Consider the following 112,900-nt stretch of genomic DNA (forward strand, 5'->3'; position numbering starts at 1 on the left):
AATAAAATCGCGCTATTAAATAGCTACTTAACGCAATCTTAAGAAAATATTTTTAATATAGTAAAAGATAAAAAATATATTACCGTAATAGACGCGACGTTATTCTATTATTAATAGTAGATATACTTAAAAACTAACTAGGCTTTTACTATTATAATGCCTAACGGGTAGTATATATTTAACTATATAATTATAGGTTATAAAAATTCGAACGCTTATGTATAAAGATAAATAGATATCCTTTTTAATAGTACTAACGCTCGCTTTTATTATAATAATATCGTCGTTATATCTAATACTTTTAAAAACTATTAAAGAGACCTATAATAAACCTACTCCCTTTTTTAAAATAAAAATATTAATATCGGGCTAGCAAAAACTTATATTAATTTTTTAAAAGTAATAGTTTTTAATAGATACGTAGACGCCTTAGGACTAACTATAGTAATAAATAAACTCGATACTATTAAATAAATTAAATACTTAGTAATACTAAAAGACTTTAAAATATTTATTAGCTTTTTAGAATTTTTATATTATAACGTACCTAACTACGTAACTATTATAGAGCCGCTCGAAATATATAAAACGGAGCTCTTTAAACGATAAATTAATAAAATAGGATAACGTATTATAAACAAGGACCTAGGCCGTAAGTAATAAATATTTATAATTAAACTCGAAGCTATCGAAGTAGAGAAAGTAGTATTTAAAAAAGTACGCGCCGCCCTATTATAATTTATATGACTTTATTATTTTAATAAAAATAGACCGCTCTTTATAGATTTCGATATCGTAATTACGGGGATCGGTATAATAATTTATTATATTAAACTAACTATACTTTAAAAGATTAAAAATAACGACGCCCTTTTTATTAACCCGCTACGGACTATAATTTAACTAATTTATTATTTTTTAAAAATCTTATTAACCGCTAAATAAAGATATTAGTTAATAAAAATAGAGATATTTAGATTTATCTAAGTACTAAAGAAAGCTAAAAAATAGATTATATAGTTACGTTTATTTATTATATTCGTTACTAACTACTACGTTATTATCGGCCTTTTAAAGTTAATAGACATTACTATATTATTAGCTATTAGTATTAAAAATAAAAAACTTATTCGCGCTATAAAATACGCTAACTAGTTCGAACTATAAACTATTTATAAACCTAGGAAAAAATATATAGTACTAAATACTTTATTATAATTCCTAGCTAAACCTAGAAAAGACGATTTATAACTAGGATATAGCGGCCTCGACGTCCTATTTAACGACGTATTAAAAGAATAAGTACTTTAAATATAAATATAATTAGTATTTTTTATAGACTAATTAAAATAGAACGTTATTCCTAGGCTCCCTTTTATATAATATTTAAAAAAAATTATTAATAATAATTTAGCTCCGCTAATAATATAAAACGGTATTAAAACCGTACTTTTTAAAATAAGTTTAGAATTTAAAAATAAACTATAAAAAGGATATATAAACGACTTAATATTCGGCCCTATTTTATAAACTCTATATAAAAACTTTATATTAATAAAAAAAGACTATATTAAGCTCCTTTTTAAATTCCGAGACGGCCTTATATAGAAAACTATTAAAGGAGTCCTAAATAGATTATATATATTATAGATATATTATAAAGACGTCTTTACTACGGTATATAATAAAAACTATTTAAAATATAATAAAATTAGAGACCTACTCCTTAGGTATTATATCCTATATATAATAAAGCTATTAAAAAAGTACTTTTAAAGATATTTAGAGTGCGCTATATATAAAAATAAATTTTACTAACTATATAGAGATATATAATTAATAATACTATTACCGTACTTTTATTATATTATTATAATAGACTTTATTTTTAGCTTCCCGAAGACTATTAAGGAATATAACTACCTCTTTATAATTATTAATAAGTTTTCTAAATAAGTTAGCTTAGTAATAAATAAAACTACGTAAACGATAGTATAATAGGTAAACGCGCTTATCGATTAACTTTAAAATACTAACTAAAGGCTCTTTAAAATTATTATTAATAATAAGGACCCTAAATTTTTTTAAAATATAAATATATATATAAAAGCGACTAAGAACTACGCTTTTATATTCTATAGTTTATTATTTATAAATAGACGGCTAGAGCGAGCGGATAAACTTTATTATTAAATCTATACTCCGGATATATATAGTATTTATAGAGTCGCTAAACGAATAGGATATAGCCGTTCCCTAACTATAATTTAAAATAAATAACTTTAAAGCCTTAATAATAAATACTTTATTTAATAAAATAGCCCTCGGCTTTATATTAAATAACGTAGTTAATATTATAGCTAACGTAATAGCGCTATTACTAAGTCGGATAGTAATACGATTTAAAGTTTATAATACTATTATAATCGTAGCGATAAAAACTAAATTATATTACAATTAGAAACGACTATTTAAGTTCTTTATAATAAAATAACGTATAATACTCTATTTATATAGGGGATACTCGACGCTTTAAACTACGGCCTTTAAATATAAACTCGGATAATAATTCGTAGGACTATTTACTATTATTAAAAAAGTAAAAAGACTAGTTTATTAACTTTAGCTACTAAACTATATAAAAATATATAACGTAATATCTATTAACTACTTAGAACTAGTACTACCGATAGATATTTTCGGACGCTCTTTACCGTATCTAGGACCTATTATACTAAGCGACTCTTTATAACGTATTATCGGATAACGGATAATACGAGGTAATATTAAATAATACTTAGTTAAAATTATTAGATTTAGAAATAAATTTTAATAGTAGCTTAGAGAGAAATAAATAGAATACGCCTTCCCCGACTTATTTTACTTTTTTTAAAAATCTAAACCTCCTTCTTTCTAAATTATAATAGCGTATTACTTAACTAACTGCTCTTTCCTATATACGTAAAAGGACCTAAATACTTAATTACTTATTACGACCGGTAATATCCTTTTTTCTTTTTTCCTTTATAATATACTTTAATAATAATAATAATATTTACTTTATATACTAGCTCTAGTATTAGTATTATTTCTTTTTATATAATTACACTTCTAATAAATACTTATATAAAGTAATTAATAATAAATATTATAATAACTAATAAAATAGCTATTTTTTATAACCGCGTTTCTGAAAAGTCGTTTTATACTAAGTTTATTAAAGCCGAGCGTAACGAGATAATTAATAAAAAAAGTAACTATATTATCTCTCTATTTAGAAATAAAACCCTAACCCCTATTTAGTATATAGCTTTAAAGATCGCTATTATCCCCTTAATAGAGTAATCCGCCGGGGCCGTACTATATATTATATATTAAAAAAAACTAAATATATTACGCTTTAAACCTAATTACTAACTAAAATAGTTAACCGACTCGACTATTTTCTTTTTTTATTAATAGCTCCCGACCTTTTATTACCCGTCTAAAGGGCAAGCTTTATTTATTTTAACGTATATAAAACCTCTTAATACTAGCCCGTATAAGTAGCTAAGTCTAGTATAATCTCTTTTTTTATATAGGTATTATCGTTACCTAGGGGGGCTCGTAAAAACCGTTTTAAGCGCTAGTTTATTATTTTAACCCTATATATTTCTAGCCTACCTATCTCGGTTATTATAACTAGGCCGGCGTTAATATACCGGATTTTAATATTAATACCGGCCTAGTTATTTATAACGTTTATACCGTCGCTTAGCCGAATTCCGTATTACTAAAAAGCACTTTACTACTTTTTAAACGTACCTATATTAACTACGATAATTATAGTATCGAGCCGGCTAAAAAAAGGGCCTAGTCCGAGGGGGGTAGACTTATCGAGGGGCATTATTAAAAAGTCCTAGCCCGCTAATTACTAACTATATATTAAATATAGATTAGTAGTTTATATATTAATAGGTTTATTTAATAGGTTTATTTATTAGTTTATTTAGTTTAAATAAAGAAGCTTATAAGTAATATAGGAAGTAATAAAGATAAAAAGAATCTTTACGAGCTTTAGTACGAAGAGTAGCTAAATATTAGCCCTTTTAGCCCTTTCTTTAAAAACCTCTATATTATTATTAAAATTTAGAACCTCTATAATTAAAGAAGGCCGCCTCCGACCTTTATGGCCGACCTTTACGGCCGACCTTTATAGTCGACCTTTTTAGCTACCGCCGCTACGTAGGTATATCGCTTAGCCTATCGTTAATAAATAGCTAAATAGGGCAGCTTACCTATCCCGAATTATATAGCGGTTTTTATATTAAAATTACTATATTAAATTAAGTGCGTACTTAGGGCATATTGTGCGTATTATATAGTTAAAAAGTATATTATATTATATAATTTCCTTTAAAAGCCTAATCCCGTTAAGGTCGATTTTTTATGCTTATAAAGCCGGAAAAAAACCACTATATAGATCGCTATTATATATTAAAATAATAATAAAAAGTATATAGTTAACTATATCGAGTCTAAGTACGCTATTCTAAAGAGTATTATAAATTAACTCCCTAAGTCTATTATAACGAAGGGTAAAGTCGTAATAAATAAAATCGTAAAGCGCTTTTATAACGTAATAAATTTAAATAAGAGCCCGGATTTTAACAACGCTATTATAGTACTCTTTTTTTACTACCTTAACTTACCCCCTAGCTAGGTAGAGAATTTAAATAGTAGATTTATTAAATAGATTAATATATTTAATTACTTTTAAAGCCGCGACGTAACTTATAACGGCCTTTAAAAGCGTTTAGCTATTATTAACCTCGAGCCTCGTATTAAAAAGGTAGCTAAGCTAACTAAGCGTAAGATTACTATAAAGGACGAGAGACTTATTAAAAAGATTTATTACGAAACCGAGACTATTAATACGAAGTTTAATAATAACGACGAGGTAAAATCCGATAACTTTATTAAAGCGGAGCGTATTAAGATTTACGAGGCTATTGGCGATATTTATATAAAACTTTATAAAGACCTATAGATTAATAAAACTGCCGAGCGCCGAAGAGTAACTAAAGAATTTAAAAAGCTACTTAATACTATTAAAGTTTAGAAAAGCTTTAAATCCGACATAGCGGAATTATATAACGAGGCTAATATTGACGCCCGTATAGCAAAGCTAGATAATATTATTTACGACTTTAATAAACTCCGCGATAACGATAAGGCCCTAGCTCTAAGCGAGCGCCCTAAGAACGTTACTATTAATATTAAGGATACTTAGCTGCCTTAAACTGCTAACGCGTAGACGTAGACTAACATAACTAGAAGGAATAACGGGACCCTTATATAGGACAACGAAGTTAACGCGGGAGAGGAGACGGAGTACTTCTTAAGTGGTCCCGTTACTCAAGAGGATATAGTTAAACTATCCCTAATAGTAATCGCCGCTACGGGAAATAACCCTATACACATCGTTAGACAATTCTTTAACGACGAGCCTACGCTTACCCTAGAGCGAGAGATAGAACAAGACTTAATTACTAAAGATTCCGACTCCGAAATCGATAAGTTCAAACCTGTTAAAGAAGACGTAGACTCTGATAAACCTAAATTAATCAATAACCCCAAGTTCGAGATTAACGACAAGCCCGAGCTAATCGATAACCCCGACCTAAAAATTCCCGAATAGACTATTAGAGACGGAGAGGAGTCGAAAAAGGACGAGGACATAGGATACGGAGGATAGATAGGCGTTACTAAGGGCGAGGACATAATTTAAAGACGAACGCGGACGTTCGTATTTTTTCCCTATTAGGGGGAGGTTGCCACGACCTCCTGGGTACGTACCTCCATAAGGTACGTACCGAACTACTACTAACCTAGATAGGGTAGCTCAAGCCATAACAAGCTTAGAATCAATCAAGCAGATTATATCACATATTTGAGACTACATAGTCGTGCCACTTACCGTTGCTGCAGACGCGCTGCAGGGTCGGGTGCATGAGGGGAGTCTCGGTGGAGCCCTGCCTCTTAAGGTATCCAATGCTTGAAATGCGCTTGCCTTCTCAGAAAAGCTACCATGAATGCATGAGTTACGTCGTGAACAGAGATGGATACACGCAATTTTGCGGACTTGTTTTGCTGCTGCATGAAAGTATGGCGCTGAAAAGCTCTTGGGGCTGAAAATATTGGAAACATCCTACACCGTCGAGCTTGCATGTACAATACCTGCCTGTAAGGACTCAACGAGAAGCGGCCTGTCTAAGGACTCTATCCTCAATTTCGTGGCTCAAATGAGAGCAGGGCACAATTTAGTCATTTCTGAGAATCTACGACAAGAAGAAAGGGGTATTATTTGAACTTTTTCGAGACTAAGCACCGAGGTCTCTTTTACCAAAGAGTCATGCCACCATCACTCTGGTCAAGCAAGTCCTTGCCATTTACCATGGAGGATCTTCCAGTCTGCGGAAAAGCGCAATGTGCTTCTGGCCCTGATTCCGCGTCACTTTCTTGCTCTCTTCCGTCTCGGACGCCATCACCTTGACACACTCGTCGGCCTCCTGCTCTTCCTCAGGCACACGCTCGAATGCGGGATGGGCATTGAAGTGGCCCACCATCCACTGATGCAGGGGCTCGACGTCTGTAATGGTGTACACGATGCCTCCCGGGCGCAGCGCAAAGGCGTATTCGGAGTTGAGTGTCGTTGATACGATTCTGGCCTTGTGTTTCCGTGCCTTGAAATGCGGGTCGGGGAAGCAGATGAAGATCTTGGAGAGCTGTGCCTTTTTGAAGAAGTTGGGGAGAAACTTCATGCTGTTGGCGCGGAGGCAGCTGATGTTCTGGTACCGGCCAGTCTCCTGGTTCTGAACTCGGAGGGCCTTGATGCGCTCCTGAACGTATTCCGTGACCGAAGTGCGGATCTCGAGGCCTGAGAAGAGCAGAAAGGTCAGCACACTCACCGAATACAAGCTTAGACAATCCACCTACCGAGAATGAGGGTCTCTGGGAGGATGGGTGACAGAGCTACGGTCAAGCCTCCGAAGCCGCAGCCAATGTCAACAACCTCCACATCCTTCGTAAGACTGCGCGTTTTCGGCTTCGAGGCATCCAGAGTCATGGAACCCGTAACTGTGGGATCGGTAGAGGGGGTCTCGTCATTGGCTGCAAAGGCGGGATAGTACTGCGTCCAGTTCATGGAGTCTGGACTGGCCGGGCTTTATTTGGGATGGTGACAGTTAGCAAGCGAGTAGATACCAGAGGGCAGTATAACCATTGAGACTCAACTAGACTAATTGATGGTCTGAGAAAGGGTTTGCATGAGCGCGTTGGCGGTAGAACTTCTTTTTGGGCAGTTCGGCCACGCCATCTTGGTTGCGCGCATTGCGGTACTCCTCCCGCTTTGTGGTTTTGTTTTTCTTTTCCGGTCTACTCATGGCCGGTCGCTGATTGAATCCGATCAATTTTCTGTGAATAGAGCCGAAGAGAATGAATAGACGCGTTCGAGCTGTCTTCGGCTAGAGAGACGGCTGGGATGGGGAGTCGTCTGATATGCGCTCAAGGTGAACAATTGGCCGCCTGAAAATCAAAAAGTTGCCATGGGAGCGGGCGGTGATGCATGGCGGGGGACGATGAAAGCTACCGATTGGGTAGGCGGTGAGTCCTGACGCTTGACCTCCCGGTGAACCACAGGTGTTTTGGTATCTGAGTGATAAGCGATAACAGCTGAAGGCCCGCCCGGCACACCCGTGCCCACTGCGGGTTCCTGGCTGCGTCACTCGTTCCGGGTGATCTGCCACCCGCCGGTGTACCTAAGAACTTAAGGTATGTTTTCCAACGCTGAAGAGGGGCCGAGGACGCCCCTTTTACCATCCAGAACACGACGGGAAGGCTTTTCAGATACAGGTGTAGGTCGTTTTCATGGTGAGAGAACAGAAAAAGGGTAAGGTAAGAGGGGAGCGAGGTGACTATACCACCTTGGCCTTAAGACATGGGAACAAGTAGGGCCCCAGCTGCTGTGAATTCCATCGAATGGGGGCTCTCGGAAGATTACCAAAATGCCTTGTCACTTATAGAGTCAGAAGTCGTTGCACCGTGGCCGCTCGATCTGGACTAAACACTAAAACGTGACGGAGGCGTCGGTCGGCCATCCCATGCTCTTCGCGCATCCTCATAAGCATCTACATCAATGCCTCCCTTTGCCTGATTATCCACCTCGGCACCCAACACCTGACTGTCTCACGACTGGCCCGCCCAAGACCATGACCGAGGGGAATATTTATTAACATAAGAGACCACCCAAATTGCATACCTCGGTGCAAAGCGTCCAAGATACCCAGCAACGACCCTCTACCTGATTGCTCAATCACGTCTCGTCATACCACTCTCAACATCCCTTTTACTACTTGCCGTCAGACTGCCTTACATTTCTGCCGTCACACACGCGACTGCAGCAGCCAGCCATTGCGATCCAAGACCACCCCGCCGAATTCTGCTGCTCCCGACATTCTCCCATCATCGTCATCTTTCTTCAATTAATTCCAATCTCAATAGCCAATGGCCCTCGCCATTGCTCCTACAATCCCCTGATGGATACTCACGCGCAAACCGTCTCGTGGTACGACACCATGATGACCTACTCATTACTGCACTCCGACTACCCTACCATTGTCAGATATATCTCAGGCGCCTTTGTAAGTCTCCTTAACAAGGACTGTTCAATACTCTCCCAGCTGCCGCTTCGCTAACACCCTTTCACTAGATCGCACTGGGATTCTGCTTCTTTGGCCCCATCCTCCTCTTGATCGGTGTAGACATCGCTATCTACATCTATAGAATATGTTGGAGCCGTCCGTGGAATCAAACCCAAAACCAGACGTCTTCGCGTGAGCCGAGGCATCTGTCGCAACAGCAAAAGGCACCACCACCACTGGAAGCCTCGGGTGGGACGACGGCCATCCCTTCAACAGTGACAGATTCAGCGCGGAAACGCATACAGCATCCGAGCGAGTCCGGGACCGGGCACAGCTCATTTTCTGGGTAGAGCGAATGCGAGGTTGTGATGAAGGGGCTGTGCTTTGAGGGCAAGGTTTTTGCGAGAGTCTAGAGTAGTAGCTCGATGGGCGGATAGGTCATGGTTGCGTAATGAGCTGCGAAAAGCGTTTCTCACATAATGCAGCGCTTTTTTTCCATGTGTTTACTTTGCCTGGCTGCTAATTGTGCTTTATTTGGGCGGTTCTGCTGACTGGAAGGGAGGCTCGCTTTCCTCTTTGTTTGTTGGGATTCCTTCATTAATGGGATGCTATAAATGTTTACAAAAATGCAACAGGGACAGCAGACACAAGTAAGGAAAGCTACTATTGACTACAGTTCGAGGTGTCATAAGTTCATCATTGAACCTTCTGAGAGCCCTAGTCGTAAACAGAACTTACGGGAAATAGCAATGCTTCCAAGGAAGCCAACAACTTTCTGACGGGCTTCTTCGCATGGGGCTTAAGTCAATATGAATCGGGGACGTACTCACTTTACTTGACGGTATCATTTCTAGGGTACCTGGGGCTGTCCAAATTCTGTGCCGTGCTTTCAGGTAGCACATTGGTGTCGCCTGCCCGAAATCCCTGCCATTCCGATAACGATAAGGGACATCGGGGTGTAATGTCCACCGCGCTCACTGACAGCGCGCGCATGCATCCAGGCAAGGTTTCTCACCTACACCTCCACGACGAACACCACCATTGTACACAGCGACTTCAAACACAGCAAAACCTTCTTCTGGATTTCTAATTGAACCCGAGTGATATCTTCGGAGCACACCAAGATGCAGCACACCAAGACCCCGCAAGATCCAAACCTCTACGGCCAACCGCCGCCCAAGAAGCGCAAAAACGACACGGCTCTCGGCAGCTCGCTCGACTTCACAGCCCAACTCACCTCACTCATGTCGGCGCCCTCCTCGACATCCTCAGCACCAGCCCGGCCTCGACCCTCCAAGGCACGATCAAGCCTCTTTGGCGGGAAAGGAAAAGATGGCGACAGGCATAACAAGAAATCCGCAGGCACAGCAGCAGCCAGCAGCAACAAGTTGAACCTAAAAGACCCCCTCGGCACGGAAGAAGAAACATCAAACCTCGCCAGCGCACGACGCAAGATGGAAGAAAAGGCACGTCTCTACGCGGCCATGAAGCGGGGCGACTACGTCCCCAAGGAGAACGAGGCGGCACCTCTCATCGACTTTGACCGAAAATGGGCCGAATCCGATGACAAGAAGAAGAAGAACGGTCGCCGGGAAGCAAGTTCAAGCGGCTCTGACGATAACGAGTCCGACGGCGGCGACGGAAACGACGAGGACAACACAATCATAGAATACGAAGACGAATTCGGCCGCCTCCGCCGCGGCACAAAAGCAGACAAGGAACGCCTCGAGCGCCAGCGCCGGCGCGGCCTCCTCGGCGCCGAAGAGCTCGAACGCATGTCAGCCCGCCCCGCGGCCCCCGCCAAGCTGCTGTACGGCGACGCCATCCAGACCATGGCCTTCAACCCGGAGGACCCGGACAAGATGGCGGAGCTGGCCAAGAAGCGGGACCGCAGCGCCACGCCGCCCGAGGCCAGGCACTACGACGCCGACAGCGAGATCCGCACAAAGGGCACGGGCTTTTACAAGTTTAGCAAAGACGAGGAGACAAGGCAAAAGGAGTTTCAGGGGCTCGAAGAAGAAAGAGTGCGGACGGAGGCGGCGAGGAAGGAGAGGGAGGAGAAGAAGGAGGCCAGGCGCAAGGAGATTGAGCAGCGGCGGAAAGAGGTCGAGGCTAGGAGGGCCAAGAAGATGGCGGAGAACTTTTTGGAAGGGTTGGCGGCCGACATGAAGAGAGAAGAGTAACCGATGACGAGGGCAATGTTTGGAAAATGATACCCAGTAGGCAGCAAGCATGCATTATGAGAGCAAGGCCATGTGGCCATACATTATGGTTTTTTGTTCACATGTAACCTTGAATTCTTCTATACCTACCACTCTACACATAACACTACGAATAAGATAGAAGACTTGCAACATGAATAAATCTCTTTAAATAAGTGTGTAGCCTACCCTGGGAGGAATCGGCAGGCTATACAGGTAAACCTTTCCGCCGTCCTACAAGTGGCCTTTTGAGGGCATCTTTGCCCATCCATAGGTATTTGCCAAATATATATACAATCGCCTGCCTAATTGCGCCTAGTGAATGACGCCCATAGATGCTCATCCATATCTCAATTGACGCCCCCAAACAAAAAAACCTATAGGCCGCATTAAGGAATACAGCCTGTTGACGCAAAGATAGTGTGTGGTACATTAATCCGTACAGTAAATCATGGTTGTAGTGAGGACTTTGCCTGCCGTAATGAAAATGGGTGTTACGTGAACCACCATATACATCCACAGTCGCTAAGTTGACTTGTCCTGGACGGTCGGTCTCGAGGAGATACCAAGAGGCTGTCTTCGTGTATCCAGCGTTTGCTCGAATCTGCGATTGCTACCGTTTGTCGGTTTTCCATTATCATGACCTCAATTGGCTGGCCCTGATCGTCTAGTACGGGCACGGTGTTCTGGCCATCATCGCAGACTTCAACTTGTCGGCAGTAGGCATTCTTCGTTTGGTCAAGCGAGACACGTCGCTCTTCAAATTTGATGACCTGAGGGTACGGTGGTGGTGGTGCACGGCGTGGCCTATCGGTCGGGATCGGACTCGATTGAGGAGACTGGGTTTGCAGTCCACGGACCAAGAACTGCGTCGATGTTGAAGGAGGGAATGTTGCTGCCGCCGGAGGCCTGGAAGTCGTGGTAGATGGCTTTCTTTGGTAGCTGTTGTTCTGGGCGGGGTAGACGAAGACTTCGAGGAGGGTTCCGGGCCAGGTACAGATCCAAGGCCGATCGCCGGCCTGCGCTCCTTTGACCCCTTTCCTACTGAACTCCGACATACCGGGCGGTGGTCCATCCCACGATCCGCCCCTTTTAGATTGTGGCTGCTGCTTCTTGGGGGTTGTGACGACGCCAGGGAACCTATCCTCGGGTACGACCACAGTCTTGTTGTAGGTCATCTGGGCGAACCATGCGGCGCCGCGTCCTTGTTCAGAAGTATCATTTACAAGCCGCATCTTCAGAGGATCCATAATCAGTGGTGGTTGAGTACCCCACGAGAACATGTTGATCCTAGAGTTGTCGTCGTGATCGCTGTCATTGAAAGTAGTAAGTTTTAAGGTGTAATCAGATATAGGTAGTTCATTGGCGATTCTGGAAACGCCCATGACGTAGCTGGTAAAGGGAATGTTGCAGGTCCAGGCTTGGGCTTGCGTTGTGTCGTTGAAACAAGTACTTGGTGCCTGGCTTGCAATGAGAGGCGGCAGACCGAAGGTACCAATTTCCATTGGTGGAAGATCCGGTGGGAGAGTAGCGAGGGGCTTCACATCGACCGTGGCCGTTGGGATAACCACTGGTATAGGTTCATCGTCCTGATGCTTGCCAGGTGGCTTTTTGTGCTTGGCGAAAAAGGTTCCAATGACAGCACCGAGAATGATGCCCCTGGATATGGTTAGTTATGTCAAACGTAGAACGGATTTGGTACCAACTCACATCATCACCAGTCCAACAGCCAACAGGCAGATAGCCCAGTAAGGAACGACACCAAACAGCCTCTTCTTTGCCCTCTTTTGCCATTTGCGGTCGGACGCGTTCTCGCCCTTCTCAGCGTAGGACTCGGCAGCAGTGTTGATCTCGTGTTGGCTAGCAGTTTCGTCATTCAAGGTCCGAGAAGACGTTCGGGATGGTGATGAAAGACGCAAATCCTCTCGTGACTCGAACTCGGGGTTGCGTGTCGCAAGTCCGATGCCGCCAGCGCCAGAAGGAATGGCGGGAACCGTAGCAGTCATGACCGTAACGGCAGGTTGTTGTGCCGACGGCTGTTGCTGTTCTGGCTGCCGTTGCTGCTCTTGTTGAGATTGCACTGGCGACGTCGATGCTTGTAGTTGTTCACCAGGTTGTTTCCTCGTATAGGCCTGCTCGGGATATCGAGTGTAGGGTGGAAGCTCTTCGGTATGGCCCAACGGTCCGATCAGGTCAGCAGCTTCCTCTCCATCAGGCCCAATGCGACGGTGATATCCGTCGGAGCGGCCAGCAAATCCCACGGGGATGTTGTCACCATCGTTGGTGTCGGGGGTCACAGTGTTTTGTGTGTAGAGTGTGTATGGGTGTGTTGGTCCGCGGGGCCCGGCGTATGATCTTTCAGACAGGCGAGCGGTGTTTGATGTCGCGACACTGTTGGTCCGTTGCGGGTACATTTGGTACGGGAAGGACGGACCAGATGGTCCCTCGTAGGGGCTCTCGGATCTGATTATTGGTGAATCGCTCGAGGCGCTGGAGACACGGGACACTGGGGCGCCGTTGGATTGAGATTGGGACGTTGAACCATCGTGACGGAGGGCTAGCGGATCGTGGGAACGAGGAGGCTTTGAAATGCTGGAAGGCCGAGGAGGTGTGACGCGCTGAGGCACGGGAGATTCTCGTGACACAACCGCCGAGCCAGTCGAAGGGTTGGTGATCGAGTTGATGGGTTGATGGGAAGCGGAGACGTTGGCTGGGCGAAAGCCGTCCGAGATGCCCATTGCTGCTAGGTCGTAGTCATCATCGTCGGCCGTCAAAGAGGCCCTCGCTGACATCCTGAGGGAAGCCCTCCGCTCGTTGCCTGCCTTGTCGTGAAATGGATCCATGGTGATGTTGATTCGATGGTCGGGTTTCGATGTCGACGACGAGCTGCGGCCTGTTGAGAGTGTGGTGGCACCAAGTTCACAACATGGGCGTCCGCCGCTGACCCCGTAGGCCCAAATCCAGATCCAGTCCCGGCCTCAACCCGCGGTTGCCTGCGTCGTTAACCCTCTGCCGATTGTGCCGCGCTCCGAACCAGTCGTCGCCCAAGGTAGTCGAAATGAGAATCGATCGAGTGAGTCGACAGAATTGTGATTACGAGGTTGTCGGGATTTTGGTGTTGAGTGGTGGACAGGTGTGGAATCAGTAGTGTGCGAGAAAGAGAGGCAGGGCGTGGGTAGTTGGGTCGTGGAGGAGAAGGAGAGGAATTGGCGTAGAACAGGGCGAAAGAGGGAGTGAGAAGGAGAGTGCGGGTGCGGGAGGGTAATACCAGACAAGGTTGGACGATTCAGGAACAGTTTGGGTTTGGGGTCCGACACGAAGCGTCCAGGACTTTGATTGGTGGGAAGCAGGGGGTTCCTCTTTTTTCCCTTCTCTACCGGCTGCGGAGGCAGGATACCCAGGGGCCGTATTCAGAAGCGAGAGAAGCCAACCCGCTGGAGACTTTCCTGCTGGAACCAAGAAACGACCGGGGTTCCCTTCACGGTGGAGAGAGAGTGTGGTACTTATGGGTACCTTGCCTCCAGGCACATCACGGCGTGATCAGTCCGTATCAGAAGGGTTAACCAGATACTGCCCAAGCCAGCTCAGGGGGGGAAGGAAGAGACTCGAGGAAGAAGTAGGAGGAGAACAGGCTATGACCCAGATGTACTTTGTACTGCATGGGAGGCGTGGGCACCGGGCAGAGAAGGTGCGTGCTGGGTGAGTGACATGGAGGGACAAGAAGGGGAAACCGTGCCGTCTTTGGGAGCACTGGGCCGGGGGGCCGGGCGAATCCATCACAAAGACGCCCGAATACAGACAATTCATTGCTAAGGTCTAGGGGGCAGTTGTACAGGCGTCGTCTGTGTGTCACAGCAGCTGGATCAAGTACACTCTTCCGACACGACTAAGACGAGGAGCGTGTGGCCGTGTACGTGTATTCTGGCCCGACGTCAGCAGGCTGCAGACAACGAAAATGAGAAGACGGGCTAGGCAATGTCACAGTCTCGTCGGAAAGATAAAAGACAGGCGGCGGACGACAGATATTTTGGTCTCGTTGAATATCGCCAATATGTCGTGGTATCTATCTGTACCGGTAGCGCAGATAGTCTGCGTGTCTGACCTTTCCTCGGCGATCTCTCTGTTCTTCAAGAAGAATTATTGTCCGCATGTACGGAGAGTGCTAGGCGAAATCCGCAAGTACAGCCCTACCTAGTACTCTACAGAGTCTACTTGCCTTGCCTTAGTAATGACGGGCAGAGACAGTGATGAGAAGTGGAGGAGACAGGAGCAGCACCAATGTAGGACCGCGGACAGCCATCGGCCGACGCCTCCCTGAAGGTGCAGGTGCAGGAGTTCGTTTGTGTGTGAGACGGGTGGGGAGGTGCAGCATTGGCGTCTGGAGTGAACAAACGCTAAATAAGCCCAAATCCACCGAATCCGCCCCACCCACTGCCCACTGCCCACTGCCCAGATCCACCCAAACAGACTCGGTCGTTTATCACCGGCAAGGAAGGTCGTTAACTCATACCACCACCACTGCCTATAGCCTGCCTCACCTAAGGTCCATCATATGTACATACCTAAGGTAGGTATGGAAGGTATGGCACAATACGCAAAGCAAGGTATCCCTTCGTTCCGTTTGTAGATCCATCTATCCGTAGATGCTATGATATGATTACCTACCAAGCCGTCCCCAAACATTGTCCACTGTTTTCTCCGTCACATTGGTAGTGAATGGCCCATGATGCTACTGCGGGGGAAAACTTCGTGGCTCTACACTACGGAGTACTGCGTATGGAGTATACATCACAGAAATAGACCGAGGAGAACATGGTCGGCTGCCATTCGGTGCTTCATCGTTTCTTCCTTGTCTGGCATTCTTCCCACCCACCCACAGCATGACAGCGCCCACGCCCAAGCACAACTTCCGTACGGAGTAGTGTGCCACGAGCGGACCGGGATCGTCCACACCTTATCTGCAGAGCCGGCCGACAGGTTGTCGAGACCGGTTACCCACCAGTAATAGCGACCTTGTCTGATTCTGTTTTACACTGTCAGTCAAGGGAAATCCAAACACTTTACTTCCAGGTTGCCTCTTCATCTATCCGTAAGGACACCAACCACCGATCCACAGATGGCATTCCAGAGACATTGCCACTTGTTCTGCCCAGAGCGATCGTGCGTGATGAGCCTATTTACCCGGAACACCATGAACAGATACCAAGGTTCTACTGTCCCATGGCTGATGCTGCTCTTGGCTTGTAAATACCTATCGGTAGAATACTTAGAACCAAGTTATCACCTCATCAGGGCTCGGTCATCCACCGACCAGCCCTCCCAGAGTACGAGGAATCGACCACGGGGATCCCGAGCTCACTTTCGGCAAGTTGCTCCTGGTGATGACTGGGGAGAAACAGGGCGATTCTGTGTCACGTCGTGAATGAATGCCGGCCTTGTCAGCAACACCAAACGATCCTTCAAGTTCTTCAGATGGACTGACGAGACCAAGTAGAGTCTTCGGAGTAAACTGGCACTACTAGGAGAGATGCTGTCGCAGAGCAGGGTTTCAGACGTTTGGCAAACAGTGGGGTTCCCGCCGCAAATGCCGCCCGCCGAGTCACTTGAGGTGCCAGTTTTGGCAGTATGGTGCGCTGTGTGGTGTTTTCTCCCACCTAGGTTCAGCCTGTCAGCTACTCACCTAGCCTCCCACGTCTCTCGATGATGAGAAAAAGAAGTTGTTCCGGGTTATACTCAACGGAGACGAAGTAGGTACATACCTGGACGATTCAGCAGCGAAAGAGTCCAGAGAGAGTGGAAGCAGGGACGTTTGTAGATCTCAGTTTGGCTGCCGGCGCGAGAGCTTGGCGCTAGATCCGAAACGAGACTAGCGTCTGCCAGTCGGCTCAAGCGCTGCGGGCCAAGCGAACATTCAACAGGGCAGGTGGGGACCGAAAAAAGACGACCTGGGCCGAGAAGCCTCTTGTACGAGAGTGACGAGATTACTATGGCAGTGGGCGAATGCGGTCTAGCGCCAGTTACTTTCATCGCCGTGGACTGTGGACCGTGGACCGTGGGGCGCGTCCCCTGTACATCTCATCCGCGCCTGCAGAGAGCATTATGCAGGCAAGGAAGCCTACAGCAGGAGATTGGCAGATAAGCAATCTCGCCCTTGTCAAGACTATCCGCATTTTACAGGTGCAAATCGAACAGCAACAGTCATTGACATTGACTAGAGAGAAAGTGCAGGAAGATTTGAGGATTTCGGATACAGCTCATGGTGTCTTGACTTTCCCGTCGTTAACTGGCTAAAAGCGGATCCACCACTCTGAGTGGACAGAGAGTCAGAAACTAGGGTGCCTTAGGTAAGGTGTGAACCGGGGATATACCGCGTCTCCAATGCGGCCAAAGAGGGGCAACCTTCAGTGCTTCTTTCCGCCGGTCTTTTTCTTCTTCTTCAGAACATCTCAAGTGGTTCCGGGCTCTTTCCATGATTGTCTCTGCCACACTCAGACACAGCGCCAGACATTTGACAGGGTGCTCCCAAGTACCTACCAGGACACTCATGCCGGTGTTGAGCTGGTCGATGGCTGTCCAAGGCATGAGGTAGTTACCGTAGTCTGTATGTTTCTTTCTCCAACATGGTGTACCGCCGATTGTCATGAGTGTAAGGTACGGAATCCACTTGTTTATTCAACCGCCTTACCTCGCCAAAACCCGGCCTGCCAAAATGCTTCCCGCTGTCTCTTGGTCGGCATGTCGGCTAGCGGCAAATGACCCCAGATGACGAAGGATTCCCTATGATGCTGTAGGTATCCGTATGGATACTGGGATAGCAACTCAAGTAAGATGAGCTAATGTCGCTAGATCTACAGTTACCTTTCCAAATGCCTCTTCTGTCCCAGTCAAGCCAGACACGCTGACACGTTATCTGGAATAAGAATTAAGGTTCTGCTAACGGGGATATACAATTCAGTTTCCCCAGAAAGGCAACCGGCCAAACCTTTTGCGTCCGAGGCAAGTCAGACTCGACTTGTCAAGAGTTCAAGACACAGACGAAGCTTCCCGTCTCGCTGAACTTCGGTCACCGATGACTGTTTCCTTACAACCGCTTTCGTCTCTTGGCAGTCTACCTATTCCCCGGCCTATTGTTCCTTCCCCCCTCCCTTCAGAACCTTGTTCAGCCTGTTTGCCTGTTTACTCTAGTCTGTTGGGAAACCCGAGTTGATCTCAGCGTTCTTGTCAGGCTTAGCCGTGTCAACAACCACGTCTGGCCAATCTGTCCCGGGCACTGAGTGACCCATCAGTTTGCAACGCTGACTCGCACTTTTCTATTGCCACTGAGAACCTGCGGGCACCAGACGGATTGATTATTATTGATTAAATGTACGAGTTGCGACATCTTTATCGACCAACGACGGCAGAATCTTTAACCACTTCGCCCCTTACCATCAGAGCTTTCCTCTATGCCGCTGTTTACTCACGCAAATGGATACCAGGGACCACTATTCCTGGTCTCAACCGGCGCCGCTGACGGCGACCATGTGCCATGGGCGCCTCTTCAAGCCCTTGGCTTACGGATAGTGGATACGGTTCCTTGCCAACGGAAAGCCCCCGACTTCCCCGTCATCCGGGATGCTTGATAACTTCACCTCGACTTCCGTGACCCGGTTGATCCCTTCGCTCTATGTCCCCTCTCCTGCGATTTGACGTCCCTACCGTATCCACATGGCGGCATGTCCAACGTTCAGAGCGGCCAGTGCGGTGTTCACAATAGGAGACATGCAAGTGTAGACCCAGAACAGATGTCTATCATTGTCTCGTCCTGGATCACGTATACTACACCACACATCCATCGACAACTACAACTTGGATATCCGAGTCGACAGATATTCCACGACCATGCTCGCCTTCTTCATTGTCACCCCCAGCATCGACCAAGGGCGTATCCCGTTCACGATAGGTACTCCTCTGCTGCTTCTAGCTACTTATCCCTGTTCGACCAGGCGGCTCCGGGCAGTTTGCAAGCCAAGGTATCCAAGCCCGCGGGCTTTCTCAGTAACCAATTTATCAGACGCTCGGCCCTTTTCAACGCTGCCTTTCTCATTCAATCGCCGTTCTTGGCTGAGCCAGTCACGCCTCACGGCAACTTTCGGTGTGCAGCTCTTGCGACCAACAGGTTAAGGCAACCATGCAGGCACAGAGTCAGAGTCGAAGTCGCAAAACACTCCGGCATACTGCGAGATGGATGCCTACCAGCCTGCGTCTCATCGGTCCTGGCACCCGCATACGAATGCATCATCCCATCATCTGTCTGTCTCTCGGAGCCGACCCCGGACCATGTAAGCAGCCACTTGCCCGCCCGCTGCGACCGCCCGGAGCTCTTCAGTCCCCGTCAGCGTAGGATCTGTCGCCGGCAATGCTCAGCAGCGGTCAACACCATCGGTAGTCTCCTATTGCTTTAGTCGGACGGATGTAGCTTCGGCTATGCTACAGGTCACATCTCCCTCCTGCTCGTCCCATGATCTCGTTGTAACCTTCTCACCAATATGGCTCTTCTTTTTTTGATATCATCCTCCAGACAGAGTTCGAGAATGGCGATGCCTTTCAGCTAGCCTGCTTAAATGAAGAAAGCGACCGGTCCCCAAAAACGGCCGCATTTAACTACCTGCGTGCTAGGCGTCTGCAATCGCATTCCTACGTGGATCGAGGCGAGGCAGAAAGGGTTGCTGTGACCTCTTTTGTATGGTTGGGGTGGTTCGCGACTACTGCACGTTAAGAGATATGTGCGGCCGAGTGGCTCTGATCACTCGATGAGCAGCCCCATTTTCATCCAGTCATCCCCCTCCTCAACCCCCTGGTGAGCAACAGCCGTAAGTGCTTCACGTTGTTGGTCCAGGGGTCGCCTGATGCGGACAGTTTTCGTTGGTTGCCTGTTGTTCCTTTCTTCTGCATTTGCAGCCTCATTTTTTACTCCACATGGCCGGATATTCCAATAGATGTTGGTTACGGTCAACGGCAGTCGAGCTGATGGCCGTAGGATTGCATTCTCTTAGATGGACAACGTGCTACCTGGTCTGGATTTCCCTCGAAGCCAACACCTTGACCGGCAACAAGCTCGATTGATGTCACTCTAGTTGCTGAGTCTGGTACTGCATCGTATTGGTTGCAGTGGTGTGACTCCATATGTTCCAATCGTGAACTGGCAGTGAGCAGGCAGATCATCCGTTTCTTTTCCCCCTCATGTTATCCGTACTTTTTTTAATGCTTTCTCGTTCTCTCGTTCGGGTCTGTCATCCCCTTACACCATTGTGTGGGCATCTGGTCTCGCACATGCGCTGAATTGTGCCACTCGGCAATGGATAGCTGCCTTGCTTAAAGTACGGATAGGCATTACTGGTGCCACCAGACTCGGAACGTGGTTCTTTTTGGTGCGCTTTGAGTTGTCTCGAAAGATCGGCGTGAAACACGGTGAATGGGTTAAATGTGTGTGTGTGTGTTTGCAGGGCTGCCGTGGAGGTAGGGCGGAGGAAGAAGTGCTTCTTTCTGCATCCCAAGGAGGGTGCCTAGGTGGGCTGTGAAGGTTGAAAGGTACATACCCCGCATGAGACACCATCTCGTAGCCTTCTTCATATGTTGATACTCGGCCACTACCGGTACTGGGTGTTTGGCGATAGGGTGCAGATGTACTTTTCGCCTGTCTTGGTTGCCAAGGTGAAGGGGACGAGACATGCAATTTCACGTCCAGTCCCCTTGCCTTTGCACTTTGCATCATGCATGAGCTCGAGCTTGCATGCAGCCATTGCTCTCTTGCTCCAGACACTAGCAATGAGACGAGGCGAGCAACGCTGACCAAACATGTAGGTAGCTAGCTTCCTTCACGGCCACCGTATTGCTCAACCGACTCTGCCTGCAATACCCCCGTTGCCGAGTTGCAATAAGTATTTGATGAAGCCCCATCCCGGGCAGCTGTCTGTGCAAAGCTCGCTTGTCGTTGTCTGCTCCGTCTCTTCTTCGGTGGTGAAGCAAAACTCTCCTGCTGCGCACTTGACCAGTAAGGGTACCGGCCCAGGCAACTTGTTCCCAAGTTCTGCTGTGTCATACCAGGGGTGTTCCTTCATCTCTGCGCATCTCTCTATACGCAGCTTGTGCTGCTGCTTCTGTTGCTTGCTGCTTCTTGCAACCCATTCGCTCAAACGACCCAATTCAGTTTTACTCAGCGTTCCCAAAACTCACAACAGCCATGGCTCACCCACATCAGCACCGCTTTGACGACGCAGCCTCCGTATCGAGCTACTCATCCGGAAGCTCCTCCCGGTCGTCCTCCCGATCGTCCTCCAGCTCGGGCGGCTCCAAAAAGTCCAGATCGTCCCAGACATCCCACTCCAACATCAAGAGCGACCACTGGGCCGTCTCCTTTATGAAGTGGACGACGGGCGCGCCCCCCGGAAAGCAAATGGCCCTGCGAAAGACCAAGGTCTGCGACTACGATGAGGACTGGGATTACGACGACGGCGGCGGCAGCGTGTACAGCGACGCGTCGTACATTTCCTACGCCTGGGTCAGTCCCAAATGGGACGACAGCATCTCCGAGATCGCGTCCCGCTCTAGTAGCCGAACCAGTGGTCGGCTCCGGAGGGAGCAGCGGGGTTCCGGCGGCGGCCGGCATCGGTTTCCGGTGCCACCGGTGTCGTATCAGCCTCCTCCCCCTCCCCCTCCTCCGTTCAACCACCCGCCGCCTCCGCCTCCGCCCGGTATGGCTCCGGGACCTGGGTATCCCATGTACGATGATGAGCCTGCCTTTTTCGATGTGGATCCTGGGTATCACCAGCCTCCTCCTGCGGCAGCCTTCGGCGGCGGCGGCGGTGATCCCGGGTTTGTGGATCTTAATGCCGGAGGCGGTGGTGGTGGTGGTGGTGGTCCTCACTTCCCTGGCAACCCTGGCAAGTACGATGATTGGGCAGATTGAGTCTGTTCTTGCTGGTCTCTGGGAGATTGTGTGTTTTTCTCTTAAGTGGTCACGATTATTGTACGGACAAACGGGTAGGCGGTTGGTCTTTTTCTTTTGGGCTTCGATTGATGATCGATGTTGGCGTTTGACAACAAAAACACACTCACACACACACAAACTACGAGACTCCCCTTCCCCTCCGATTGTACCCAGAACATTTTCCGAAGGGAGAGAACAGAACCTTCAAGGAAATTGGGGAGGGCGTCTAATGAATTATGATAGCTTGATCTTGTCTAATGATATCACGAGAGAAGAAATATTTTAATATCGATGTACACATTCATTTGGAAGAATCAATGGCTGTGAATACTCATGCCCAATTTGCAGCAACTCTGCTTACGATCTGTTCTTTTGTTTCCAACCCCACACTGACGTGCATCCTGATATATCTCAATAGGAGCAATTCCCAGAGTTGAGACCGTTGGCTGCCCATGAGAATGGAGACTGACGTACAAAATGGATCATTGATCACAGCTTAAATCGGAGTGTTCACAACGGCGACATGCCTACAGTGATGTCATCTTAAACAAACTCCCAATGAGTTATATTACCGGCAGACGGAACTAAAGGCAAGGAAACGGCCTCGATGCGGATACCTACCGGTTCTGCGTCATTCGGGGAAGCCGCTGTAGCTAAGCTCGAGGGTGTGGCTGAGCGCGTCTGCGCTGTCCCCCGGCTCTTTGGAGTCTGGACCACAGCCACAGACAGACTTCGCAGTTGGCCTCAATGCACGCATTTCACGGTGCACCCCGTCCAAATTGTCTTGATCCTGCATCTCCGACTATGCAACTTGCGCAGCAGCGCAGCAATTGCTTCTCAGCCGCAATGCGAAGTGTTATTCTATCAAGTGGGGAATTCTCCTTGTCCTGAGGTGGCAGATCGTAAACTGTAGTACTTGCATGTAGAAAAAACAACCCTCGGCCTCCGCCACTTTTGATCTATCGTGCAGGAAATATACCGCAGTATGGTATGAATGTGGAAGGCTCGTTTCGCAAGCCAATCAACGTCCCTTTAACCCAATTCAAGCGAATTGGTTTTGTCGTAGACGCAGGTTTCACTCCTACACTTCTCTCCCCATTGGCTCACGAGGACCACCTTCACTTGAACCACTCATCTATCCCCATACTCTGATGACTGCATATTCACGCCAACGTAACTGTCTTACTGAACCCAGATTTCATCCCAGAAAGCTAAGTGGCTCGTCCATATCCACCTCAGACCTTGGGCCGCGCATTTCCGGCCATCCAAGAGAGCCCTGGATCTTCTTCCCCAGACCAGGTTCCATGTTCATCACTCAGCCTTACGAGTCGCAAGAGTTCTTAGCCGCAGGCAGCAAATGTTGCCTAGTATTTAGCGTGAAGTCCTAACTCCTTATTCCCCAGAAAAAACGCCCCTCAAGGTTATAGCAGGACTCGATTTTACAACTTTCCCTACCTCACCGCTGTCCTAGCGCAGCCGGAGTGACTCAAACCATGCTTTTCACGCCTTCTCCGTTACAGGCGGCCTCAGCGACCCATCTCCATTCCCATATGCTGACGAGCTGAATGTACTGGGCCGGCTATGCTAATTGGTGTGTGGTGTGTTCCGGCAAACTTACCCGCATATTGCATGTGGTGGTTGCAGAAACCCCTGCCTGACTGGCTAGACTTGTGATCACGACCGCCTGGTTGACGTGGTTGCCTCCCAAGTGAATGGGTGTGTATCTTCTTCTGTAATTCGACTATATAATATAGCAAGTGTCTCGCACATTCAACACTTAAAGATCTCACACACTCCACTAGTTCGATATCCCCTTGTCTTTCTACTCCATAATATATAAGAGGAAGCATCTCAACTGTCTTACCTCTTGCCATCAACGAGATATCTCACCTCAACCAGTCCGATTGTATAACATAGACTCACATTTTTTCCCCTCGAGCTGGCCTCATTTTCTCAGCTTCTACAGACAATGGACACAATCACAGATACCGGCTACGCCGATCCCATCAACACCTCATCCAGCACAGCTCAGCCTCCTCCCCAACTGGCACTGCTGGACTTTTTTTTCCCGGGTTTCAGCGTCTTCACGACAGCCTTCCAAAAGTACCTCGGAATCGACCTCAATGTCTACATCCCCCTAGTGATCCTCTGCGGCGGCGCCACCTTTGCCTGGAGGTACTTTAGCGAGTACCTCTGGGAAAAGGTCGAGAAGCACCTCATGTCGACAGTCGAAGTCCGCACCGACGACGAGATCTACAACATTCTCATGTCCTGGGTCGCCGCCCAAAAATTTGCCAAGAACTCGCGGCGTTTCGTTGTCAACACCAACCTGAGCTCCCGTTCCTGGTTCCTCTGGCGCTGGGACGACGAAGAGGAGGAGTCGGACGAGTCCTCCGACGGCGGCCTCGTCGAGATCTCGGGCCAGAAGAAGAAGCCCCTCGCCTACACCCCCAGCTTCGGCAGCCACTCGTTCTGGTACCGCGGCCACCTGCTCCTCTTCAAGCGCAGTCAGAACCGCGAACAGGCCTCCTACCTCGTCGTCAGCGAGCGCGAGGAGATTAGCCTCTCGTGCTTCGGCCGCAACCCCTGGGTCCTCAAGGAGCTCCTCCAGGAGGCCCGCGCAGAGTACCTCAAGAAGGATTCGCAAAAGACAATGATCTACCGTGGCAGCACCCGCGCCGGCACCACGGAGCCCACGTGGCAGCGGTGCATGGCCCGCACATCCCGGCCCTTCTCGACCGTCATCCTCAACGAGAAGACCAAGAAGGAGCTTGTTGACGACGTTGCCGACTACCTCTCCCCCGTGACCCGCAAGTGGTACTCCAACCGCGGCATCCCCTGGCGCCGGGGTTACCTCCTGACGGGTCCCCCCGGCACCGGCAAGTCCTCGCTCTCGCTCGCCCTGGCCGGCTTCTTCAAGATGCGCATCTACATCGTGAGCCTGAGCTCCATCTCGGCCAACGAGGAGAACCTGGCCACGCTGTTCGCCGAGCTGCCCCGGCGATGTGTGGTCCTCCTCGAGGATATCGATACCGCCGGCCTGACGCACACCCGCGAGAATGGCACCGGAACGGGTGGCGATGCCGCGGATGCCAAGGACGGAGGCGATATGGTGCCCGGCCAGCTGACGGCGGGCAACGGCGCCAACAACACCAGCGGCCGCCTCTCTCTGTCCGGCCTGCTCAACATCCTCGACGGCGTCGCCAGCCAGGAGGGCCGCGTCCTGATCATGACTACCAACCACGTCGAGAAGCTCGACAAGGCCCTCATCCGCCCCGGCCGCGTCGACCAGATTGTAAAGTTCACCTTGGCCGACGGCGAAATCATTGGTGCCATCTTCCGTGCCATCTACGCACCCCTCGAGGGCGACGAGGACATTGCCGCGCAGCCCCTCCAGGAGCACAAGCAACTGGTTGGTGACACTCTTGAGGACGACGACGACGAGAAGAAGAAAAAGCTTGCCGAGCAAGCCGCCGCCCGCACCGCAGAAATTGTCGCCACCGTCGAGGCCCTCTCCGAGACTTTCGTCGCCCGCATCCCTGCGCACGAGTTCAGCCCCGCCGAGATCCAGGGGTACCTCATGAAGCACAAGCGCAGCGCCGAGGCCGCGGTCGCAGGCGCGGCGGAGTGGGTGACGGAAACGCGCAAGGAGAAGAAGGAGAAGGAGCTCAAGGCCGCCGAGGAGAAGCGGGCGGCCGAGGCCAAGCAGAAGGAGGAAGATGAGAAGAAGCGTAAGGAGGAGGCTGAGGAGAAGGAGAAGGAGGCCAAGGAGAAGCGTAAGGAGGAGAGGGAGAAGAAGCGCAAGGCGGAGAAGAAGAACAAGAAGAGTAAGCGGAACAAGAACAAGGAGGCGGCGGATTCTTCTGATTCATCCTCTTCCGACTCGGATTCTGGGTCCGATTCGGAATCGGAGACTCTTGCCAAAGGTTCGGAGAAGAAGACGGCGGAGGAGCCGGTCGTGGTCTCCGGGGCCAAGGCTGAGCACGGGGCCGAGGATGTCACGCAAAAGCGAGACTCAGGTTACGGTACTCCAGTGGAGGTTTAAGAAAGCTGGAAGCCTGCATTACCATGGATTTGAGGAGTTTGTTTCATTCCTGTTTCTGTATAATTCTTCTTTTGCATTAACCGGCGTCCGGGCAGCCTGCTTAGATGGGGAGATCCGGAGGAGAACTGCGATCCCATGTCATAGCGTTACATCTCTAAGGGGTTTCATTCTGATTTCATCAAGTCTAGAGAGAAAGACATAGTTCATGTCCATCTTCTAGCGTAGAACAACAGGCCAATAAATAAGCCATGAAACACGGATACGATAAGATTGTGTTTGTCGACGAACCGTCTAGACCATTGAACAAAGTAAATGATATTGTCAACGTTGGCGAGACGGAGAAGCCTTCGTACCTGTCAACGTCTGGACTGGCACCGCAATGGCTGCCATCAACAACTGACAGCGGTGTGCTAAGTCACTTCATCAGCTTAGTCGATTTAGACTTTAAAGCCACAGCCCGGTTGCTCAAGCACTCTCGTCTCCTCTGAATCCTACCTCGTAGGGTGGGCGCATCCGGCCAGCCTGAAGATATCGTCATTGATCATAGAATACTCATTTCGCCGGCAGCATTCTACTGAAATCACCAAAACTTCAGAAACTGCCACTTCTTCTGGCATTGCTGTATGTAACTATAGCAGAGCATTTCTGTCAGGCTGTATTCACAGCTAGACCACATTTTCCGATCCCGCAACGACATTCGGAATACGCGAGTGGGTAACTCGTTTCATCTGTCCTTTCAAGTGAAGTTGCAGACGACCTTCTTACACAAACTGGGTTTATCACTTTCTGGCGCCACCGCGGATCAATGCTCGTCTTGCTGTTTCTTCTGACCGTCTATATACTTACGCGGTGCCAAGAGCTTCAACGGCTCTACTTATGAACCATCGTCTCATATCTCCATCTCAAGCCTACAAGCATGGGACAAGGGCAAAGGCTGCGATACATGGTCGTCAGATCTCTGCTTTGAAGGCTTTCTTCACCGTGTCTCAACCAGCGCAAGGTAACATAGAATTTGTCCATGAGCAAAGGATCGCCAGAAATCCATTCGATTCTGAGCCTATCGGCCTCATAGTACTTCTCTCGTATCCATACGTTTGCTTGCTCGGGTGTCATTTGGAGAAGATGGTGAGTTTTATCACCGATGACCAGCTTGTGTGATAATCATCAGGCTTCTTAGACCCACTGTGATACAGACCAGAGTCTTCGGGCCCGCGCAACTTGTTCCTTAGAATGTGAGGCAGGTCTAGTCGGAATAAGTGCTTAACAAGATCCAAGATGGCGAGAAGCTCATCGACCAACTTGTAACTAACAGCAAGCAAGCAAACTACATAGTGAGGGGAATATGCATTCTGTATCCCATATCTGTTGTTGGGAGGTACGATATCGACATTAATGAAAGAAAGGGACCTTGTGAGATATATTGCCAGAGGTCTTTAAAACAGTTTGTAATCTTTCACCTGTCATGAGAAGCCTTGATCGTATCTCTGTAGTCTTGTGTCTGAACGACCCTTTCGTATACATCCAAACTTGGCCTGTTCCCTCGCAATATTGAGTCGATACTTAGACGGCGACATTGGGCTTAATTGTAGTACTGTGCGTAATTACCTGCTTTTCAACTGAAGCCTACCTAGCTTGTGACAAGCGTATCATGACAGTCCTTGGCTGACTTATGCAATTCCTACCAGGCTGCTATCTCGTTCTGAGCTTTGCAATCACACGTAGTCCGCGTTTCTTACAGGATCTGGGACCCTTCTATTTTCAGACGTCGGCCATATGATGATGATGGAGTATCAATAAGGGCAAGGATAACATCTCCTGGATTCCTATCAACAACACGTGGACGAGCTAATCTATCGTGAGGACGCTATATAAGATGACCAGCTGACTCCGAGTGGTATACAAATATTAATTGACGACTCTGCCTACGCTTCTATCTACTAAGAACTTTGCTATGACGTTCTTCGTCCACTCCAGAGTAACGTCCATGGGCCGATGACGAAGACGCCGGAGCGTCAGAAATCATCCCCGGATGCCAGCCTGCCGAAGCCACCCACTTCTGGATGATACAGGGATATCGCAGGCACCGCAGTCACCGAATCCTATCCTCGATTTCACGAGAGAATCGACACTGACAAGAACAATCCCTACGATTTCGACGTCTTCGAGACATTGGACGAGGGGGAGACAAATATAGATTCACGAGGACAGTGACGACCGGTTAGCCCAGCTTTCTGTAGTATGTCGTTAAGACTGACTACGGAGAACGCTCGGGAAACCGAGTCACCAATGAAGCGACAGCGAATTGACCGATGCAGATGCAGTCCCTCCTGTATCGGCCTGGCATCGCCAATCTCACCAGGAACGGGGATTCGGTCCTCACGGATCAAGGACGTAGCAGCGAACCCGGGGACAACCGGAAAGCGACGGGCGTGCTTCGCCGTTTCCGTGGCAGTAGTGGCGCCGGGACTGGGCCTGTTCCTCACGACTGTCATCTTGGATTAGGTAGACGCCGTTGCTGAAGGATTCTCTCCCCGCTTTGATGTTATATCCTCTGAGGGGCTGGGAGGGACATGAAATCTACGTGGAGATGCGTAGACGAGCAGGAAGCTCGAGAAACTTGCGGGAAGCCTGCATGTAGGGCTTGAGACTGATGAGGGTCTGTACAGAATTTTCAAGCATGAAAGTGTTGCCAAGGGTGAATCGAAAGGGTATTCCAGTGGTGAAGAGGCGCAGGGAGGACGAATACTATAACTCATTTGAGCGCTGCTATCATTCCAAGTGGGACTCTTCCACAGCTGAGAGACAATGAGCAGATATCTAGTCATGCTAACCCGTGCGAAGGATATCAGAGACCTTAAAGGTCACGTCACATATATGCGGAAAATGCGTGAAGTGTAACTTGCTACCGGAAGGAACAACACTTCCCGCAAAAGAGATGGATCACGAGAATAGCCCAGGACATCAAAAAACATACAACACCAGGTATTCGCTGGTCGTCACCGACCCAACTACTAATCCGGCCCTCATTGGCTTATCTATGGGAGAGCAGACGGGATCCCGAGTTTTCCAATGGGTATGGTCGTATGTGGTAGGAAGGGAATGCCAGGTTGATCATATTCCCAGATCATGGATCTGAGCCATCAGCTGTAGTACGGACTAAGGGCTTGAAAGGTCCAATGCTGAGAGCAACTTCGTAGCAGGCTTCTGGAAGTAGTAATTGAAACTGACAAGATGTAACCCCGGGTTCTCAGCGGCAGAGAAGCGGGTTAGCTAAGGCAGAATGTCATCATCAATGGTTCGATAAACCTTGGATGGGGTGTGTCCTAGATGCATGTGGTTCCCGAGCTAATAGAACGGGGACACAATACATCTGGAAGGTTTCAAGGGCAAGATCTTCAGATGATGAAAGATGACCATGTCCGTGCCGAGCATGCGCCTCTGCCTTGCCTTGCCTTGCACGTCTGTACATTTGATCGCTGCGCAAGGAACGGCGACGGTTCCCAAACTGGAGAAAACTGGAAACTGAGGGGAGGGGCCGGACCATGCAAACCTGGGCAAGAGGGCCGATGCGAGACCGGTGCGGTGCGGTTCGGCTTGCAGGGCACGAAGAACGAGGGGTTAAAAAGAGAAATTTTTTTTCTTGGACGACGTGATGGTTGTTACGCTCGGTCTAAGAGCCTCGGAGTTCGAGGCTGAAGAGAAGACTGCGAGAAGGGGCCAGCCGCCAGCTGCTTGTGACATGTCGTTACGCGGGGCGGTCCCATTGTGGATATCCGCCGGGAGGGGCCATCGTTCGGAGGACCGACGCGGCGATGCGAGGTCGAAAGCGTGGGATGCCACACCATACCTAGAGTCGTAGGCGATCTACGGAGTAGCAACGGCCAGTCACTCAGTCGGAGTTCAGAGTATGGGGTTGGTGGGAGAGAGATGGGCTGCAAGGATGTGATCCCCAGGAAAGGTCTCACGTCTCTTTTTTATTCCCTCTTTCTCCTTACGTATCGATGTACGTCTGGCGAGGCGAAACTGTCCAGTCGTGCAGGATCCAAATGTCGACATGCTTGTCGCTGACGAGATGCGCACATGCGGCATGAACGAAGTGTTTGCGGATCTTATTTAGTATGTTTGCTTGTCTCTGACCTCTCCGACCAGGCCTTTCAGCTGCTCCCCAACGTCGGTAGGGCGAGAACGGGAGACTCAGCCACGATGGACACGAACACCATCACCAATGACACGGGGTTATGGTGGTGAGAATGAAGCCTCGTAGTTGTGTTTGGAGTTTCCGCGATGCGGTGGCTTGGAGACTGGCCTGCCTGTCACCCTTAGTCTTCCGCTACCCTAGCACGGCGGTAAGCTGCTTGCTCCCCTTGCAGTTCTGCAGTCAGACGCATGTGCCTGTGCCTTTTTGTGTTCCCATGAAGACTCTTCCATGCCTGTGCCTATGCTCGCTCTAGCTGCTCGGTGAATAGTACTGGTAGTACGACTAGGCAAGTTCCTGTCGGCGGAAAGCAAATTGGAAATGTCAATATTCGGATGCATGGCCGTTTTGCATCAAGCTAGACTGAACAAGCTTAGCGAGTTAACGCCAGAGATGGCCGTGGTGTTGTTGAAGATGGAGCTATCAAACGATGAATCGTCAACGAGCAGAAGGCGCTAATCCAAATAAGGACTTGACCAAATCAGCTGCAGTTCTGGATGCACGCCTCGGGGCAAGCGCAGCGTCTCATCCTGGATGGCGCCCTGGCGAAATTCGGAACCCTGAGAAGCCAGGCGCACTTACTGCGCAGTATATGCCGCCGAGTGAAAGAATTCTTCTCTGCAGCTGCCGTCGTTGCAGAAAAGCGCCCAAGAGTATCCGCAATCTTTCCGCAACTGGCGGGGTCATGCGATTCACTTTGCGTGACAGAGTGAGAGATGAGGGGCAGAGGCGAGCGAATATTGCCCTGACGTAAGATGCCCTGCCCTACCAAAACTTTCCTTCCTCGACGAGAAACCGCTAGAGTTGCACGGGGTCTTTTTACCTGAGGAACTTCGAACTGACACCTAACGAATGAGTCTTGTCGTCGTTCGAGCTTGAGTTGCTGTTTGACAACTGGTTCCCTGAACTTGGATTGAATTCCCTGCTTCGATAACCAAAATCACGAGCGGAATAACGAATAAGCGCCTCAAGGCTGCCGGTTGCGCTCCTCGGATGGCTGGCTTGTACGAAGTACCGCCTGTTCAGCTTATTCGACCCTTGAACTTCTTCTGCCTGCCATGGCATGCAGCATACTTCTAATTGCCGCGTTGCTGGCCTCAAGAAGCGTATGCGGCCCGGTCCAGTGGATCCTCAATATATGGAACACGAAGCATTTTCGGAGCACTAGAAGCAAAGTACAAGGCCTGCCATGTTATCAAGTACCTCGATCTCTGCATCTCTCCGTGTCCTGAGACTCCTGACGCCTGCCAACCTGCTTGTCGCTTCATATGCTTTACGTCAGATACCTCCGTACTTGAGACAGGCGACGCCAAGGTACGGAAGGGGGTAACCGCGGGGCTGGAGGGGGAAAAAGTCTCTCACCACGTTGAGCCGTTTCCATGTCTCAGTGCAAACGAGCTTGAGCTATCTTGAGAAAGCCTTGGTTGCCTTTACAGATACTCACTTTGCTTGCAATAAGGGAGCTATCCGTCATGCAAGGCTGATGCCGCGACAGTCGGATAGACAGGCATCAAACGCTTCATTCCGGGATGCCGTCCGTCTTGCTTTGGCCAGGTAGCGATCCAGCTCTAAGCCAAAGCTGAGAAGAGAAGCAGGACGCAAGACTCTTTTCGTCTGTTCGAAAATTTCATCGCTCCGATGGAGAAAAGTGTGTGAGAGCCCAGCAAGGTACAGCTGGGTACTTGTCGCAAGTCGAACTTGCCTCTTGAAAGTATCCATCAAAATGGTACCTTTGATGGAGGGGCAGATTGATAAGGTACCTTTTGGCTTTCGGCCCCGCTTGACTGTACCTGGACCCCACCAAACGTTCCGAATGAGGTGGGCGAAGACGACGGGATGCGATGCGAAAATGTCCAGGCAGGTACGTACCGATGGATGGAGGGGGTGAGGGGGGCCTGGGAAACCCATTTCCCATCTTTTGGTGGTGATGGTACCTTAGGTACCCCGTACCGTAAGTAAGATTTGCTTCCTTCTCACCGGGCACACAACGGAAGGTGAGATGGTGAGATACCTGCCCACCCACACAGCAGAGCACCGTCCCCCTCCAACTCGATCCCAGCAGCAGCACCACGAGTGTGTTTCTTCCTGCATGTTTCTTGTCAGTCTGGCATTGTGCTTGTACGACCTCACTGCATTCCGGACGCAGGGTCCGTCGCAACCTTATCTACTTTACCAGGCCTACCGGGGTCCTCTGTTCTTCCGTTATGTTGATATTTCTTGCTGTGTGAGGCTTCAGCTCAAGCAATACAATATCGACCAGATATCTTTGGCGAGCTAGAAAACATGGCAGCCGGCTCACTAGGCCCAGCAGACCATCCAACTGGCTCTTCAGGGTTGTCGGGTGTCTCAATTTCCCTGACGCGATATGTCGTTGATCTCTCGCCTCACCTAGGTATGTAGCTAACTGCTAGTTACCTTAGCTTACCTACAGAGAACGTTTGCTACACCTCGTCATGCCGCTGCTGGAACAAACAAGACAATTCTTCAACGCCAAGGCAAACGTGTGCTAGTGCAGACCGAGGTCAAGAGATACACGCCAAGTTTGCGAATGCGCCGAGTTCACAGTCGAGGCAAGAAGAGGAAGTGTCCTTGGCGCAGCGCCAGATAAGCATGATTACGATAGCAGTACCTTGTCTCCAAGGGTCCTGGCTTCCAATCTTAATTATTCGGAATACGGCAGCATCATTACATTATCTAGTCGAGAATACTGCAGAGCAGATGACCCGGTACCTATTGAAGAGTTATACAGACAGATCAGCACGCAGCGAAACTGAGTACGGATACATGTGCTCATTTAGAGGGAGAATCCTCGGAAACCTGGATCGGGCTGGGCATTGCGCCGAATTGACTGCGCGCGCAGTCCGCACACTCCCTCTTCCCCAACCAAGCCACCGGTTGTCACACAAGTCGCACACTGCCAGTCTGCGCCGCCACCGCCGGTGTTCGTTCCTGGGCTCTCTCCTATCGGGGGTTTCGGGTATCTCGTTACTGTTACTGTCCAAGGGAAAGGTAACGCAGCCCGGGAGAGTGAGTGAGTGGTCTTTCCTGTCCGAGGTAGACGCCGGACAGCGGACAGCGGACAGCTATACTTGGCCTGGGATGTTGCTACTTGTTGATGCGCGTCCATTTCCAGTTCCAGTCGCAGTCGCAGCAGTTCCGACCAGAACTTGTACTCGTAGCACCAGTCCTCTCCCATCCCACGTCTAAGAAGTAGTCGGGTGTACATCCATCCCCTCCATGGACCATGGACCATGGACCTGTGGTGTACGAGTATGACTATGATCCCACCCTTCAACGGGTACCTAGCTCGTTTTCGCCCTTGGTCAATGGTCTGGCTGTATGGTGTGTTGCGACGTCAGTGGGGATTTAATATTAAATCACTCCCCCGTACCTTTTTTGCCTATGCCGCCGTTAGTCTGCTCCTATCATCTGCAGAGCTGTGGGAATAAACAGAACAAGAGAATTAAAAAAAAAAAAGATAAACGCCCCTTCCACCACGGCACCACCTCGACCTCTGGACCCTCTTCTTACTGTTACTGCTGCTGCTGCCTCCCGTTCGTCTCCGTCCCAACATCTTTTTACCCACTGCTTCCCTCTCCTGATTACTTCTCATTCGTAGCTTCCTCCCTCCTCCTCCTCTTCTTCTTACTCCCTCCTCCTCCTCTTCTTCTTACTCCCACCTACTCTTCCTTCCTCGCCCTCTTCATCCTCTCAAACTCTCTCCAACACACACTTTGGACTTTCACGGAAAGACGACCACCCTCTACCAATAGGTGCGTTGGGCCCGAGTTCACTGCCCCTCCCCCTCTTCTTCCCGTCCCCTCCTTGGTGCTGGAACATCCTTGTCCTGATTCTGCACGTTGGGCACCTTTGGCGACCTGTTTGCCTGGCGCGTTGAAACGGCGGTGAATGGTGTTTGGGAGTTAAAAAATAGGTCTTTCTGGCTAACTCTTCAATCTTCTCGTAGACTTCAATTCTCCCAAAATCACAGTCTGTTCGATCGCGCCGCCCAAAATGGCTTCCAGACCTGAGAACATTGGCATCAAGGCCATCGAAATTTACTTCCCCAACCAGGTTGGTCTCACCATGCTTTTTTCTCTGCGCCACCACCGCCAAATTGCTGGAAGAGGGAGAGCCAAAGGGGAGAGAAAAAAAAAAAAAAAATCCGCGCTCTGCCCCTCAGCGCCGAAATCGCAATCCACACGCCAGCACTGCCAGAATTACCCCTCCTCAATCTCCCACCCCAGGCTCGGGCGGGTCAAAAAGCCGCTCCTTATTGAAGCTCTCACAAGATTCTGAGAGCATTGTACTGACCTGTTTGCTTCCCGTCGTCTAGTATGTCGAGCAAACCGAGCTTGAGACTTTCGATGGCGTCAGCGCCGGCAAGTACACCATCGGTCTTGGCCAGACCAAGATGGCCTTCTGCGACGACCGCGAGGGTGAGCTCCGTCTGCTTCTCCCCAAATCTGGTGCTTGCTCTAATCTGTCGCGCTTTTTGTAGACATCTACTCCTTCGCTTTGACCGTCACCTCCAACCTGATCAAGAAGTACAACATTGACACCAACTCCATTGGTCGCCTCGAAGTCGGCACTGAGACTCTCCTGGACAAGTCCAAGTCCGTTAAGACTGTGCTCATGCAGCTCTTCGGCGAAAACACCAACATTGAGGGCGTCGACACCGTCAACGCCTGCTACGGAGGTACCAACGCCTTCCTTAACTCCGTCAACTGGATCGAGTCTTCCGCCTGGGATGGCCGTGATGCCATTGTCGTCGCTGGTGACATTGCCCTCTACGCTAAGGGTAACGCCCGCCCCACTGGAGGCGCTGGCGCAGTCGCCATGCTTGTTGGCCCCAACGCTCCCGTTGTTCTGGAGCCTGGTCTGCGTGGTACCTACATGTCCCACGTTTACGATTTCTACAAGCCCGACCTCACCAGCGAGTACCCCTACGTCGATGGTCACTACTCTTTGACCTGCTACACCAAGGCTCTGGATGCCGCTTACCGCGAGTACAACAAGCGTGAGGCCAAGCTCTCCAAGGCTGCCAACGGCCACGCCAACGGCAACGGAGCCACCAACGGAGAGTCCAAGATCCCCAAAACCAGCCTTGACAGATTCGACTACTTCTCCTTCCACGCCCCCAACTGCAAGCTCGTCGCCAAGTCGTACGCGCGCCTGCTTTACCACGACTACCTCGCCGATGCCGACTCACCCGTCTTCGCCGAGGTCGCCCCCGAGCTCCGCGACATGGACTACGAAAAGTCGTTGACCGACAAGGTCGTCGAGAAGACCTTCATGGGTCTCACCAAGAAGAAGTACCAGGAGAGAGTCGCTCCCGGTGCCCAGGTCGCCACTCTCCTCGGCAACATGTACTGCGGTTCCGTTTGGGGCGGTATTGCCAGTTTGCTCTCCTACGTGGACGCTGCCACTCTCAAGGACAAGCGCGTTGGTGTTTTCAGCTACGGCTCCGGTCTGGCTGCCAGCTTCCTGTCTTTCCGCATCAACGGAGACGTCACTCCTCTCGCCAAGGTTCTCGACATTCCCGCCAGACTCGAGGCCCGCACCAAGCTTGCCCCCGAGACCTACGAGGCTGTAAGCAATTTCTTCCCCTAATACAATGTCTCCAAGTGAAAGTTTGCTGACAATAACTCTCCAGTTCTGCGACCTCCGCCACCAGGCTCACCTGCAGAAGGACTTCACCCCCAAGGGTGACGCCTCCACCATCACCCCCGGTACATACTACCTGGAGAAGGTCAACGACAAGTTCCAGCGTTCCTACAGCGTCAAGGCATGAAACCGAAAATGACTTTTTTGATCTTGAAATTGCGAAACAAATAGAGGTGGCTGCATAGATCTTGCGACATCATGATAACTGAAGGAGCATGGCCAGCATTACGTAGTTTAATCAGAGGAGGAAATACAGAGACGCCGCCGGCCACGACAGACGGAGATTCTGTCGTGAGAGAGGAATCGGCGCTTGGAATGCACCTCGCAATGGGGGCATCGTATATACCGGGCCAGATAGCCGTATTTGAGCGTCCCTTTGGACGAATGAAGCTGGAAGAATAGACGAATGAATTGAATCATGCCACATCACTCTCCGATTCTCATGTGGCTCAAGTCCTGATGGTAAATATCAAAAGTTCGTTTTTATGATCTTGTCTCTATGCCAAAATGCCAAAGGCCCCCTTTTTCGGTTGGCTGTGATGCTAATGGTGCTACACTACTAATACATGCCACGCATGGCAATCTATGGGTAATATACGCGGCCGTTTCCAACGTGATCTACGCCCGACATGAGAATTACTAGTCACATCCATTACATGATGCGGCCTCACCTTCTTACTCGTACATTTCCACTTCTCTTCATTTGTCACCCTTCCACTTCCACTCGGCCCGGCGGTGCAAATGGTAATCCTTGCTCTGGATAGCCTTGTAGATACCATACAGACCGCCAATGGGCGGCTTGGACTTTACGACGTCGCGCCAGCCCTTCTTCTCGCCCTTGCGGGCCTCGACGTCGACCTTGACCTTGTTGTACACGGTCGGCAGCGTCGTGGCGTTGTACTTTTCGCGCAGGGCCTCGTACCAGCTCTTGTTGTTGTAGGCCTGCCAGAACTCGTCTTCGGTGTAGTACGTGTGCGCGTATAGCCACTTCATGCCGCCCAGCTCGCGGAGCTTGTGCTCGAGGGCGCGGTTCTTGGTGACGAATTCGGCCGGGTCCGAGGGACCCCAGCCCCAGAGGCCGATGTTAAGCATCGGCTTGGGGGCTGTTACCGTGCTACCGCTGCTGCTACCCTCAGCGGCGGGTAAGGTCTCGACCTCGCCCGTGTGCGGGTGGAACGTGGGCGGAGCGGTCTGCTTCAGAGGACAGAGCCAGAGGGGCCAGATGCCAAAGTTCTCGGCCGTGTAGTCGACGAAGCGCTCGGCGTTCTTGTAGGGGAGGGCGAGGTCCTGGACAACGAAGCGGGCCGACTCGCCGCTGCCGTGGAGAGCGCGGTAGAGCATACGCGTGTGCAGGAAATCGTCGAGGAACCAGCGGGTGAAGCGCGTAAAGGGGACGTACTTGAAGTAGTCGAAGGCGGCGGCGCCGACCCAGAAGCCGGCGCGGTCGTAGCGGAAGAGGTACTCGGCCAGGGGCACGTAGTCAACCACGGCGGATGAGGATGTTATCGCCATCGTCGTCGCCTCGCTGTTGGCGGAGCCGGCGGTGAGGGTGCGGTCTTTGACGTGCAGGTAGAACCAGGGGTCCCAGGCGCCGCTGAAGGTCTGCGGCTTGCGGTCCTCGGGGATCTCGTCCGTCAGCTTGCCGGTGATGACGACGCCGTGGTCTTTGGAGAAGAGGATGCCGTCAACGTAGTCGTTTTCGGCCTTGAGCGTCTCGGCCTGGACGGTCTCGACAGCCTCGGCGACGCTGTGGGTGCGGTGGTACGTCGTCTTTACGTACTTCTTGGCCTCGACGAGCTGCAGCTCAATCATGGTGGTGACGCCGAGGGTGCCGACGGCTCCCGCGGCGCCGCGGAACAGGTCGGCGCGCTCGTTGTCGCGGTTGGCGCGGACGACCTGGCCGTCGGCGAGGACCATCTCGACCTCGTTGATGGTATCGTCGAAGAAGCCGTGCTTGAAGCTCGAGGACTCGCCCGCGGTACCCGCGTAGCCGCCGCCGGCGGTAATGCCGGGGAATTCCATGACGACGGGGGGGATGAGGCCGTGGCGGAGGGTGCCCTCGACGAGGCGGTCCATGGGGACGTTTGGCTCGACGAGGGCGGTGCGGCGGGCCTTGTTGACCTCGAGGACGCTGCCAAGGGCCGAGATGTCGACGACGCGGTCGCGGCGGAAGGGGCGGGTGCTGTTTGTCGAGCCGTGGAAGATGCGGTAGGGCTCCTTGCGGTCGAAGAAGGACCGCACCGCGGCGGCGATCTTGGAGACGGTCTTCTTGTGGCGTTCCATCGTGAAGTCGTTATTAGTCGTGCCTGTCCCCTGTATGGATTATTCGCCCTAAGCTATCTTGCCCTTCCGGATCGCTTGTTTTGTGAGATCTTGGTGAGATCTCTGTGTGCTCACATCCAACACGAGGGTGAGGGTGAGAATGAAATGTGAGTGAGCGCTACGTCAATGAGATTTCGGATGTGAGGTGAGATTTTTCCAGACGTTGCGCCGGCGCCGCAGCGCCACGTTTTCGGGGCTGTAGGTGCCTTAGCTCACCCGCATGTACTTAATCAAGGTTCTGACAGGGGGTGCTACCTTACCCGGAGCTCTTCGGTGCAGGGGTAGTTCCAGCCTCAGCCATTGATGCCACCTTCAACCTCTTCTTTCTGAGGGATGAATCTGAGATCTATAACCCCCCAGTCGTGGGTTCTGAGTCCGTGACAGTGATTGAACGAGCCTCCAGTGTCACTAGACGCGGGAGCCCCTGGATTCTCGGAGAGTTTTCATCAAGGTGAAAGGTGACACGGCGAGCTGCGGCCCGTTGCCGATGCAGCAAACACACATGGTGTGCGAGGTGAGATCTTAACCAAATCCAACATCTCACCTTGCTGCACTGCAACACGGCCCGAGCATTTCCCAACTCGTCAATTGTCACGAACGCGTGGATCAGCGCACAGAAACCTCCGTACTCGTGATACACGTTTCGCTAGCCTCCCTCACATGTGATGTTGGAAGCTCTAGAAAGGGGGCGCACAAGAATAATCTTCTTGGCTGAAGAGATCCGTCCGCTGCCTGTTGAACGGGATGATCCCAGCACCGAGGGTAAGGACACTCGAGTCCTATTTTCTGTGCTGCGAAGCTATCTTGTTTTCTTTGTGCAATTGCTCGCCATATAATCATTCCTTTTTTCGTGAGGCGTTTAAATAAGTACATGGTCTGATGTTGAATATGCAAAAAAAATCATTAGTGATCTCTCTCTCTCTCCTTTCATGGAAAACCCGTAAAGCTCATCATCAGCCTTCGACGATGCGAATCTGCCAGACTGCCACACCTTTCTTGCCGGTGGGATCTAGAGTTTCGCTGCAGTCTCTGGCGCAGCCGCCAACGTTGTCTCCTTCTTGGCGAGAACCCTCTTCTGCACGTCCTCCGCGCTCACGGCACTCAACGACTCAAAGTCGAGAACCTCCTCCTGCAGCGTCTTGGACTTGATCGAGGTCGCCCTGGAATCAATCGTCTCTGGGCTCGTGACGGCCCTCTTCATAAAGTTGGTCCACCCCTCAAAGCACCGCCTCGCGTTGGGTATCTTTGTCAGGATCAGCGCGAAGCAGTGCGGCATCCCCTCGTACTCCTCAAAGACCACGGGCACGCCGTCCTGGTGCAGCTTGCGCGCCATGTACTTGTCCTCGTCCGCCAGCAGCTCCCACCCCGTGCAAATGTACACGGGCGGCGCGCCCGCCCAGCTGCGGCTCATCAGGAGCGTCACCAGGGGGTGCGCGAGGAGGTCGTCGTCGGCGTACATGTTTGTCCGGGGCGGTTTCGCAGGCCAGGCTTCGCAGGGGGGCGGGTTGTATTTTGCGTAGACTTCGCCTGTGGGCAGGTAGTCGAATTCTCCGTTGGCGTCCCAGCTGGGCGAGCTTTGTGTGATGTCCATCCACGGTGAGTTGAGTGCGAGTCCCGCGGGTAAGGGGATTTCTCTTTCCTCGCCCAGCCAGCGAATCTTTCGGTTTTGTCTGTGCAGCTCGAGGAGGAGTTGTAGTAGAGATAGACTCAAGTTGCCTCCCGCACTATAGACTTTTGGTAAGCAAAATCTCCTCTTTGATATCCTCATGCTTGAGACTTTCTCACCTGTCTCCGGCAACTACGATGTGCTTCGGGTCGACGGCTTGGTGGTAGGCATCGGGTGGCGGGTATAGCAGAGTCAAATAGGAAACCAAGGCGTCTAGCAGAGCCGACGGGAAGGGGTTCTGCGGAGCCAAGCGATACCGCACCGAGTACACACGGCCTCCGGTCAACTTGGCAATCTTCTTCGTAGCTGGTCGGTGGGTTGCCGGGTCGCAGAGATAGTACGCTCCTCCGTGAAGATATAACACCGTGAGTGGGCTGGTGACTTCTTTCTGTAGCTTTTCAAACTTTTCCTTCTCCCCGATCGCGGGTGGTCGCTCCTCTTCCGTCGCACCGGCACGGTAGCCCGTCCACTCGGCCTCCACTGGCACGATATCCGGCAATCGCAGCTTGAGTTCTGGCGTATCCGGGGCCCTGGTTGACTGTATGACCCCGATGATGGCGTCGCGCACGTCGGTTTCTGGCGGTACGGGGCTGGCATATGTGGCAACCCATATTCTCCCCTTGACGCCACTATCACGGTTGGCGAGCTTCTGTGTAGACGTGATGGAGCGCAACTTGGCCGGCTGAAGGTATGAACGTAGCACCGAGATGATGAGATCGCTCCGCAGATCTAGGTACTGAGACGACTTTGACAAGTGTAGAACATGGAGCAGTGCTACCCGTGTTATCAAGGGCACCTTGGGCAGCAACGACAACAGCAACTTGAACTGGGCAGGGTCCATATTGAGAGGATTCGGATAGTCGAAGGATGAGCGGGACATGGCTAAAAAGGGGAGGGGAAGGGAAGATAGGCGACGGCCTAGTCAAGGGATATATAAGAGAAGAAGAAGCAAGTGAAGGGTCGAGGCCAAGATGGCTACTATGCCTGACGTGGTTGAAACACCAGGAACAACACACGCTACGCAGCAAAAGAAGGCTGCAATCTGTCGATAGAAGGTAGCAACGGTCAAGGGCTAGGGGTCGACAGGATGTTCAGATGAGGAGGGAATTGGTTGCGGGACACCCCTGGGCATCAAATTCGGAGCCACTCAGACTCACACGCACACCTCACCGTATGAATCGGCGGTCCCTTGGGTAGGGGATGTATCTAGCCTCTAGGAGCAGGGTACCAAGGTCGAAGAGAAGACAGGGTAAGCTGAGGAAGCTTGCCGTGGAGTGTGTGCGTGTGCGTAGTGTGGATGGGAATAGCTGCTGTTGTGGGGAAAGCGGGAACGTGTTTGCACTCTGCCACGGCACAAGGAGGATAGGAAGAACCAGAATGGAGAAGAAAACAAATGTCAATGTAACGGTGACTGGATGGTAGCCCACAAGTGTCCGCGACATGAGCCAAAGTAAGAAACTAAAAAGAGTATTGGATAATTAAAAGAAAGCCAACGAGGCAGGGGATGCTTCGTTGGCGACTAAGGCGAATTGCCTACCTCAGGTGAATGGCAGACAAATCGATGACATGTCGGTTAACCCCAAAAGGTGCCTCGGTTGATGGGATTTTCCCTCGACTAATCGCTTGTGGCCATCAAACCAATGCGCAGCGGTCTAAGGCAAGTTTTACCCTCGCCGTTAGCTTCCCGCTTTAACCCTTGCATCATGTGCTAAAGGCTACTAATGGTGTTGTATCCGTAGAGAGGGTAGTTCTCCAAATTGGGGAACATCCTCATGGTCACTCCAAATTCTTAATCCATTGGGGTTTCGGAGCAATTCCAGCAGCGATGATGGATGGAGTGGAGGGTCAGAAGAGGCCGAGGGGCCGAAGGAGGGCCAAGATTGAATATGAGTGGCGCGCAGGACGACACTCACGAGGAGGCCCAGCGCAATGCGAAGGGTTCCAGAAGCCGTGAGTGGACAGTTGATGAGAAAGTAGTCTGAATCGACGACTACTTGGTATTAACTTCTGAGCAGCACACGGCTACCTTAGGCTTCAGCCCGTCCATCGGGGGAAGGGAGACGATTGATTGAGATGGCAGATGCAGTGGCGGGGATGAGCCTGGCAGGCGTCATGTTTGGAGTATTACCGTTGCTGGAAAGGAGTCAAAAGACCAGACGGTCGGCAAGCCGCAAGAAAGATGAGGGTTGTTGGCTTTTGCTTCATCAACAGCGGTGGCTCCCGGGGGGGTTGCTGGTATTCGCTCCGCAAGGACGGTCAAAAGAGGAAATTGTTGCGGGAAAGGGTGGAACATGTTCGTTGCTTGTTCTTCGGCCCGCTCCAGTGCTCTTTACGGTTCTATCTTGCTCCGTATTCCTGACTAGATGTCGCGGGGCATACGTTTCGCACCAAAGCTGGGCGATTTTCTTCTTCCTTTCTTTTTGCCTTCATGTTCAGATATTTACTTAGATGGTGGAGGGCAAAGACGAATGTGTCAGTGTTTGACATCAAAACACTCTTTGACATTTGCTCCGAAGGCCTCCACCATGTGGTTGACAACTGATACTTACCTTACTTACAGAGCGCTTTGAAGCCACCTCAAGGCTTGCACAAAGCTACTGCTCGTAGCATTCCGCCATGTTTCGAGGTGGCTGGCAATTTAGACTAAGAGATGCTTATCCACCCTCCAAAAGTTCAGATAGGTATTCGACTCAACGATCCATCACCCCTCATCCTAATCCTGCATTCTTCACTCTGCTTCTCAAACAATGGACTCCATCGTCTGTGGGTTGAAGCAAGGAGCGTAAAGCTCCAACGTGGTACACTATTAGAGTGAGATCTGCGCCCGTTGCTGAATCAAGCGCGACTCACGAAAGAAAAGAGACACCACGTCCCACACAAGACACCAAACCCCCATGCTCTCATGCTCCGTTTTTAGTTTTCTAGCCCCCCTCTCGGATGATTAACGTCGCTTAGATGGAAGAAGAAATGCACCCAATCCTACGGCTCCGGCAGTGGGCCCCCGGCGTTCAGGCGCGCTCCCGCAACACTATCGGGCGACGCCACCCCATTTCAGTCGAGCTTGCGAAGATCGCCAGATACCTGCGTTTTATAGCTATTTGTACCTACCTCGCTTTCCATACAGTCTCTCTCAATACTCACGCCCTCTTTATTCTCTGCCTGGCCGACATCTATGCGGATCCTCTCAAACTGCACATTGAAAATTAGTCTGTCGTAATCGGCCCTTGAAACTGACTGCGTGACAGCCTGGTTCATCTATGAACGCCTCACATCTAGCAATAAATAAAGGTACTAAAGGTGAATGAGACGGGCTTATTTCGCGGTGAGACGTTGACACGCACTCCTACACTCGCCAACGAACCTTTTCACCCCCGCGAGACCCTCCTCGCTTACGGGACAACTATGGCAACACCCGAGATAGCGACCGGCCCATGTAAAACACGTCAATGGAACCCTGGCCAGCCTCACACGTTCACAACGCCTCTGAACCCTGGAGCTGCGGTCCGGGGTTGGGCTGGGCTTCTGGCTCTTGCACGTGGGAAACTGTCACACACAAAGTCGCTTTCGGATGTTTTATGCCGCGTACACGTACATAGCTTCAAGGCTTATATCTACCTTTACTACTCTGTACAAGCGTTTCTTTTCCAAAAAAGTTCCACACGCGCAATTATACCCGTCGCTCTCCTGTTCATGACGCAATGAAATCATAGATGCATACTGTACAGTGTGTTTCCTTTTTAGCCCAATTATGAGGAAGCGGATGCCTGCTGCTGGGAGTTGCTGTCGGACGTGGTTCCGTTTGTTGCTGCCGGTGTGGCAGCAGAGTCCTTGTTAGCCATGGCCATCTGCCATGCCGGAATTGAGGCCTTTGCGCCCGTGGCACCGCTGAACGGAGAAGGGCGGTTGAACGTCGGCGTGCTGGCGGGCTTGGGAGTCTCGGTGCTGGCAGCGGCCTCCGTGCTGCTTGCAGGAGGAGCGGGCGTAGCGGTCGCACCAGTTCGCAGACCGTTGGCGGGTGTAGATGATGACGCAGCGGTCATGCGTTGTGTGATCAGGGTCTTGAGGCTAGTGAGTTCGGTGTTGACCTCCTTCAGTCTCGAGTCGGTGAGGTCTTTCTGGGTGTTCATGGCTTTGGGGATGGAATCCTTGAGGATCTGCACGTCGTCCTTGACGCGCTGTGTCTCGAGTTCCCGTCGCTGGTTGGCGTTCCTCAGCTCTGTCATAATCTTTTCAATGTCCTCCAGGGCCGTGTCCAGCTTTTCAGTCCGTTTTTGCTCCGTAGCCTTGAGTTCCTCTGTGTCCTTGGCCAGCTGCTCCACAAGTCCGAATGCCTTGTCAAACTGCTCCTCAATCGATTTCTTATCCTGTTCGAGCTTCTCGGGTGTCGGCGGCGCAATCAGAGGAACCACGTACCGCTAGACCTTATTAGTCATTTACATCCGCAGAACCAAAGGTGTGGAAGTCCGTACCTTGGCCAGAGTGTATGCGCCGTAGCTGAAACCACCAACGACTGTTGCCATGATGAACCAGTCTCTCCAGTCCCTCTTAGGAGGCGGCGGCGGAGGTTGCCATGCCTGATACTGAGGAGGATATGCTGGCTGGTAGTATTGTTGTGGCTGTTGCTGCTGCTGCTGCTGCTGAGCGATCGGCATCGGGCCCGGCGCAGCTTGTACGCCGACTCTTGACAGAGCGGCATCGATTTCTTCTTGGGTCAGGTTCTTAGTTCTAAGGAAAGACATGCGGCTCTCGATGGATGAGCTTGCAACGCTGGGGTCTTGCAGAACTACAGTCCAGTCAGTATAGTCTCGCGCGCGATGCATCGGTTCGTTGGTACTAACACTGCGTCTATCTACAAGTTAGCAGGCCGTCACTGGACATTGGGATTGGGGTCACCATACCGCTGATGCGACGATATCCTCTCGTATCGCCATGTTCAATGTGTCGCCTTGTCAATCTCACCGCGAACTTCTTCAATGAAGAAAACGCTTCGCGATAATGGAGGCGAAGGTAAAAGGCATGTGCAGTTGGAAGGAATGACAGAGGGCCCTTCGCGACCTGATTCCGTGCAATAATGGGTGGCCGGATCCTGAGCCGAGGCTTCGGCGTAGAGCAGCGGCTGGGGAAATGTCTGGAGCGATTACCTAATGCGGAGAAATGCCGAGCAAGTACCGTCCGGATGTCCTTCGCTCACCGTCACGTGTTGGGCATCACCGAGACCGTGGCAGCCGGGGACCCATCGCCCATTGTTTGAGAGGGGCAGTGCGCAGCCAATAAACGAGGGGCAGAACAATTTGTTTACTTGCTCCAGAGCAACAACACTTTTGCATCTGCTACCCGATCTGCCATCCCACTTGCACCTCCTTATTCACGACGCATGCACGCGCGCGCAAACCATACATCTTTACTTGAATTCGTCGCGCAACGAACTGCTCCCATCCCCGCGACTCGCAATTGTTGACACCTGCACCGCAAGTCTTTTCGCAAGTCCGTCGACTGCGATTTGGCACCAGAACTACCATCGTTCAGCTCCCTCCGACCATGTCGCAAGACACCGGCCTGTGGAGTGTGCGCAGACCAAGAGAAGTCAGCATCTTCCTCAACACCAGGCTGCCGCGATCCCATGACCTCAAGAGGTTCGTCCTTAATAACATCTTGTGCAGACATTAGGAGGCATCAACTACAACACTGGCCTACCTCAACCCGCATCAGCGATGAAGCGATCCGCCTCAGGCGTCGGCGCAGGCGCGCCTTACTCGAACAGCCATGGCCGATCCATGTCCGGCTCCAGACAATCTCTGGCATTATCGCGACCTAGCCAGCCCATGTTCCAGCGCTCATCATCCGGAACGAACCTGGCAGACATTGGCCTGTCCTCGGTGAAGCGAACATCATCGATGCGCGACAAGTCCTTCGCGCCAACACCTGCGCCAGGACGATCTTCACAAGACGATAGGAGGAGCAGTGTGTACCGTGCAAGAACATCAACCGCCGGACCCATGAGCCACCAGAGTTTCTTTCAGCAAGCACCACAGCCTGCTGGCGTACCGCGAGACCCCCGCCCGCTGCGAGACAGATCATACCAGGCTAGGATAGGACAGGAGCTGCTGGATTACCTCGCCCAAAACAACTTCGAAATGCAGATGAAGCACACCCTATCGCAAAACATTATCAAGTCTCCTACGCAAAAGGATTTCAACTTCATGTTCCAATGGCTGTACAGGCGAATTGACCCGAGCCACAAGTTCCAGAAGAACATCGACCAGGAAGTACCGCCCATCTTGAAGCAGCTGCGGTACCCGTATGAGAGAAGCATCACAAAGAGTCAGATTGCCGCTGTTGGTGGTCAAAACTGGAGCACATTCCTGGGATTGTTGCATTGGATGATGCAGCTGGCGCAGATGCTGGATGGCTACGCCTGTAGCCGATACGACGACGCTTGTCTCGAAAGCGGTATCGACGTCACCGGCGATCGCATCATTTTCGACTTTTTGAGCAAGGCATATAGGGATTGGCTTGCCATGGACGAGGACGCAGACGACGACGATGCCAACCGAGCACTGGCCCCTCATATTGAAAGGATGGCTGCCGCTTTCGAGCAGTCCAACTCCAAGTACACCTCCGAGCTTGAAATGCTCGAGGCAGAGAACAGCCGACTTCTGCAAGAAATTGAGGATCTTGAAAAGTCCACACCGGATCCCGCGGTACTCGACAACCACTTCAGGATCATGGAAGAGGACAAGATCAAGTTTGAGGAGTACAATGCGCTTGCCATGCAGAGATCTGACAAGTACGAAACCCGAATCAATGTCCTTCACGAAGAGCTCGATAAGCTCAATGAGGAGCTGAGAGAGGTAGAGGACGAGCGACGAGGACTGCAAAAAGCTGTGGACGATCTCGGCATCAGCATGCAGGATATCGACCGCATGACTGCTGAGCGGGAACGTCTCCAGAAGGGAATTGAGTCGGCATCGCAAAGATTGGAGGACGTCAAGAAGAAGGTCGCCGAAAAGGAGATGGAGGCAAGCAGGAAGCTGGACGAACTTGAGAGAATGGTTGACAGATACAACACTTTGGCGTATCAGATTGCGCTTATACCTGCGACCGCAGTCAACGCCAACGGCAGAGATTACGAATTGCAAGTAACGGTCAACGATGGACCGGACTTCAGCTCTTCCCAGCTGAAGGGCTCTGGCGGCGTTTCTTCAAGCGACCGATTGCTTGCTGACCCTGTTACTGGTTACCAAGCGGCTCACATTCTCAACCTCGACTTGCGCGGACAGGTCAAGAACAGTTTTCTCACGCTCAGAAAAGAGATTTCTGAAAGAAGGACCATTGCTATGGACAACATGATGAAGGATCATGATCTGCTTGATGGCATCAAGGAGGCAATCGAAGACAAGCGTAACGAAGTTGAGGCTTTGGAGCATCGTGTCCGCGCTGCTGAGGAAGAATATGAGAAGACCAAGGAGGTACGCAGTATGCTTGCCCCGGTCCATAGACCACATACTGACAACTATCACAGGTTACAACGACCCAAAAGATGGCGTCTGATGCCCAGATCGAAAAGATGGAAAAGGAGCTCGCCAAGATGCGAGCCACTTTGTCAGAGTCGGTACAGCTGATGGAGCAACGTGAGATGAACACCAGCATCGAGTAAGTCCAAGCAAATCGCAGCTACTGGTGCGTCGGTACTAACCGTTACCTTAGATACGAACAGCTCGTGCTTCGTGCCAACTCCCTACGAGAAGAGCTGCATACAGAGATTGACCGCATGCTCAACGATGTCATCAAATTCAAGATTCACGTACAAAAGAACCTTGACGACTACGAAGGTTTCGTGGCCGATGAGGTCCAGGCAGAGTTGGGCAGCGAGGAAATGGGCGAGGACACACGGAACATCAATATGTGAGATCTGCTTTGCAAGGTTCTTTGGGTGGCTTGATGGACGTTTTCTTTGCGAGAATCGTCTATTGGTTTTCTTGATGAGCGTTCCGTTCGGGCGCAACTTTTAGTCCAGGGCTTGCTTTTGTTCTTGTTTCTCAGATACCATGATGACAGATAATGACGGCGACAGGGACGGCACAGTCCCGATGAATTTGAACTTGTTTTGCTGTTTTTGACTTTGTTTATACCTTTGTGGCTTGAGTTCGTTTCTGAGGACGTCCAGGTAAAAGGGAGGGCCCAGTCGTCTAGTTCCACGGGGGAAAGTTTTACGTGAGAGAGGCACAACTCCATAGCTATCTCCGCCTCGAGACGCAAAGGTTGATGGACAGGATATAAAAAGCGAATCGAGAATCTGCGGTGATTGTTCATAGCATATTGTCTGTGTGAGATCATGGGCACCATCTCTCTTATTCTCAAACCCCCACATCACAACCAAATGCCAGCCGCAGCCAACATGAACTCCCTTACACCCACAAAACACCAACAACACGCCCCGCCAGATAAACTAGCAGCAAATTCCGACGCAGCAGTTTGGGAATCAACCATTCTCGCACTATGCCGACAAAGCAGCATCCCACTCTTGGACAAAAAGGTGCAAACATGGCGCGACGGGTTTGAAGGGGCAGAGTACCGGGATGTCCACCGCCTCGTACAGGAGCACCGCTTACCACGGGACGCAACACGACAAATCCAGGGCTGGCTGCGAGAGGCCCATGAGATGGAGAGCGAGGCGAAAACTTGCGGACATAAACCTACTTGGGTCCTGTATGCTGGTCTCGTGCAGGACTGCGAGGCTGAGCTGCACTGTCTTCGGAACCAGTTCGTTATCAAGACGTTTCGGTTTGAACATATTCCGCATAACCTAGCGAAACTGCGGCGATGGATTGGCCGTGGCGAGGAGAATACAGCAGCAAAAACAACGGGAGCTACTTCAAATACCACTACGACTGAAGTCAAGCCCCTAGGAAGGACCGTGTCGCTTTCGTCTCTTCGCAAACCGCGACCCCTCAGCCTTGAGCTTGTGAGAGGAGCAGTGGAATTTCCAGATGAGATCGACGGCCTGGAGACAATGATGGACGACGACAACGAAGAGCAAGAAGGGAAAGAAACTGAGGAAACGGAAGACTATGCCGACTCTGACCGAGGATGGACTCGGCGCCAAAAAGACTGGGCTCGCCGCGAGGAGGAGCAGGAGAGCGAGCGGCTGCAGCTGGCGATGAGATACAAGTACCCGGTCAACATGCGCAGGGCTAAGACACAATACTTACGGGCCATGGAGAGGCAGGAGTGGGAACAGGACAAGAGGGTGTTCGACTTTGCTGGTCATGGTCGTTTCTCGTGGGCCTTGGTGTAGAAGATGTTGTTGGAGATTCCTACGGGCGGTCGTTCCATTGCAGTCTAGAGGATATCAATGTAGGAATACGAAATTGCTGCCAAAGATGAAGATGTGGTTTTCCTTCCTCATGGATGGTGAATGTGAGGCGCATCGAAGTCAGGTTGTCAGATGCGAGTGCGGTCCTTTTAGGATATGGGCATGTGGCCGCATGCTCGCTTGCTCCAGTCACCGTTTCTCTTGTTGTTTTGCATGCATGCTTACGTGAACTCTGCCATGTGTGAACAATAAACGTAATTCGTAAATGTGGTGTAAGGATGAAGAGGCGGCCCCCAGTTGGCCAAAGGCCGCATGTTAAACTCTTCTAGGGTACTTGGGTCCCCTGTCCTAGGGTACCTGATTGTCTTCGTTTTCAAAAACGATGACTTCTGATGGTGAACAGAGAGTTGGGTTACCGAAAAGGACTAGCGTCGTTGGCCCGGTATCCCGCACCACGGAGGGATCATTCCACCACGTCTCCGCGATGGGCCGCCGGGCGGTGCAGCAAGTAATGTGATACGGCCGGACTTTAGCAACCCCCGCACTCGCACCCAAGCAAGCCAAGTGCAATAGCTCAGCCAAAGTACCTTAAATTGGTGGGTGATGGGAGATGGGACTTTGGAAGCCGGAGTCGGTGGCTTGAACTTTCAGGGCTGCTCTATTCGCATGGGCTAATGGACTGCCAGTGAGACGGGGACACCCGTGGGCGGGTTAGGGGACTTTGGTTGTCCTAAAAGCCGGTATCTCCACTGACGTGCCAATCAGATGCGCCGACTTACATACAATGACTTGGAGGTAAGGTAGTGACACGCAGATGCTTGACGCGTTGCGACAGGGAGAACAGCTCACTTTTTAGAGCCATTGGACTGATGGCTCATAGGCAATCATTCTTGCGGCTCGCAATCGCACACCTGACGTGCAGATTAAAACCAAGCCTCACCGCATGACACTGAATGAGTGCTGCACACGTATCGTTGACTGCCTACCTCGTCTTTTCTCTCTCGGACCGGGCTCATTGCTCTCGCTAACGCCGAGTGGATCCCGTTCCGTCTAGTCTAATTCCCCGGCCGGCGAGCGCGGATTGCAACCACTTTGAGCTTGTCTCTTCCACTCCCATCCCTCCCTCTTCTCTTCTTTGTGTCACATTCTGCATATGTAGCAAAGTCCACCTCCATCTTTCTATATATCTCAGAATCCCCTCACACCTCTCGAAAAGGGAGCCTTTGATGAACCATGTCCAAGTTCAGACAATTCTTTCGCATTTTCTTCCAGCAACCACCCATACGTCCCGGTACTAAAAAAGCTTCAGCAACACCGGCCTCCGTGCTCGCCCTCTCAATGGCCTCATATTCAACCACCGTCACCAAGATCCCAGATCTTGGTCCCTCACCCGAGGATGCCTCGTCTAAGCCTCACCACGTCACGAAGAACGGCAATAGAGTCGGCTTCAAGAACGTCCACCCTTCCTTCGGTGATGGCATCGGCTTTTCCAAAATGGTCCGTCATGTCCTCTGGTACGTATCAACCTCATTCTCATTCTCACAGCCCGGCCATTCCTGCTCTGCGCCGGCCTCACTTCCACTCAATCTTATCTAACCACCATCGCAGGCCACAAGTAACGGGCGAGCTCAAGTGGCCAGACACCACCCCGCCAACCGTGACCGTCAAGAAGCCAGAGTTCCTGCCCAACCGCACAGCCTCAGACAAGCTCCGCGCAACATGGCTCGGCCACGCCTGTTACTACGTAGAATTCCCCTCCGGCCTGCGCGTCCTCTTCGACCCCGTCTTCGAGGACCGCTGCTCGCCCTTCTCCTTCATGGGTCCCAAACGCTTCACCCCCAAACCCTGCGACCTCGCCGACATACCCTTTGTCGATGCCGTCTTCATCAGCCACAGCCACTACGACCACCTCTCCCACGAGTCCGTCCTTACTATCCAGAAGCACAACCCAAAGGCCCACTTCTTCGTCGGCCTCGGCCTGGAATCCTGGTTCAAGAACGCCGGCCTCAAGAACGTCACGGAGCTCGACTGGTGGGAGGACGCCGAAATCACCCTCAACATCGACAAGGGCGTTGACGAGGCGCCCGAGTCCATCACCGCCCAGGTCTCCTGCCTCCCCTGCCAGCACACCTCCGCCCGCACGCCCTTTGACAAGGACACGACGCTTTGGGCCTCGTGGGGCGTCAAGTCGGCCGGCAAGTCGGTCTGGTTCGGCGGCGACACGGGATACCGCGCCGTGCCGTGGACTCCGCTCGACGTCGACGACTATGGCCCAAAGTACGCCCATCTTCCCATGTGCCCGCAATTCAAGCAGATTGGCGAGTTCCGAGGACCGTTTGACCTCGGCCTGATCCCCATCGGCGCATACTACCCCCGTGTTGCCTTCTCGGGGATGCACGCCAACCCGTTCGATTCCGTCGAGATCTTCCAGGATACCAGGTGTCAGCGTGCCATGGGTATTCATTGGGGAACGTGGGCTCTGACTATGGAAGAGGTTCTGGAGCCGCCCAAGCTGCTTCAGGAGGCTATGAAGAAGAAGGGCTTGCCTCCGACGGGAGTGTTTGATGTGTGTGAGATTGGAGAGAGCAGAGACTTTTAGGCAGAAGTCCTTCTGTTGTGTACTACCACTGTTTCCATTGTCATTTTTCCCGCATTGCGATCAGGCGTTCTCTCGTGTAAAGGTTCATGAATATTATTTAGATCAAGGCATGCAACGCGTGTGATAAGCTTTCATCCATAATCAAAATCTGTCGCTGAAAAACGCCCTTGATTCTAATCAAGCTACTAGACTTGAGAAGATATTCGGAATGAATCAATCAGTCTACGTACCCCAGTAAGGCGAGTGACAAACAATATGCAGTCAGCCTTCACATGACCATACGCATGCCAACAACATCCACGAGGCCAATAGAATGTCGCATGGTCACATGATGTTGAACAAGCTGTAGGAACCGATTACTTGGGAGCCTTGAACATTCCTCCAGTTGCATATGCCCAGCAGTCCTCTTCATCATGGTCTGCTCAATCTGTAACGATCTCCGCGGCCATGGGGATATTCGAGATAAAGCCTTGAAAGGCAACCGGATCCATAAAGTGTCAGGCTTATTATGGGACAAATTCCAAAGCTCTGCAGCCTCTTGTCGCTCTTGTAAGGTCCTCTTGATCGGGTGCCAAGGCTGCTTCGCACAGCATAATGTTCACGAGTTCAATATCATCCACTGCGAAATAGAATTCTTCTATATGTTGCCGGCTAACTTCGAGGATGAAGAAGCAACCGACGTTAACAAACATATCCGATTCAACATGAATGACGGGAGTCGTTTTGAAGTCGAGATATTTTCGCTTGAGGGCGGTAAGTACATCACAAACGAGATGCCATGACTAGATTTCTTGCGTTAACGGAGATGTTCCAGATCCCATTCCTGCCACTTGGGAATCGATACCTACCATGCGCAGAACATCAAAAGGCACTGATTCGGATACCGCTCTTGACACTATCAAGTCATGGATTGACATATGCCTGGGAAGCTCGCATGGGTTTTGCGAGTCTCCTGAAGAGCCATTGCTCCCGAGCCGGGTGTTATATCTTGAACACGATAAAGACGTCATCCGACTCATTGAGTCCAAGAGCCAGCTTGCAAATTATACAGCCCTGAGTCATTGCTGGGGCCGAAAACAGATCATAACCAGCACAAAAGCGACTCTTGCCCTTCCGCCAGACAGGGATATGGTTGACGGAGCTTTCGAACACCTTTCGAGACGCAGTCTTACTCACCAGAAGGCTCGGTATCAAGTACATTTGGATCGACTCTTTGTGTATCATCCAAGATTGCAAGTCTGACTGGGAAGCGGAGTCTGCAAAGATGGCCGATGTTTACAGTAACGCTTACTTGACCATTGCTGCCACGCAATCACACGATGGCGATGGTGGACTATTTGTCAAGACACCGGACTTCGAGGTGTCAGACACTACCTTGTCTTCAACATCAGGTGATCCCTATTGACTATTTTTCCGTCGAAGAGTGGACCATCATCTTGAGGTTGTCACCGTCGTTGTAACGGCAGACCAAGGAGATCCTACATCCTCTTTTCATCCTTTGCTTACTAGAGCTTGGGTTTACCAGGAGCGTATGCTTTCGACCCGCGTTCTTCATTTCGGTCCCCACGAGATATTCTTCGAGTGTCGTTCTGACCTGTTCTGTGAATGCGGCCGGATCCAGTACTACGGGTCGTCCGACTCTGTCCCGATCGCAATCACCAAACTCTTGCACTCTTCCGCACTTGATAGCGAGATGGACGGGTACGACTGGGCGGATGTAGCTTCTTACTTTATTGCAAGGTTATGGCGCACCCTGATCACCTCATATACCGCGCTTGATCTCACCTTGATTTCGGACCGTCTGCCAGCTATCGGAGGTCTCGCAAAGCATATGGCTGCCAGGCGAAAATCTACGTATCTGGCAGGGATATGGAAAGACACCATTAACGATGATCTGCTTTGGATCATACGGACTACCCTCAAAAACCCGAGACCAAGTCCCCGGACCGCGCCGACGTGGTCTTGGGCTAGTGTTGACGCAAGTGTCGATGTCTGGGACGCAGTGTTTTTCTGGGATCCCGATCTTGACTACGAGGAAGACTCCAGAGGCCTATATGAGCACTACAGCACCGTTCTGGACTGTCAAGTAACCCCATCAGGTGTGGACAATTATGGCGGCATAGCTCACGGGCTCTTGAGAATATCTAGCCTAACAGTAGACGGTGTGCTTGAACGAGACACCGTGATTCGGCATGGGAAGGAGACCGTGGTTCACTATGTCGTGACATCGACCGGCCGGTTCCATATCCATGCCGATTACTTTTTGGATAGCCCTGGTCCAGACCAGGTTCTTCCAGGCGCAGATGTCCTCTGCCTCGGAATGAGCTTCGTCCAAGATGGACCGAGTGACAATTTCAAGCTTATCTCACTCGCTTTGAGGGAAAGCACGCAGCAACCTGGCAATTTTGAACGAATCGAATGCTTCTTTATCCAGTCAACCTCCCCACCGAACGATTTGCAGAAAAGCATGTATGCGGATGGTAGCGTGCGTGTAGTGGATATTGTGTGACACAGCGACATGAAAGCACTTGTCAAGACGAGTATCAGATCACACCACAGAAGGGTAGACCATCGTCGGCATCACTGTTGCAACATTGAGCTGTCTGGTACTTTCTTGTTTCTAGGGCAGCAACTATATCCTATCCACTCAATATCAGAATACTCTCGATGATTGCGTAAAAATTTGTTCTTATTGGACCGGAGCATTAGTTGTTGAGCACACCGTCCTATGCCTTCTCAATCTCTTATGTGACTCCACAATTGTAAAGGATTCTCATCTTACAATGTTTCCTTCCATGCAACGAAAACACATGCAAACCTTCGAAAACTGGTTACACCAAAAGGACTCAAATGGCCTTTGACCAAAATTCCCCGATAAAATCCTCAACATCTTTCCATAAAGCCTCTGGCTCTTCAAGTGCAGCAAAATGACCTCCTTTGTCGTGCATTCGATACCAGCTTACCTGGTCTGTTTGCTTGATCCACCTTTCAGGTGCAGTGACAAGCTCATGCTTGAATGCTGAATATCCTAGTGGGACTTTGAGGGTTTTCCAACCATTCATCATGAGCCCAACGTTCTCAAAGACCACGCGATGAATATATACCGACGTTGGGAAGCAGCCCGTGAACCAATAGAGGGCCAGGTTCGTGATGATGAGATCTCTGTCTGGTGTCTTGTCAGACCACTTGATCATCTTGTCCCCGATCCAGGCGAGTAGTGCCACTGGGTTGCTTCCGATGATATACCCTGCACTGGCCGGCTTCGTTCCGTCGAGTTGGATGAATGCGGTGCCTGTCTTTGCAAATTCGGCCATTTTGGCAAAGGCTGCTACCTCATCTGGAGTATACCGCCCTGCCTCAATACCGGCCTCGACATCTTCACCAGCAGGTTGTGAAACGTTCAGCATACTCATGTGAACGAGTTTGCACGCTGGATCGAGATTCGCAATGACGGGCGCTGACCAACCGCCGAGGTCACCACCTGAGGCAATATAGCCAGACTTATCGAAGCCCAACGCATGCATCATCTTCGACATGAGGCGAGCATTGTCGAGATGCGAAAAGTCTTTGTCGAGAGGCGGTGCGTCAGAAAATGGAAACCCGACATGGTGAGGCACAATGATGTGATAAGGAAGTGACTCGGCATCGTATTGAGATTGGAGTTTGCGAAGGATCGGGAGATACTCTACAACAGAGCCCGGCCAGCTGTGTAGGAAGAGAATGGGGATTGCAGATGGGTTTTTAGAGAAAAGAGCGAAGAAGTTAATCTTGTATGTTTTGGAGTCGTCATCGGTAACATCCATGTTGAACTGAGGAATAGTGTTGAAAGTAGACTCCCATTTTCTCCAGTCGTAATCGTGCTCCCAGTATTTTACCAACGCTGAGAGGACATCTCGATGAAGGCCGAAAGACCCATCATCGCGCGAGTTGAATCTGTTGGGCTTGGGAATGCGCGTAAGCTTGAGAAGTGTCCTCAAACTGTCAATCTCGGCATCAGGGATTGAGATGCTGGTGGGCGTGAGATTTGCTGAAGCAGGGACCGCATAGGGACGGGCACTGAAGGGCAGGGAGGCCATTGTCTGAGATGTGGTAGAGTTATGTTGACGCAGAGTGATGAAGAAGGCAAAGATGGTTTGTTTCTTTCCTCTTGTGAGGAATTACAGCGATCTTTATACCAAATCCCCAAGTCTAGTTGCTCGATCTGTTGCCTGGTGATGCTGTTAGCGGCTTCTTAGTAGGATCAGCAGGCAGACTTCCAGAAGTTTCGTGAAGTCACTTTCTGCTCATTTTATAACCAATAGGTGCCATACTCAAGCGTAATCAACATCTACTGGCTATGGGTATTCTGTGGTTCTCCAAGGGATGTGCAGGAGTTGGCCGAATCCCGTACAAATCGTAGGGAAAAGGAGGCCAAAGATAATTCGCCGGCTGACAGGTTATTCGGCCCAAACGGGAATAGCGGCATATACTTGCCTTTGCTTAAATCTCACATGAAATCGAATTTCGTCACTTACTCTTCTGTTTTCTTTTGTTTATGGCCAGGTCGAAAGGCCAGAGAAGAAAGCTCTCACCCGAGCATTGATATCGGCCGCTCGCATACCAACCATGGCCCCTGGCCCAGATAAGCTCAAGGCGAGACGCGTCAATACACGAAGCCGGACAGGGTGCGTATCATGCCGCCAAAAGCATATTCGATGTGATGAGAGGCGCCCATCTTGGTAAGCTGCCTTCCTAATGTGTCCATTTACGCGGTCAGATAGTGGACATGAGGAGTCTTCCTACAAGTGCTGTCTGTCAGGATCCAATCACATAATAACAATCTACCCCATGAGGCTGCATCGCAACTCTTCAGACGTGCATGATTGATAATTTTGTCCGACAGCTTCAATTGTATACTCAAAGAGCAGCCATGTTCGTATGTACCGAAGATTCCGCTCCGCGAACGTAGAGCTGGCCCTTGCCCTGGTCAACAAGCACCATGGGCCCTTGAGGATACACGACCGGTCACACACCACTATCATAGGCACAAGGCGATCGCAGTATCATCAGGGGCGCCATCTATCCAAGTGCTCACAATGCCGAGTCCTTTCCACGTAACCCCATGGGAAGCCCTTGATCCCTTCGACACATTGCCCATCAGCATGCCTCTCAGGTCGAAGGAACTTCTTCACTACTGTTAGTCTATTCTCCTATGCAAAGCCAGTGATGCGCATCGCGGTATCTGATCATAACAAAATAGTTTTTCAAGCTGGACACCCCCTTAGTCCGGTACCCGGAAACCCGGATGATTGGTAAGTGTTTATCGCGGCGTCCGGACAATGATGTACTAAGAGGCCCTCCAGTATTGCATCAGCTACTTCCGATGCGGATGTTCTGCAAAATACGATACTGATATCAGGCCTTCACTACGCATGGAATAAGGGCGATCTCTGTTCATTCGAATCCACTTTCGTCTCCCAAAAGATCCAGTGCATACGACAGGTCAACTCTTGGCTTGTCACCACGTCACACGAACGAGATATCATGCGTTGCGCAAAGTACATCAGTACGCTCTGCTTCATAGAGGTGCTACAACGCTAGTTCGCTCTTACACTCCGTCATACTGACATTTGGAATTCTCAGTGTTGCCTAGGAAATCTGGCTATTGCCGAATCTCACCTTAAAGGTCTCATGACTTACCTGGATTCTCAGCGAGCGGAAACCCCCGGTCAACACATAATTGGTGATATTGAAGTTGAGCAGATGAACCGCTATCTTATTCTGTAAGAAGCCTGAAATGGCAGAGTAAAATGAACATGTTCATTGATTCTTTACCTCACTAGAGATTACAACGTCGTCCACTGCTTGAAGAGCCGCTCAGATGACACTCTTGCTGCCTCCGCATCATCTCAAGGCAAAAAGCCACACTCAGATCCTAGAGGGTTGGCCCACTTGATACATGGATGGCCTATCCACGAGGCCAGTGATCTGGATCTTCGTCTCAGGGCTCTCCGAATGGTGCCTTTCTTTTTCAGCTCCGTGCCGCAAGGTAGAAAACCAAAGAACATTGATATGTACCCGACTATTACAGCTCTTCGGAATATTACCAAGCTCGCAGACACAAGACATGTGAAAGCATCTGCTGACGTAGTTCTCACCACGCCCTGGAAGGTTTGGGATAGTGGTGGCCCAGCCGACCTACTGTTCGCAGTCATTAGCACCCATACATCATCATTCGCCGACAAGATTCAGCTCCCGCCTCACGGAAAACAAGCCTTCATATCATCGTGGTCTGGATTCTGTGCGGGCGTCGGCATGTACCTGATTGCCGTCCTTGGGATCTGGAATCAGGGCCTACCAATGGAGAAGCAACTGCATTACCATATACTTCGAATTCTTACACAGGATTTGAGAAGCGACTTGGTCAAACTCCAAAGTATGAGCCGAGAGACACGCGACACGTGGCTCTGGAAAGCATTTGTCGGATCATTAAGTGTGATTCATGCCCAGCTATTTATCTGCGACAAGCGCCTCGATCCCATACTGGAGGAATTAGCCAGCTTCATTCGGAAATGGGTCAAGATTACCGGCGTTGTTGCATGGTCTGGAGCCAGGGAAATATTGAGCCGCGTTGTGTGGCCAGTCAGTTTAGATCGCGAGAATACGTTTGAGTCATTGTGGGTAAGGCTAGTCTAGCAATCCTCAAACCTCATCAAAGAGCTCCTCCTGATTCAAACAAATGTGCAGGGGCCAGCCAAAACGATCTCATCTGCATCCAGTGACAGGTCTCCGGTACCGATAAAACAGATGATGACACAAGAAGTCAAAAACATACAACACCAGGTATTCGCTGGTCGTCACCGACCCAACTACTAATCCGGCCCTCATTGGCTTATCTATGGGAGAGCGGACGGGATCCCGAGTTTTCCAATGGGTATGGTCGTATGTGACAAAAACGCGTGGCAATAGATCTTATAGACGGTGTCTTTGCTGCTTCGCTATAATGATGTCGAGTTGATTATTCCCACTCGCGAAAGTCCCAGCAGCTTCCAAATCGATCACTTCACAATCAAGACCTACTTTTCTGGGGCAAATTGCTCCTCAAATTGCTTGTTCCAGGATCACATGCTTGGCCATTGATACACACCGCAGTAGTCTTGCTTTCAGTGGTTCGCCGATTTGAGAATCCGTTTGTCGAAACGGTCGAGATCGTAGACATGGATTAACCTGCCGCCTTCCAGTACGCCCGTTTGTCTGCATAGTAAGCTTTGCAGTTTATAGCTTGAATCAGCATAAGTTGAACCTTAGATAGGTGTTCTACCGTCTACATGCCCGAAAAGAGTTTGAGTCTGAGACTTGGTGGAGTAGGAGACTGACGACGACCCCAAGCCAAGACCAAGGACAACTGGGAAAAGTATATGTAGATATAGCAACCGGCTGCAAAGGCCCTACGCGCATCCAAAGCCAGCATAGGCCCATCTGAATACTCAATCACGATGCATCTATTCACTTACAACACAACTGCCGTCTTACTAGCTTCTGCGGCGGCACAGTCTCTCGGAGACGTCCTAGCCAAGCATGGCTCGACTTCAATGCTTCACGGCCTCCTTACAAACCTGAAGCTCATGGGCACCTTCGAGAAGGCACAAAACTCTACACTCCTGGCTATGACCGACGATGCGATCATCTATCTCGCAAAATGGGGCCTGAATCTCACCTCCATGGACCCAGACATCGCCAGGGGAATCTTGCAGTACCACTTCCTGGAGGGCTCTTACCTCTCATCGGCTCCCGCGATTCACACAGAGACTCAGCTCGCGCGTTCATCCCTGAAGCCTTCGTCAGGCCTCACGAACATCTCCAAGGGTGCCGTCGTCAAGTTGACAGCGACCTGCGATGGCTCAAACAGCCTCCGCGTGGAATCTGGCGACCAGAAAATCATACACACGGTTGAGACAGACATTCCCCACGCAAACGGCGTCATTCACACAATTAACCAGGGCCTGGTTCTCCCCCGTAGTCTATCAGAGACAAGCAGTCTGGGAGAACTCGATGGGTTCTGGAACACAGTCACCAAAAGCGGCATGGACGGTGAATTCGAGAAGCTCCGCGACGTGACCGTCTTTCTCCCCAGTAACAAGGCCGTCTGGAGAGGACACTCGAAGTTGAAATCTCTAGACACCGAGGCACTCGAGACACTCATCAAAGACCACGCCGTTCCGAACCATGTCTTGTTCCATACGTGTTTCCCGCGAGAGCCGAGAATGGTGACGACGTTGAGCGGCAAGAAGATTTCCATCAGCGGCGATTCCAAGGGGCGTATTTTTGTTAATCACAAGATGGTGGTGATGCAAAATGTGCTCATTAACGGTGGAATTGCTCATGTTGTCGACGAGCTGCTGTCACTAGAGATAGGTATGTCTTCTATCCTGTCCAATACCTCGTAGACTCTCGTACTGACGCACTTAGATCCTGACCACGACTCTTCTCCCGGCACCATTGGGGCCCCTTGGGGCTTACGTGAAGATATCGCCCGAGCCGTCGTTGGGCTCACTGTCATCTCAGGTGTCTTCATCATTGGCGTTATCAAAGCCGTGAGATGGAGAGCCGCCAAGAGGAAGGCCTTTTTGCATTACGAGCCACTGCCGACCACGCCAAGTGTGGTTTGGGTGGTTCCCAAGTAGATGGATATAGGTACGGTGTTTATCGGAGACAGGGAAAAGAGTCGAAGATGTGGAACCGTAACGTGGAGGGGCTTAGTCTATGGTTTCTCCCGTAGAGGCGCAGTTGTATGGCAATACATCTCTTTAGAAAGCCACGGCGTGAGCAAACAGGAATGAGGTAGATGATGACCACCAAGCAACTACTTTCAACGAAGGCACAGTAGTCAGCTGCTGTTCACCGCAGGAAGCGCCATGAGAAATAGTCTTGGAGCCATGAACTACGAAGGCCTAAGTGGCAGATAAGTTATGGCACTTCACCAAGGAAGGTGGTACTGAACTGTGGAAAGAGAGAATGTGTCTCGGACTTGTTTGATAGATGATCTTTCTAGTAAACATTTGTCTTCCCTTGCAGCGGTCCTTGCTGTCATATTCCGTAGTTTCGTGAGACTCTTCGACGCCAACGCCGCCCCCCTTCGCATCGCTGCGACCTGACTATCTTCTCGATCTGAAAGGCGACTCTGGGATAATAAGGTTTCCCTTGGAGTGGCCGCGCAACGCTAAACAATGCAAACATGGGAGATTTTTCCTTTACCCTGACCCAATCCCCGGGCCGAGTGTTCCTGTGCCTCCCTACCACCCTGATGGTGTGTAACACATTCCAGTGTACACCCTAGACAAAGAGAATAAAAGAAGAGTAGAGGTATTGAAGTAAGAAAAAGGAGCTTGTCCAGACAGACGACATGAGTCGAAAAAAGAGTAGAAAAAGAAAATAGGTGAGAGCATTAGAAAATCTTGCTCGCCAACGCAGACACATCGTCAGACTGCGCCAGCTGATCAAAAGCCTTCACCAACCCCATTGCCGCACCCGCTGCCGCACCACCAACGACAACCATCTCCAACCCACCGACGACAGCCTGCCTCACGCACCGCAAGCCTGACCAGCCCGAGACTATACACGTCTTGACGTAGCCAAAGGCGAACAACGCGACGGCCATGACGGCGACGGAGATGTAGAGCGCCAGGTAGACGTCCTCGGCGGGGACGAAGAAGTAGGGGAACAGCGGGATGAGACCACCGAGGAGGTAGCCGGCGGCGATGGTGAGGGCGGAGATGAAGGCGCGGTTGGACGCCGGTTCCTGCTCGCAGTGGTGGAATTGCATGAGGAAGTCGATCAGCCGTGGGGAGGTGGAGAGGTGATCCGTCACGTCTTCGAGGGTCTGTTTGGGCAGGTCGTAGGGTTCGAGGACCTCGAGGACCTGGGCGCGGGCCATGGCCGGATCGTCTTGGGTTAGGCGGGTGCATTCCCTGCGGGTTTCTTTGTAGGATGCGCTGTAGCGATTGCGTGTTAGTGATGCTCTCCAAGACATAATGTCGGAACTATGGTAAAGGACTTACGCTTCGCTCTTGGCTCCGAGGTAGCCACCGAGACCCATCGAAATAGCACCGGCAATCAACTCCGCCATACCGCCAAAGATGACGACCTTTGTCTGTCCCAGCGCCGACAGGCCAGCTGTGAGGGCAAAGGGTACCGTCAGGCCGTCGGACAGTCCAATAGTGGCGTCGGAGATCATGCGAGCGTCGAGGCGGAAGCTGCGCGAGTCGCTCTCCGAGACCCTCGTGGATGTGGTGGAGGTTTCTGACGTCGCCGTCGCCATGGTCGCCGTCGAGACCGTTCGGTCGCTAGGCCGCAGCAGGGGTTGCCTCTCGAGGTCGCCGCCGTCGACGATGGTCTCATCTGACATTGTGCTCTCGGCGCGGCCGTTGATGGTTTTGGCGCGCGTCGGGGGCGGCGTGCGGCCGAAGAGGAGGTTCTTCAATGTGACGAGACCCATTTTGTGTGATGTGATGTAATGTGATTTTATAACTCTTTGAGATGAGAGAGAGAGAGAGGGTGAACGGAAACCGGGTTTCCTGGTGTTAATGTGTTATCGTGATGGGAGCGTGGTGTCGAAGTCCAGGTAGGGGTTAATCTGATATATCTCAATCTTCTCTCGCCCTGATCCTGTAGACCTTTTGTCGAAGCACGTCCGAGGGAAAGAGAACTTTCTTTCGACTTGTAAATCGGCGTGGTGTAAGCTCGGTTTTTAGGAGGAGAATCGAGAGAGAAAGCTCGAGTCCGGGGTAGTGAGACAGGCTTGTTTGTTTTGTTTTGGTTGAATCGAGTTGTTCAAAGGTCTGGATGATGTAGTATGAAGTAGTACGAAGGGACGAGATCAGTTGGCATTCCAGTGTCAAGTCAAGAGTGGTGTAAGAGAGCAACCATCCGTCACTTTAAATTCCTCGAGACCTGGGAAAGTTTGACTTTTTTTCTCAAGGTACCGTTCCCCCCCCTTCTTGCCCTTACATATCAAAGCTAAGCAGAATCAAGGTACTTTGGCTAGAAGAATGTCAAGCAATGGGGCAACAAAAACGAAACTTACAAAGCCCCAGAAGTGAAAAAAAGGGCCAAGCTTGCCTCGAGTCTCGACCATGACAGCGAAAAAGCAGCCTATGGTGTAGCTTGTTGCTCAATGCGACCCGGAAAGCCATTAGCAAGGGCCCAGTTCGAGCGCCCCCGATCCCAGAGGCTGCAGGGGTCGCAGGCCACCCTGCGACCCGGCGTTACCATTCGGACGAGTAATCAGTAACGGCCGGTCGGTGATTGGCCAGACCTAGAGGTAAGCACCGATTCCAGTGCCGTCCATTGGCCTGTTGGCTCGGGACGGCCCCGCCAGAGCTCGGGACGGACGGGTACGTACCTCTTATATCCTTAAACGCAACTCGGAGCACCGTGACGGACCAAACTGCATGGTTACCTCCGCTTTACCTTTGCTTTACATAACTACGTTTCCTCTTTTGGGTTTCTGACTGCGTCTACATCCGCTATTGATTGGCTCGCGGTGCAACCGGTCGACCCTCCGGGGGTCATACGGCCGGTCTTCCGGCGTTTATTTCGCAGCGCCGAGTCGTACTGTGGTAAGGGGGGCTAATCTTCATCTAGAAGCCTACCACAGCAGTGTTGACAGAGAGGACAGGGGAAAGAGAAACGGTGAAGAGAAAAGTCCAAAGGGGAAATCGCCGCTCGGTGCTCGGCGCCGACGGGAGACCGGAAATTCGAAATCCAAACGCTCTCACTGGCCCGTTGGGAATCCAAAATGGTTGGTTCATGGCTGCTCTGGATGCACCTTGTTCACCTTCCAAAGTATTCCATTCTGGCAATTGACCAGCACAAGTCGAATCAGAATGGCGACTCTTCTTTCCAGTCACCAGACAACTGTAAAGAAGAACGTCACTGGGTAACGTGACAGAGAAGCACAGCTCCCCTGCAGCGTTGTTCCCGTTCCTCATGTGCGATTGAATTGAGAGTGAGACAGGTCCTACGTGGCCCAGTCGAGTCGCTTTAGAGCAGACAGTGTCTGATGTTTCTTGGTGGCCTAGGCGCACATACACACACTTCCGCCAAGAACGACGTTGCCGTGGAACCCTATCCCACCAAATGTCATAGGTAATGTCGCAATGTCGTTCCTGAGTTTTCCAGGACTCATCCCACCGGAAACCCTTTGATTTCACAGATTGCAGATTGTAAAATACTGCCGTAACATTGGGTCTTATCCACAAATCATATCCCATGGCTCCTTGCCTTGAACTCCTACTCAAGAGCCAAAGCGTTGCATGCAGTATGCTTTGACTTTTTTCGTCTCTTCATCGCAAGCAAAGTTTCGAGCAATTGCCTTTCGGGGAACACATCCTGTGTTTTTCATGTCTCATCCAGAACGTGGTTGTTTTCTCTCTCTCTTTCTCACCCACTTCCCGACAGAAAGAGAGAGACACGAGGGTTCCAAAACTTTCAAGACAATCTAGATCATGACACAGGCCAATGTCTAAAAATCCGTCTCACTTCAAATCTCGATTCCGGCTGCCCGGTGAACATAGCACATGTACGAGTACCTACATTCCACAACCTACGTACCTTACCTTACCTTACCCTACCTTATCTTGCTCTGCCCGTACCTTGGATACCATAATACGTGACGCTCTCCGTCCGGAGACGAAAGGTGGGGCGGACCGGCTCGAAGACAGGTTCGGATCCGAACTACACGGCGAATAGCGGAGCTCGCTGCATCCCTTGGTCAGCTGAACGGCTCGGCTGGCTCCCTCCCATGATTCGCCACAAATCACTATTTGGCCAGCACAGAAGCAAAGTGCACGCAAGTCTATTCGGACTCATCCAGATAACAATTACGCAGAACCAATACCGCCACAAAGAACCTTCCATCCATCCACAACTCCATCCCCCATAAATACATCCCTCTACACCAGCCTCATTCCAGCCACACTTCTCCTCCCAAACACTCATCCTCATCCTCATCTAGTTCCCACCTACTCTCTACGGATACATACTCTGTACATCCCTCACAAACTTCATCCCACCAAACGACGCCCTACGTCATCGCCATGGGTCTTCCAATCAAACTAGGCGTTCCCAAAGTCCCAGAAGACGAACCTACAAAGACACAACCAGCCCACCAGTCTACTACCACGGAAACAGTTGGACAGAGCCAGCAACACACGGGCCAAGCCACCGGGGCCGGCGCAAACACGGGAGCCGGCACGACCCGCCCCAAGACGGAGGCCGAGCTCGAGGCCGACCGGCTCTACGAGGAGGCCATGGAGGAGGAATACGCCAAGAGAGACGGCGGCTCATAGCCAAGTATAGACAATAAACCGACAAAGGCCACGTCCACAAGGAAGACGCTCGGTATCAAACTTATCCAAAGAACAACAAAATGCAATTATTCATAATGGGTATCTATGCCCAACTATCAATATCATCATCCCCCCTCTCGCTCATCAATGCATCACCGCAACCTCGGCTTTCTCCTCCCCGTACAAGTCTTCGCTTTCTAAGCGATCTGGAACGGATGCGCCTCCGTGTTGAAAACAAACTTGTTGTCCGCCACTTCGACTTGAACCTTGGCATCCGTCGCCTGGATCAGGTAGCTGTACTTGAGAACCTCGGCGAACCAGAAACTCTCCTGGAAGTCGTCGAATGACCCTCCCTTTGGATCCTGGACGTTAGTGATGGACGAGAAGCCGCTTCCCGCGCTGCACGTCTTATTGATCGCTAAGAAAGCGTCCCACGCCCAGTCCTGGTACTTGCTGTCGCCGGTGGCGCGGTAGGCGTAGTAGTAGCTCTCAATGACCTCGGGTCGGAGAACGTAGCCCGCGCCGTCCTCCCTGATCCAGAAGCCTGCCTTTTGGTAGAACTCTGTCTGGTTCGCGGGCGGGTCCGGGTTGAGCGTCTTGTTCACCGGCGGCCTGTCGTCTTGCCAGCGGAAGATTTCTGGCCCGATTCCAGTCGCCGTCTGCTTGTACGTCTCGCGGCAGCCCTCGGTCAGCTTGATGCCAAAGTCGACGTATTTTTGCTCCTTGAGGACAAGGCCTCCGAGAATAAAGTTGCCGCCATCGAAACACGCAACTAGACGAACACGTTAGCAGTCGACCATGGCCAAAAAGAAGTGGTTCAAACTTACGATGACTGCTGACGAACCTCAGGTTCGCGTTGTTATACGCTGCCAAGAACGTCAAATCAGGCCGAGTAGTCGGGCTCGACGCCAAGAATTTGATCGATGAATCGGCCGCAGCAATCCAGCGTTCCTTGTAAAGCGAAAATCGGTTCTGGTCGTACACCCACATCTTGATGAGGTATTCGTAGAAACTGTCGGTGCCTCCGTTCCAGCCACCGGACCGATCCGCAAATGTCCCGTTTGCGATGAAGACGTCCGTACCCAACAGGCCAGGGAACACCTCCTCGTTAGGCTTGAGGAGGAAGTTCTCGCCCTTTTGTGACAGATCCGCGTACTGCTTGTCCCCCGTCAAGTCGCTCAAGCGAGTCCACTCCAGCACCAAGGTCCCGATGGTCGCAATGCCGTTCGTGTCGGAGCCCTTCTTGCGCGGCTTGGGATCGTAGATGAGCGTGTTATCCGGGATGCCGGTTGCTGTATCGAACGCGACTTTGAGGTTGTCTGCGAGCTTCTTCGACTGTGCGAGAAGACTGTCTACGCCTGTCTGGTTACTGGCGACGTCTTTTAGGGGTCCTTTCAGCAAGTCATGTCCTATTGAGTTATATCAGCATTGCGGGAGAAACACCACCATTTACATTGGGAAACCTGTCTCACCTGCCAACATGCCGCCAAGATATCGGATGGTTGTCTCAAACAGAGAGACCTCGCTGTCCGTCACGTTGAAGTTGATAGTCGGTATAAAGTCTAAGATCTGTCCCACAACGTCCTTGTTCTCCATGAGGATGGCAGTACTCAAGGCGTCCACAGCGCTCGCACCCCAACCATTCCTACAGCAAGACATTGTCAGGAAACGGGGCCTTTACGCAGCCTCTTTGCGGCAAAATGCTGCAACGTACCGGTCATTCTCAGCCGTGTTCGACACCGGCTTGAGCGTGTCATTCGGGAAGGCGAACTTGCGGTACCCATCCCACGAGCGCTGGAAGGCTTCTTTGACGGCTGCTGCCCTCTCGGGCTGGTTGACATACTGCGGCGCGGCGGCCTGTAGAAGAGATTGAGGGGAGGCTGACGCCTGGGCGAGGAGCCCGGCGATGGCCAGTCCACGCATTGACAGGTGCATCGTTTCGCGACTGAGAAGCCTCCAGAGTGGTAGATGTAGGTCCAGGGGAGCAGAAGAGACTACAGGCGGAGCAGGGTCCGGATGAACGAACAGCAGAGGGAGGGAGGCTGTGGTCAAATATATATCTACGTCGACCGCATTATTGGGGCGCGCAAAGGCTAATAAAATGACAATGGGTCAGTCGGGGGGTGTTAGAATCACGCAACCCCCAGGAATCGGCAAACTCTGGGAAACTTCGGGAAGGAGGACCTGGAGACTGGGACACTTTTCACGCAGGCACAGCATGAGATGAATAAACTCTGTTTCTCATCTATACTCCCCCGGACTTTGCGTTCGCCCCTGCTCCATGTCTCATAGTCGGGACCTTTTTCTTCCCACACCAGCTGCCCCTGCTTCTTCTCCTGCTTCTGTCCGCTTGCTGCGTCTGCAACGTCGTTTCTTGTGTCCATTCGACATGGTAAGTGGTCCTCGCGACCCGGTGTCTTTCCTTCCCATCTCCGGCTCATCTTCGAGCTCCTGATTATTGTTCCTTTCGATGCCACCCTCCACTTCTCCAAAGTTCCCCACACCCTAGTAGAATGAGACTATGAGTGCATCTAACACTCAGGAGTCAGACGAACTGTTCTTGTTCAAAGGGGGGTTGCACCATTGGTAGGGCGAGTGATGAGCCGTCCACGCGGGCCGAGTCCGCTGGTGTCCGTAATGACTGGCATCAAACACGCGCAGAGAAGATCTTGCCAGGTTCGTCGCTGCTCATCTCGAAATGGCAAAGTCACCAGGCACGGACGTCCCTGGTGAATCAAGCACGTGCGGAGCAGCTGTTGGGGGGAAACTTGGGAAAGGCCCCCTTGCCCAGTGCTACCCAAAGTTAAATGCAGCGTTGCGTTGCAGTTGCAATTGCATACGGGCAGAGGAAGTCTAGGAAACAAATGCTGGCGAGTTGTAATACCCGAGCCTCCGAGAGACAGGAATGGGGGGGAGGAAGTTCTGGGCCCTCGTACAATATCCCGACCGCAAGGTGTTGCAAGTTGTAACTCGTTGACCTTCCGTATGAGGCAATGTCGCCTCGGTACTTTAAAGATGCGCTTCAACGGAAATCAATGACCATGGCCTTCATATGTGGACCGACTGTGGTCTTTGGCCTTGGCACGGGCGGATCAGAAGACTGCTTGGTTGTGCCGGTGGCCGCTCTACCCGGCTTAATCTAGCCGGGGATGATCGGAGCTACTGATTATTGGATCTCGGAGGCTCTGCATGCTCGGCGTCGATGCAGTGCCTTTTTGATTTCATGTAAGAGCAAGGAGTAGCGCATCAATAGTTTCAGTCCTTTGGTAAGTTGCCCAAGAGTTACACAAACCAAAGACCAAATGTCAATCGTGATAGGGACAAATGGCGCGGCGTCAGAACTAAGGTCCGCCAGCTCGTCCCATGTTAACCACTTGACTTGGTCAGAAGGGTGACATTGGAGAAATAACAGATGCGTGCGTGACGATCTTCATCTCCAACTCTTGACTTTGAGTTCGGTACCTGCAAACCCGTGTCGAGGCCGCCCCCGCACTGCGCGAACCCGCGAACACAACCTATATTGAGCACAGCATTCAGTCCCCCACCTGCTCTGTTGAGACGCCAAAGGCAGCGGTGGAGATTCTAGATCTGACTTGGATGGCATGCTTCTACCGACGGACTTCGCTTTCTTACCGGGCGAATCGTCTGATGGTTGCATTCTGTTTCCCGGTCGGCATCGTCATGATTGGCCCACCGACGAACCCAAGGGTCGCTTCAGAAGTGCGGAAAGTTTACTTCATCGTTCGATTCGTTCGTCCTCTCGAAGCCGCATTTATGCTCTTCTTCGAATCCCAACGAGTCATGGTGTTTCCTATTTCTTATGCGAAAGGTGCCTCGCAGAACACCAAGGGAAGTGCCATCCCCGCGAATCCGTCTCTTGTAAGGTGTGCCGTCCTTTCGAAACGTCGATTAGACTTTAGCCCACACTCTTCAAGGCTGTGTCGCGTTTCTGGGGCTGTACGGAAAAGCGAGATGGGCCAGAGAATACAAGTGTTCAGCCCTGCTTCCGCAACTTTGCGAGTGCGGCTGCGACCCCGTCTGTAAGTGCATCGTCTTTGGCACCTGCGCTGTCAACTTGTTTCGTCTGCGTCTGCGCCTGCGCCGGCGTCTGTGCTTGTGCTTGTGCTTGCACCTCAGCAGTCCGCCTTGATTCCTCAATAGCGGCGGCGATCATCGCCTCTTCATCATCTTCGTCCAGATCTGGATTGCCTCTCTCCAAGGCCGCAGGTCTCTTGGGCTGGGTTGTCGTTGGCGTGCTCACTGCAGGTGAGCCATGGGAAGAGTCCCTTGTTGACATCTCGCGAAGCGGAACTCTGCTGAGAGGCACAGCTTGATCCAACCTCGATGCTTGCGACGGCCTCCCATCCTCGGTGCGGTCCGATCGATCCAGCTGTCGTTTGCCAGACTTTTGTGCTCGGAAGGGCTCCTCGACAGCCTTGACCCATTTGTTGACCTTGACAGCTCCCCAGCCGGCGAGCAGACCAATCTCTTCGGGATTGGCATTGATTGCGTTCTTCAAGCTACCAAAGTTACTGACTAGCGCAACGGCATCTGACTTGTTGACGCTCCTGGGAACTGTGACGAACTCGACGAGCTTCTCGGCATACGTCGACGCTTGTTGACCACGAATGGCGTTGAAGTTGGCGTGCTCGTAAGACTTGTACAGCTCGAGGTATCGCGCGGCCTCGGCGGCTGACCAGCAAAGAATGAGGGTGACGTTGTTGACCAAAGAGGTCTTGGACAGCTCGCGCAAGACCTCCTCGTGGTTCGGAATATCGACCATGGTCAGTACGAGACGTAGGTTGTATTTCCCTTGAAGATTCCTGATTCTCGTATGGATGTACTCGGGATGGAGGCGGTGGTACTTCAGACTGAGCCCAGATGCCGGTCAGCATGCCTGCCATTAAGGTGGGTAGATAGTTTGAGGGAATTGGTTGGGTAGTGAAACAACCTCAAGAACAATGCACATGTCGTCAGACCAAGACCGTAGTCAGCTAGAATATCGCTGTACTCCCACGGCATCGACTTGAGAGATGCGAGCACCGGATTGCCCCTTTGCCGTGGAGACACAAGAATGGCGGAGCCGGATCCTCGCTGGGGAAGGGCTTGGGGTGTCGGCTGGACAATCTTGCCGCTCGCAGAAGCATTTGCGGGCGGCGGTCTATCCAAGCGCTGTGGTGTCGGCTGCTGTATCTTCTGCGGCGTCGGTTGCTGCACACGGGGACGAGATGGTTGAGTCTCGAGGCGTGAAGGTGCCGGGTTCGACGATGCGAGAGCGGCTAGGAAGTCTTCGTCGGCACCGAAATCGTCATCCATGATTGGCAATTCTACGTATTTTCCTAGTTGGTTGTATGTGAAGGGATCGGAAACCGAGCTCTATCGGTGCCACGGTGCGCGGCGTGGAGAGCAGGAGGATGACAATGCGACTGGTGATGTTGAACGATGCAAAGAAAGTGCACGCGGCGAGAATCGCGTCCGCGGAAGCTATGGATCTGTGGAACGTACCTAACCTTACCTTTGGCGGGGTCTGGCAACCAACGCAGTGGTGACTACAGCGGGCCACACGCCCCAAACGGCAATTGATGATGCCATCGAACTCGGCACCTCTGCAAAACTGTCAAACTGGTGGGGTTATTCGTCCTTTCAATTCAACACAACTCATGGCAAAGTAGGAAACAATGTTAAAGTGCATGCATCACTTGTGATCTTCTCGTTTGTAGACTTCAATCGGTGCTGAAACTTGATACTGTTGTTCCTAATACCTGGTGTAAGGTACTGTTACTCAGACATGCCATGTCCGAACCTATCCATTCCAACGCCGTTGCCATCACTATGCGGGTATAGCCGTACCCAAGTTAATCAATAGTAGGTAGATCATCCGAATCCGTCCCTCCATCCTAACCCCAACTACGCTTCATCGTAGTTACTCCCATGAGAAGCCGCATCACTCGTCATCTGGTCATGGAGGGTATAGAGAGCCTTTAACCAGGTATCAAACACCGTCTCCAGGTTCTGCGCCTCATCTGTCTGCCTCCTCGCTTCCAGAACCTGATCTCGCAACCTCTCGTAGGCTTCGATCATGACCCAGACTTGCAGAGACGAGACATCTGTCCCCGTCTTGTGCGAATTATCCAACATGCTCGTCGACAGCTCACGGGTCAAAAGATCCATGGCAATCTGCAAGCTCAGGTTCTGACTCGACCCCCCTTGGGAGGACGAATTTCGATTGAGTCGGGCGCGATTCCGCGGTGGGGGCGGGGGTGTCGAGGGTGGTTCTGGCGAGAATGACAGGGGCTTGAAGTAGATCGCTTCCTCGTCGAATGCAACCAGCGTTCCGTCGTCAGACCGTGGTGACCGAGAGTACGCCGCCGATGCACGGCGCAACGGCGCCGGTGCCGGCGAGAAGATGTCTCGCCGGAGCTGCTCGGCGGGTGTCTCGCCGGCGCTGTGGCGCGACCGGGTAGTAGAGGAGGAAATCTGGCTGTGCAAAGACTGTCGTGACGGGAAGGGATCAGAGCGGGCGTCGGTACATATTGAGCTGGCATCCTGGGTCTCGAGGAGATCTCTGTACTGGTTTGCAATCAGGTCGACGCTGGTGACTTTTCCAGCGGTTTTGGCGCTCCTCCCGTAGCTTGCGTTTTCCAGTTGGCCAATGGCATAGATGGGCGTCTTTGCATGGCGTCGCATGCTCGATCTCGTGCTGATGGATGAGGTCGGTGAGCTGAGTGAGCTGTCGAGAGAGGGTCTCGGCGTCAGATTGCTCACGGCGAGGTGCGAGAATTCCGGAATAATGGCCGGTGCTGGTGGTGCTGTGTCGAATGAGACTTTTCGTGGTTTCTCTGGCGTTCTTGGTCTCGCTGGTAGAGGTTTTGATTTTGACTGTGAGTTTGTTTGTGATTTTGATTTCGGATCTCGAACAGCGTTGCTGTCTCCGAGATATGCATGCCATTTTGCATCGCTCAGGTCTGGTGACAAACGCAAGGAAGGTTGACCGATGGTTCCGGCTTGCTGGGCAGCTACTGCCACCCCGGTATTGAGTTTGTTTGATGCCACGGGGTCGATAGGTGCAGGACGTCGGATGGACAGGAGCTTCTTTTGCAACCTGCGCCGTAAGCGTTGTGGAGGTTCCGGCGGGTTGCTTGATATTGGGGCTGGCGGTGCCAGTGACTGTGCATGAGGACGGCGATCCATGTTGTTCTGGTTGAAGTAGCTATGGTGAGAAAAAAAAATGAGGTCACGCTGGGCTAGAGAAGACTGCGATGAGAAGCGGTCTTAAGCCTTTTGTTGGTCTGGCAGTATAGCAATACCGATGGCCGTGAGAGGAGAGTTATCTAGGGTTTGCTCAAGTCATATATGGGTTGGTTGAGGTTTGCAGTCTGCTGAATTCATGACTCTCTGTGAGCGGCAAATGACGTCTCGGGGAATCAAAATTGAGCGTGAGAAAATGGGCTGTTCCATGCACATGTTGGTTTGTGGGTGTGAGGGGATAGCAAGAGGGAGGGATGTTATAGCATGGAGGAGGGCAAAAGGCAGAGTCAGCGCAGGTATCCACGCGCATGGAGGTCGGGATATGCATGTACGATGATGGAGGCTTTGGGAACTCGACGAGGCAGAGCTCAAAACCGGATTCCCACTGGGCCACTGGAGAAGCGGGCATAGAGCGGGCAGTGGGAGAGCAAAAAGGTTAAAGAGGTCACAGAGGAGGGCATACCGGGATGGTGCGTAGAGCAAGGCAATGCAAGGAAAGGTAGTGTAGGGTAAGAAATGAGATGCCTCACTCTGCTGCGTCTGCGAGGCAAGGCAGGGTAAGCTAAGCTCAGAATGATGTGAGGTTGGGACAACACATCGCAGTTGGCTGGGCCTGGACAAGGTAGCCATGCGTTCCTGTTTGCTTCTTTTGCTGTACGTGTGTACGCAGTAGTGGCAGTGGAGAGTGGATATCGAGAAAAACCACCCGAGGGTCGAGACTCGAGGCGAAGCGTTCAAAATCCCGCTCTGTCTGTCGGTGTCACGGTGTTTGCGGCGTGCCATGAGTAGTCACTGCAAGCCAGTCAGTCACTGTCAGTTAGTTGAGAAAAAAAACATGGATGGGGAGGATGGAACGTCGAGGGCATCCTTGCTGAACCCACGTCATCGTATCCCACCTTTGCAATTTGTGCCCCAAGAAACTCGAGAAAAAAGGTGGTCGAGGCTCTGACCGGTCAAGGATGTGGCCTGGGGGTTGGTGGGCTGTCCCGATCGCTGGCAGGGGTCATATCTCAACTCGCATTCGCTCAACGGTGGGCTGTGTGACTGTGAGCATGGCTGCGATTGCAATGGATGGACGGCATGTCGGATGGTTCGCGGTGTGCAGAAGTGAGTTCGGAGCTGGGGTCAGAGATTAGACGGGTGGCATCGGAGGAGCAGTGGTGAGATCTTGCGAGTAGCCTATTGCAGTGATGAGATGTTCCTTCTCGTGAGTTCAAGTTGGAATATGCTCTTGATGATCTTGCAGTGGCATTTCTTTCGCAAGTTTGCAGTTGAGAAGAAGGGAAGCTGAAACTGCATTTCTACCTACCTTACCTTACATAACAGTGTACGTACTGGTGTATACGTAGCTTATGTACGTACTGCCGGCAATCAGGCGCTCGGGTCAGGCAAAGACCAAAGGACAGGCGGAAAGTCGGAAGGCTCCCGTCTTGCCCGCCGCCGTGTGGATTGGCCCATGTCATCGAAAAGCCTCACCCACTTCTCACAACCACTGTGGTGTTCGCAGGAGTGACATACGCAGTATTCCCACCCACATCCTCCCACCTTCAACCCTGATCTTAGGTCCGCCACTTTGTCCCTGCGCGGCTTGCCTCCTCCACCTCAAGGCTACACATCCCAACGTCGTGGTCATAATGAGCCAATTAACGATTGTAGTTTCCCCCGCGTTCTCTCGTCTGCATAGACTGCATTGAATCGTTCTTGAGCCACCAACATTCGCCCTACCGCCTCCGTCGCTTGTTTGGTTGTTCCCCTCCTCATCTTCAGCTGCCATTCCTTCGCCTTCTCAACCAACAAACCTCTTCAGCCGTCCAAGATCTACAGCCATCCCGTAAACTCGCCTCCGGAACCCCTCCAACGTTGTCCAAGTATCCCGGACTGCGCTCCGGTATTGGACGACAATCATCCGTCTTCGCCATCTCATCCATCAGCCTTCATCTAAAAGTCAATGGGCATTGGCATCGGCATCGCCTACACCACCCACAGTACCCAACAATACCTTATCCCACCTGATCATCATCAACAGCTATGATTGACTTTGCTCTTTTTCCCAACCTACCTCTGGAGCTGCAAGACAAGGTTTGGGAAGCTGCCCTTCCCCCGCCCGCTCCGACCGCTTTCCATGTTCAACTGGCCCGCCATCCCATGGGCCGCGCCGAGGATGGCTCCATCGACCGCTACAATATCAAAGATAGAGTTCTTCTCTACAGACTTCGCACCTCTGGTCCCTCTCATCTCTCGGATCGCGACTGCGTCATGACCACTCTCTTTGGCATGCTTTTCGCCTGCCATCGCTCCTATCGTGTAGCAACACGCGCTTTAAAATTCATCAAACCTTCTCACCCATTTCTTCTTCGAGGCGGTGATTCATCTTCCTACACCCTCATACTTCGGGGTGGCGATTCCTTGGGCGCATACCATATGGAAGTTGACGCCATGGAGGATCTCATCATTCTAAATACTGGATGGCAGTGGCCCTGCCGTCTGATCAGTACTGCCGGCGTTTTTCGTCTTCATGTGCCGACCCCGCTGCGATGTCTGGCCCTCGCTTGGCCTGGACCTCACCAAGTCGGCTCCTCTGACGGCCGAAGTTCATTCTACAATTCCGAGGCATTGAACGGCCTACTAACCTTGTGGGGCTCCCGTACTCTCCGTGCTCTCTACGTTGCCGTGGATCCGGCTCATCTGCGGGAGGCGGAGAAGCCGTGGCCCGCTTGGGGTAATCGATGGAGTGTGCCGATGTACGCAGGCTCTGACACTATACTAGAGGACTACTTGGCGTCTTTTGAGGTTGATGCAAGTAGCCAGGCACAATACCTTTTCCAACGTGGAAACCGTCGGTACTTTGAAGTCTCGGCCGAGCAAGTGGCGCGGTCCGGTGGTCTCGGAGAAGTCGTCGAGCTTCTCGAATCAGCTCGCAGGCGTCTCACCCCTACCGTCAGCCAGGGCGTTCATCAAGAACATCTCACACAAGCACTAGAGAGCGAGGCAGTGCCATGCAGATGTAGGATCCTCTCTTGGCAGCAATCGTCTTAGTGTAGATGATACGGTATGCCGCCCTTGGGTCCCCTGCCAAGCCCCACATTGCATCGTGCACCATCTACTCTTTTCGTAGGGCGTGCTTGGCGGGATGTGCAAACCCCATGCCTTGTCTTTCGCAGTGTCAATGTTGATCTTTGAGTCAACAGCAAGAATTGAAGCCGAACAATACACACGACTTCCCTCTCCTACATCGAGCATGGGGATCGGGTCTAGGAGGCCCCAGTAAGAGGGCTATGGCCAGTAATGACTGAACGATTCTATCGACTTTTTGCTGAAGCCAGCCACGTAGGGAGGAAATCCTACCGCTGGACATGCAAGTTAGACGAAGTGGAAGATGTGTAAGAATACCAAGAGGTTTATGCGAGTGTTCAAGAAGGCGCGGGTCCAGCTACCTTAGAGGACACACTGAAATAGTGCCCTTACAACCATACATCTCACAAAAGACAGCCTTACTGAACAGGTGATTAAAGGGACAATCTGTTGAGAGAACAACGATTGATACAATCCTACATGACAGAGTTTCGATTGTCCAGCACTTTATTCACCAATGCCGCCACGTCAATTCGTCGAGCGCAAATGCAGAGAGAATGGCACCCTTGGCATTGAAATGCCGTCTAGAGCCGTTCTGCATATACTTCGCGGAGAATTACATGCGTGCGTTAGATGAAATTCATCACGGCTAAGGACGCAGCATCAAATTCTCCAGCCACTTGAACCCCGAATGACAGGGAACTAGTTCGTAGAGAAGCTGTCTGATCGAATTCTTCCATTCTCATTCGTTCCCCTCACCCAACACCCACGAACATCGTCAACATCTGCAGTGGAAGGCTAGAAGCCAGAATTGGGAGGCCTGGGGGTCTGGCGGAGCGTACACCGAGCACGAGGCACGCTAAATTGTCCAGGCGGAGGAATTCTTCCATCAATCAGAGACCGCAAAGGGGATGGGTCCGAAGCCGGCTCGGCCTGGCGAGCCCCCCGCGCTGGCACGCCGTCTCTGGGCCGGGTTGTTTCCTGCTGCCAAGCCCCACCGAAAGGGACCCTCTCCGGCGCATGCCCCTCCAAGCCCTCCACTGAAAGCCCCTCCCCCTCCTTCCCCCTACCCCTCCATTCTTCCGTCTCCCCTCATGCTCCAGCGCTGCTACTAGCAACTGTCCCCTCCGCCTACGGCCCAAACTCCAGACTCGGGGTAAAGCAAAAAAGTGAGCGAGGTGGAAAAAAGTAGAGGGTCGTGGCCCGTGAGTGGTCTAGCCATTGGCAGAGGCGGGGAGGGGAAGGGGAAAGAAGAAACGCATCGTCGGAGGCTATAAAGGTCTCAAATCTCTCTGCCGTTCCTTTGTAGTGTAGCAATTCCCTCTATTCTTCTCTCCTCTCCCCTCCAATCTTCTTGCTGTCTACTGTGCTTTCTTCGAGAATCACGGTCCGTGTTTCTCTCTAGTTGTTTATTGTTCCCGTTCTCAGTCAGTTGCCCATCATGAGTCTCGATATCACCATCACCGGGTGGCAGACGCGCGATGTGCGCTTCCCTACGTCCCTGGACAAGACCGGTTCCGATGCCATGAACGCTGCTGGTGACTACTCTGCCGCCTACTGCATTCTCGAGACCGATTCCAAGTTCTCTGGCCACGGCATGGTTTGTTTCCCCTTTTCCCTGATCCCAAAAACATCTCAGTCTCGCAAAGTCGCTCACCCCTCTTTCTCCCTTACCAGACCTTCACAATCGGCCGAGGAAACGATATCGTCTGCAAGGCCATCGACTACCTGGTTGAGAGAATCAAGGGCAAGAAGCTGTCAGACCTCGTCTCAAATTGGGGCCAGACCTGGAGATACCTCGTCAACGACAGCCAGCTGAGATGGATCGGTCCCGAGAAGGGTGTCATCCACCTGGCCCTCGGCTCCGTCGTCAACGCCATCTGGGACCTGTGGGCCAAGGTCCTCGGCAAGCCCGTCTGGCGCATCGTCGCCGACATGTCACCCGAGGAGTTTGTCGCCTGCATTGACTTCCGCTACATCACCGACGCCATCACCCCCGAGGAGGCCATCCAGCTCCTCAAGGAGCAGGAGCCCACAAAGGCCCAGCGCATCAAGGACGCCGAGAACAGCCGCGCCGTTCCGGCCTACACCACCAGCGCCGGCTGGCTCGGCTACGGCGAGGACAAGATGAAGGGCCTCCTCCAGGAGACCCTCGGCAAGGGCTACCGCCACTTCAAGCTCAAGGTCGGCAGCAGTGTCGAGCAGGACAAGAGACGCCTGAGCATCGCCCGCGAGGTCATTGGCTACGACAGCGGCAACATCCTCATGGTCGACGCCAACCAGGTCTGGTCGGTGCCCGAAGCCATCGAGTACATGAAGCAGCTCAAGGAGTTTAAGCCGTGGTTCATCGAGGAGCCCACCTCCCCCGACGACATCCTCGGCCACAAGGCCATCCGCGAGGCCCTCAAGCCCTACGGCATCGGCGTCGCCACCGGCGAAATGTGCCAGAACCGCGTCATCTTCAAGCAGCTCCTCATGTCGGGCGCCATCGACATCTGCCAGATCGACGCCTGCCGCATGGGCGGCGTCAACGAGGTCCTCGCCGTCCTGCTCATGGCCAAGAAGTTCAATGTGCCCATCGTCCCCCACTCGGGCGGTGTCGGTCTGCCCGAGTACACCCAGCATCTGAGCACCATTGACTACGTCGTCGTCAGCGGCAAGCTCTCCGTGCTCGAGTACGTCGACCACCTGCACGAGCACTTCCTCAACCCCTCCGTCATCAAGGACGGGTACTACCAGACGCCCACCGAGCCCGGCTACAGCGTCGAGATGAAGGCGGACAGCATGGACCAGTACAGCTACCCCGGCAAGCAGGGCGTCAGCTGGTGGACCAGCGACGAGGCTAAGCCCATCATTGAGGGAGAGAAGATTTAAAGCGGGAGTCTGACGACTCTTGAGGGGTCGAGCAGAATATATATCGCTCGTCCGCAGGGAAACGATGGCATCCTGCATGGCTCGGCAGCCGCCGGCCATCCTGTGTTACCGAATTACGAGAAAAGGGGTCCGGCCAGGGAAGAAGGTCGGTCCGCAGGGCAACGATGGCATCCTGTATAGTCAAGTCAAAATGGCTATCCTGTGCAATTGTGCACATGATTCGCATTGGCACATGCGAACCCATAATTCGGGGGGTCTGGCGAATAGAGCCAGGCCGCAGGGCAACGATGGCATCCTGTATGGCGCAGCTTTCAGCTCTGTGACCATCCCTTATACCTAGCGTTTGATTTTACACTGATTTTCTTGCAAACCAAAAAGGGGGTTTGGCCATAGGGGCCATTCCGCAGGGCAACGATGGCATCTTGTATAGAATGAGTCTAGAGGCTCTCTATCCCGTGACAATAGCTAAGTAATGAGACAATTCTCAATGAGATACCGGTCCTGAATCTGCCTTTGATGTCAACTGATTGTACGTGAAATGATATGTGAGAGTGTAAAAATGAAGGTGAAGAACCCCAAGACTGGGTGAGAGTGATCAGTGCACCGCCACATGTACGTACAATCAGTCAATCAGCCACGCCAAGCTCACAGCTCAAAGCTCGCGCCACACACAAGTGGCCCCAGAAATGATTTCAAGGAGGGAGCTACGGATACGGAGCAATAAGGAGACGTTTCAAAACGGCAACCAGACAAAACCCCCTTCCTGCCCACAGCGTTGTGTCGCATCGCAAGTCGATGTGTCTTGAAGAAAGTCTGAGCTCAAGAGAAACACGCCACGCGCGAGAGTGAAGTGGAAGACCAAGAGATCTTCGACAGCAGGCTGTTGAAATTGCCTGATACATACCTTCTATTCCATATTTTACCCCACCGAATCGCGTGGAGAGCTTCCAGAGCGCTCATCCACGGCCGATTGCTAATTCATATTTGTATATTCAAATTATATTCATCGTCACTCACTCACTCACTCAGCTCCCGTCTTATCACACAACAAACTCACTCACTCTATCTCACCCGGCAGCACCGAACACGCACACTCCCAATCACAACGATGCCGCCAAAGTCAACAGTCAAGATAGAGTCCGCTCCCGAGGGCTTCACGCCCGAACGGTTCGAAAAGGAGCTCAAGAGCCTCGCGGCAAAGGCAAAGGGCCAAACCAGAGGCAGATTCTACAAGCAGCAGGCCACGGCGTACCTCAAGGCCACCATCCTCATCGCCCTCGCCGCCACCTACAGCAACGTCTCCCAGCTAGCCATGTCGCCCGTCTACGGCGCCATCCCGTCTTCGATATACCACGCCAAGCTCGTCATGGTCGCCTGCTTCTTTGGCTGGGCCGGCAACGTCGTCCTCAACCGCACTCTGCCTTTTAACCCGGCCACTCTGCTGCCCGTCGTCGCCCTCTGCGTCCCCGCGATCCAGTACTACCTCTACCAGACCAGCGCCCTGCTGACTGCGTACTGGGGCCCCCTGGTCATGGAGGCTGTCACGCTGTTCCCCCTCGTCGTCATCTCGGTGAGCTGCGTGGCGACGGAGATGGAGAAGGTGAGCCTGTCCAAGCTGCCCAAGTTCCTCGCCGACGCCGCGCCGGGTCTGGGCTCCTGGGGCCTCTTCCGCTTCGTCGAGACGTTGTCGGGCGACTACCTCCAGACCTACGTCGGCCGGTCCTTCTTCCAGACGCGCATCGGCCTCGAGGCGCTGCTGGGCGCCGCCTACGCCGTTTATGCTCCGTCCAAGCTGCTGCTTTTCGCCGTCCCTGCCGTGCTGCACACGGCGTTCTTGAACCCGCATGCGCTGACGCCCATGGCCGGGGCTTCGCTCAACGCCACGCTGCAGGCGGATAATTGGTTCCTGCTGGATCGCAAAGAGTCTGTCACGGGATACGTCTCTGTGCTGGAGAGTATCAAGCACGGGTATCGTGTTATGCGGTGCGATCACTCGCTGCTCGGTGGCGAGTGGGTGAAGCACAAGGGACCTCGCGTCGCGGAGCCCATTTATGGTGTGTTTGTCATGTTGGAGGCTGTTCGGCTCGTCAAGACGACCAAGGCTGTTCCTGACACTAAGGCCAAGGCTCTAAACATGTGAGTTGCCGCTCTTCTTTGGCAAGGGACCTTGAACAACAAATACTAATGACAAACCAGAGGCCTTGGTATCGGTACTACGCCCGCGGCTTTGGTCGCTCACGGCGTCGACACGACGATTGTCGAGATCGACCCCGTCGTGCACGAGTTCGCGTCAAAGTACTTCCAGCTGCCGTCCAACCACACACCCGTCATCGCGGACGCGGTAAGCTACACGCGCAAGCTCGCCGAGGACCCGGACGCGAGGTTCGACTACATTGTCCACGACGTCTTCACCGGCGGCGCCGAGCCGGTGCCCCTCTTCACTCTCGAGTTCCTCCAGGGTCTCAACTCGCTCCTCAAGCCAGACGGCGCCATTGCAATTGTGAGTTTTTGTCCTTTTTTTGTGTTCGCCCCTCTCCCTAGGCTTCCGTATACTCACATCAGTCATAGAACTACGCCGGTGACTTCCTCCACCCGGCCCCCAAACTCGTCGTGGACACAATCAGAGAGGTCTTCCCCTCCTGCCGCATCTTCCGCGAGTCGGAGCACCCTACCCCCGAGAAAATCGAGGAGGAGGGCCAGGATTTTACCAACATGGTCATCTTTTGCAAAAAGACGTCCGGGAAGCTCAAGTTCAGGGCGCCCGTGGACGACGACTTCTTGGGCAGCCGCACCCGCCGCGCGTTCCTGATGCCGGCACACGAGGTTTTTCCCAAGCACTTTTTGCAGGGGGATTACGGGATCTTGAGGGATAACAGCACGGAGCAGCTGACCAAGTGGCACGAGAAGAGTGCGCTGGGGCATTGGGAGGTGATGCGGGTTGTGATGCCGGATAAGATTTGGGAGTTGTGGTGATTGTTCCTGCTGAAGTGGAATGGTGTTTGCGCAAAAAGCCTGGATCAAAGGTGGGAATCGACGAGCAGTCATTCCATTGGAGATGAGGAGTGCTTAGGAGTGCTTGTTCTCTGTACATATGGTACTCCGACATGTGTAATTATATTGGAATGAATGAGAGCCGCGTGCTCTAGCTAGCAAGCTCACTCAGAAGAAACTGTTCTTTGAGTATAAAATGAAACCGCTATTTATCAAATCCTACTTGGGAGTACCCTGACATGCCTACTGTATCTCATCAACTCCTCGCCCTGCCCTACTTGTTCAAAACCTTCTCATCCTTCGTCTCCATAATACTCACTCATCCTCACCCCCCTTCTTCACAACAATCTTCCTAGCAGCCTCAAAAGCAGCCTCTTTCGTCACCGCGTTCGTCTCCCTCACATACTCCCCCAAATACCCAGGAACCTCCGTCACCTCATTATACGGCCCCGCCACAGGCTCCCCAAGAACCTGATACACCGGCACGACGCCCGTCCACACCCTCCCCGTGACACTCTTATCCTCTTTATCAGCCCTATCATCCCCCGGCGGCCCCTCGCGGATCTTTGCGCTCCCCGTCGCGATGCGCACTTTGAGCACGCTCGTGGAGGATAGCTCGCCCTTGTTAGGCGGCACACGGGACCCCTCCCAGCGACCTGGGACGACGCCGTCCGTGATGAGCTGCATCGCGTAGAGGCGCTCTGACGGGTCGGAGACGAGGGTTGCGTGGCCGAAGAGGACTGCGGAGCGGTAGTTATAGCTGTGGGCGTTGGGGGTTAGGGCTAGGACGAGGCCGTCTAGGTGGGATGCTGCGATGCAGACGGGAAGGCCCGGCGGGGAAGATGGAGGAGCATCGGAGGCGGAGGAAGTATTGGACGGTTGGCGGGAGATGTTGATGAGACGGGAGGAGACGTAGCCGTGGAGGTAGAGGTCTAGGACGTCGCCTTCGTCGGCGGAGGGGCGGGAGAAGGAGCCCATTTGGCCGAGCATGGGGAGGATCGTGGGGAAGGGGGATTGCGGGTCGTTGAAGGAGACGTGGAGGATTGTGCTTGTGTTTATTATGGTGTGGATTGTGCGGAGGGCGTAGGATGCTGTGAGGGGTGTTAGTTGATGGCTTCGTGAAGAGGTTTTGAGATGAGACTGAGACTGAGAGTGATGCATACCACGCGGGCTGTATCGTTTGACGGTGCCATATGGCTCTTTGGGATACTCAAGTTCAGTGCGAGGCATGTTTGAAGACTTTCTTCTGGTTGAGATGGTTGATGAGATTGTTTGGTATGTTGGTGTTGCAAGAAATGCATAGCTCTAGTGCTGCTGAATGTTCTATTTGAGGTTGTGTGTTTTTCTTTGTATTATATCCCCAATTCTCCAATTTGATAACAAGAAAAGCCCATCCAATAACACAACGAAGAAAAGATACGCCGTTTACGCCCGCCGTCATCCCACCTAGAACTATTGACTCAATTTGAGCAGACCGGGCCGGGTGAGGTCTGTTGTACCTTTCGGGCCCGGCTCCGAAAAGAAGAGAAGGCACGCGGAGTGAGGTGAGGTGAGGCGATGGCGGGAGGAGGGGAACAGGAGGTTAGCGGCACCGGCAAGCGGCATACCTGCACACGTTACAATCGCACGCCAGACTAGATCGAGTAGGTCCAACCAGCCTTCTTGCTGGCTGTCAGGCTCCCGCTGCCAGTGGCCATTTACGTGTGGCGCGAAGGAGCTAGCGGCCATGCAAGATCTTGTGCTAAGAAAGTGCTTGTCTCCAGTGATGACCTTTGCGGTCGTCGTCTGTGGACGAAGCGGCGCGGGACCTGAGTGAGCGGGCGGGGGCGGAATTACCGGATAAGGTGTGGAGGCGCGTCCCCGGTCTGGCTCTCGCCGATGCGGGATCACGGCTCTACGGTTGTGAACCAGACATCTCATCACTGCATTTGTATATTGGAACAAGTAGTCTTGTCCATCGCTTGAGTCAGCGGGGGGGAGTGAACATCCCAAATCCGCTCAAAAGCCTGAAAATGCCGTTGGGGGAAAGTGCTATAGCGAGACCAGTCTATTCAAAGCCCGACGGACTTGAGCCTGATCCTCGCCCTCTCCCAGGCCCCAAGTCGGCAAAGGTTATTTTTCTTGTCCTTCCATAGACGTTTGTCCCAAAACCTTAGACTACTGCCGACGCCCAAGACTGCAAAGTTCACCATCATCTGTATGTAAGTGTAAGAGGAAGGGAAGAAAAAACGTTAGAGTTGAGGGCGGGGTAAAATGATGGACGGCGATCACGTTCGTCTCCTGGGGCCATCAGACGGGACAAGCTTCATGACCTAAAGGTTTATTCGTTGTGCTTTGGTGCGTCCCCGAGTCCTTGAAAGTTGGAATAATGAGAGTGAGCCATCGTTGAAGCAATCCTGTTGCTACCTTGCGCTGTTGGCCTGCAGAAGCTGTTTTGCTTATTCTTCACGCCTTATTGAGCTCCTTTGGTATCATCTCCTGAAGCCGAGGCGTTAATCGCCTTTGTGTATTGTCATCATGCATCGAAGTATGGTATCTTTCATGTTATCGCACGACTTCGCCTCCATAATGACATATCGGTAGTGACATCTTCCGGACGCGCTCACGGGCATCTATCGTTAGAGAAACAACACCTAGTGTCCAAGGCTACTGCAGAGTATTTGACAGCAAACGCACAGAGGGAACCGAGTGGAAGGAAAGTTGGGAAACAAAGGCGCATGCAGAGGCGGTAGAAACAAGTCTTGCGTTGCTTTACCTGCCAGTGGCGCCGCTGCGTACCTGCGCCGCCCTCCCCGCATACCCGCGCAGAGTCAAAGAGTCTTGATGTCTTGGTGTCGGTATACGGATACTACACTACTTAGACAGAGTGACAGTCAAGACAGTGTACACTACCTCATGGACGGTTGTGTTGGTGGTGTAAGAAGTTGAGCGGCTGGTCGGATTCGGTAGCAGCCGAAACGCAGGATAGCTGGGCGGCCAAAGCTTGATTGATTAGCCTTTTGGGACCATCCGACCTTTACTAATCAGCTAGTGCTCTCGGTCTCTGCAGCACGTAATTCACAGAGGTGAAATCACTGGAACTTGGAAGCACTCTTGAGTCTTGAGTCTTAAGTGTTGAGTCTAGCCCTCGTGGGCAACCTCCGCCGTCACAGGGGAACCCTCGTCAGGTGTCTCCACTGTAGAGGGTGCGCCAAGAAACATCGAAGCCCCTGACAAATCTCAGGGAACACTGGGAATCTCCCATTCTTTTCTTCCACCCAAACTTCATCCTCACACCCGCGTCTCCCTCGTGACTCTCGCCTTCAACACACTACAGATGCAGAGTAAGAGAGACTCTCACAGTCACACAGACGCAGACACCTCAGCCCTTTTCTCTTCATTCCATCACACCAAAAGTCCACACTGTCTGAGCGGCTGCAGACCTGCCCCTGGCGCCACCGGCTTCTTCCCTGTATCCGCCATCCGATTCTCTAGAGTCCTCGACTGCAGCTGGCTCTCCCTTAGCTGACATTATTTCCCCCATGGCTCGACCTAAATGCCCGATGCAAGTGTATCCTCACGGCTGCATTCGTCAACGGAGTGAGAGAATGCGAGCGAGGACTAGGACGAGGACGAGGATGAGGTGCCTTGCCGCATGATGGAAACACATGCCACCCAGCCCAGAACCGAGGATAGCTCTGCCAAAAGGTGATTACTTTCCAGAGAGAAGGCGTTCGGTTCCTCTTGTTTCGATCAACCAGGAGTTCCAGGACATCTGCAGGTCAAAAGGAGGTACGCTGCACAGGGGCACCGCCGTTGCGTCCAATGAAGGTTCTATTCTCGGTCTCTCTCCTCTGCTAAGCGCAGGTAGGTTCCTGATGCGAGGAATGCACCTCAGTACCTTCTTTCTCCCCTCCCTCATGGTGAGGCCAGCGTCAAAGTTAGACGCCAATTGCCAAACAGCAAGGGCAGGCTGCGTGTGTTGCCACGTACGGCCAGCAATTGGCCGAGTCTGTCGTCTTTCATCTTCAGGATGTTCCTCTGGTATTACTACTGCACAACTGTTCGACAAAGCGCCGAACTTCGAAAAGTCCTTGTTGCAAGTCTGCGGGTCAAGTAGCCCCAAAGTTGAGCCTCACTTAACCATCGCCACTCCATTGGACGATGACGATGGGGCACAACAAGTATTGTCAAGGTCTGCGCTGCTCTTGTGTTGTCTCCAGCTACTACGACTGACGAGTCCATCCAAATCGTTCCACGCCAGTTGAGAAGAAGAAACCCACAAAAGGGTTTGACGTTCCTGTTCCGATGACAAGAATAAACCAATCCAGGTCCCAAAAGACAAAGAGGCGAATTGCCATAGATGAGAAGAGACCACCAGCCAGACAGACACACTGGACCAGACCCCCCCCCCCCCAAGAAAAAAAAACCCAGAAAAAGATAAAAAAGTCAAGACGGATGGAATGAAATGGGACCTCTGGCCGGCCCTGGACCCCTCCATCCCGAACATCGTGGGTTTCGACGCTGAAACAGAGTCGACGCACGCCACGGCGTCGTGGTGGATAGAACAAGGTTCTAACCCCTGTCAGCCTTGCCGCCAGCCCAATCACTGCCCCTGACCAGTGCCGGCATGAACGACGTATCGAGGGATCTCACACAGCACCCTGCCCACGGCCGGTTTGAGATCCTCTTCCCTCCTACATACACTACCTACTCTTGTCAAGTCTACTGTCAAGTATCCCATTTTGCAACTCGACTCTTTAGAAGGACCAGACATCATTTCGACCGATTCTGGCTCTGGGATTGGCTTAGACCATCCGCTGAGGTAACATCTGACCGGGTCCTCCAAGACCCCATACCGAGAATAACCTTGGAAATAGGCTACCACAGTATGCCCGTTCCATGAGACGAGGCCGGGTACTTCGTAACGATACTGCAGTTTGCTGGTACTGCTGGTACCCTTTGAGCTCTGTGCCTCCCTATCGTGTGTCCCTGGCGTTACGTCTTCCTGCTCCCCATCTTGCTCCAGCGCGGCAGCCCATACGTAGACGCAGCCGCAGAACCACCGTCCATCTATCCGTCCAGCCGTAGGTTTCTCTATTGCATACACAACCACATCCAGATCTACCTGCTCAGAGTCTCTGACTATCCGTACCTGACCTTCAACCATCTGCACACACCCCCCTCCCGGTTTGTCTGTCTGCCGGCTACTCTGTTCTCCTTCCCTCTTCGTCTGTGCCCCCCGTCTTTGCTCTCCACTCTGGTGCGTCCCCGAAAGAGTATCGAGAGGACAGCCGCCTCTGCTCGTCCTACCGCGCGCCCTCACACATCTCCATCCTGTCATCCTTCATACCATCTATCTGCCACTTCGTGTGTACATCGTGGGGCATCTTTCCTGTCATGTTTGTCTTTGTTTGATCGTGGAATGCTACCATAGTACGAGGCATTCTCACAATGATTCGTTTCCTTCACTAAGACTTTTTCTCTTTCCTTCAACATTCCCCCATTGACTGGGTTTTTTCGATTCTTCTCCCGGCCGGCCCGCGGCCCCGACAAACGAAATGTTCATTCCAGGAATTGTTCAGGCCTTGGTCTCGGCCCTTATCTTGTCAGTCACCCGTCATCCACTCCATCGTCGACGTCAGTTAGGGAAAGCTGGGAGCTTCGAGGTCGAGAAGGAGGCATGGGAGACAACGAAAGAGAGGAGGGAACCGTGAGAACGGAAGGAGAACATTTGCGCTAACCATCCTGATCAATAGTGGAATCGTCATCCAAGCCGCGACGCCCGCCGTCTTTCCTTTAGCAAAGGGCCATGGCTCAAAGATCTTTCGGGACGGCCTGAGGCTGGTCCTCATCACATTCCTTGTATCATCCGCCCTGTGGGCTCAAATAGACTTCACCGGCCTCACCCTCGACCCAACCTCGACTGCCGGATGTCAAGTCGCCGTAATTTTTACTACAATCTTCGATCAACTTGCTCGATTTGCCATTGAGCAGTTCCTGTTATGGGCCATCAACGCGAACGCGAGAGCGCCAGCGAGCGCCATGGTCTATCAGGCGGTCCTCGGCGTGCGGTTCATTCTGGGCGCCGTATTTGTTGGGTTCCAGAAGGCTCAGATTGCCACCGTCTGCGTCGCCAGGAATGATCTTCTGGCTATCGGTGCTGTTGTCATGGTCACAGACTTCGCCGTGATTGCTGCGCTCGCCTTCCGAGCCAATTCGATTGGCATCACGAGCGCGCAGGTGAAGAAGGCCATCTTCTGGGTCATTGGCGCCCTCGCCCTCTGGACGGCGGTACGTTCTACACGCTATTACTCTGACGTATCATGAAACTAATCATATTCTATCTTGATAGACAAGTATCCCAATGCTTTTGGGCATAGACACCATAGAGCTAATCTTTAGAACTGCCCTCCCCGCCACTGGCCTGTCTATCCTTCTCAGTATGTGAGAAGCCTTCGGCTCGCTGCGTCAATTTGCTAACACTTCCCAGGTATCCTTACAGGCTCTCTGGGAGTCTTGCTGCCCCCTCGTCAAAAGCAAGAAGTTCACCCGGATGCTCAGTCCCCGCGAAACATCAGTTCCAGCAGAGACATCTCAACTTCAGACACTGACTACCCGCCGTCGCGATACGAGGACCTCAAAGGAGGCACGATTACTACTGTCACGACTTTCAACCAGCCTGTCGACTTTGGTGGAGGTGGCGGCGCTCTACCCACCATGCCTAGCATCGCTCCGGGTCAGGCATCTACCGGTGTTGGCGGTGTTCCCGTGCAGGGCCAGCTCTTCCCACCGATTCGGGCGCAGACGGCTCCTCCCAGGCAAAGCAGAAGCATGGACGCGAGACCTAACATCATGAAGGGACGGAGCATCTTCGACAAGATTGGACCGGGCTCGAACATCAAGAATGCTATTTCCAACCCGATCCTCCAGGACAGCGGCGAGCAGAACCCCCTGAGCAAGATCGCCACCATCGACCTCGCCACGGCTGCAAAGAACGACAGGGAGAAGAGGGGTAACGACTTTACTTCGATGCAAAGGAATTCGAGTTTCAACGCGCAGCGCCCGGCTCCCAAGCCCCCAGCGATTACTCCGGAAGAGGCTCTCAAACGTGCTCAGAGTGGAAAGAGGAAGGAAATTGGGCTGAAGTCGCCTCCTGCGGAACCGCAACAACTCCGGTCGGTTGGGCTCATGTCGAACCCTCCCGCAACGACTTCGTCCGCCCAGCTGTCCCCCGGCGTGGAGGAAATCAGACGCAGATCCCCCAGGCAAATGCCAGAGACCCTCCAGCAGCTCGAGAATGAAAAGAGACCGGCCACGCCCCCGCAGACCGTACCCGTGAGCAGCATCTCTCCGCCTCGCCCACAACGGCCGGAAAGACCCCTGAGCCCCTTTGAGACGATGGAAAGATCAGCCAGTCAGCGTACCGTGGAGAGGACTATGAGCCAGAAGACGCAAAAGACCCTCGATCGTTCCGTGAGCCAGAAATCCTCTACCGCGACCGAATTCACGATTGCGTCACCGCCCCTTGGTCTCGTGCCTCCGCCTCCGCCCAAGAGCGCTGCTCGTTTGATGTCACCCACCAAGAAGCCGGATCTGCCACCAACCTGGCCTATCCAGACCGCCGTTGACCCGACAATCCGTCCTTCCAGGCAAAAGCCTCTCTCGCCCAAGACGCCTGGTGGCAGCAGTTTGCAGCGACGGCCGACTGGTGGTCTGCCGTCGAACCCGAGGGCTATGGCCATGAGGCCTTTGCCCAAGGACGCCGTTCAACAGGAGCAGACTGTCATGTTCGTGAATAAGATCCAGTACAACGACCCGACAGCAGTGCAAAGCATTATCGAGGGAGCTTCGAACCAGGCCGCCAAGACGCCTCTTATGCAGTCTCCTGGGCCAGGGCTCAAGTCATCAGGATCCGTCGTTCATAGACCTCGCCCGATCCCGAGACAGCAGGGCAAGGACCGTCAAATCTTCCCAGCAGAGAACTCTCCTAACCACAGGCGGAGCAAGTCAGGTGGTTCCATCATGAGCAGGAAATCGATTCTTTTGTCGAACCCTGGCAGCCCAACTCAACTACCACCTCTGCCACCACCACCGAAAAGCGCCGGTAACCAGCCTGTACGCGCACTGCCAAATGACACTAAGAGCATGACTTTCGATGAGAAGATGGAACTTTTCTTCCCGGGAGGTCTTGTCAACTCTGAGACGGGCGTCCAGCCCAGGACCCCAGTTCCCGAGATGCCCATGCTTCCTTTGGCCTTCAAGCCTGCAAGCAACTCAGGAGGTGACGAGAGAGATGCTTGGGAATCAGGAAGCAGTCGGGATCAGTCCAAGCAGTCCGATCGCTCAACAAAGACGTCCGTTCGAACTCAAAGTATCCTTGATATCGAAGAGTCAGTCAGGCCAGATCTGCCCCGCAACACCTCCAAATTCAGCGTTGATACCTCCGTTATTACTGGAAGACCAGATGAGCACGATTCTTGGATTCCTGCGTTACCTGTCAATGACACTGCGGAGATCAAGCGAGCATACGATGGAGCAAAGCGCCAGTCATCACCTGTTATTCCGGTTCGCAACCCTAGTCTCTCTGAGTTCAGCGAGACGAGAACGGTCAGGACTCGCGATGAGGAGACTACGACAAATTGGGGATCCATCCACTCACCTGTCGTACCGGTGAACATTCAAGAGGCTACGCACATGCCTAAGCCGACGTGGATCCAGCCTCGCGACTTGTCCATGATCAGCCATAATGACGGCAAGGAGGTTATGACAATCATGCTCGACGCATCTGTTGAGCACGAGAGGGACGTTGAAGCCCCGCAAGAGGCTCGCGAAAGCCCTGTCGACCTTCCAGAGGTGAGCCTCGCGAACAGAGGCGCTCGCTGGCATCGCCGCATCGGTGACGAGAGCATCACATTCACTGAGCGCAAGGAGCCGGTGCAGTCGCGCAGACAGCCCCCTCCGAGGGCTCTTCAACTCAGATCTCCTGTCAAGAAGAACGCGATCGTGATGCACGCCGCAGAACCTTCTCCGTTGGAGTCACCACAGCATGCTTACGAGATGATTCAAGCGCAACTCAAGAAATTGGAACAGCCGAACCGCGACTCGTACGAGAGCCAGGGACAGAGGATTCGTCTTCTGGAATCTTTGGAGGCTGAAATGGGCCAGCAAGAGAACCAATGGCACGAGATGCAGCACGGTCTCAGCCGGGACTCCATGTCGACAGTTGGGACGACATCGGTCCGCAACTCGCAACACGAGTCTGCAATTGTCAACTCACGAAGCCTTGCTCAGATTGACGAGTCGCTGCAAGAGATTCCCCAGCGCAACAACATTGCGTTAGACCGGCGCAATTCCCGTCGCGCTCGGATGGGCAGCATGAGCAAATCGTCGTCTGAAGATCTGAGGACGCTAAGCGCCTCTTCCCTCTCTTCTGACGGCACCAACAACAACCGCACCAGTCTCTGGCAACAGCGACTTGCGGATGCTCAAATGGAGTATATGGAGAACGCTTCCGAACTATTGGCAAAGAGAAACCTCAATTTCTTGTCTGTCTCAAAAGCGCCCTTGAGTGCGACTGCTGCGGCGTTGCAGCTTGGCAGTCCTACCCCACCGGACACCGACGAAGAGTCCGACGGTGGTGACGGTGTCGACGCTCAGATACTCGCGAGGCTCATGCCGAACGAGCGAGCTCCCGCACCCCCAGAATGTCTGTGGAAACCCGACTCGCCAGTTTATTTTGAGCGCGAACCACCGCTGCTTTGGGCTCCTCCCGCAAACCATGGCGTCGCGTCTAAAGTTACTTCCCCCCAAGGCGACGCCTTACCTGGTATCTCCGTTCGCCCTGCGACACGCAAGGTCTCCGATCCCCTAAATATCGTGAGCTCGCAACTTTGGCAGCCCGATCACACTGCTGCTAAAAAGCTACGGCCCACCTCCGGACTTTGGCGTGTCTCTTGGAGCCCTGAGCCCATCAAGGATAACTTCCAACAGCCCCAGCGTCCCCTGACCCAACGCCCACCAAGACGTAGCAAGCGTGTCACACTGTTGCCCGATATCCTTGAGAGCCCGCAACCCCTTCCTGATAAGAGAGGTACGCTCGGTATCTTCCAGTTTCCCTGGGGCGAGAAGTCGGACACCGCCACCGTCCAACCGCGTGGGCCAAGTCATATGTTTATGGCTATGCCCGGTACTATGTCAACTGGTGGACCTGCAGTACGTGCCGCATTAGAAGCCCGCGCAAAGCAACTCGAAGCTCAAGAATACTCCTCTTCCTTCTTTGACGACTACGACGACGAGGAAGAAGGCGACGACGAAGTGTCTGATATTGAAGACGACGAAGACAGTGACGACGGCTTCGACGAGACCACCCTCTGGGAAATCGCCAGTCTCCTCCAGTCGGATCAGGTCCCATCCAAGAACAGTCTGCTCCCCCAGCCCATGACATACCGCCCAGAGTCCTTTGCCGAGGAGTACATTTCCGAGCGCTCTCAGTCGGAGTACGAAGACTCCGAGGACGAGAAGACAGCCGAGGGCAACGACGACACCAAGAACGATTCAATGGTCATCACCATCGCCGCCGAGGAGTTCTCCTCGCCGGAGCCCGTCTCCCTTCTCTGGACACCCAAGCCAAAGCAGTTCATCAGCCGTCGCACCTCAAAAGGTCTTCCGCAACCCGATGCCCGCATCTGGGGAAGCTACCTCGACAAGATGAGCGCCCCTGCCCGCGTCCGCGAGCGTCCCCCAGAGCCCGCCGTCATCCACAGCACTTCTCTCTGGACCGCGCCTGCAAAGAAGCAAAAGGTGGCCCAGTCCAACACTCCCCTCTGGAGCAAGCCGCAGCAGCAGCGCAAGAGCAAGACGACGTCCATGTGGGCTGCCAGGCCCGCCGTCGTCTACACAGAATCTACTGGCCTGTTCAACCCCAGCCACAAGCGCGCGTGCTTCAGGACGACGTCGGCTCTCCCCGTCGGCCTCGGCATGCCCTCCGCCGCCCGCGTGACGTCCGAGGAGCTGCCTCAACTCGAGTCGTTCAGCCTCTGGGTCCCTACGCCCGCAGAGACCCGTGTCGAGGACTGGATGTCCCTCGCCGTCGCCAGACCCAGCTCCCGCGCCTCATCCGGCCGCTCTACGCCGTCTCTGGACACCGCATCAACACGATCTGACGATGAGGAAGTTGTTTCTGACTTTGAGCCGCTCCCCGAGGTCCCTGCCGTCAAGCAACCGACGTGGTGGGATTCCCTCAAGTCCCAAATGTCCGCTCAGCCGCCGTCCCCCCAGCCTGAGCCCCTCCGCCGCACAACAGCGACGTCAGCGCAATGGGAAGCCGCTCTGAACGAGGCCATCGGCGCGATTCCTGCGCCGCGTCTCGTGCGCAAGGCTTCCACACCGTCAGAGTGGGCAGAGGCTCTCAACCGAGCCGTCATCTCATCCTTCTTCAACGCAGCGACCTCTCACCCGGCCTTCGCAGGCTCCGTGACGACAACAACCACTTGTGACCCCGCCGTTGCAAACCCAATCTTCTTCGCCTCGGTTCCTTCTTCTACCGTACCCCTCTGGACCGCCCCCGTCGTCACCGTCCCCAAAGACACGGGCATCATGTGGATCCCGCCCACCAAGCCCCGGCGCCACGCGCACGACACGACGCCCATGAAGTCCGAGGACCCGGAATCCCGCCGCCTGCGCATCAAGCGCACCAAGAAGATGGGCGGAACCAGCACCGACCCGTCCACGTTTGGCCTCGTCAGCTTTGACGGCCAAGCCATGTGGAACAACGTCTACGGTGCCGAGCTTAGAAGCCGGAGTGTTACGCCTCTGGGCGGTGGACGGTACTGGATCGCGGAGGACGTGGCTCAGCAGTCTGTGGAGGAGGATCTGATCATCCAGTTTGGATGAGAGAAGAATTGCTGTGGTGTTTGTGGACAAAAGATTGGAAATGGATATCCAGAATTAAGAAAAAACAGGACCTGAGATTGTCATCTCAGGTAAAGGAATCGGTGACACGATGTACGAAGAAATCAGTGGTCCTTTAACATAGCGTTTTGTTTCCGCGAGGTTGTGGGAAATTCCCTTCTTTTTCTGAAATGACTTTTGCAGTCACACCCACACTCAGACAGTGGTTTTCTTTTTATCTTGTCTAGTAGCTACAAAAGCTTGAAGTATTCCCACCTTGTTTCCCAGGATCAGTAACGTGTGTTTATGTGTGTGTGTGTTCTTGTAACGTGGTAATATCATCCCCTTTTGTCACACACGTCAGAATGTCATTGTCTCTTCAAGACACGGGGCCATACACTACAGGAAAGCTAGTCGGCAGAAATGGAGGATCCTCCAATATCAAGATCCATTCTATCCATGCGATGGGCCGTCGTGTTTCTTCCAATGTTGCGCGAGCCACCTACCTGTCTCTATTTACCTAGGCAGCTGAGTTCAATCAAACCTGTCATGTATCATCCAAAGAAGAATAGCCCTGGAAACTCGAAGATTTGGGTCCGGCTACAAACCGTAGAGTTGGATTTACCTAGGACGTATGGGGCTTCCTCCAACCAACACCACCAAAGGAGTTTCCGTCAACTCTATCTAGAGTTAAAGAACAACAACAAATGGTAATCTAAAGATGGCTAGAGTACACTGCATCTTTTGCTTCTCTTTCCCTAAACCTTGCCTATCCTTCTATATAATAAAGTAAGGTAGTAGAACCCTGATGGCTGCAACTCGAATCGTCGACTACTACCCAGCCCCATATAATCCTTCCACTATTCGTACACAAAACGTCTTCACCTTCGTTCTAGCGACAGTCACATTCCACATAAAAACGAAGGACTCTGCAAGAGAAGACTCTGAAATTATTTGCCATTCATTAAGTCTCATGTTACGACGTCTTCGTCTTCGTCTTCGTCTTTTCCTACTTCTTATCCCTCTTCGCAGCGACGTCATTACTCCCATCATATATATATATATATTCCAATACTCGAAACGTGCATCATCATTATTCAAAAGGAACCCTACGAAAGCCTTTCCCTCGGTCCTTCTCCACTTTGACAAGCCCGGAATTAATACTTGGCATTATTTTGTGGCCCGTCATGATCCATGTTCCTTTCCCATCATAACCATGTCAAAGAGTACGCCTGACGAAAATCGCTAGTGAAGAGATGATATGAAAGAGGATGAGCCCTGGTAACGATGCGAATTCGTGCCAGGTATGGCGACGCCTCCCAAAACAAATAAGAAAGACATGGTGCCTGGCGAAAGAGGGAGGGAGGGTGGAAACATATGCCCATCATGTACAGTCTTGTAATCATGAGCTGATGGAATGGAAGCGAAAAAAAGACCACCATACGCGAAGCAAAAGCATGTACGAAAAAAGGAGGGTAAAAAAGCCGTGAGATATAACCAATGGGCCGACCAATGAACTGATCCTGTCTGTTTTGTTTTTGCCTCTTCGTCTACCCATGGCATAATGCCACTGCAAGAACTAGCTGAAAAAGAGTACTAGGTCTCTAACTGAGGTAGATATCTGTTTCGGCACATGGCCCATCTTCGCAATGTGGATCACGTGTCGTGCGCGATGCTTTGATTCCAATTTCCATTTTCCTCTTTCATTTCCTTGCCCTTTTGTTTTGTTTTCGTTCGCATTCCCATTTCATCATCCACCCGTTCCTTCGCCAGAGGGTGCTTGTCCTGCCATGGCATTCCATTAAACCTGGGCTTGAGGACTTGCCTAGCGAAATCGTACATGATTACGTCGTCATAAGCCTTCTCTCGTTGGTAAGAAAATAATAAAGAAGCGTTAGGGAAACCCAGCTGGAAAAGCTGGAATATGTATCTGTCTACAAGGCTTGTTGCCAGCCACAGATGTCGCAGTGCAGAGAATTGGCGGCTCGTTCCATTCGGCCGAGTCGATCGAGTCGAAAAAAGCTGCCGGGATTGTCTTTTGTGTCGGATGTGGCGGCATCGAGTGAAAGAAAAAGGGACAAAAAGAAACCCCCAACTGAAAACCCCCCAAAACCGTCGCTATGCAGACAAGAAAATCAACAATGTTCGTACATGTACAGGGCTGTTGTAGCCCGAGAAGAACGGACAGGCCGTCACGCCGTCAAGGTTTCAGATGTTGTGATTCAACATCTCTTGCCTCATCTCAGCTGACCGTCATCATTTGCATCCGTTGTAAGCCGCTTGACGGCGAAGCGTCAACTGATCCACGACCGAGTGCAGAATTTGCGCTTCTACTGTGAGGCAATTTCTTGGGCGGGCTGGATGGGGACGGAGTATGCTCTGGGGTGAAGACCCTGGTAAAGGCCGGGCTATCGTTGTGCTGCCGGGGTGTTCTGGCAGGGCTCGATGTAAGTTGGTCTGCGCGGCGTATAACCTCTGACAGGATGTCCCGGAGATCGCCTGCGCGCTTGACGAGAGCCTTAAGGCTGTTGGTGCCAAAATGCAGCTTGTCGTCGCGGGCAGCGGCATCGGAGACGGATCGTTGCTGCATGGCGTCCAGGACGGATCTGACAATATCGGTAACGTCGTGGCCACCCATATTGATGTTATTCTCCGGCGTTCTGGGTCGCGGCGGAGGAAGCTCATCCGGAGCGGGACTGTTTCCGCCAAAGATGTCGTCGTCTGGAGAGAAGACCGAACGTCTACGACCAGCGGGGCGTTCACGAATGACGGCTGTTTTGGAAACGTTGATCTCGTGTACCTCATCAAAGGGATCTTCCTTCTCGATGGGGTCCGGCGACGCAGCGTCGAATCCGCTCATGATAGAGGACGAGTCCACGTCCATGCCCTCCAACTCATCTTCATCAGGTGACGCGAGTGCAATGATGCCTTCGGCTTCCTCCCAGAGACCTGCGTTGGAGCCGCCGAGCATATCCAGATCTCGACCATGGCGACACAAACGCTTGAGATCGTTGACGAGCAGCGAGAGCTCTCTGATGTGGCCGGAATGCTGCTTGAGGCTAGGTTGTGACGCTTGAATGGAGGCGGGAACGACCATTGCGAATGCGTTTTCGGTTTCCTTGTCTTCGCTCTCGTTGCCACCAAACTCAAAATCATCGTCCCAGTCCTCGCTGACAGTCTTGCTGCTCAGGCCCCAGGTGCCGAATTTGGGATTCACTGGTCCCCTGTCCGTAGGATCGTGGACTACTGGCACACTTTGGCTGCGGACGTGCATGGCTGAGGGTCGCATCCGGATAGCGGCGCGACCACCTCTGATATCAAGTTCTTGCTTTCCATAGGCGGTCTTTGGTCTGAAGGAGCTGCCAAGGTCGGTCTTCTCTTGGGTTGGTTCACTCCAGTCAAATATGTTGCTTCTCGGCCTCTCGCTAGGGTCGTGCGTTGCATCGGCGTTGCCGTTACCGCTAATGTTGGCAAGCGCCATGCGCAAATTAGGGCTAACGCCACGCGAGTTCATCGAGCTAGGAGGCGATAGCTGGTTGCTGTAGGCCATTTCGTCTTCGTCGCGTGCCCAATCTTCATCGAAATCGTCTTCGATAGACAGGCGACCAAAGTCCTTGCTTCCGAGCGAGTACTCATTCGAAGGGCGTTCCAAGCTGTAGCGCGGTGCCATGGTGTCCGAATCGGTACGAATTCTGGGTTCATGATGAACACGGACCGGCGTCGGCATGTTTTCGTCCTCTTCCATGATTCTCTCATTAGCATCCCACGAGTGACTGAGCATTTCCTGAATGGACAGCCTCTTGGCCTTGGGATGACCGGCAGTGCTTGGTGGCGACTCATCAAACATGTGGTCGAGTGGGGTTTCCGCTGCACGATTGCGATCGGATTCGGCAGTTCGCAGCGAGTCAAAGACGGTATCGCTCTGTAGATCCGTGTCATAATCATCGCCAGAAATAAATCTAGCATCGAAATCGGAGCTGTTCATGGTCGAACTACGGTCTGTCGTAGCGCTGCGATTATACGCAGCTAGCGCTGCCGAGCCCTGGGAACTGCCAGAGGGATGTATTGAGCGGGGAGATGGAGTAACGCCTCCCGACGAGGAGCCAAGTCTAGAAACGTCGACGTTGAAGCTGGAAAGACGTGAAAGCGGCGGCAAGGGCGACGAAGAATTGCGACTGCGCGTCCTGAGGTGCGTATTTGAAGTGGGGTCTAGGCTGGCGGCAAGGTGATGCTTTGGCGACGTTTGAGACTCGTCTGTAGCCGCTACAAGGTTGTTGTCTTGCGCTTGCGCCTGGCCGGGGGATGTCGTCGTAGGCGCAGACACATGCCGCTTATTCCCACCACCACCACCACCTTTAGATCCCGCCCCGCGTTTTGTTCGTCGGAGGCTGCCAGCTCTTGGCATCCAATTTGGGGAGTTGAAATGCATTGTAAGCGATCGATGTGTGCGCTTTGTCGGTGTATCTTCTGGTGTTGACGGGGTGTTGTCTTCTTGCGACTCTCTTTCTGTTTCCTTCTCACAATGAGCCTCCTCGTTTGTGTCGTCGACGGCTGATGGGGGATCTTCGACAAGAACCAGGGCTTCTTCAACGGGCGCAACCGAGTCTCCCAACATGCCACTCCTTATTAAGTAAATATCCTGCTTTTGGCTGTCGGGTACTAGTATGCGTTTTGTTGTTGCCGATCGGGTGCTGGGACTCCGGTCAATTATACGGTCAGGCACGCTCCGTGCAATGACATTTGCTCTGCGATTGTGGAAAAATGAGGTCCACTTGGTTGTTGATTTTGATTTTTGCTGTAAGGTCGATTCGCCTTGGGGTCGCGGTGGCACAGGGCCTTCTCCTGCTTCCTGAAGATATTGGTCAAAGGAGAACTTTGGTTCTGCAATGGGCTCGATGTGGTTTCCGTCGTAATTGATCTGGTGCAAGGTGGCAGATCTTTGGTGGCTCGTCGCTGGTCGGCGAAGACTGGGAAGGTGTGTCCTGGAGCGACGGCGCATTACAGGACCATTCTGGTGTGCCGAGGGCGGGCGCTTCACCAGTTTATTCGGAGGCAAAGGAGGAGGAACAGAACCGGTAGGCGAAAGGATCGGAGCGGCGGAACCGTGAGAGAAAGCGACAGACTGGTTATCGAAACCCAAACTCGATCTGATGCTTCCGTGTTGTGACAAAGGCCGTAGTGACAGGCGCCTCATCCAGGACCCACTGGAGGAAACAGAGTCTCTCGTATCCTCATTGACCGAGGGCGCAGCTGCTTGGTCTCCCTGCTTCACGTAGGACGCTCTCCTGCTGTGCAATATGGAAGGCGCAAAGTTGAAGTGAGAGCTGAGAGGACGGCGAGGGCGCGCAGAGGGTTCGGCCGGGGCGTCGTTTGGGTTTGAATTCGAGTTGGAGTTGGAGGTGAAGGAGAAGTGGGTGGGAAGCGGCGAGTAGCGGGCGTCGTCGAGGACCGGCAGCTGGGCAACAGAACTGGTGCCGGGCCGTGAGGAAGAGACGGGCGGGCTGCTCAGTCGATGATTCGGAGGAATGTCTTGGTCTGAGACTAGTATCCTCCTGTTGGAAGAAGACTGTGTGGAACTCGAATCGTCGGGATGAGCAAACACTAGACCTACAGCCGCTGCAGCAACGGCAGTGCCAGTTCCCACGAGCTAATGAGGCGACGAGTCAGCAGGCAAGATGGGATGAACCAGGCAACAGAAGAACAAGATATCAGGGACACCGGTGCTGTGTGCGGGAAAGCATGGGAATGGAGGAGTATATGGGAAATGAGGAAGACCCATATAGGGCGGGAATTGGTGTGTCTACGGGAGAAGAAAGCATGCGCAACACAGTATCCGCGTGGTTGTGATCCAAGCAGGTGTTGGGGGGATGCCTGTCGGGGTGGATGGCAAAGGCTAGTAAGCAAGCATGAAGGCAATCCAACTTACACTGGGAACAGTCTGCATGATTGCAGAGCCTTATTCGACGCGGGAGAACCAAGCTACGGCTACGAGGCCCAAGACGGGCATGCGGGCGGAAGAGTCGTGGATGCTCTCGAGAGACGTGGTGAGCATCGTCAAGACATATGGGCCAATTTCTCGGGTCGTATGGTGAGGAATGCGCGTGTCGAGCCTTTGTGATTTGCGAGGTGTGGGTGGGTGGGTTGCGTCGCGGTCTCGGCGGGCAGAAAGAAGACGGATTCCAGGAGAGGGAAAGAGTAAGAGAGAGGGAGAGAGAGAAAAAGACTGAGAAGTTTGAGAGAACAGGGGAGCAAGGTCGAATCGAAGTAAAGAAATCCTAGACAAGAGCCGTTGGCGAGTTGAGCTGGTGGTGGTGGTGGTGGTGGTGGTGGACGTAAGGTGAGTTGTCTAGTTGAAGAGCGAGAGTGAGGCCCGAGACAGAGAAAGGGCTGTATCGGTAGGGCGAAAGAAGAATCGCACACACGTCGAGCGACCGTGATCTCACACAGACGGATTGACCCTCGGACAATCAAGTAATACGGCCAATGGGTCCAGGAAACCCCCCCGTTAGACCAGAATAGAAGGCGAATGGAAAGAAAAGGACGCTGGAGACCGAAGAGAAGGGAAGAGGAGGAAGGAGGAGGAAGAAGCGCGCAAGCGGGTTGAACGCGGTAGAGGTCAGATCAAGCCAGACCCGGACACGGTGAGGTGAAGTAAGGACCCGTCCCGGTAGGAAGGTAGGTAAGTAGAGGTAAGTTAAGGTAAGGTGAGGGCGAGTTCGAGAGTGGGTGAGGAGGAGAGCAAGGTGGGTGGAATTGGAGACGGGATGGATGGGTGGACGGGCAGACGGGGTGGGCGGCTTTGGTGTGGTGTGGGTGAAGTGTATGGTGTCCGTGGGAGTTGATTCATTCGTTTTCTCGGATGGTCAAGGTAGTAAGGTCCAAGTCCGGATCCAGGTCCAGGTCCAGGTGTCAAGGTCCAGGTCAAGGTGTCGGTGCTGATGCCGGTCGGTGCTGGGTGTGGTTCAAAAAGTCCAAGGTTCGGAGAGAGGTCAAAGAGGAATGGACGACGAGGGAAGCAATGCAGATGCAGAGCAGACAAGAGCACAAAGCAGTCTCTGTGTGTTATGGCAGAGTACAAAGTCGAGGAATTGGCAGCTAAACCGAGTATAGAGAGGGTGGACACTGGATGGACAGGTCGCTGCGGTATGGTATGGTATGGTATGGTATGGTAAGGATAATGGAGAACAAAAAGAATAAGAAGAAGAAGCAGGGTCGTCGTTCCCAGAGAGGATAAGACCGGGATAGACCAGGCTAGCTGAGCTAGAGACTCTCAGTCTTGAGTCTCGACTGAAGTCTGACTGGCGGCCGAGCAGGGTAGGGTGGGCGTGGATCGTCTTGGAGGAATCGGGAATTTGGAGACGCAGGCAAGGCTTGCCAGTATGTACAGTAGTAAGTGGGAGTGGAGGGGGCCAGGGGCAGCCGAGGAGGGGAGAAGATACAGTGACAGAGATTCGACCGAGTACGTCTTTGTCTTTTTTGCTTGTGTCTGTCTGTATCCCGTAATCCGTATGAAGTTGTTATTGTAAGGTACTCTTGGTTCTGTATTCGGTTGGAAAGCGTTGCTGTAGTTGTGGTTTGTCGTTTGTGTTATTTACTGCTCTTTCCCTTGCTTGACTTCTTTCCTTTTTTCTTCGTCTCTGTCAAATTTTCCTGTATTTTTTGTTGTATTTTTTTTTTTTTCATAAACAAAAGCGGGCAGGAGATGGCAGATGCGCAGACACACAGACACGGGCAGAAAGAGAGAAAGATGGGAGAATGAGAGCAAGTGGAGCTTGGGGGGAATGGGGAATGGCAAGCGGGCCAATACCTGCGCTAAGGTACCTGCTGTCATGTACGTATTCCCCTAGTACTTGGAGAGATGGGAGTACAGCCTGGGAAGGGTAGGAGGTACCTTTCATTACCTTTCGCGCAAGAGCCACTGGGCAAATATGCACCGATAGCTGCTGACTGTTCGCAGCCCAGTGCCTTGAACTCTGAAGTACTTGACTACTTTGTGGTGCAAGGTACCTTAGGTAAGGATTCAAGGCAGGCGGGTGTCCACTCTCAGGGCATTATCCATGTTTGCAGGTGCATAAGGTACCTGGGACGGCGAGTGGGCCATCGCTACGAGTTAAGGCCAGGAGTGGCCCTCGCTGGCGCCTCTCTTCCAGTAGCCGTGGACGCGTGGAGCAGCAGGAGATGACTGCTGAACGCTCCGAGCCAGTCGCTGCCCCGGTAAAAATGACGGACCTGCAAGCCCGCGCCCAGCACCCAGGGGACCTGCCTGTGATGTCCTGCACCCTCCATTGGGCCGTTCCTTGCTTTCCTACGCAGTAATGCACCTCAGCTACCAGGTACTTGCCGTCCTTGCCTTATTCACTGCTTGGTTCATGTACCGCAATAAATCTAAGTACCGTGGGTAGTGCCATCAATGTTATACACAATACGACAATTAATTCACCCATTAATCAACGCCTCCTGTTCATTCCTACACACTTCGTACACTTTCTACGCAGTGCTGTGTATGTAATACTCACTCCTTACACAATGCAGTACGGATGCAATAACTGACTTGGAACTAACTCCACGACTCTCTTTCCTTTTTGTCACAACCTGCCCATGCTGACCCGGGCAATAACACGCTCAACCTGTTGATAACACACCGCAACAACCAACAGCCAACAGGACTGAGCACACGGCCCGGCTCAAGAGCAAACCACACCTCACTTGAATTCCCATCCCACGCCTTCTTAGTCACAAGCAGAAGTTACAACTGCCCGACGGAATCCTTCCTGCAACGGACCGCTGCTTGTCTTTGTCCTCGTCTCGTTTGTTCCTCCTTCTCGCCCGCTACGCAACTTCCAGCATGGTGAGGCAGCGCCAACCAGCCGCCATGTTCCATCTCTGTTCCGCTTCTCATTCTCATCCTTCCCGTCTTCTCTGCTCCAAATACCTTACCTACGGGTGCAACAAAAGGTACACTTCCAGAATACTGTACCCAAAGCAGTAATATCCAGAATGCTCAACGAAGCCCCTCTGCAACACTCTTGACTCGAGTCCAGCCTCCATCCAAGCCTCGATGCTTCTTTGTTGCTTCCATGGACGCCCCTCTTCTCCAAACAACCCAAAACAGACCAGCTCTGATCCGTACCGATGCTACACTGCTCAGAGGGGGGGGGGGGGGACTACTCTCGCCACTGCCACCAGCCTACCGGTGCCAGCCCCCTGCCACTTCACAAAGAGGCTATTCCAGAAACCAATCGAGCCAACGTCTATCTGGGCTTGGGAAATCCGGGCTGCCGTGGGTGCGTGGAAAGAAGAAACACCGAAAGAACACCACCTGTCCTAGCGCGAGATCGGCTGAGACCTGCTATCTCATCTCCTTGGCACACTCCAGCAGGCTCAGTAACCCACACTCTTGCACCCGACAACTGCCTACGGATACGGTACACTCACTAATACCTGACTACTTGCTTTGCTTTCCTCCTCAAATACCAACTTTTGGCGTTCTCGACCGGGCCTGTAATGACAGGGAAAAGGGTCACAGGCCGCCTCGTGGCCCTATTCAACACACGTCCGTTGAAGTTGGAACGCTTGTCCGTGTCTGGGACTCTTTAGTCTCTCGCCTTGCCAAGTTGCCAACATCAACCTGGTCTCACTCGAACCACCTTTGCTTTGAAAAATCACCTCCCTGACCCGGCCTAACTCTCGCGTGGTTGCTTGCCGATGACCATGGAGCAGATGGTACGTGTATCCGAAGGGGGCCGCCGCGCGACTACTACAACAACAACAACAAGAAGCCCACAACAACTCCCGGCGCTTTCAAAGAGCTGACGGAAGACTATCCTTTGCAGGGGCCATGCCTGAGCTCAGAAGCGCCCCCTCACTCTCGGAGAGAAACCCAGGCGTATCGATCCCCGGAAGCGCCGCAGCACTCGCTTCCTCGCTGTTACTCGCCATCTTTTTAATTCAGGCTCATTCAGCGGCAGCCTACCATTGCTAGCGGATAGCACTGATGGAGCCCGTCTGTGAACCCGTTGGGAACACCTACCTACAGAGTACAGATACATCTACGCTCAAACCATCAAACTTGCAGACAGGCCGCATGGCGGCGACATGCCGTCGACACTATCTGTCTTGTGGCCTCTGTGGACATTGTACCGTGCACAGCATAACCTATGAATCCTCAGCTCGTGTCGCCGACCACGTTTGCACGGCGTCAAGCCACGCTCGCTTCACTTCTGACACCTGCAGCAACTCTGCCTGTTTCTGTCTCTCATCTCGAGATTCGATGCCTACTTGCGTTGCCAAGTTTGTTGTTGTCCGTCGTCTATTCAGCCCATGGGCACCAGCATGCCGCCATCTGCCGTTGACTTGCCTCATCTCGAGACATACAATACCATCTTGGACTGCCACACCTCCTTGGAAAAGGTTTCAACAAAAAAAGGTACGGTACGACCATGACCACATCCTCTATTCCTCTTACACAAGCAGAAGAGTCCTTGCCTATCTTGTCAGCGCACAAGACTGTCCAGACGGTCTGTTCCTTATTCGCAGCCGTGCGGAGGACTCAGGTCCTAGGGTGGAGGAGGGACCGTGAAGCAAGTCGACAGAGACTTGTAAACAATACCGCGAACCGTTTCCTATCAAGTCGACCAAGGAAGACCCTTTGATCTCGCAGAGACCGGCTCGGTTTTAGCAGCTTTTTCTTCTGCAACCGTCGTCTTCACCTCCACCACCACCACCAACATGGCGCCATCAATCTACTCCGTACTCCTCCGCCTCTACCACTCGCCAACGGCGATCCGTAAGCTACCGGACGCTGATAGACGGCCATGGGAAGAGGAGCAGCAAGCAGAACTACATGTACCGGAAAGAATGGGGTTTCGTGGTACGGTGTGCGGGGGATGGAGCTGAAGCATCGGTGTTGGAGATCAGCCAGGCCAACAAAACAGGTCTCCAAAGAAAAGACCAGACGATGCAACTCCATCCGACAGCCACAGAGCCCATAAAGTTCGGCACTACGCACGGAGGAAGTGGCCCTCGTCCTTTTCCCCGCCTCCCGGTATTTTCTTTCAGCTGGTCCGATGCATCAACAAGCCGGGGCCCTTTGTGCTCTTCTTTTCTTTTTTTCTCCCCCCTCTCTCTCTCTCGTCATCTCATCTGAAAACCCAGGCCACCGGGGGGCGATGTATCTCGCTTTCGTGGTATCGATGCTGCCACTGGCGATCTCTGTGAGACCCTGGTACACAGACGTTCACGCACTCACAGCGCGTGCAGCATGTTGCTTGTTATCCTAAGATCTTGTGCTGCGGTTCATCAGCAAAAGCCGCGTGGTTGAGCGAGACAACACAGGTTAAAGAAGAAACGATGCCCCAGAGACAGGCAGACCGCCGACCCAGCGGGCTGGCCGCCGGTCTGATGTTGTGATGGGATGGGACCTGAGTCTTGACCACCAGTTGAACCACCACCCCGCCCACAGTGACGAGGTGACATGGGTGGTAAGACTCAAGAGAGGAGCCTACGCAGTATCCAGTATCTAGTATCCACGAGCAAGGGCCCGCGGCTGGTGGGCCACCTGCCGGCCTGTGTTTTGAGTTGCGGTTGCCTGACAGCCATTGACAACGACAACAAACCAAAACAACAACACACACAAAAAGCAAAACAAGTAAACATCCTACCCGAACCGGCATACGCACACTTACAGATAACAGCATGGAAGGGGCCCTCCCCCCATGCTGTGTGATCCACGACGCAAGGCCCGTCACAAACATCATTACCTGGCTGTTGTTAGGTGATACCGCAGAACACGTCGTTTCAACATGCGCATGCCATGTCTTGAGACAGACCGAGATGGACTACCTATTGACTTTAATGCCCTGGTCCTTGCCGACGTCAGAAGAGTTTAGCTTGCCCAGACGTTCCATTTCATACCCCGCTCCTTCCATCTCTTTATCGTTCGCAGACGTACATACGAAGATGACTGAGAACTGAGAAGAGCGGTGGTTATCAACAGTGGCGAGTAGACTGAGGTGAGGAGGCTCGGGCACCCCTCTCCATACCAGATCAAACATCACTCCAGCCTCACCCCCACCGACGCAATAGATGAAGATGTTTCTGCTCTCTTGGGGGAACGAACCACTCTTTCGTTCAGGGTTACCCGCCCAATCAGCATGTCGCCTTTCGAACTGTCGTTTGGGATACACTAATATCCGTAATGCGTCCTTCACCCCCGCTCATGCCATTGGCAATCCAGCTGGGGAGGGGAAAAGAGAGGGTCTGACAAGACAAGGTCAAGACGACGATCTCTTGTGAGGCTCTCTCTCCGACTCCGACGTCTCTTTCTCCGCCAGCCATCATCTGCAAAAAAAAAAAAAAAAAAAAAAAAGAAGACAAGTGCGAAGGAAAAACTGCAGCGGCTGGTTTGTGAAGCACTGAGCAGTGAGCACGCACGTTTGCAGCGACCTCGTGTCGGTACTCACCCGCACCACTGCCATGTTTTCTTCTCGAGTACCGTAAGTCCGTACAGAGAAATGAAGAAAACATGCGGGAAAAGTCCTAGTTCCGCCTGGCTAGCAGCAAACTTTCCAAGTTTCGCCCATCCCGTCATACCGCAAACCCGAACGCCTCATGGTGTCCAATTCGTCAGCCAAACGCACTCATCCATATTCGAGGCAGCGCTTGCTTTAGCGGGCAGGGCGTACTTGGCATTTGGTGCTCTAGCGTAAAAGCTTTCTGCCCAATCTCTGAGCTTCAACAGAAGTCGGAAGAAAGGGAGATGGACAGCGAAACTAGAGCCGAATTACGACATGTGGCCCGCCATTTGCATCTGCAAATCCGGCATGGCACAAAAAAGATGTATTTGGGAAAGCTCGCTCCACGGGACCCCTGTTATCGTGGGATTCGGGAACCGGGGGGTGGAGGAACGATCTGACAAAGCCTTGGCCAATCCCATCTGCTGCCGTTGCGAGAAGCTCTTGAGCGTTTCGAGGTGACACAAATGATCCAAATTGTCTTTCTCCCAATGTTTGACCGAGAGCTTCAGCACCTCATCGTCACAAGACATTGTTAACATTTTCGAGCAGCCAAGGGTCCAAGGCTAAAGTAGAGAAAGGACCCTTCTCGCCGCGCCCTAAGCTGGGCCGAACGAAGCTCTAGCAAATGTCCGGTAGTGCATGATCCGGCTTTGAGCTTTCGAGAATAACGAAGCTACCGCATCGCCGGCCTTTACGACCGTTCCAACTAGAGCCGGCAATGAAAGAAACACGAAGCGAAGCCGTCTGGTGCCAGATACATTGGCGCCGCCCGATGAGGTGAACTTGGTCTTCCTGATGACCTGATTCTTCGTCTTGCGCATCCATGCAAGACTCAAGAAGAGAGAGAAGCGAGGCAAGGAGGGTAATATTGCGTGTTTTTTGTCCCTCGGTTCATAGAACAAGAATCGAGGTTCAGGCAGGTAGCTGCTCCATGCACACAACACACGGCCGGCCGACCAAGCCCGTAAGCCAATTGACCAGTAGGAGCTGCCAAGACATTGCTTCGAGGTTTTACTCCGTCGCTTGGTCGACGCCCAGGCCCGGAGAGATACCAAGTAGGGTTATAAGTTGAGAACTTATGATGGGGTGAGCAGCTTCCGATGGACTGATGAGTTCCAACTCACCTGCAATTCTTCTTTTCATATCTGAGAAAGACAGAAGAAGAAAAAGAAAGAAAGGCATGGTGCAGAATAGCCGCAGACCAGTTGGGATCTCAATCCATCCAGATGCCAGGCAATGTCGCGACTTGGGAAGCTAGTCCATGCAACGTGTGCATCGAATATCGACCAATGAAGGAGGTTGGTAGGTTATGAGAGGACGTTCGATAGCGCTCAGGGTTTCGACCAGAGGTCCAGGACCAGCGCACACCTCACAATCCCACACAGACTGTTGCCCTGCTAGTCAATTTAACCGCGTGAAACTTGAAACCATCAAAGCCTCTCTTGGTCCGCGGGGTTCGGTACGAGGACGTGGGAATCGGTATGGAGACTCGGAAGGAGGGTAGACTGGGAGAGCTCAAGAGGCAATGCGACAAGGCCAAGTTGTGGTCCGGTCTGCCGACGTCCCGGTGGTCGCCTGTGCAGACTCCATAGTAAAATAGTGTAAGCCTGCGTCGGAACCTGTCCTTATACCGCTCCCGGGGAACGGTATGCAGCTAGACGACCAGCTGATGAGTGTGTTCTGCAGGTCCTGCAAGATTCCTGCACGACAAGTCAGAAAAAACCTGCCATTGAATATCGTGCATGTACTTAGTCCTCTGCATCATCCAAAGGATTCGCCAAAGGAGCCACGGCCCCCCCCATTGACTGGATGTGAGCTTGTGAAGATCGTTCTGCCCGCAATCTTTTCCCTCCCGCAAACCAGACGGGAAACGTTCTCAACGATGGGACCCGACCCCCTTGGCGCTGCCGTTCCGATTCTCCGGTGCGGCGGTGCCGTCGAACCAGAAAAAGGCACAGGTTCTGGTGCCGACAGACTCTCCAATGACGAAATCTCGATAGGCAGATGCAGAGTCGCCAAAGTGGGACAGAGGTGGATGCTTGATCCATACTTGGAGTCTGAACAGGGAAGCCTGGCAAAGAGCCTCCAATATCAAAAAAAAAAGGCGCGTGTTCTTGATTTAGGTCCGCCCCAGAGAAATCCCGCAGGGAGTCGAGTAGCCAAAGTCAATTGGACATGGCCTTTCCCAACACGGAGGATCACCGTTGAACGAAGTTTGAATTTCGGTGTGATTCGCGTGCCATCGTAACCATCACAATCAACCTCATCACTGTTCCGTTGCTAGTTGGTAGGGGCAGAAGTCAGATAGATCCTGGTCCGTCATCTCGCAAGTACGAGTGCCCCAGTACAGAAAACAATCAAGGTAGGACAGACTCCAGAGAGGGTGGTAGATGTGGGAACGAACTGCGCGCCAGTGTCATCGGAATCAAGGTTTTGCTCCGGGGACCCCTAAAGCAAAGCTCTGTGGTTGCCCGATCTGTCTCGCATGCGACTCTGAGCGGGAACAGGAGCCAATATGTGGTCGTATTGGTAGGGCAAAGGTTTTGAAGGAGCAAGTCCAGCCTTGACCGTGAGCAGATGTTCCCACTTGACTGCAGCGTCCAACGTGATACGGAACTCGGGAATTGAATCCCACATTGAACTTCGGTTGGAGTTGGGTCCGCTTTTGGCCATGGAGAGGAGACAATGACCGAACCGTGACTGAATAGGATGACGCGGAATTGTGTCCGGTTCGAGGCCGAGTTCTCTGTCGCCGTCTACGAGTGAGGTCGAAAGGGTTTCGCTTTGGTTGTTGCTGCTGTTGTTGCTGCGTTGCAGCCGCCATCTCGTTTTCGTTCATTTCAACGTTTGTTTTTTCCCTTTGAATCTCCATGGCTCATTTCCATCCAAGACACTGATTGCGGCGATGATATCCCATTTCGTCTTCGCGTGTCCACTCTGGTGAGAGTTTGCACAGATTGTGCAATGAGCATCGAACATCGAAATAACTTTAACCTGCAACTGGGATCCCCGGACGGATCTCCAGCGCATGGCGGACGTAGTATGGCGTGAGCAGGGCCAAGTCCCCCAACGACATTCGAAACTTTCGCATGTTGATGGCTCTTTTTTCCCTCTCCTAGTGTCAGAGACTGATTGGTTGCCATGCGACAAATGAATAGACGATCCTCTGCAGGTCGTCGCGTGCGTCCTACGGCTGACGCGATTACATGCAGCTGCGCGAAACATTACACGCTGTTCGTCCATCTCCGCAAGTCGCGTCGATGGCCAAGGGTACCCAGCTCGATGCTCGGTGATCCGCGGCTCCCCATTCGCTGGTGTTGGTTAGACTAGACTCTGCGAATGCTTTTCAGCTGGCCAATGTCAAATTGAGACTTTGGGTTTCATCCATTTTCGGCAATGTAATGTCGGTGACGGCGGTGGCAATTAAGACGTATTTCGATAGAGCGTCTACAGCGTACGGATGGAGCGTCGAGAATTGCCGTTTTGCCCGTTTGTCTCAGCCGACTCCATGGTGTCAGGTCAATCGGCGATGTTATCCATGCTGTCGGGACTTCAAGAGGGAGACAACAATAAGTCTGAGTCGGTCCTTGAAAGACTTTGAAATATCGTTCATTCGCGAAAGGTTGACGGAGAGAAACATTGGATTGTGCCATTTGTTTGCCTCCTTCTGAATTCAGAATTCAAGAGCAGTTACCAGCATTCTCCAAATGCAGGAGTTCATTTCCTCTTTGCACCTGCCTCAATGGCAGTGTTGCTGTGTTGTTGCAATACATCTCATTGGTCAGAATGCTAGACATCGGCCTGAAGTCGCTGGACGCTGCCGAGGTGACATAAGCCGCCTCGAAGGACGTCCTAACGGGCCGAGCTTTATCCCGATTTAGACCTCAAAGCCCGGTCAGGGCACTCGGTTCAAGGTCCACATTTTGAGGCTTGTCGTGAATATCGCATCTAGATCACAAGTGAAGTCGTCATAAGGCAGTTGCAATAGCCTAGCAAAGTGACAATATTCTGGGCTTGCTGCTACCTCATTTATCTCACGTCAATCGACTGTCGCAGAGCCAATAGCTCTGCATCGCTAACAGATTCGTTGAAGCAAATTTCTACCATCACCGCCACCACAAACTTACAACTTTTTGTGTTGCAACCATGGATGCCGAGATTAGAACCGTCTTGCCGAACATCGACCCGGTGCTCTCCGAGTACTCGGTCGGGTACTTGACTCACGCATCAACGATCTACTCGGACGAGGAGGAGCAGTCTGGCGTCTCACCACTCGCCGAGGCAGCCGCCACTGTCACCGAGTTGTTGCTCTCTGCCTCTGGAAAGCCCGACGCTAAGCTCCAGGAGAAGATTGAGAAACTCGTTGGAAAATGGGTAGAGAAGTACACCGAGTCCAATGGAGGACTGCGAAGCGGTCCTTTGGCCGTCAGACGCCTTGATGAGACTTTCCAAGTCAGTTCTCAGCGGAACATGTCCTCCACTCTGGCCGTGTCAACGGGAGCTGTCGATCTTGAGTCTGCAAACGCTCGCAAGGTCGAATCAAAGGTTGATCGAAAGAAGCTGGAGAAGGCCGAGCGCAAGATTGCAGCCAAGCAGCAGAAGAAGACCTTCAAGACGGTTGAGTATGAGGCTTCCAGATTGCTCGACGAGCCTGAGTCTACTCAGTCATACGAGGAATTCTACATGGCTGTCAACCCTCTCCAGATGGGTGGTTCTGGCGCGAACAAGACCAAGGACATCAAGCTGGACAACATCGATGTCTCCATTGGTGGCCTGCGCATCGTGACCGATACGGACTTGACCCTTTCCTATGGTCACAGGTACGGTCTTGTTGGACACAACGGTGTTGGTAAATCTACGCTTCTTCGTGCTCTGTCTCGCAGAGAACTGCCAATTCCGCCTCACATTACCATTCTTCACGTCGAACAGGAGGTAAGAATGAATGCCGGCCATTCTCGTCTCTGTTGTATACTAATACTTGCATAGCTTACCGGTGATGATACCCCTGCAATCCAAGCTGTGCTTGATGCCGATGTGTGGCGCAAGGTTCTTCTCAAGGAGCAGACTGTAAGTAATGCGCACTTACAAATCTCTGGGAAAAGTGCCGTTATGCTGACAATCTTGTAGGAAATTACTCAGAAGCTGGCAGAGATCGAAACCCAACGTGCGGGCATGGCCGATACTTCAGCCGATGCCGCCAGACTCGACAAGGAAAGAGAAGCTCAAGACGGCAGGCTCGGTGACATTCAAGGCAAGCTTGCTGAGATGGAGTCCGACAAGGCCGAGTCAAGAGCCGCAAGTATTTTGGCTGGTCTCGGTTTCTCTGCCGAAAAGCAACAGAATGCCACCAAGACCTTCTCCGGTGGTTGGCGTATGCGTCTGGCGTTGGCCAGAGCCTTGTTCTGCGAGCCTGACTTGCTGCTTCTCGACGAACCGTCCAACATGTTGGACGTCCCCTCTATTGCTTTCCTTGCCAACTACCTCCAAGGATATCCGAGCACGGTTCTCGTGGTTTCTCACGACAGAGCCTTCCTCAATGAGATTGCGACAGATATCATTCACCAACACTCACAGCGTCTCGACTATTACCGCGGTGCCAACTTCGAGTCCTTCTACGCCACTCGCGAGGAACGCAAGAAGACTGCGAAGAGAGAGTACGAGAACCAAATGGCCCAAAGAGCCCATCTTCAGGCCTTCATCGACAAGTTCCGCTACAACGCGGCCAAGTCTTCCGAAGCCCAGTCACGTATCAAGAAACTCGAAAAGATGCCGGTACTCGAGCCGCCCGAGACAGAGTACAGCGTGCAGTTCAAGTTCCCTGATGTCGAGAAGATGTCGCCCCCTATTATCCAGATGACGGGCGTGACGTTTGGTTACACAAAGGAGAATATCTTGCTACGCAACGTGGATCTCGACGTGCAACTGGACTCTCGTATCGGCATCGTCGGTCCCAACGGTGCGGGTAAGACAACTATTCTCAAGTTGTTGATCGGAAAGCTGTCGGCCACGTCGGGTATCATTTCGCAAAACCCCCGTCTGCGCGTCGGCTTCTTTGCCCAGCACCATGTTGATGCCCTTGACTTGACGATGAGTGCGGTTGGCTTCATGTCCAAGGAGTACCCCGGCCGGACGGATGAAGAGTACCGCAGACAACTGGGTGCCTTTGGTATCACGGGCACGACAGGCCTGCAGAAGATGGCGGTGCTTTCCGGTGGTCAAAAGTCGCGTGTAGCGTTTGCTTGCCTTGCGTTGACCAACCCGCATATCTTGGTTCTTGACGAGCCTTCTAACCATCTCGATATCGAGGCGATGGATGCGCTCGCTACGGCCTTGCAGGAGTTCCAGGGTGGTGTTCTGATGGTTTCTCACGACGTCACCATGTTGCAGACAGTGTGCACCTCCCTCTGGGTGTGTGACGGAGGCACTGTTGAGAAGTTCCCCGGTGACGTCCAGGCCTACAAGAAGAGAATCGCAGCCCAAGCCGATGCGGCTGGTGTTGTCAAGGCTCATTAAGGGAATGTGTTGTGGCCATGATAGTTTATGTAGCTACCATTATTCTGCAAAAGATAATGCCTCGATCGTCAGTCACCTATGCTTTCAGTGATGAGTGCACTTTGTGAACTTTATGAAATTGATCTGCGTTTGATAGCTCTCAGGCACACCGTTAGCTCATTTGGCAGCAATGGAGCCCCCCTTGCAAATGTTGAGCTCCACTAGCAATTTAGCATTTTCGGTCAGTGCTTGAGGATCAGTGCCGAGCAATCCAATGCCATTCATGTTGGTGCACTCCTAGGCTCTGTGTTTGACATTGGCTTTCGGTAGGGCTGCTCGATGCCAGTGCCGCACCGGCTCCGATTGTCAGAGAGTCCGTAGCCTCCCGAAGCTCAGCACCATTGCCTGCAATTCATGCCTTGGATTCCCGGGTTTCTTATGGAGTGGTTGGTACTTTATCTAGACGTGTCGTTGGATGTTTGGATGCCTCAGCAGATAGTCGGTCACCCCGGGTCTCGGATCGGAAAGAACAGAGGAGACGAAATACAGGGGACCTTGAGGTACGTACCGGTTGTGGTCGCGCTGTCTGCCAATCTGCTGTCACCTCAACTCATTCAACCCCACTTCCAATTGGTCTTTGGGGGGGACACTGGGGGGCACTGGGGGCCACTAGAACGGCCACTTGGAGAGACTTGGGCGGTCGTGGGCGGGTGCCTTGCACTGGTCTTTCCCCAATCGGGGTCGTGCACGGGCCCGACTAGCACCACGCAGTAAACAAGCGAGCTGCACCCCTTCCCTCTGGCCTGTCGCTGGCCTGTCGCTGGCCTGTCTTCTGGGCGTCCACCGAG

General features: G+C 52.3%; 34 protein-coding genes across 34 annotated transcripts; 19 read left to right on the forward strand and 15 right to left on the reverse strand.

Moving 5' to 3' along the window:
* Window positions 1-6,431: 6,431 nt before the first annotated feature.
* BDZ83DRAFT_588453 (putative methyltransferase-domain-containing protein) lies at window positions 6,432-7,424 on the reverse strand (the record flags this gene model as incomplete). The annotated part of the gene is made up of 3 exons (XM_060506138.1): window positions 6,432-6,919; window positions 6,979-7,205; window positions 7,276-7,424. The coding sequence occupies 3 exons, from the start codon at window positions 7,422-7,424 to the stop codon at window positions 6,432-6,434; spliced, it is 864 nt and encodes a 287-aa protein (XP_060360091.1).
* Window positions 7,425-8,576: 1,152 nt separating this feature from the next.
* On the forward strand, window positions 8,577-9,031 carry BDZ83DRAFT_588502 (uncharacterized protein; the record flags this gene model as incomplete). The annotated part of the gene is made up of 2 exons (XM_060506142.1): window positions 8,577-8,681; window positions 8,750-9,031. 2 exons carry the CDS (start codon window positions 8,577-8,579, stop codon window positions 9,029-9,031), a joined length of 387 nt encoding a protein of 128 aa, XP_060360092.1.
* A 595-nt stretch (window positions 9,032-9,626) lies between these two features.
* Window positions 9,627-10,943, forward strand: BDZ83DRAFT_636215 (uncharacterized protein). The gene has a single exon (XM_060509237.1). The coding sequence runs from the start codon at window positions 9,806-9,808 to the stop codon at window positions 10,862-10,864; it is 1,059 nt and encodes a 352-aa protein (XP_060360093.1). The 5' UTR covers window positions 9,627-9,805; the 3' UTR covers window positions 10,865-10,943.
* Window positions 10,944-14,127, reverse strand: BDZ83DRAFT_636216 (uncharacterized protein). The gene is made up of 2 exons (XM_060509238.1): window positions 12,593-14,127; window positions 10,944-12,541 (listed from the first exon to the last, which is right to left on the reverse strand). Exons 1-2 carry the CDS (start codon window positions 13,723-13,725, stop codon window positions 11,377-11,379), a joined length of 2,298 nt encoding a protein of 765 aa, XP_060360094.1. The 5' UTR covers window positions 13,726-14,127; the 3' UTR covers window positions 10,944-11,376.
* Window positions 14,128-17,215: 3,088 nt separating this feature from the next.
* Window positions 17,216-17,875, forward strand: BDZ83DRAFT_636220 (uncharacterized protein). The gene is made up of 2 exons (XM_060509239.1): window positions 17,216-17,669; window positions 17,729-17,875. Exon 1 carries the CDS (start codon window positions 17,261-17,263, stop codon window positions 17,636-17,638), a length of 378 nt encoding a protein of 125 aa, XP_060360095.1. The 5' UTR covers window positions 17,216-17,260; the 3' UTR covers window positions 17,639-17,669; window positions 17,729-17,875.
* A 3,229-nt stretch (window positions 17,876-21,104) lies between these two features.
* BDZ83DRAFT_756432 (uncharacterized protein) lies at window positions 21,105-21,830 on the forward strand (the record flags this gene model as incomplete). Its single annotated transcript, XM_060514745.1, has 1 exon — window positions 21,105-21,830. The coding sequence occupies one exon, from the start codon at window positions 21,105-21,107 to the stop codon at window positions 21,828-21,830; it is 726 nt and encodes a 241-aa protein (XP_060360096.1).
* Window positions 21,831-23,820: 1,990 nt separating this feature from the next.
* BDZ83DRAFT_655955 (BCS1 N terminal-domain-containing protein) lies at window positions 23,821-25,896 on the forward strand (the record flags this gene model as incomplete). The annotated part of the gene is made up of 1 exon (XM_060510834.1): window positions 23,821-25,896. One exon carries the CDS (start codon window positions 23,821-23,823, stop codon window positions 25,894-25,896), a length of 2,076 nt encoding a protein of 691 aa, XP_060360097.1.
* Window positions 25,897-28,076: 2,180 nt separating this feature from the next.
* Window positions 28,077-28,845, reverse strand: BDZ83DRAFT_636227 (uncharacterized protein). Its single transcript, XM_060509240.1, has one exon. The coding sequence runs from the start codon at window positions 28,719-28,721 to the stop codon at window positions 28,395-28,397; it is 327 nt and encodes a 108-aa protein (XP_060360098.1). The 5' UTR covers window positions 28,722-28,845; the 3' UTR covers window positions 28,077-28,394.
* A 4,876-nt stretch (window positions 28,846-33,721) lies between these two features.
* BDZ83DRAFT_636235 (hydroxymethylglutaryl-CoA synthase) lies at window positions 33,722-36,209 on the forward strand. Its single transcript, XM_060509241.1, has 5 exons — window positions 33,722-33,864; window positions 34,059-34,165; window positions 34,428-34,530; window positions 34,593-35,683; window positions 35,748-36,209. Exons 2-5 carry the CDS (start codon window positions 34,106-34,108, stop codon window positions 35,883-35,885), a joined length of 1,392 nt encoding a protein of 463 aa, XP_060360099.1. The 5' UTR covers window positions 33,722-33,864; window positions 34,059-34,105; the 3' UTR covers window positions 35,886-36,209.
* Window positions 36,210-38,382, reverse strand: BDZ83DRAFT_734398 (FAD binding domain-containing protein). The gene is made up of 2 exons (XM_060512942.1): window positions 38,336-38,382; window positions 36,210-38,276 (listed from the first exon to the last, which is right to left on the reverse strand). Exon 2 carries the CDS (start codon window positions 38,039-38,041, stop codon window positions 36,458-36,460), a length of 1,584 nt encoding a protein of 527 aa, XP_060360100.1. The 5' UTR covers window positions 38,042-38,276; window positions 38,336-38,382; the 3' UTR covers window positions 36,210-36,457.
* A 707-nt stretch (window positions 38,383-39,089) lies between these two features.
* BDZ83DRAFT_588496 (alpha/beta hydrolase fold-domain-containing protein) lies at window positions 39,090-40,587 on the reverse strand (the record flags this gene model as incomplete). The annotated part of the gene is made up of 2 exons (XM_060506141.1): window positions 39,090-39,804; window positions 39,866-40,587. 2 exons carry the CDS (start codon window positions 40,585-40,587, stop codon window positions 39,090-39,092), a joined length of 1,437 nt encoding a protein of 478 aa, XP_060360101.1.
* An 842-nt stretch (window positions 40,588-41,429) lies between these two features.
* Window positions 41,430-41,897, reverse strand: BDZ83DRAFT_636243 (uncharacterized protein). Its single transcript, XM_060509242.1, has 2 exons — window positions 41,762-41,897; window positions 41,430-41,696 (listed from the first exon to the last, which is right to left on the reverse strand). Exons 1-2 carry the CDS (start codon window positions 41,791-41,793, stop codon window positions 41,465-41,467), a joined length of 264 nt encoding a protein of 87 aa, XP_060360102.1. The 5' UTR covers window positions 41,794-41,897; the 3' UTR covers window positions 41,430-41,464.
* A 1,442-nt stretch (window positions 41,898-43,339) lies between these two features.
* On the reverse strand, window positions 43,340-44,876 carry BDZ83DRAFT_636246 (peroxisomal membrane anchor protein conserved region-domain-containing protein). The gene is made up of 4 exons (XM_060509243.1): window positions 44,645-44,876; window positions 44,585-44,591; window positions 44,216-44,529; window positions 43,340-44,161 (listed from the first exon to the last, which is right to left on the reverse strand). The coding sequence occupies exons 1-4, from the start codon at window positions 44,675-44,677 to the stop codon at window positions 43,493-43,495; spliced, it is 1,023 nt and encodes a 340-aa protein (XP_060360103.1). The 5' UTR covers window positions 44,678-44,876; the 3' UTR covers window positions 43,340-43,492.
* Window positions 44,877-45,284: 408 nt separating this feature from the next.
* On the forward strand, window positions 45,285-47,655 carry BDZ83DRAFT_756438 (HEC/Ndc80p family protein; the record flags this gene model as incomplete). The annotated part of the gene is made up of 4 exons (XM_060514746.1): window positions 45,285-45,311; window positions 45,407-47,215; window positions 47,269-47,399; window positions 47,454-47,655. The coding sequence occupies 4 exons, from the start codon at window positions 45,285-45,287 to the stop codon at window positions 47,653-47,655; spliced, it is 2,169 nt and encodes a 722-aa protein (XP_060360104.1).
* A 489-nt stretch (window positions 47,656-48,144) lies between these two features.
* On the forward strand, window positions 48,145-49,044 carry BDZ83DRAFT_756439 (uncharacterized protein; the record flags this gene model as incomplete). Its single annotated transcript, XM_060514747.1, has 1 exon — window positions 48,145-49,044. The coding sequence occupies one exon, from the start codon at window positions 48,145-48,147 to the stop codon at window positions 49,042-49,044; it is 900 nt and encodes a 299-aa protein (XP_060360105.1).
* Window positions 49,045-49,861: 817 nt separating this feature from the next.
* BDZ83DRAFT_636255 (NAPE-hydrolyzing phospholipase D) lies at window positions 49,862-51,828 on the forward strand. Its single transcript, XM_060509244.1, has 2 exons — window positions 49,862-50,576; window positions 50,671-51,828. The coding sequence occupies exons 1-2, from the start codon at window positions 50,296-50,298 to the stop codon at window positions 51,659-51,661; spliced, it is 1,272 nt and encodes a 423-aa protein (XP_060360106.1). The 5' UTR covers window positions 49,862-50,295; the 3' UTR covers window positions 51,662-51,828.
* Window positions 51,829-52,074: 246 nt separating this feature from the next.
* Window positions 52,075-54,170, forward strand: BDZ83DRAFT_723148 (heterokaryon incompatibility protein-domain-containing protein; the record flags this gene model as incomplete). The annotated part of the gene is given in 4 exon segments (XM_060512527.1): window positions 52,075-52,414; window positions 52,476-52,792; window positions 52,803-53,052; window positions 53,086-54,170. The coding sequence occupies 4 exon segments, from the start codon at window positions 52,075-52,077 to the stop codon at window positions 54,168-54,170; spliced, it is 1,992 nt and encodes a 663-aa protein (XP_060360107.1).
* Window positions 54,171-54,241: 71 nt separating this feature from the next.
* On the reverse strand, window positions 54,242-56,039 carry BDZ83DRAFT_636261 (Alpha/Beta hydrolase protein). The gene has a single exon (XM_060509245.1). It carries the CDS (start codon window positions 55,735-55,737, stop codon window positions 54,508-54,510), a length of 1,230 nt encoding a protein of 409 aa, XP_060360108.1. The 5' UTR covers window positions 55,738-56,039; the 3' UTR covers window positions 54,242-54,507.
* A 472-nt stretch (window positions 56,040-56,511) lies between these two features.
* Window positions 56,512-58,371, forward strand: BDZ83DRAFT_62119 (uncharacterized protein). Its single transcript, XM_060508244.1, has 5 exons — window positions 56,512-56,836; window positions 56,901-56,952; window positions 57,004-57,226; window positions 57,284-57,423; window positions 57,484-58,371. Exons 1-5 carry the CDS (start codon window positions 56,737-56,739, stop codon window positions 58,334-58,336), a joined length of 1,368 nt encoding a protein of 455 aa, XP_060360109.1. The 5' UTR covers window positions 56,512-56,736; the 3' UTR covers window positions 58,337-58,371.
* Window positions 58,372-59,064: 693 nt separating this feature from the next.
* On the forward strand, window positions 59,065-60,471 carry BDZ83DRAFT_62132 (uncharacterized protein). Its single transcript, XM_060508255.1, has 2 exons — window positions 59,065-60,055; window positions 60,110-60,471. Exons 1-2 carry the CDS (start codon window positions 59,137-59,139, stop codon window positions 60,322-60,324), a joined length of 1,134 nt encoding a protein of 377 aa, XP_060360110.1. The 5' UTR covers window positions 59,065-59,136; the 3' UTR covers window positions 60,325-60,471.
* Window positions 60,472-60,658: 187 nt separating this feature from the next.
* Window positions 60,659-61,736, reverse strand: BDZ83DRAFT_636270 (Ccc1 family; the record flags this gene model as incomplete). The annotated part of the gene is made up of 2 exons (XM_060509246.1): window positions 60,659-61,632; window positions 61,699-61,736. 2 exons carry the CDS (start codon window positions 61,734-61,736, stop codon window positions 61,086-61,088), a joined length of 585 nt encoding a protein of 194 aa, XP_060360111.1. The 3' UTR covers window positions 60,659-61,085.
* Window positions 61,737-64,737: 3,001 nt separating this feature from the next.
* BDZ83DRAFT_723151 (uncharacterized protein) lies at window positions 64,738-64,989 on the forward strand (the record flags this gene model as incomplete). Its single annotated transcript, XM_060512528.1, has 1 exon — window positions 64,738-64,989. The coding sequence occupies one exon, from the start codon at window positions 64,738-64,740 to the stop codon at window positions 64,987-64,989; it is 252 nt and encodes an 83-aa protein (XP_060360112.1).
* A 122-nt stretch (window positions 64,990-65,111) lies between these two features.
* BDZ83DRAFT_708828 (family 47 glycosyl hydrolase) lies at window positions 65,112-67,215 on the reverse strand. Its single transcript, XM_060511563.1, has 4 exons — window positions 66,704-67,215; window positions 66,462-66,634; window positions 65,817-66,398; window positions 65,112-65,761 (listed from the first exon to the last, which is right to left on the reverse strand). Exons 1-4 carry the CDS (start codon window positions 66,922-66,924, stop codon window positions 65,187-65,189), a joined length of 1,551 nt encoding a protein of 516 aa, XP_060360113.1. The 5' UTR covers window positions 66,925-67,215; the 3' UTR covers window positions 65,112-65,186.
* Window positions 67,216-68,983: 1,768 nt separating this feature from the next.
* Window positions 68,984-70,305, reverse strand: BDZ83DRAFT_588482 (DNA repair protein rad10; the record flags this gene model as incomplete). The annotated part of the gene is made up of 3 exons (XM_060506140.1): window positions 68,984-69,079; window positions 69,122-69,860; window positions 69,941-70,305. 3 exons carry the CDS (start codon window positions 70,303-70,305, stop codon window positions 68,984-68,986), a joined length of 1,200 nt encoding a protein of 399 aa, XP_060360114.1.
* A 348-nt stretch (window positions 70,306-70,653) lies between these two features.
* Window positions 70,654-72,278, reverse strand: BDZ83DRAFT_62207 (uncharacterized protein). The gene has a single exon (XM_060508307.1). The coding sequence runs from the start codon at window positions 72,178-72,180 to the stop codon at window positions 70,897-70,899; it is 1,284 nt and encodes a 427-aa protein (XP_060360115.1). The 5' UTR covers window positions 72,181-72,278; the 3' UTR covers window positions 70,654-70,896.
* Window positions 72,279-74,265: 1,987 nt separating this feature from the next.
* BDZ83DRAFT_655969 (uncharacterized protein) lies at window positions 74,266-75,273 on the forward strand (the record flags this gene model as incomplete). The annotated part of the gene is made up of 1 exon (XM_060510835.1): window positions 74,266-75,273. One exon carries the CDS (start codon window positions 74,266-74,268, stop codon window positions 75,271-75,273), a length of 1,008 nt encoding a protein of 335 aa, XP_060360116.1.
* Window positions 75,274-76,750: 1,477 nt separating this feature from the next.
* On the forward strand, window positions 76,751-78,183 carry BDZ83DRAFT_655970 (mandelate racemase/muconate lactonizing enzyme domain-containing protein; the record flags this gene model as incomplete). Its single annotated transcript, XM_060510836.1, has 2 exons — window positions 76,751-76,909; window positions 76,987-78,183. 2 exons carry the CDS (start codon window positions 76,751-76,753, stop codon window positions 78,181-78,183), a joined length of 1,356 nt encoding a protein of 451 aa, XP_060360117.1.
* A 1,108-nt stretch (window positions 78,184-79,291) lies between these two features.
* BDZ83DRAFT_588466 (spermine/spermidine synthase) lies at window positions 79,292-81,156 on the forward strand (the record flags this gene model as incomplete). The annotated part of the gene is made up of 3 exons (XM_060506139.1): window positions 79,292-80,319; window positions 80,380-80,683; window positions 80,752-81,156. The coding sequence occupies 3 exons, from the start codon at window positions 79,292-79,294 to the stop codon at window positions 81,154-81,156; spliced, it is 1,737 nt and encodes a 578-aa protein (XP_060360118.1).
* A 333-nt stretch (window positions 81,157-81,489) lies between these two features.
* BDZ83DRAFT_756452 (flavin-nucleotide-binding protein) lies at window positions 81,490-82,404 on the reverse strand (the record flags this gene model as incomplete). The annotated part of the gene is made up of 2 exons (XM_060514748.1): window positions 81,490-82,265; window positions 82,338-82,404. 2 exons carry the CDS (start codon window positions 82,402-82,404, stop codon window positions 81,490-81,492), a joined length of 843 nt encoding a protein of 280 aa, XP_060360119.1.
* A 4,485-nt stretch (window positions 82,405-86,889) lies between these two features.
* On the forward strand, window positions 86,890-92,262 carry BDZ83DRAFT_561237 (uncharacterized protein; the record flags this gene model as incomplete). Its single annotated transcript, XM_060503563.1, has 5 exons — window positions 86,890-87,447; window positions 87,509-87,600; window positions 87,882-88,629; window positions 88,711-89,057; window positions 89,256-92,262. Coding segments are annotated over 5 exons (4,752 nt in total), but the record flags the coding sequence as incomplete, so codon positions are not given.
* Window positions 92,263-95,287: 3,025 nt separating this feature from the next.
* Window positions 95,288-98,989, reverse strand: BDZ83DRAFT_756454 (uncharacterized protein; the record flags this gene model as incomplete). Its single annotated transcript, XM_060514749.1, has 2 exons — window positions 95,288-98,692; window positions 98,972-98,989. The coding sequence occupies 2 exons, from the start codon at window positions 98,987-98,989 to the stop codon at window positions 95,288-95,290; spliced, it is 3,423 nt and encodes a 1,140-aa protein (XP_060360121.1).
* A 5,264-nt stretch (window positions 98,990-104,253) lies between these two features.
* On the reverse strand, window positions 104,254-104,859 carry BDZ83DRAFT_62330 (uncharacterized protein). Its single transcript, XM_060508374.1, has one exon. The coding sequence runs from the start codon at window positions 104,799-104,801 to the stop codon at window positions 104,316-104,318; it is 486 nt and encodes a 161-aa protein (XP_060360122.1). The 5' UTR covers window positions 104,802-104,859; the 3' UTR covers window positions 104,254-104,315.
* Window positions 104,860-107,165: 2,306 nt separating this feature from the next.
* On the forward strand, window positions 107,166-108,095 carry BDZ83DRAFT_636302 (uncharacterized protein). Its single transcript, XM_060509247.1, has one exon. The coding sequence runs from the start codon at window positions 107,209-107,211 to the stop codon at window positions 107,806-107,808; it is 600 nt and encodes a 199-aa protein (XP_060360123.1). The 5' UTR covers window positions 107,166-107,208; the 3' UTR covers window positions 107,809-108,095.
* A 1,611-nt stretch (window positions 108,096-109,706) lies between these two features.
* Window positions 109,707-112,073, forward strand: BDZ83DRAFT_756456 (ABC transporter; the record flags this gene model as incomplete). The annotated part of the gene is made up of 3 exons (XM_060514750.1): window positions 109,707-110,492; window positions 110,547-110,627; window positions 110,688-112,073. The coding sequence occupies 3 exons, from the start codon at window positions 109,707-109,709 to the stop codon at window positions 112,071-112,073; spliced, it is 2,253 nt and encodes a 750-aa protein (XP_060360124.1).
* Between the last annotated feature and the right edge of the window lie 827 nt (window positions 112,074-112,900).

This window comes from Colletotrichum acutatum (genome assembly GCF_030867785.1).
Source record: "Colletotrichum acutatum strain CBS 112980 chromosome Unknown BDZ83scaffold_127, whole genome shotgun sequence".
Classification (NCBI taxonomy): Eukaryota; Fungi; Ascomycota; class Sordariomycetes; order Glomerellales; family Glomerellaceae; genus Colletotrichum; species Colletotrichum acutatum.

Excerpts from the sequence above, each read along its gene's own strand:
- BDZ83DRAFT_636215 (XM_060509237.1), top strand. The coding sequence starts at position 9,806 with ATGCAGCACACCAAGACCCCGCAAGATCCAAACCTCTACGGCCAACCG.
- BDZ83DRAFT_636216 (XM_060509238.1), bottom strand. The coding sequence starts at position 13,725 with ATGGATCCATTTCACGACAAGGCAGGCAACGAGCGGAGGGCTTCCCTC. Across the intron at positions 12,542-12,592 it reads GCTGTTGGACTGGTGATGAT|GGGCATCATTCTCGGTGCTG; the intron begins GTGAGTTGGTAC and ends AACCATATCCAG.
- BDZ83DRAFT_636220 (XM_060509239.1), top strand. The coding sequence starts at position 17,261 with ATGCGGCCAAAGAGGGGCAACCTTCAGTGCTTCTTTCCGCCGGTCTTT.
- BDZ83DRAFT_636227 (XM_060509240.1), bottom strand. The coding sequence starts at position 28,721 with ATGACTAGATATCTGCTCATTGTCTCTCAGCTGTGGAAGAGTCCCACT.
- BDZ83DRAFT_636235 (XM_060509241.1), top strand. The coding sequence starts at position 34,106 with ATGGCTTCCAGACCTGAGAACATTGGCATCAAGGCCATCGAAATTTAC. Across the intron at positions 34,531-34,592 it reads CTTCTGCGACGACCGCGAGG|ACATCTACTCCTTCGCTTTG; the intron begins GTGAGCTCCGTC and ends CGCTTTTTGTAG. Across the intron at positions 35,684-35,747 it reads CCCCCGAGACCTACGAGGCT|TTCTGCGACCTCCGCCACCA; the intron begins GTAAGCAATTTC and ends ATAACTCTCCAG.
- BDZ83DRAFT_734398 (XM_060512942.1), bottom strand. The coding sequence starts at position 38,041 with ATGGAACGCCACAAGAAGACCGTCTCCAAGATCGCCGCCGCGGTGCGG.
- BDZ83DRAFT_636243 (XM_060509242.1), bottom strand. The coding sequence starts at position 41,793 with ATGGACGGGCTGAAGCCTAAGGTAGCCGTGTG. Across the intron at positions 41,697-41,761 it reads AAGCCTAAGGTAGCCGTGTG|GGCTTCTGGAACCCTTCGCA; the intron begins CTGCTCAGAAGT and ends CTGTCCACTCAC.
- BDZ83DRAFT_636246 (XM_060509243.1), bottom strand. The coding sequence starts at position 44,677 with ATGGCGATACGAGAGGATATCGTCGCATCAGCG. Across the intron at positions 44,162-44,215 it reads GCGCATACACTCTGGCCAAG|CGGTACGTGGTTCCTCTGAT; the intron begins GTACGGACTTCC and ends AATAAGGTCTAG.
- BDZ83DRAFT_636255 (XM_060509244.1), top strand. The coding sequence starts at position 50,296 with ATGTCCAAGTTCAGACAATTCTTTCGCATTTTCTTCCAGCAACCACCC. Across the intron at positions 50,577-50,670 it reads ATGGTCCGTCATGTCCTCTG|GCCACAAGTAACGGGCGAGC; the intron begins GTACGTATCAAC and ends CCACCATCGCAG.
- BDZ83DRAFT_636261 (XM_060509245.1), bottom strand. The coding sequence starts at position 55,737 with ATGGCCTCCCTGCCCTTCAGTGCCCGTCCCTATGCGGTCCCTGCTTCA.
- BDZ83DRAFT_62119 (XM_060508244.1), top strand. The coding sequence starts at position 56,737 with ATGCCGAGTCCTTTCCACGTAACCCCATGGGAAGCCCTTGATCCCTTC. Across the intron at positions 56,837-56,900 it reads GAAGGAACTTCTTCACTACT|TTTTTCAAGCTGGACACCCC; the intron begins GTTAGTCTATTC and ends ATAACAAAATAG. Across the intron at positions 57,227-57,283 it reads GTACGCTCTGCTTCATAGAG|TGTTGCCTAGGAAATCTGGC; the intron begins GTGCTACAACGC and ends TGGAATTCTCAG.
- BDZ83DRAFT_62132 (XM_060508255.1), top strand. The coding sequence starts at position 59,137 with ATGCATCTATTCACTTACAACACAACTGCCGTCTTACTAGCTTCTGCG. Across the intron at positions 60,056-60,109 it reads GCTGCTGTCACTAGAGATAG|ATCCTGACCACGACTCTTCT; the intron begins GTATGTCTTCTA and ends TGACGCACTTAG.
- BDZ83DRAFT_708828 (XM_060511563.1), bottom strand. The coding sequence starts at position 66,924 with ATGCACCTGTCAATGCGTGGACTGGCCATCGCCGGGCTCCTCGCCCAG. Across the intron at positions 66,635-66,703 it reads AACACGGCTGAGAATGACCG|GAATGGTTGGGGTGCGAGCG; the intron begins GTACGTTGCAGC and ends GTCTTGCTGTAG. Across the intron at positions 66,399-66,461 it reads TCTTGGCGGCATGTTGGCAG|GACATGACTTGCTGAAAGGA; the intron begins GTGAGACAGGTT and ends ATAACTCAATAG.
- BDZ83DRAFT_62207 (XM_060508307.1), bottom strand. The coding sequence starts at position 72,180 with ATGGATCGCCGTCCTCATGCACAGTCACTGGCACCGCCAGCCCCAATA.
- BDZ83DRAFT_62330 (XM_060508374.1), bottom strand. The coding sequence starts at position 104,801 with ATGATGTTTGTGACGGGCCTTGCGTCGTGGATCACACAGCATGGGGGG.
- BDZ83DRAFT_636302 (XM_060509247.1), top strand. The coding sequence starts at position 107,209 with ATGCAGCTAGACGACCAGCTGATGAGTGTGTTCTGCAGGTCCTGCAAG.